Source organism: Ahaetulla prasina, chromosome 2 (assembly GCF_028640845.1).
Source record: "Ahaetulla prasina isolate Xishuangbanna chromosome 2, ASM2864084v1, whole genome shotgun sequence".
NCBI classification, from domain to species: Eukaryota; Metazoa; Chordata; class Lepidosauria; order Squamata; family Colubridae; genus Ahaetulla; species Ahaetulla prasina.
This window is the reverse complement of record NC_080540.1, coordinates 192448799-192578033: the sequence shown is the minus strand read 5'-3', so window position 1 is coordinate 192578033 and position 129235 is coordinate 192448799. Positions and strand designations below refer to the sequence as shown.

Below are 129235 nucleotides of genomic sequence, written 5' to 3'. Positions count from 1 at the left end.
CCTATTAAACCCCATGAGCAGGGGTGAAATGCTCCTGGTTCGCAGCGGCTCACCCAATTAGGTAGGGATGGCAGCTGCTGGTTCAGAGGACCGGTAGCAAAAATCCCTGGCCCTGCCCCCGCCCCCCGCCTCTGCTGAGCTGCACCATCAGCAGAGGTTTTTTTTTTCTTTTAAAAGTTTTTCTTCAGCCAAAACATGCCTTTAAAAGTAAAAAAAAAAAATCCTCTGATGATCTCGGGGCTGAGCAGAGATCATCAAAACCCTTTAAAATATTTTTTTTAAAAAAAACCTCTTCAGCCGAAGGGGAAAAAGAAAAAAAAAACCCCCGAGGTTTTAAAAGCCTCCTCTGGGGATCCCAGAGTAGTTTCCTGATCCTCACAGGCTTTTAAACTGACTTTTTAACAGCCCCCACTTACAAGAGCCCCCACCCATGCCCAGCCAATGCCCCCTCCTCACTTACCTATAATTACTGTTCTTTCGGACTGGCAACGGCATGCTTTCTTCAGCTACTGAAGGAAAAAAAAAAGCTTGCTTTGACTTCCTGCTTTGCTGGCTGAGGAACTCTGGGATTTGAAGTCCACAATAAAATAAAATAATAAAATATTTGTGCAGCTTTCTGAGATTTGGTGTGTTTCTGTAGTGTTTCACTCTAACTACACAAACACACAAAATCTCAGAAAGCTGTATGTGGCATTTTGTGTGTGTGTGTGTGTAAAGTGTGAAAGTTGGGTTTTGAGCTTTTTGTGCCGTGAAGTGTGAAGTGCAGCTGCTTTTACATTGTGTGTGTGTCAGTTGTGTTGTGTGTATGTAAAGTGTGAAAGTTGGTTTTTGATACCTCTTATTGTTTTTTATACTTTATTATTTTTATTATTTATTGTTATTGGCCACGCCCACCCAGTCATCTGACCACCAAGCCACGCCCACCAATTAAGCCATGCCCACAGAACCGGTAGGGAAAATTTTTAGATTTCACCCCTGCCCATGAGCCCCAGGTCCTGTTTTTGGAATAATAAAGCACTTTTTTAAAATTTGAATTTATATCCCGCCCTTCTCCGAAGACTCAGGGCGGCTTACACTGTGTTAAGCAATAGTCTTCATCCATTTGTATATTATATACAAAGTCAACTTCATTGCCCCCAACAATCTGGGTCCTCATTTTACCTACCTTATAAAGGATGGAAGGCTGAGTCAACCTTGGGCCTGGTGGGACTGGAACTTGCAGTAATTGCAAGCAGCTGTGTTAATAACAAACAGACTTAATCTGCTGAACCTGATTCAAAACAGTAACTGTTAGAGGGACCTGGAAGTGCTAATGGACAAAAACTTAACTATGAGTCAGCAGTTTACGGCAACAGCCAAAAAGGCTTTGTTGTATAACCAGGCATAGAATCAAAATCACATGAAGACTATACCTGGAATACAGCATCCAGTTTTGGTCACCATATTACAAAAAAAGATGTTGAGACTGGAAAAAGTGCAGAGAAGAGTAAGGATGGTTTATTCGTTAAACAATATGAAGAACGGTTGCAGGATTTGGGTTTGGCTAGTCTAGAGAAAAGAAGGACTAGGGGTGACATGATAGCAGTATTCTAGTATTTGAGGGGCTGCCACAAAGAGGAGGGAGTCAACTTGTTTTCCAAAGCACCTGAGGGCAGGACAAGAAACAATGGATGAAAACTTACCAAGGAGAGAAACAACCTGGAATTAAGGAGCAACTTCCTAACAGTGAGGATAATTAACCAGTGGAACAGCTTGCCTTCAGAAGTTGTGGGTGCTTCATTACTGGAGGTTTTTAAGAAGAGACAGCCACTTGTCAAATTGTATAGGGTCTCCAGCTTGAGCAGGGGGTTGGACTAGAAGACCTCCAAAGTCCCTTCCAGCTCTGTTCTTGATTCAAATTTCTCCACTGTGCCTTTTTGATATAGAGATATCTCAACCCTCTCCATCCAACCCTTTTCCTTCTTATACTGTTATAATCAGCCATTTCAGTCACCCTGGCTTTGGAATTTACTTAGAGGCACTGGCTGGTTCCCACTGGCTGCAATTTAGCAATGGAGAGCTGTTGCCTGAGGTGGCCACCAGGAGGCAATATCATATAAAATGCAGCATTTCAGGGCAAAATGGAGTGGACAAAAGAAATAATTTGAAATAGAGCAACAAAGGTTTCTGGATCACTTTTCTTTGGCTAGAAAACTTTGGATAATCAGAAATGGGCTTGCACACAAAAGGGCTCAGTCTGTCTAGTATGAAACAAATCCCTTGGTTGAGTACTGTATACTAAAATGTAGCTGTAATTTCATCCAAAGTATTGATAGATTGTGATTGAACACTCTGAAGTGAAGTTAACTGCTGAAAGCTGCAAAAATGTTGCTCTTGCTCCACTCTTAACACAGTTTCACACATTAAGATAAAGATAAAGGTTCCCCTTGCACATATGTGCTAGTTGTTCCCGACTCTAAGGGGCGGTGCTCATCTCCGTTTCAAAGCTGAAGAGCCAGCGCTATCCAAAGACGTCTCCGTGGTCATGTGGCCGGCATGATTAAACACCAAAGGTGCACGGAACGCTGTTACCTTCCCACCAAAGGTGGTCCCTATTTTTCTACTTGCTTTTTTTTATGTACTTTCGAACTGCTAGGTTGGCAGAAGCTGGGACAAGTAACGGAAGCTCACCCCGTTACGCGGCATTAGGGATTCGAACTGTTGAACTGCCGACCTTTCGATCGACAAGTTCAGCATCCTAGCCACTGAGCCACCGCGTCCCTGTTTCACACATTACAGATCCTTAAAGATAGGAAGGCCGTTGAGTATATACAGTCCCAAGGAACTTCAGCCAAGTCGGATTTGCAGGATACGGACAATGCCTGTAAAAGCACTGCTTCCTGCACAAATATTTTCCATTTGTAGCTTTGCAATATGAACATGTACTGGATGGTGGTTTAATGGCTGAAGCTATCTTCCATCCTGCTTCTTGGGTATCACCGGAGAGTCTTCGGCTTGCGACATTCCAAATGAGACCAAGGCTGACCTTTGGAATTTAATGCAAAGGATATTTTTAGAAGCAGAGAAATCAGAAACTCTGGCTACTCTCGCACAAACATGATCATTATGCAAGTATGTACATTTAGGGAGAAAGCCATTGGTACATTGCTCTTTTTTTGTGTGTTTTCATGTCCTTGTAGATATATGGAGCAGTTCGGTGTTAATTAGATACATACAGAAATGTGACCTATACAATAACAACTTTCTTAGAGCTGAGAGAAGAGAGGCTACTTGTTCAGCCCTCTACCCTACAGCTCCTCGCTCCAATCCAAAAAAAGGTGCTTTACTTCAGATCATTTCCTGAGGCAATGGGTATAAATAGGAGAGAGTTAGTTCAATAGCCTAATTTTATATCTATATTTGTTAAATTTGTGTCCCATCACAGAGTGCTCATGTTCCCTAGTAAAATCATATTTAAAACCAAACATTTGGTGAAAAAAACATCAGTAATGTATTTACTAGTTAAACAACTTTATAGTCATTCAGCATCTGAAGTTAAAAATTGATCTTCATGATACAAATCATTTTGCCTCAGACGTTAGAAACATGGAACTTTCTGGGTAAACCTAAGGGAAATCAGCTTCCCATCCATCCATGTCTATACTGCAAACAGACAAAAATGTGGTCTTGAAACTTGGGGTATGATAAAAGGCACAGCATCAAAGAGCCTAGTGCTGCAGGCTGTAACCCCCACTCTGAGTGATCCCCCCAGATTGAAATTCCTCTATCAGTACAAAGAAGTCATCAGAAGGTCAAAGTCTGAAGGACTGGAAGTAAGCCATCAAGGATTTTTTACTCTCAGCAGTTGTTTGGAGGATGTGTTTCTTTTCTTTTACATCCACTTCTTTTTTCCATTTTTAAGTCCCAGCATGAAAAGAAACTGGCAAATCTGGAGTTCACACATGCTATGGATCCCTTCTACTAATAACTAGCCTTCCTGGTTTAAAACTGTTTGCTACTGTACTCAGGCTTCCACCGTGTTCCCACAGTTAGGTGACAGCCATCTGGGTAACCTTGCCTGGTCCTCAAAGACTGAACCTGTTCAATACTTGGGTGGAGCTGAGTTTCTGAGCTCCAGAAAGTTTTTGTCTCAGCAAGGTTAACATCTGATCACTTTAGATTCAAAAGCTAAGCATAGCTGAGTCTGGGTAACAGCTTATTAGAAGACAATGATAGACCACTTATGTAGGGTTGCCAGGAAAGTTGTGAGAATGTGTCCATGTAATCACCAGGAATTGAATTAGACTCAAAGCCATCTTTATTTTCTTTTGCCCCGTTGCACAGCACATCCATTTTACTCTTTGGACAGGCTAACAATTGGCAATGATTTCTTGCTTGGGCTGGTGATTGATGGCAAACACTTAGTAATACGCTTTACAAAGTCTGCATCGTAACTTGATTTAAAATTTATTTACTATTTTAACAACTAACCATACAGATTCATTTTATGGGAGCTAATGACCAAATGAGCCTGTAGTTGGCTGAATCTTACCAGATAACTTCTGCTCAGCCTCAGCCCATGCACAAAAAATGTTCATCCAACAAAACATGACAAGAAGCTCTGAGATCCTTCAAGGACTGACATATATTTACACACTGTAGGGTCCAGACAACAACTGTTAGAAATAATTGCTCCTTCAAATTGCCTCACAGATGTGGCAAGGAGGGCATTCCCATGGAACCAGTTACATCAACACCAGATTATAGAAGGCCCCTAACCATTTGAGAAAAGATGTGACAGCAAGGATGCAGCTATAGATTCCATAATGACCTCTTTTGTTAATTGTTTTAAAATTTCCTCTATTTGTCTTGGAGCTGCCCAAACTTTGCTGAAAAGGAAGGGTCTCTAGAATTTATTGGTCACTTACTTAAGTCATCTCTGCAGTTAACAAGATAATACCAGTGATGTCAGAAAAACCATCCCCAATTTTCTTAAAGTCCCTGGGATCAGTTTGAAACCATCATTTCCTAGTGGTTGGGCTGATTGATTTGACAGGTTCCCACCTTCTCAAACAGGAAAAGCAATTCTAAATCTAAACATAAGCAACTCATGATAAGGGGAAAGTTCTAAAAATAGTGAAAAGTTCTAAATCATTTTCTTTTAAATCAGTGCCTTCTTGCCCAGTAAGGAAAATGATATTTACAGCGCTGATGACAACATATGGCCTTCCCCAGTTGCACTCTGCAGTAGTAAGCATGACCAATGAAGACAGGCAATAGGAAGTAAACTCCAACAACATCTGAAGAGCTATAAAGTTGTCCATCCCTGATCTAAAGTACAACCTGCCAATGTGTTAATCTGATAAAATGTAGGGTCAGCCTCACAGTTTTTGTACAGGATATGAAATCCACAGCCAGTCTTGATTCAGGGACCTCATCATAGATGGTCCGCCAATAAAAATCACTCTGGCAATTCTGAATTTCAAAAGATCATCTTTGTCAAACAAGGCAGGAACCGCCAGAAGTGCTAATAATGCAGATAGCAGCCGACTCTCCAATCCACCCCACAATGAGAAATATTCCAGTTTGCTACTTATATGAATAGGAAGTCTATAGAGATTAAGTCTGTAGTTTAGTTTAGTTTATTGATTAACCCATAGGCCATATCAAAATACAGATTTCCAAACACAAATTATTAATAAAATCCTATAAAAACAATTTAAAATGAAATTGGAGTAAAATACAATAATTTGATATATAGATAAGTAAAATAAGATCAAATTACATTTCAGTATCATCCCTACAATCTACCCCAATCAGTCCCACATATGCCGATCTCAGTCAAACCATTTTATTCAAGTACTGTGCTGTATTAAATGTTGTTTTCAGATTCTGCCCACACATAAGATATGTTATTTTAATATGGGGTTCCTAATGGGTCATTCGTTTAATATATGAACCAAGGTAACTGTCTATCACCCTCTTATACAAACAACAATCAAATAGTATGTGATCTTCAAGTCATCTTCCTTTGCTGCTCTGCAAATGCAGATATGTCCATTATGTGGTATAGAAAGGAATCTCCCATATCTGACCCTATTTTAGCAATTGTAACTTTAAATAGCTGTCTATTTGAAAAGTACGTTTATATTTACTCAGCCATTTCAAGTTACCAGCCTTACTAAGAGTAGCTATATCATTTTGTGCTTAAATGTCCATGATTCTTTGAGCAACTCTTTTTTTAACTTGTTCTCTTGTAACACAGGAGATAGGAAACCTGGCTAACTAAAGAGGATGAATTAGTACAACTTCCAGGCTTTCAGGGATGGGCTTCGCCCTGCCTGAAAAACAAAGGATAAGGGGGCAACTCTGGTGGACTATGTATTTTCATTATGCAAGAATTGCAATGGCAGAGGGAGATTAAGTCTATAATTCAATTCAATACAGCAATATTTTCTTATTCACCCTCTAGTTCCTTGACTCATTTTTCTGATTCATGGAATTTCTTATTCCAAATTGCACTGTCAACATTCATTGACAAATTCTAAATGTAAATTACATTAATTTCCTATAATTGTGTTAAATGGCCTGCTAGAGGTTAGCACACTGATTTTGAATGCACAAGAATCCCAACCCACTGAGAAAGGTTTCAAAGGAAAGTTATCCATCTCTGCTCTATCCTGTTCTGGATCAAGTACTCAAGAGAATACAGCTGAGAAGTACAACTGACCTGCAACTCACCTCATCTTAGTTACACACACTGGATCCTTATCTATTTGACAACTGGATCATGAATAGAGAACTTTTCTCTATTGTACATATTGTACTATGAATGTACAATACCAGCTGGCTCAAAGGCAAACTGGCAAGGCCACTAAACTTTCTTCTTCCACTTCCTAGGGCCATATTTATCAAGTCTGGCACTCCATGCTTTCTAGGAGATCAAGATCTACTGCTTTCTGCTGGCATATAATGAAATTTCCCTTTGAAACAAGTCAGTAATTTATAAACAAGTCAGTAATTTATAATTACCCACATTCTCCCTGAATAGTGAAGCCCCACCTAAAAAACAAGTGATGAGTTGTTTGTGACAGAATTATAATTTTGCCTTTTGCATTCAGATTCATATGTTTTTCATCCACTTTTCATCCAAGTGGGGCAGATTCTATCCAAAGATTCTGTCCCCCAGGTAGAATTTTCACTTCCACCCCCAAAAATAATGAACCATTTTAATAATAATGAGCCAGCAGTGTGCTGCAACTTCTAAAAAAGCCAATGCCATTCAATGGTGAGCAAAGGGAGGTCTTATGCGTAGGCAAGACAAACCAAATGCCCAGGTATAGAATAGGTGGTACCTCTTTCAACAGCAATAGCTGTGAGGGGGATTTAGGTGTGGACAACCACATAAGTAGGAGTCAGCAGTGTGCTGCAGCTACCAAAAAAGCCAATACAATCCTAGGCTGCATCAACAGAAGAATAGCATCAAGAGCATGGGAAGTGGTAGTAATGCACTATACTGCACTGTAATGCTCATACTTGGAATACTGCATCCAGTTCTTGTCACCATGACACAAAAAAGATGCTGACATCCTAGAAAGAGTGCAGAGAAGAGTAACAAGAATGGGGGCTGGGGGCTGAACCGTACAATGAACGGTTAAAGGAATTAGGTATATTTAGCCTAATGAAGAGAAGGACTAGGGGTGACATAATAGCTGTCTTCCAATACTTTATTTATTTATTGAATTTATTTGCTGCTCATCTCATTTCAAAACAACACAAATACTTGAAGGGCTGTCACAGAGAAGAGGACAGCAAGTTATTTTCCAAAGCTCCTGAGGGCAGGACAAGAAGCAATGGGTGGAAGCTCGTTAAAGAGGTCCAATCTAGAACTAAGGAGTAATTTCCTGACAGTGTGAACAATTAACCAATAGAACAGCTTGCCTCCTTATGGGTGCACCATTATTGCTGGAGGTTTTAAAAAAAGATTGCACAATCATTTGTCTGTGATGATATAAGGGCCTAGAAGACCTTCAAAGTCCCTTCCAGCCTTATGATTCTAAGCTTCTTTGGTGTCCATCCTACCATGTTCTAATTTCTACCTTCAAAGAGAACCTTCAGTGCCAATTTTTGGAAGCAACACTGTTGGACCGTAGTTATGGTCCAGCCCTAAGCTAAGAAGATCTTAAGTTGCCTTTATTATTTGCCTGCTATTCTCGATTTCTTGACCTCTCCCTTGCTTCTCCTCCTTTTGCCCTGGATTTACACCTGCCGGTTCCATTTTTGTCATTTCCTCACTAGTGATTTATAGCACCTTCCAGTGTCGCCCAGCCACTTGTGGCAATATAAAACCTGTCTATATTACAGTTATATCAGCACCGTGATACTAAGCCACTATAAATCACAAGTGAGGAAACAGCCTTATGCTCCCATTGACAGACGGATCTTCTGCAAATGTGTCAATCCCCGAATTCCACCAAGTCAGGCTTTATTCTCCAGGGCATTGATGAGACTGCGGAGCTTCTCCAGCCCAGTTCAATACTGAGATCCTTTTAGTGGTAAATGCTCAGAAGTGAAACTAACCAATCTTTTGCCGCAGAAATACCCAACGCATACCTTCCCCACCCAAAGCAATAGTGTTATGTTCAGCTCTTCAGGTTTATATAAGCTGTGCGAGAATAGCCAAAATTGCCAAATGGCCTTTCAAAAACAAAGCAGCAGGCCAATGTTACCTTACTCCCTATTACCAGACCAACGTATGTGGAGCTGTTGGACAGACCAAGGTTTTCCATCTGTTTTGGAGAGCTTAGCTAAATTGAGGTCTGCACTGCCTTTTCACAGCAGGGGTGAAATCTAAAAAAATTTCCCTACCGGTTCTGTGGGGCGTGGCTTAATTGGTGGGCGTGGTTTGGTGATCAGATGACTGGGTGGGCGTGGCCAATAACAATAAATAATAAAAATAATAAGGTATACAAAACAATAAGAGGTACCAAAAACCAACTTTCACACTTTACACACACACAATACAACACAGCTGACTCACACAGAATGTAAACATAGCTGCACGTCACCCAAAATGGCCCCTGCAACAAGCAGGAACCCCACACTTTCACACTTTACACACACACAACACAACTGACTCACTCACACACACACACAAATGCAACATACAGCTTTGTGAGATTTTGTGTTTGTGTAAACACTACAGAAACACACCAAATCTCAGAAAGCTGCACAAATATTTTATTTTATTATTTTAATTTATTTTTTTAGAACAGGGGTCTCCAACCTTAGTAACTTAGTTTGTTGACTTGAGCTCCCAGAGTTCCTCATTCAGCAAAGCAGGAAGTCAAAGCAAGCTTTTTTTTTCTTCAGTAGCTGAAGAAAAAGCATGCCGAAAGGAGCAGTAATTATAGGTAAGTGAGGAGGGGGAATTAGCTGGGCATGGGTGGGGGCTCTTGTAAGTGGCGGTTGTTAAAAAGTGAGCTTAAAAGCCTGTGAGGATCAGGAAACGCCTCTGGGATTGCCAGAGGAGGCTTTTAAAACCTCGTGTTTTTTTTCTTGTTTTTTTTCCCCTTCGGCTGAAGAGGGTTCTCAGCCCCGTGATCATCAGAGGTTTTTTTTTTAACTTTTAAAGGCATGTTTCGGCTGAAGAAAAACTTTTAAAAGTAAAAATAAACCCTCTGCTGATGGTGCAGCTCAGCAGAGGCCAGGGATTTTTGCTACCGGTCCTCTGAACCAGCAGCTGCCATCGCTACCGGATCACGCGAGCCGATCCGATCCGGGAGCATTTCACCCCTGATTCACAGGTAGGCCGAAGAGAATCAAGGAATCAATCTGAAGGGCAGCCAGGATGCCTCCTCCCTCCTTTAGAGCCAGCCAAGAGCCCCCATCTCATTTGCTTGCTTTTAGGAGGTTTTAGGGAGGTTTAGGGAGGTTTCCCTTTGTTATTATTACTCAGTTCTGAAAACTGGCAGTGAAAACTGCAGGATAGTGATGCTGACAAAGGTTTGAGTCTTCTCCCAAGTCTTTCTGGAGAAGGGTTGTCTTTGGTGGCTAGATTTTATCCCCATCATTGCTCAGCCACTGATTTGACTCCAGACCATAGAGCTTTGGCATTTAATGAAGAAGACTGGAGAAAACAAGCACCCAGACCCAGGGAGAGGCTAACAGTGGTGCACAGTCAAGGCCTTCTTCTTCCAGCCCAGGTGCCAAGCAGTTTCGCACTCTCTGGGACCACCCACTTGCCAACTCAGAGTTTCTAAACACAAGATCCTGTCCTTCACATGAACATTTGGAGCAAGTGGGCCAACACTTCTGGAGTTACCTAGAGCAGGGGTCTCCAACCTTGGCAATTTTAAGTCTGGTGGACTTCAACTCCCAGAATGCCTCAGCCAGCTTTGCTGGGGCATTCTGGGAGTTGAAGTCCGCCAGGCTTAAAGTTGCCAAGGTTGGAGACCCCGACCTAGAGCCCCAAAAAAGGAAGGCTATATGACCAGTAGATAGCAGTAAAATGATACAGAAGGCCTCTGCTGCCATCTACTGGCTGTCTGTATTTTTGCACTCCAAATTTATTAGTTGACCCAAGCGATCCTAAAAAATATGAAGCTGTCATCTGCAGGTCTGAATGAAGCACAGATGGTGATTTCCAGAGTCTGCTAGCCAGATTGATGAAAGCAGAGCTATCAGATCATGGTTGCAAACATCTGTATGATCTCTAAGTGGTAGCCAAGGATTAGTTTTCTGTATGGGTTTTCTGTCCTCTGGTAGTCATCCCGATTTTTGCTGAATGGAGCTGTGGGAAGGAATGGGAAAACCTTTTACTCCCAGGTCACTCAAAGGTAGGAATGACTCACATTGTGAGCAACGCCAATTAATGGTTATCATTTTTGCTCTCCAAACTCATTTGCAAAAATCTGGTTCACCAGTAATTGGCAACAAAGGGGAATAGAAAACTTTCCTAGTCAGGGTTTTGCAATCCAGCCACACTTATGGTAAATTGAACATTTGCTGGAGGTGAAACGCTTGGTTTCTTCAGGAGGCCCAGGTATGAAAGGCCTTTCCTTACAGGCTCTGCAACCACGGTCTACTGGACAGTAGTAGATGGGGCTAGACAGGTCCCCACAGATTTTTGGGCTAGGCAGGATGATCCACTCTAGATTACCACTGCATTTCTCCTTCAAATAATTTTTTTTGGAGGTCTGCCATGGAGTCCATTGTCTGCAAAAGCACTAGAGGGCTTACATCTCTTTGAACTCCAGCAACTGTTGCCGCTCCACCCTATTTGGGGCTCCAGATGCACTGAGCGAGATACATGCTTTGATCTCCGAAAGCAGTCATTCCATTCCATTATTTTTATTTTCTAGCTGATAGTTGCATAACGCAAGGTCTAATGGCAACCATGCAGGTATGAAAGTTGTGTGGAGAGTGTGTGTGTGTGTATGTGTGTGTGTGTGAGGAACAGAAAACCAGACCTGCACAATTAGCACAGGGGCCCCACAAGGCTGTGTGCTCTCTCTATTTCTCTTCTCTCTCTATACCAATGACTGCATCTCAAACGATCCATCTGTTAAACTACTGAAGTTTGCAGATGACACAACAGTGATCAGACAATTATGAATCCACATACAGATGGGAAGTTGAATAACTAGCCTCGTGCTGCGACCAGAACAATCTGGAACTGAACATACTCAAAGCCATAGAAATGGTGGTAGACTTTAGGAGAAACCCTTCCATACTACCACCTCTTACAATACTAGACAGCGCAGTATCAACAGTAGAGATCTTCAAATTTCTAGGTTCTACCATATCTCATGACCTAAAATGGACACCCAACATCAAAAATGTCATCAAAAAAGCACAAGAATGTTCTTTCTGTGCCAACTCAGAAATCTCAAACTGCCCAAGAAGCTGCTGATACAATTCTACAGAGGAATTATTGAGTCTGTCATCTGCACCTCTATAACTGTCTGGTTTGGTTCTGCAACCCAACAAGACAGACACAGACTTCAGAGGATAATTAGAACTGCAGAAAAAAAAATGGCTACCAACCTGCCTTTCACTGAGGACCTGTATACTGCACGAGTCAAAAAGAGGGCTGTAAAAATATAGACCCCTCACATCCTGAACATAAACTGTTTTAACTCCTACCCTCAAAATGATGCTACAGAGCACGGCACACCAGAACAACTAGACATAAGAACAGTTTTTTTCCCAAACGCCATCATTCTGCTAAACAAATAATTCCCTCAACACTGTCAAACTATTTACTAAGTCTGCACTACTATTAATCTTCTCATCGTTCCTATCACCCATCTCCTCCCACTTATGACTATATGACTATAAACTTGTTGCTGGTATCCTTAAGATTTATATTGACTGTTTCCCGATGACTATCATTAAGTGTTGTACCTTATGATTTTTGATGAATGTATCTTTTATGTACACTGAGAGCATATGCACCAAGACAAATTCCTTGTGTGTCCAATCACATTTGGCCAATAAAGAATTCTATTCTATTCACTGGTCTTCCTTCATCCCTCCTTCATTGCTCATTCATTCATTTGAAGAGTGGCTGTCCCCTCACACCTCCCCTCTTTCACAAAATTGGAATGGTTTCTCCCCATAAGCCTTCTTATTCCAATTAGGCTGCTGTAGAATCAATGAGCAACTAGTTTCTGGAAAGAAACTGGTTCAGCATGCAAAATTCCATACTCGAGTCTTTAGGCTATCCATCATCCCTTCGAGAGAGAGATCCAAAATCCTTTCTGGATGAACAATGACTTGGCTGCCAAAGCCTAATAAAAAGAGGAAAAATATCTGGATTGTTAGCGGAATGCAAAAAGGCCCCCACCTTTGGAATTAAATATTGTTGCTAGATGCGCATTCCCAAATATATATTATGTAGTTTGAAAAAACACAATATACCGTATGTAAACACTTTATAAATAAAAACAGAAATCTTCATCTTTAGTCTGATTCCAATCAGTCTGGGACTAACATACAATTAGCTATTTATGTGGATAATAAAGAGTCAAGCAATATTTCATCCAGAACCTCAGTTGCCAGCCAGCAAAAGTGGAAGGCAGGGCTAACTTTCTCGTTCCCTCAATAGCAGAACTTCTCAAAATCCTCCAACTCCACAACACTACACTAGGAAGCAGTTGACTTTCTGGAAGCAACATTTTAGTGGCTGTTAATGAACCACAGTTTGTCTGATCTAGTTTATTTGCAAGACAACACTTGATTTAAAATCCTAATCCGCATAGTTTCTTTCTGAAGAGTTTAATCAACTTCTTTGAATTCTGCATACTTAAGAAACTAGTTTTGGAATTCAAATAATTTGCAACTTTAATTGGCAACAACAAATAAGGCACACAAAAACAATATTTAATAACAAAATTAATTTTTCATTACTATTAATTGCATTCAAACATCCTTTCAAAATGTCCTTGCCCTAGATCCATAAAAACATCACAGGGCATCTGTTTAAATTTCTAGGTGAGGGTGCAGGTTTTTAATATTTATTTTCAGTCATTAAGAGTGGAATGAAGTAGTGCTCCACATTCATAAAACAGGACCCATCTCAATCCAAATATTAACACCATCTTAGACCAGAGTAGCATTACAAAACAAAGACTTCCAAGCATCTTGTTTTTGATAGCTGCAATACTGCAAGAAAGTGTAGATGATAATGGGGGTGTTCAATCTTTTCTCATCTGGTCTGAGCTGCCACTAATCAAAATGCAGAAAAATAAATGGCTATACTTGCCTGCATGGAAGAATCTTGCTTAATTGCTTCAGATTCAAGTGTCCTAATTCAGTATTTAAAACACCTGCACCATCTATCTGGTTCAGAGCGCCACAACATTTGCTAACGCCGCAAAGGACAGGCAGGAAGATTTCCGGGACTAAACCAGGCCTATTTCTGTTTTCTGATAGGATTCTCTACCACCGTCAGTACCGCCACTTAAGGCGGGCAAGAGTCAGTGTCTCCCCCCCACACTTTCCTTCCATCTGTTTCATTTTTGAAATCCCCCTGCGTCCCCGGTCTTCTCTTCCAGCGATTTGAACCTGGCTACAGTCCTCCAGGCTGGATCGCTTAAAAAAAAAAAAGCAAAAAAAAAAGCAAAGCAAAAAAACAAAACAAAACACGGAGGCTCCTGCCTTGTTGGATGAGCGCACACTTTACACCAGGCATATTTCTACCTCGAAGGTCAAAATCCGGCATCGCCTTCCCGGAGGAGAGCATCAGCTCGCCAATGACTATTTTGGGTGCCAAAGCTGCTCTTCGACTCCAGGTGACCGTCGACGAGCGCAGTCCCGGAGCAGTTCTTGGCAGGCGAGGCAGTTCTCTCCTCACCTCCACGCGGGGGATCCAGTCCCGAGGCTCAGGATAGACGGGGCTACCAGCTGCTGGTTCTTTTCTCCGAGGAGTTGCGTGGTTTTTCAAACGGCGGGACTGAGACTGTCCTCGTTTGGGAGTCTCCAGCTCCCATTAGCCCTTGTAATCGCGGCCATGCCCCTTAAGAGACGAAGAATCTCGTTCCTGGCGCCTTTACTCAGAAATAAGTCTCGCCCACCTTAGTCCGCTTGCTAACTCCCAGAGGAAGCCCGCGGGATTTCCTTCTCACTAAAGAAAACCGGGAGAGACTGCGGGGTTCTCTGCTTCGAGGTCTCGCGTCGCCGGGTGCTTTGGGCCTATTCAGTACAAGGGATGGCGGGCCGGAGGCTACCCTGGTTCGAATTCGCTCGTGATTCCGGAGAGCTTCGCTTTGCAACCTCCTGGATGTTCAACACCTTGGGTTCCAGAAATGGTGTCTGCCTCCGGGGAATACAAAGCTATCAAGACCCTTTAGGGCAGGGCTGTCCAAAATTGGCAACTTTAAGACTTGTGGACTTTAATTCCCAGAATTCCTCAGCCAGCAAAGCTGGCTAAAGAATTCTGGGAATTAAAAGTCTTCAAGTTGCCAAGTTTGTACAGCCCTGCTTTAGGGTTAGGGCTTCATTGAAATCGCGCTCGGAAAGTATATTCCCAGCCCCGCCGCCACGCAGTGTCTCGCGGAGATAAGGCAAAGTTTAAGAAAAATGCTCCCCAGGCGCTCGCAGAAGACAGACACCCGGCAGGCACGTGGCGCGCTGCTGCTCAAATGTTAATCTATCAATCGGCACAGAAATTAATCAGTGAGCAACCCAAAAGGTCTTTCGACCCCGACCCCGACATCCCCCTCCCCGAAAGAAACCCTCCTTCCAAAGATTCCTGAGGGCTTGGAGCTTGGCGACGAAGTTTCTTCGGCTCCCCTTCATTTCAAAAGGAGCTGCGCCGTAGAAACAACTTCCCGCGCGGCTGGGCCTCGAATTAATCAAGCATTTCTGTCCTGGTCATATTTATCTGGATTTAAGCTCGGGTGAACAGCCTAAAAACTCGCTTCGGTACTCAAGTCAAGGCCAAGTAAGATACCCAGGAGAGAGAGGAAAAAAGAGGCCGCCGTCAAGAGAAATGGTATCTGGTGTGTCGTATGGGATCATACGAGGCCGCTGGTTGCGAGCGGCCTGTGGAACTGCCGCCGGAACCTCTCAACGTCCCATTTAAGGCAATGTTTGCCCGGGGCGTGTGGGCGAGGCAGGCGGCGAGCTGGAAGAGGGAGATGTATTTTTGGGGGTCACGAGAGCTCCGCAAGGCAGGTGCCGGCAATCTTCTCCCGGGGGCGCCTATGCATTTTTTTTTCTTGGCGGAAGAAGCGGCCACTGAGCGAAGAGAAGGAAATCGGCACCACCAGGAGATCACGGCCCTACGACAATCCAAGATTTGCCACATGTTCTTCTTTGCTGACCTCCCCCAGCCTAAAAGACGAAACCGATTTGCTTCAGGTAGGCTAGATTTCTACCTGTAGTGGGCTTGTTTCGCATGCGACGGAGGGTGATCAACCCTGCCGCACAGTTCCATCTGCTGCCTGCTGTTGCGCAGCACACGAGGTTGGTGGCAGAGAGTTTCCTGGGCCTTTCTAAAGCAGGCCGATCCAATCTGGCGCCTGAAGCAAGAAGGGAGAAAGCCGATCCGAGCCACCACACATTGAAATAAAGAGAACAGAAGTATCCGCGGCGGACGGGCAGAAAAGTCAAGATGGTGACCTGAGTGTGATGGAAGGGCGGCCCGTTTTTTTCCTCCCGCACAGTTCAGGATCCCATCTGACCTTCCGGACCCTTTTAAAGTGAGCCCAGAGATATTCGCCGCCTTGGCTCGTGGGTCTTCAAGGGAAACACTGCCAAGCGGTTTCATGAGAACCGGCGGACTTGGTTCAAATAGGCAAAAGTGCCGGAGATCCTGGTTTGGCTTTCAGGCCAACTTGTGTTTGGCATCCGAAAAGGCAATTAACCAAGATCGAAGGCGAGCTGTTAAAAAGGCCATCGCGCTCAAGGTGCTAGAGGCGGCGGCGATGGCGATTTCACCCCCATCGTCCCGCCCTCTTGGGACCGAACTGCAGAGGGGGTTGGGCGAACCTTGGAGCGCGCCCACCCGGCAGGCCACCGATTTACCTGCTGGAGATGGAAAAGAGTATCCCTCAAAGATCCCCTCTGCCTTCGAGAAAATAAGGCACCGCACGTCACGGGGCGCTCGTGTTCCTCCGGCTCTCAACTGCTATATTCTCTCGACCTGGAGTCTGGTTCTCCCTGAAAGGCCGCATCGAAGGCTGCCCACCTTCACTTCGCGCCCCAGATGACGCCTTGCTGGGATAGTCAGAAAAGCCACTTGGCTCAAGCCGGCAGGATGCTGGATTGATCTAGCAATCGGGAAATCCAGCAAGGTGGGAGGGGGGGGATCCGCGTTTTTAGGTGTTTTGGATTACAGAGATCCCAGCCCAAATTCGGTGTTTACTGTAGGGGAAATAATTGGGAGGAGGGCAAGAAGGACCTCCCATTTTCTACAACAGTAGAACAAAACCTGCAAAACATTTCTTTAAAAAAATCTAAGGCTATAAAGAAAACAAAGGCTATATTTGCAAGAATATACATCTGTGGGCTTCTTTAAATAATCTTTCTTCCCCAGAATCACATTCATACCTAGACAGAAATAGTACCTTTAGTATTCAGAAGCAGGGAGAATACTTGCATACCTGAGACTAAATTGGATTTTAAAAATCAATCTCTGTTAACATCCACATTATACTCAAAAGCCTACACCGATTTTTTTTCCCTTCAGCTTTCCATTCTGGACAAATATTTTACTTAATAAAACTAGAAGAGAAGCACCTCTGTTCCTTAGCATCTTGTGCTCTTGTCTTCCCAGCAGCAGGTTTTTCTCAGTATGTAAACCGCCACCATCTGACCAGCCCATCTAAAACTGCACATGGTTTACATTCATAGATGGCGCACTTTTACACACCACACATCTTTTCTTGCTGGAACAGGAAGGTGCAGCAGAACAAAATGGATTTTTAAAAATTTCAGAACCGGAATTTCAACTGGAATTTTACCGAAAGTGGCTTTCATTAATTTAGAGATGGAGATGCTGTTAACAAGTTTAGTTTCCCTATTACTTTATGGAGTTGAAGCCAAAATTAAGCTCCTTGAGGTTATTCTGGGATAAACTGTAGGGACGAAGGATTGAGTAGCCTGGTCGAAATCAGCCAGTGAGATGGCCTAACTCCTTTGTTACCTTTCTTTCCGCCAGGCTGACCTGAAGAGGGAAAAGAAGCTTGGCAGACAAATTTTGAAAGACCACCTTAAAATCTTGAGTTTCAGCTGAAGTATTTGGCAACGGCGGCGCGCTCCGTAGTGTTTCTGGCAGTGCCAGAAGCAAAGTGGCTACTTGGATGACGGTCCACGCCGCTTCGGAAGTCAAAACACCGGCCTGCCGCACGAGGGCAGCAGAGCCCTGAGAGAGAGAGACAGAGAAGAGGGAGAGGGAGGGAGGGAGGGAGAGAGCGAGAGCGAGCGCACGTCAATACAGGGCGCAATTCGGCTAAATCTAAAAGGTATTTTTTTCTCCGCCCGGAGTTGCCTTAAATATACTCAAGCACGGCGTTTGTCTTCGAAAAACAGCGAAATCCTCACAGCGGCTGTAGATTTATGTCGGACCTTTCTGGTACTCTAAGTAAGCTTGTTCCCAAGCGTGAAGAAGGAAGGTTCGAGGCGGGTGTTCTGATCTGCGTTGTGCCGGGAAAATTTCCGGCCTAAAACTCTGGGCTGGGAAGTCTGACCCACTTCCCTCCCTTCAGCTTTAAGAGACCGCCTTTTCTTTTCCCGACGCCGCTCAGGAACCTCGAAGGGCACCAAACTTTAGCAGGTCCGAAGATCTTCCGAGTCCTGCTGCAAAGTTGAATTTTTTCCTCGGTGTCTCCCGCCTCTGCCATCGCGCCTCCACGGTTTCTTCCCCAGCTTCTTGCCAGTAAAAAGCACTCGAGGAAGCGCAAACACCGTGTCTTCCCGGGTTCTGGCCCGGCCTCTCGTTTCCCACCTTTGCTCCTCTTGTCGGGCGTCTGAATTAAAGCGTGGCCGACCCTGGTTCTCTCTGCCACCCGAGGAACAGAGGTCTTGACCCGGAGAGGAGGGGGAAGCGCTGCAGATGAAATTGATTTCGGCCTCTCCCCCCGTGGTGAGTGGCGTCAGCTAGCACAGGGGCGGTGAGCACCGGAGTTAAACTGATAGAGACGCTCGGCGCTTTTTCTTGCTCGGCGGCGAGAAGGGAGAGCTGCAGAGAAGCCGCGCGTCTGCCGAATGAGCGATGCAGAAGCCGGACCAAACTTGGAGGAAGCAGTTGCCGGGACTGGAGCGAAGTCGCACTGACTCGTACAGAACCGGAACCTTCATTTATGGCAAGAAGTGCTTATCGCTTCTAGGGATGGTGGGCTAGCTAGTCGGTACAAGAAGAACTGAAAGGCCAGTGACCTTCCGCCCTGCTCTCGAAACGCGGGGAGTTGCGGTAATCTAAGTTTCAAGCCTAAAGGGATTTGCCGGCCTCCGTTCAGAAACACCTTTTATGTGGGTTGCACTGCTACTAAGATTCGCTGGTGACGATAAAGAGAGTCCCAGAGAAGAAACTGAACTGGGGGTAGGAGAGAGAGAGAGAGAGCGCGAGTGTATGTTCAGTTAGGCTACTTGTGCTTCTGCCCTACTCTGAGCAATACACGGTACCTGCAGGGGAAGTTGCTGAAAGTGGAATGATGTGGCCTTGTGACATTTCACCGAGACAGATCTGGAAAGGAATGCGAGCTCCAGAGGTCTTGTTCTCCGGTGGGAGACAAGAACGATCTAAGTTTCCTCCCATATTGATTAAAAAGTTTAAAAAGTTAGGGTCAAGCACTGGAAGCATCTTTCACCAGAGAACATAACCCGCTAAGTGAAAGCGCCTGGGTTGAGTCATAACTTGTAGCTAATTGGCCAGTTTTTGAGACTAGGTGGCCAGTTTCCAAGGAAAAATGCAGAGCTGCTGAAGCAAAGCAGCCAGGATTGCATTGAACACAATTTCCTGAGATGAAACTGAAGATCGTTTTGGCTCCATAGAAAATGTAACCTTTGGTTGACAGAGGCTGCATTAATGAAGGTTGTCTGAGTGACTGGGTCCCTGAATCCTCGTCTCCTACAGATATCCATGTCCTTTTATCAATTCCAGCATAATCACGTTTTGGATAATTGTTGGAAGGTTCTCCTCTGAATTTGCAGAAACAAAAATATGGAGCCCTTGAGGAAAACCATCTTCAAGTATTTTCTCAGCTTCCCGTTTTGGAGATTTGGGTTGCCTCAGAGGTAAAATGCAGACTTTGCTTAATGCAGGCTTCATGCTGAATCAGAGCATGAGATTGATAAAAATTAGAGAACTCTGGTGACTGGATTTGTATACAATTGATTTTTTTTCCTTTTGCGAGAAGAAAAACCACATATTTATGAATAATTAGCTAAAAGAATAATAAGGGAAAGGCCATTACATTTTCTATCATGTCCCTAGAGGCAAAAGCTCACATGTTATTGCAAACATCTGGCAGTTTTAAGGAGAGTGGCGTGGGGTTGGATTAAAACTACAAGGTTTAATTTGGGGCAAAAGAGCAAGAGAAACTCCAAATCCAAATCCCATCTTGTCCAAAGAAATCAGAAAAAAGGCTCCAAGAAATTCTCTTGTGTGAATCTTCTGGGAAGAAACTGGGGCTGTACAAGCTGTGTGTGGGGTGGGGAGGTGTGGGGTGGGTGGGGAGCCTGGTAGACTGAATAGCTCCATTTTGCAGTTGTTACTGCAAGCTGCAAAAAAGCTTCTGTCCTAATGGCACACCAAACTTTAGGTAACCAAAAGGTGTTTCTGGGGAAGGAGGCCATCGCTCCTTCAGACCAGGTTTTTAGACTCAGGAACCTTAGAGCAGGGGTCTCCAACCTTGGCAACTTTAAGCCTGGAGGACTTCAACTTCCAGAATTCCCCAGCCAGCTTTGCTGGCTGGGGGATTCTGGGAGTTGAAGTCCGCCAGGCTTAAAGTTGCCAAGGTTGGAGACCCCTGCCTTAGAGGGATCTGGGATCCACATGCTCAAGCAAAAGGAGCTTCCACCATCTCCACTTTATATTCTGAACAGCCCTTTGGAAGTCCTGCTAAGCCTTTTCCCCATTGCTTCCAGGCATCTCCCCAGACCCCACCCAGCAACCTATTTGAACAGCGAGAGTGTGTGGAGTCTGCCAGAGACCAACATTACTCACTCAGGTGCTGGGAGGAGAACAGCCCCATGCTAGCTAGCCAATAATACCTGTTTTGAGGGGGGGGGGGTCAGTGGGTGGTGTTTTCTAAAGCTATGCCTGCCTTTTACAGTTTTCATGAATGCCCCCTTTCACCAGCCAGCCGGGGGAAACTGACATACCTGCCATTCCCCAGAGATAGAAATTAATCTCTCTTGAACTAATGCTGGGCTTGGCTCTTCCAACCTCTTTAATGGCCATTTAATAGAAAGGCAATGGTACACCAGACATCAGCTAACCCCAAAGGCTGAACATGGTCAAATAGCTGCCTGAAGTCTCCAGGGCTCTAGGAGCGGATCTTTCCTGTCCTCTAGGACGGGGGTCTCCAACTTTCCCAGCTTTGCTAGCTGGGAATTCTGGGAGTTGAAGTCCGCCAGGTTTAAAGTTGCCAAGGTTGGGGACCCCTGCTCTAGGAGATCCACAATCCACATACCAACCCATTATGGAAAGCACAGCTCCTGGGCCAGGGCAAAGCAGGGGCTGGAAAGGCCAAAATGCTGATATGGGCCATCAGTCACTCCTTGAGGAATTCAAGAAAAGGTCTGGGATCTCAGTCTCTCAGAGCTGCACTGGACAGAAACACAGAAGCGTGTGTAGAAGTTGCTGAGCTAGGACGAAGAAATACTTGAGTGGCAGGCATCAATGACAGATCAGGGTCAAAAAGGTTCCTTCTGTTTGCAAAGGGTCACACCTGTGTGGTTGCGAAACTTTGCAACCGTGGGAGGAGAAATTACATTTAATCCAGCCTGACTACAGGCTGCCATCTATTGGAGCTGGGCTTAGTGCCCTGTCCCAATCTGGGGACAAACTCTAACAGGACACCTGCAGAGTGAATGGAGGTCCTTACAGTATTCACATTGCCTGGCTTTATAGTAAATAATAATAATAATAATAATAATAATAATAATAATAATAATAATAATAATAATAATAATAATAATAATAATAATAATAATAATAATAATAATAATAATGTTTTAATTTGTATACCGCCCTTCTCCCGAAGGACTCAGGGCGGTGAACAGGCAGATAAAATACAAACAGAAACATACATCATAACATACCATAACATACACCATTAAGCGGAGCTTCAGGTGGGAAATTAGCCACAGTGAGGCTTGAGAGAAGGTCCGGGCAAATGCTGTGGCTGGTTGCCCTCTGATCCTGGGTGTCAGCAGCCCTGGCACATTCTCTGAAGGATAAGGGTAAAGATAAAGGTTCCCCTCGCACATACGTGCTAGTCGTTGCCGACTCTAGGGGGCGGTGAAAGCCGAAGAGCCAGCGCTGTCCAAAGACGTCTCCGTGGTCATGTGGCCGGCATGACTCAACGCCTAAGGCGCACGGAACACCTTCCCACCAAATGGGGTCCCTATTTTTTCTACTTGCATTTTTACGTGCTTTCGAAACTGCTAGGTTGGCAGAAGCTGGGACAAGTAACGGGAGCTCACCCTGTTACATGGCAGCACTAGGGATTCGAACCGTTGAACTGCCACACAGCAGCACCAGGGATTCGAACCCTGTTGCTGTTGTGTGGCACTAGATCGACAAGCTAGATCGACAAGCTGTGTGGCACTAGATCGACAAGCTCAACTTTCTAGCCCCTGAGCCACAGCGTCCTTTCTCTGAAGGATAAACCTGGCTAAATTGCACAACTTTCATTAGTTACCGGAGGGGTCAACCATTTCCTTCACCCCTCCGATGAAGGGGTGAGGTATCCTTTTGCCTTGAAGCAGGAGGAGGGGTGGGTAAATAGTAGAGGGGGGGGGGAGAGGAACTTCCATGTATTTTAAATGAAACCGCAAACAAATGAAACTCAACCAAGCCCAAGGCACTTAAATGAAAGGGAGAATAGGGAGAGGAATGTTCCCTGGAGTTCTCCTGGAGAATTTGATTGGGGATGCTTTATTCCCTTTGAGTGCCAAACAAGAGCGCTCTGTCTCTCTGAAAATTTCACCTCTTCCTACTTTCTTCTAAAGGAGGGTGGCCAGGTGCGTATCATCTCCTTGGAAGCAGTTTTGCAAGGTACATAGACCTTATGTCTTCACCTTAAGGTAACAGGATGCAGTGCAAAGAGAATTGCAGGCCGGAGCATCAGTCCCTTCAGCCCTCCTTCGCTATCACCGCCATACCTACCTCCTGTAGCTTCATTGGACATTCCACGGAAGCCACTCCATTGGTTAATAGCTTTCATGCATGGGAGGGGTGTGATAAATTTCCTTGGTGAATATATTCATTATTAAAACCAAGCTTCATTGAACTCCATAGGATTTACTCCTAAAGTGTTCAAAACGTTAAACCAAGATCCAACCCAAAAAACCCCCAAAAATTCAAAGCGTGCTTGCTGTTTTTGTTCCTTGATGGCAGCATTTAACATTGTCCTGAAATTAATATTCTATTTTAATAAAGGAGGACAATATCGAACTATTTTAAAGGAAAGAGAGCCTGGATGGGAGAATTGGGCTTAAACGGGCTTTTAAAATGAAACAAAATGGGAAGTAAAATCTTTGGAAAAAATCGGTATTTTTTGGGGGAGTCCGTTTCTTTTCCTCACGAGAACAAAACACGTACCGTTTTGGCTGAGCCAAGGGGGTGGAAGCCACTTGAAGGCATCGCCAAGGTAGGAAGAGGGAAAAGTCTTGCTGGGAAACACAGCAGAGGCAAAATCAGCGAGGCAAAACAGGAGAAAACGTGGAGGAATTGGTTTGTTCAATACGGCGCACCGCTCCAGAACCGGCCGATGTCCTGCCGGCCGGGTTACTGACCTGGTCTTCGACTCGGCTTTTGCCTGTTTGAACGGATCCACGCATTTGATGTGTGTTATTTGTGTGTGTAGATCCTGTAGCGAAAGGGCGACGCGCGTTGTCCGGTGCCTTTGGAGGTTCGCAGAAGAGGAAGCGAAAGGGGCTTCTTTCCTCCTGCACTCAGGCCCTTGAGCCGCTTTTCCTCGCGGCGGAGCACGTCGCCAGCGTCCGCTTGGTCGCGCCGCTTACATTTTGCCGTGTCGGCGCTGGATACGGTAAATCCGCTTCACTTTGCGGCTTGCGGGCCATTCCGTTTTAGGTTTGCTTCATCTGCTCGTTCACCTTCTGTGCAAAAACTAACTGCCTGCTTTTGTTGCTTCCTTGTTTGTTTATTTCTGGGAGTCAACGAATGCACAGGGTATATGAATAAAACGCCAAAGTAAAGATAATCAGGATTAGAAATTATACCCTGTTCCGGAACAGCCTTCTATAGTCGCAACGTACACTGAAAATCACAACTGGAAGCCCTTTTGCCTTAGGGGGAATCTGGACAAAAGGCATTGCCCTTCAACTACAAGACAGAAGCCAAGCCGTGATGAATTCACCCAGTCAGTCCTGCACAGCTTGACAGATAAATAATTTGCTTAGTTGGACCTTAATTTTAGGATTTCAGACTTAAACCCTTATTTTTTAGCGAGCAGGGTCTAAAGCAGAGCCGCCGGAAAGACTGCAGCGGAGCTAAATGGCAGCCCCAGCTGTGCGTCTCGATCTCCCACTATAATAGGTAACATGTCCAAGTTGCTAGTTTGTTCCACCGTTAATCTGTGTTTTCTGGCCATTATAAATCGCTTTTATAGATGTCGCTCGATCGATAGGACTACGGGCGTGAAGCATTTGCCGCATTTTCTATACTGCGTTATATAAAATAAGGGAAGTCCTACCATGGTACAATCCGAGACATGGTCCTGTTAAAGCCGCTATAGGGACATGCAATATTATACATATATGTTTATATGGTTTTTGAAATGTATCTCCGTGATCGCACAAGGCATATAGCTGGGAAATATATTGGAGTGGTCAAATGTTTATAGTGTTTCCGAAGGGTAAATATGCTTCATGCTTCTTTTCAGATTCCATCCTCCGAACTGCTAAATCGAAGTTTGCCTGGATTTTAACAAAATTGCTCTTTTTACCAAAGGAGTGCAGTATGTATACACATAAAACTCGATTTACGGATTTAAGTTATAGGGCACTGATTGTGGCAACTCCCACTTATCAGTGAGACTTTAGAAAAGGTCCTTTTTTTCCTCCAAGAATTTTCTTGGAGAAGACGGTGTTCTTCTTTATATGTGTGACCGATCTATAAACTGGGGGGTGGGGAGGGGAGCAGAAGGATAGTGTAACATTGTTAATCTTTTCTGCTTACGATCACAGATGCTGCAGAGTTCACTCCCCGCAGCCTCGCATATTTGGGAGGGGGTTTATGCGAGCTGCCAGGAGGCATCTGGGCCTGAGTGGAGGCTGGGCGCCCGCTGGCCGCTTTTTTTAGAGGGGAGGGGGCGCCCGGCTCCCCGCTCTGCAAGAGTTAAGGCCGCGGCCGGCCGGGAAGCCCGGGCGCTTGGCCCGCCCCTTCCTCATTGGCTCCCGCGACCGCGGTCTCCGGATTCGCCACCTTCCCATTGGGCAGCGGCTCTTGACGGGCGCTCGCAGCCGGGACCAGGCGAGGGAGGAAAGAGGGGGAAGCTTCCCCAGGAGTTTGGATCAATCAGAGGGAGAGAGGGAAGAATCGGAGGGAGGGGGGGAAGAGAGATGAAGCGCAGCCCGAGAGCGTGACTCTGAGCGGTGCCTTTCGGCCAGCCAACCACTCGGGACCCATGTAGCGCCCAGGCCGGACTCTCACGTCGGAACGGCCTCTCCTCCCTGCTTGCGTCTCGGCCCGGCCCGCCGGCCCCGACCCGTCCTCTGCCAGCTCGGCGGCCGGTGGCGCGGCGGCCGTCTGGCTTCGGTACCCCCGCCGGGCGGCTAAGATGAGCGAAAGGAGGCGCTCGGCTGTGGCCCTCAGCTCGCGAGCGCATGCCTTCTCGGTGGAGGCCCTGATCGGCTCGCACAAGAAGAGGAAGCTCCGCGACTGGGACGGCAAAGGCCTGGATTTGTCCATGGAGAACCTCAGCCCCGACGGGCAGCTGCCAGACGCCGACGACCCTGCCCAGTGCCTGGACCTGAACCCCGGTGAGCTTGGCGCAAGGCGGGACGGGAGGCGGCGGCCGGCCGGCCCTTAGGGCCGCGGTTGCCCTAGGAGAAACCGGATCTGGGAGAGCTTAAAGGCCGGCTACCCGGGAGGTTGCCCTTCCACTGACAGCTGCGGTGTGCTTGGGCGGGCGGTCGGGCAAGCCGGGGGAGGGGGAGGACTAGCTATTGAAGTGGAGCTTCAGCCGCGAAAGTGGTCCAGGCAGCAGCGGCCTTTTCCAGACCTCCGAGTCCCTCACTCCCCACCCCTCCCCGCCAGTTACGGGACACTTTCACATCAATGGAGTTCGGATCGATGGGGGGGGGCTTGTGCGAATACTGCTTGGCCCCCTCGCACAAGCGAAGGTACCCGAGGGTTTTCTAAAGAGGCGCCTTTCTCTTTCCTTGGCTCCTTCCGGGCGCGTCCAACAGCAGCCCCTGCCCGCCCGCTGGACAGGAATAGCTCGGCTCCTAGCTATGAATAGCCGAGCACCGAGGCAAACCTCACCTGGAATTAAAAGGGGCCCACCTCGGGGAAGGCCGCCTGCCACTTCCACCAGTACTGTGTGCCTGGGAAGGCAGGAAGGGCAAAGAAAAGGCGCGGAGAAATGCTCGAGGGAATTATCTCTGGGGAGAGCGCCCCACAAGGCGTGCGTTTACAGCTTTTGTAAGGTTCAACCGGGGACACGGCGGTTGCCCAGCAGTTGTCCAAGTCTGCCAGGGTTCGCTGAATTGCAAGAGTGGAGGAGGCGCCCAAGAGTGGCAGTCAAACCTCGAGGCCATTTTTGAGGCCACCGTTGGGTCGCCAAAGCGGCGTCCAGCAGGATCGAACACCTCAAGGCTGGCAACGGGTGGCGGGACTTTGCCAAGGCCGAACTCTCCCCTTTCTCCCCTTCATCAACGTAACTTATTGACGATCTCGAGATTCTTATCGAAACGAAAATGCACAGATCCCTCCCGGAAGCAATTTTCTTAGGATTCACTGATATGGGAGTGCAGAGAGGATGGATGGTCGTTTTCTTCATTGCGGTCTTCAAGCCGTTCTTTCTATAAAAGGCGTTCAAAGGATAAAAGAACCGTCTGCTTTGAAAAGTTTGTTAGCTAAGCATCTGCTTAAGTGTTTCAGTTTCAGTTTTAAGCAGGTTAAGAGGTTTTCCAGCATCTCTAATTTTCATGAGGACGGGTTTAAGACACACACATACAAATTCACACATTCTAAAAAATAGGAAACTTCTTAGAAATTAAATTGGAGCCGAAGGTCTGGCAGCTAATTTACACACTCTTCTCCAGCTTCATGCTGGGGGGAGGGAGGGAGGGAGGAGGGGGGCTAATAAGCAAAACCGCCTCAGAAGTTCGGCCTGAGAGCCGTTCCGTCAGCTTGGTCGCCTTTGGGCTTCGGAGGGAGCGGCCCGGTCTGTCCTCTTCTATCCCTCCTGACAGTGCGCTGCTCTTGAGCAATTGATTCTGTCGCTGCGGTCTGCCTGCTTCGCCGTTCTTTCTTTAAAGCAATCCCCGATGGCCCGGTGTCCAAAACTTCTACCAGCGGAACTCCAGTTGAGTGAATTGGGTTCTAAAGTCTAGCAGCCAGGCCTGGCGAGGTGTGTGAGTGCGCGCGCGCGCGCGCGCGTGTTTGTGATTTATTCCTCCAGAGATTGAGTGCTTTGAAGGCTGCCGGAGGATGGTGACTGGCGGGTTGATCTTGGTTCCTCTACGGGAATAACTAGGACTAGTACGGGCAATAGCAAGGTTCTAGTCCTCACTACGGCCTTCCTTCCTGACTCTGCAGCATCTGGCAGGTGAGCGAAGCCCGAGGGCCAGTCGTGCGTCCGAGTCTCCAGAGAGTGGCCTTCCACCAACAGGCTATTGGGACGAGGTATTTTCTGAGACCATCCGGAGTTTCCAGAATTCTCCGTTTTCCCTCCAAAAGAAAAAAGGTTCTTCATGGCTGGCGCAGAAGCCCAATCCGCGACTCTTTCCCTGGTCGACGGGACTAAAGTCCCTTGCTCTGCGCCAGCAGGTCTACTAGACAGAGTTAGCCGCCGGGTTCCTAGAGTCTCACTTCAATCTGAAGTGGAAAAGCCCGCCTTCCCTAGAGAGAGAAAAAGTAATCTAGATTTTTTTTTTGGCCAATGATTACTTTAGAATAGTATAGAATAAATAGAACGTCACTGAACATTCATGAATGATCTGGGATTCTATGAATGTTCCGGGAATGAATAGAAATTTACTGAACCCATATAAAGGTAGGAAGTAGAACTTCGTTCCTTTCCTTTCCTTTCCTTTCCTTTCCTTTCCTTTCCTTTCCTTTCCTTTCCTTTCCTTTCCTTTCCTTTCCTTTCCTTTCCTTTCCTTTCCTCTTGATGCAACCGATTCCTCTTGTGTTCCAGCCAGGGACTGCTATTCTATATTAGACCTTCATTCCTAATGCCTGACGGCCTCTTATAGTTGCCTGTTCTGTGGGTTTCCCTGCACCCGGCCTCCTCCAGGCCTTTTCTTCGCGGTCTACATGTCCAAAACTCTTCGCATATAAGAGGATTTCTAACTCCGTAGTCGGATTCCAACTGAATAGTATATTTGAAGCAAAACCCGCCAGGGTGATGAGTTGGCCCTCAATAACTTCGTACTGCCCCCCACTCCAGAAGGACCTCCTTTTCGACCTGGGGGCGTACAAACCTCTTTCCCCGAAGATCCCTTGGCTGGTTATTCTGGTTTCTTTTCAGATCCATCGCACTTTCGGAATCAGGCCGGCTGGACAAAAGACAGCTTTTCCCGGGTTCTGGTGCTCTTCATCTCCCTGGAGAAGTTGACTGGGCCGGCGGCTGCGTTAAGTGGAACGGAAGCGCCCGAAGCTCTTCCAAAAGCGAGGAGCCTTCAGTTTTGCAGGGCGGCTGCTCCTGCCCAGGAGGGCTCGCTCTAGTCAGAAGCGCTGGCCGGCCTCGAGCGCCGAACATAGGCCGTGATTTTTGCTTCAGGCGGGAACGTTTCGACGTACAGAGCTGGCAGTTGCCTGATCAACATTTTTAAAAAAGATAATTATTATTATGGTTGATCGCAAAGACGTCCGGATGCTTAGACTTATTATTATCATTGACTACTGTTGGTCGTCTAGAGAGTTACTTATGTAAGATTGGCGGCCACAGCCCATAACATTTCTAAATACATTTTCTGAATACAAGGGAAGAAATGTCACCGCTGCCCCTCTTAGAGTAGCCGTGAATCGCACCCCTCCCATTGCGCAACGGAATTCCTAGGGTTTACGGGAGCCTTTCCCCCCCCGCCCCCTCTACAATAGGCGCATACTGAAATTTTGATTTTATTATCATTTTTAAATCGGGCCATTTCCTTCCGCTCAGACTAGAGCATCGGCTGCGATGCTAGGGACTGGAGTAGGAAAAACTTGGAGAGCAGCGCTCTCGTAGAGGTCTCCTCGCAAGAAAACGGCTCCCTGTTCTGGGGACATCCGACACCTCCGCTCTCCTGATTTATCGCGTTTCAACACATCTCCCAGCCGTGGCAGGAGTGCTGCAAAGCCTGCCTTCGTTACTCTTAGCCGCACAGCCAGAGCCTTTAAATCGGGGGGAGGGCGCCCTTTGATCTTTTCTAAGGTGCTGAGACACGTTGCAGGGTTCCATAAAGTGTGTGCCCCCCCCCAGCCCTTGCTTTACATGCGTCCCCAAGCTAAGCTGAGAATTCTGCACCCCGAGACTCCAGTATATCTGGGCCCGGTCTCAAGCGACGAATCTTTGCGAGCCGTTCTTCCAACAGACACCCGTAGAGAAGAAAGAAGGACCGATTCCTCTGGAGAGGGTCCCTCCGCGGGGCTCCCACTTTTCCCCTCCGCTTTCCCCTCCTCTGAAACAAGATTCAACCCGGCATAAAGAGCTCTTTGGATTTAGTTCTTAGAGCGCCGCAGCCGAATGGAAGAAAGATTCGACTGTGGAGCCATACAGAGGCCTTCTTTATTCGCTCCTCCTTACTTTACCTTATCTCGATTTACTTCACATTAGAATTGTATTTATTAATTAAACCGCGTGATGAAAGCGTTTTGCTGCCTTAATTGCGGAGGAAGTGTAATTAAGAAAATAATTAAAAGGAAAGAACATACTCAAATGCAGCTGCATTCTAAGGGTAACAAAAATATAGAGATAATTTTGCTGAAGTTTCTGAGGGACTGTGATAAATTTCCTAATCCATCTGCATGTATGCACGTATGCCTGTGTGTATACACACATACATGCATACATACAGATAGTTTAGGAAATTTATCACACTCCCTCAGAAATTGCAGCAAAAATATCTCTATATTTTTGTTAGATTGCAGCTGCATTTGAGTATGTTCTTTTTAAAAAATTATTTTCTTAATTACACTTCCTCTGCAATTAAGGCAGCAAAACGTTTATCACGCCATTTAATATATCCTAATTTGACAGGAAACAGATTCAGTATAGATAACGAATAGAATCCAATATATTTTCAATTAATAATACTAAGGAGCACACTCTGACAAATAGTGTCCATTTTTTTTATCATCACTCAAAAGCGATCTAAGCAAATTTCTTATTTTCTGATAAAAATATTCTAGGTTTTATCTGGAACTTTAACGCAAAAAAATTATTAATAGGAAAAGACTGTCTAATTGCTAAGAACATCTGTGCATCTTGATGAATAGTGATATTTTGGGATGTCTCCACATATGGAAAGTGGAAAGATAACATTTTAATGTATTTTTTTTAACCAAAATTGAACTAACTTGATTCTATTATCCTGCTTAATACTGATGACCACACTTTTTACACAGTTATTGTGGATTCTATCTTTGGCTTGTTTTAGGATGCCCTTCTAGTATTTATTTCAGGATTTCCCATCCACAATAGTTGATGTTTCTGTTGAGACAATAAGAAAAAAACAGAAACAAAATCTTACAGGCAAAATCTATTCTTCCAGTGGAGTTAGCATTTCAGGCAGAGCCACAATAGGGCTCTTTGGAAGATGGCTTGGGCTCATCCAAGCTCCAGAACTTTGCCTTTTATGATTTGTTGAAAGAGAAGAATTTTTTTTCTCTGTAGGTTCTTGGGAATGGATGGAGTGGTCAGCCACTTTCTCCACTCGAGCCAAATGCAATAACTGCTGTGAGGACAGAATGCTTTTTAGCTGAGCTTGGTTGTTCCATTACTCGGTCAGGAGGGGGGCAATTTTAACCATTAAATAATTGGAACGGTGAGCTGGCTCAGTAGTTTGACCATGCCGCCCTTGTTTTCTTTTCTTTTCTTTTCTTTCTTTCTTTCTTTCTTTCTTTTTTTTTTTTGTGGCCTGCGGTTTAATCTTTATAAACAGCCAGTTTTGTTAACCCCTGATGAATGCATAATGGCTGCCTATGACAAATTGTCCTCAAACATCTGAAAAGCTTTCACAGCCCGAGAGGAAAGTTGTAAAATATAGTGTGCATGCATGCGTGTAATCCTAGACAGCGATCTAAGCAGTCTCCGTAATATTACAAGATGTGCCCACATTTCTCTCTCTTGCTTGTCAGCCTGACACCTCCGCTTCAGCAGCTGTGGAAGGGATATTTATAAAGCTGATGACCATTCAGCCTGGCCTCTGACTCTTCCCCATGATCCCGGGCTAGAGGCTGCTTGGGGAGTAGCAGGTGGCCCCGGCAGTTGCCGAAAAGAACTCAGAGCCTATTTTTCTGTTTGTTTATTGCTCCCATGGGGAAGGGGAACAAGGAAGCATTCCAAACGGAGCCTGCTGGCAAGCCACTTCGGTGGACCGGGACCTGGATTCCCTGCTCACCAGGCAGCTAGAGGAGGAACCTGGGGCCATTCTCCAGTGGTCCAGCAGATCAACCAAGTCCTTCATTAGCTGCAGATCAAGGAGGACGGCGTTTAATTGGCGCTTGCGTCCCCTCTGATTACTGGTTTGCAATGGGGGCTTGAGAAGCTTTCTCTGGATGACTTCTTCTTGAAGAAATCATGCTTTCAAACTTTTCAATTGCCCCAAGAGCCTTGGAACATCACTTTCTAAATTGAGTTTTACTTGGGCAGTGTGCTTTAGTTGCCTAGCGCGCATTAATTTGATAGCATTGATTCTCAAAGAATATGTGGTATTGGTTGAAATGCAAAACTGAAAAATCCGTTTAAAACAGCTTAAAATTTGCTTTAGTTTTTTTTCAGAAGCTTATTTGAACAGATTATTGTTATTATAGTTGGTTGCAAGTCAGACTAGATTTGGCATTTTATCCATCTATTGAGTCTTTCCCAAGGACCTGGGATAGGTAGATGTTATCTGATGGGGATTTGTCAATGCCAATGGTATCCAACAGGTGTTTTGGGGTTGCACCCAAAGTGCTTGTTGTTGTTGTTGTTGTTACGCATATTCAATCATTTTAAAAATTCAATTTGTCATTTATTTTCACACAGTACCATTCTTTGGATATGTGGTCTTGAAACAACAAAATAGTGGCACAGTCCTATTGTCTTCTAACACTATTAAGTTCCCAGCACATTTTAGGAAATATGGCAACATCCTTGTTTCCCTTAATTCTTATAAATTGCTCTTGAGTTTATTTCTTGTGTTTCATTCTTTTTCAAGTTTAATTCATTTTGTATTTCAATTTTATGCCCACAAGTATTGTGGGCATATAAGAATATTATGTTATTTGAAAAGGTGTTTGAAATGCAGTGACTTTTATCAGTTGCATTTAAGACAACTGTTTTATTGGCAGCATTTCAGAAAATCCATGCCTACATTCTTCCAAATTTGTTTTGAGGGTTGAAAGAAACTTTGCAAAAGATGCAGAACTTTTGGAGATGGCGGAGGAAAATGAGAAGTTGTGTGATGCAAGTGGAAGAGTGCTTCTTTGACTTTGGATGTAGCCCATAAATCCAAAAAGAGCATGACACAGAAGGGTGAACTATCAGAATGTGACAAATATGAATAACTTTCCTTTTCACACACACAATGCCTGAAGAATGTGGCTGTCTTGCTCTCAGAAGATCCCTTTATTATATGTTTTCCTCAATTACTTGCAGCAACATTTTGAAGTAGTTCTAACAAACAGGAGTTAACCATCAGTATAGGAAATTGCAGGCTACATCCTATGTAGTATAAGTGAACATCTGCTCTCCTCCCTGTAGCCTCCCAGACCCCTTTGGTCTTCTTTGGAGGTTGTCCACCTCTCTAGGCAATATTTCATGGGCTCCGTCATGGGCTGCAGAGGGAAGTCATGCTGTGCTGGCAGAGGCACTTCCATGGATAGAAATCATTGGACAGAAAGCTGACCTGGATCAAATCAGACCAGTTCATCTGCTTGCTGACAGCATTAGCTCTCCAAAGTGTCAGAGACATGGTTTTTGCAGCCATTGTGGAAATTTCCAAGAACAAACTTGAGGCCTTTTGAATTTCTACCCACCAACAATAACGGCAATGGAAAATAGTCTTCTTGTGCCAATTCATGTTCAGGAGAAAATATTTTTGAAATGGATAGCAAATAAATCTTGATATGTAGATTGTGTAGATCACTGATACATAAAAATTTAAAATGTTTACTTAATATTGAAAGACTACAGGTTAAGAAGTTGGTTGAGAACTAAGGAGACTCAACTTCAAATCTACCTTCCCCTCTTGAGCTAGTCCCTAGTTTACGGCTCAACCAACCTCAGAGGGTTGTAGTTCTGAGAAAAATTGGAGAAGGAATGCCCTGTATGCCTCCTTAGGAAAGAAACCTGAGAAAAAGAATCTAAGACATAAAGTGGAGGATTAATTAACTCAATACACGCTTTGGATTCAAGGAACTATTTATAGAGCCCTTGATGAAGTAGAATATTTAATAAAAGAGGAATAACTTAATGTACAGCTCATCATTATCTGAGATGAACATTTATGATCGTGAGGTTCTGTTCTATCAAAATAGTATCTTATTCTAAATACTTTAAAAAGCTTTTATTTTCTTTAGAAAATTAAAAGTCTAGCCTCACTCAAGCTAATAGCATGAAATTGTGAAATTAGTTTCACTAATTAATTAATTAACTAACCCATTTTCTACCATCCCTCCATCTTTCTCTCTCTCCATCATCATCATTTTAGCCACTGTCTATCCACTGCATGATGAAAGCCTCTTCCACATGTTTCCAACCAATACAGTTCAGTCCTGAGCTTTCTTTTGCCAATTGGGCCCACAATACTTGTTGATGTCATTGATCCATCTTGTTTTAGGTCTCTTTTGTGGATGCTTTTTATTAAGTGGATATGAATATATGTATAATTTCAAAATTATCTCTCCCCTGAAAGAGAAAAAGATCAGCTGAGATTATCAAAGGAAAACAAAACAAAGGGATAGAAAAGAGCACTATTGAAAAATACATTATTTAATGTAATTCACTTAAATTCCATTGATATCAATGGGTTTCTAAATATAATTAAATCAGAATTCAACTTATAATATTTGAAGAGCGTTCATGGCATTTAAAATACTGTATACCTCGGTTATAGTCAATTATATTTTCCACTAGGATACTCTGAAATATATCTGAATTTACTTAGTTCACATTCTAAATATTAATATGCATAAATTATAAGTGTGCCCTAGCCTTTGTCCATGCCTTAAAAACAGCCTAATGGCACAGAATTTTTTTCAATTTTAATTTTCCCAGGAACCCATTGGTAACTTATACTGGAATGGTCCTAATGTGAAACACTCAAGCCACTAGGTATAAACTCTGGGATTTGGTCACCCATTCTTTAGAAAAGATGGTTCTCTGTCTGGGAGCAGATTTGTCTTTAGGAATCTGTATCACATTTTAAAGAAAAATTCCTATGACTAGAAATGACTTCCACATTTTTCCTGCAGAAAGAAGAAATAGGGATGTTATGCACCTGCAACAGAATGAGGCTGCATTGGATGTGAATAAAATAAGATTGTGAATAAAAAGTGCCTTTTTAAAATGGTCTCTCTTGGAAGAGGGGGGGAATTGGCCCCTACAAATATTAAGAACATCCATGAAAAAAGATGTTGAGATCTACCATTGTTTATTGAGTTAATTTTTTTCTACAAAATATTTAAAATATGGCACACATACCCAGCATTCTTCCAGCCTATTCCTCCACAGGAACATTTCCATGATGTCATTCTATAATAGGCCAATCTTTTTACACTGCCATAAAAATATAACAGGGTTGTGTTTTGGGGTGGGTAAAATTAATAGCTTCCTGCAAATGCACTCAAGGCTGTAAGAGGTGCAGAAAAAGAGCTTGGGATGTGTTGAGTAATGTCTTTATTTAAAGAGATTACTTATGTTTTAAATAATCACCCACTTCCATATAATATGATTGTCTTACATATGTGGCAGGAGAAAGAAGCAGGACTCAACACACTGTCTGGACTGGGATTTTAGGCTATTCCAAAGAAGTCTCATTGTAAGCAAGATTCAGAACATGGGATCCAAATTGTCTACCATGATTCTCTTTTCCCATTTGGGTGCAAGTTTTCATATTACATCAGCTTAACTCAGCCTCCTCCCAGCATCATCACTCAGTCTTCATTGGTAGTTCTCTTCAAAGAAACTGCCCCCCACCTTCCAAATGGGAAAAAAGGGAGAAAAGGAAGGGCAGCCTTTGAGTTTCAGGAAAGACTTCATAGCTTAGCAAGATAGCCTCACCCAACCATAAATAGAAGGCTAGTTATCTAACTTTATTAAACTCCAGGGAGGGCTTCAATGAGTAAAGATACCCTGCAGATAACTTAACCATTTGAGATGGTTTTGTTTAGGGCTTTGCATATTTAAAAATGCCTCCGTCCAAAAACTGGTTCAAGATTACATTTTTATATTACTTGATTTGTTTAGGTCTTCAGCTGGAACCTGGGGGTGGTGGTGGTATAAGGCAGCCTGCGGTGAAAATTAAGGATCACAGCTTGTCTTTAATGCATCTTTTTGAATCCATTTAAGTTTCTAGCGCAGGCATAATTAAAAAGGCTTTGACAGCATTCTGCATTAAATATAAATGCAGACTTTTAAGTAACTTCAAGCATATTTTTCTCGCTCTGTCATCCTTTGCTCGTCTGCTAATACTGCATTTAACCACACCAGTGAAGTTCTACTAATGTCAGCAAGAGGTTTTTTTTTGGGGGGTGGGGATAATAGCCATAGCTTAAGAAAATGGAAGGCTCCATCTGGAGCCAGAAATGGGAGCTTTACTTTTGATACATCTGTAATGCAGAAGTAGCACATTTGCAACTATTTTGTTCTTAGTTAATGTTTCCTTTTAAGACATTTTTTTAAAAAAAAACCTAAATCAAAAATACAGTTGTCAAAATAAAAATGGAATTTCTTGGTGAATATTTATATTTTGCTGTTTGAGAAAGCCCACTTAAGAGTTGGGGAAGGATTTCATCCAGACTTCTAGATTGCTCTCCAGATAAGACTACCAGATAAGGGAATTCATGTTAAGCAAGTTAAGCCTGCAATTTAATTTACCCTTCTTTTTGTTGTTGATATTTGAGACAAACCCATCAAGTATATGGTATTAAATGAAATGAAAAATTGATCCTGAGCAATTATTAAAGAGTAAAATGAATTGTCCCTCATTGCCATTATTTTGGAATTCATCTCCTTCCGTAAGAATGAATTTGTCACGTAAGATGAAAACAAGCAAACACAAAGCAATATGAGATGTAGTGCACTTCCCTGTAAAATGGGGCATGAACTTTGTTTTGGCTTCCTCTCTTTGCTTTGTTTGGCCTGGTGAGGCCATTATCAAGGATGGTGTGAAGTTAACTAAGGAGAATGTGGCTGAATTTCATAGAGTTATTTTTCTTTAAAAAGGACCTTAGAAGAAGAAAAGAGATGAAATGTGTGCTTTAAGTCTGCAGAAGCTCCACTAGCCCATTTATTCTTTCATCTCTCCAAAATGGAGAAAACTGTTTAATATTGAGAGCCTGTTCAGGCTACAGGTTAAGAAGTCTAATCAATGCCTAGTATGTAATGCAAATAATCTTTCATGGACTTCTTCATTTGGAGGAATTTGTGGTGTCCCCTTTTAAAAAAAAATAGTGTTGTAAAATTTATGATATAGATTTCCTAAAACTACAGTTCAAGGACAATCTGCAGCAGAAATAAAAGAGGCAAAATCTGACTATAACTGCAGTTGCTATCCATGTGACGTGTCTTGAATGTACTGGGACACAAAATCAATATTGGGTTCCCTTCGGTGAATTTTGGTTCCATCATCTGTTCACTTTTTGGATTCTACATTTCTTGCATCCTTTTATTAATTTAATGTTTAATTAAGGTTAAACATTAAAAACATTTAAAATATTTGGATAAATAATAGTCACAAGAATAACTTCCTAGTAGGTGTACCTCTCTTTAAATATAGTTGTGAGAATATAGACAAATTTTACCACTGTAGCAAGATGCAGTAATAAATACTTGGATGATGCATAGTAAGCAGACAACCATAAAATATCACACCTTCTAATAGTGAATGTTGGTGAACGTTGAAAAGATGGGAGCCAGAAAGTGTCCTTGAAGAAGAGGGAGATGTCAGCATATTTTAGGGTTAGTTTCATTAAACTAATACTGTTTAAATAGGTTGAACCAACCTTGTAGAATTCTCAGTGAAATGTGAATGAGGAAAATTAAAGGCAGACTTCTAGAGCCATCAAACCAGAACAGACTCTAGAAAATCTGCAGAAATACAAAAAAAAAAAAAAAAACAACCCTCAAAATATCTCAGCGGGAATTTCTTTGATTCTCTAATGAATACTAGATATACTTAATAGTAAGTATACCCAGTAGCAATACAATGTCAAATTTAACTTTTAAAATAAAGATTGAATGGAATGAAATTGGGTTGGATTGAATAGATTGTTGGCATTTTATACCTGGCTCATTCCACTTTAGATATATTGGACCATAAAATTATAGTTTTTACTCAATATGTTTATGCAGAAAACTATTCTTTGATTTGAAGATGGTGTGCTAAATCTACATTCCAAAAGTAAGTATTACAGGCTAGGCCCAAAATCAAAGAAGACTGGGCCAAAAATTAAGCTGATTTCTATACTTCAATTATATAAAATTGTATGCAATTATATAAAATTGTTTTAAACAGATATAGCTAATATGACCAAGGACGTGGGAAATAATCATTTCCCCTGTTGGCACATTTATATTTACAATTCACCTTTCAAAGTAGTTGGAGGGGCTACAGTTCAGATTATGCACCGTTTATAAAGGATGATGACATAATAATTCATAAAAATATTTCTTGTTTTTCCTGTTCTGTTTTCTCACCCCCTCCTGGACAACACTATGACCAGGCAATTTACATGACTTCCCTACTAAAATTGAACTAGTAAAAGAAAGATGTGAAGTCTTTCTTTACTAAGGAAGGAGAGACATCAGACCTTTTCATGCATTTAATCCTTGTTTTAATCTTGGAAGGACAACCTTTCCCTGCCCATAATGATTCTAGGACATGGGTTACTTTTGTACAGTTAAGAAAAGTCTTATATATCAGTGGATTGCATTGTTTTAGTGATTTGTAAAGTTTTCACATTTGATTTGGGCATTAGTTATTGGGATAATAACTTCTCTTCCCCTTGCGCATATGCTGAAAAGATTTGGAAGAAAGAAATTAGGCAGTTTTATATTCAGAGGGTATAAATTCATAGGGTTTGAAATGATCCACATAAGCACATATATATGGACAATCGTATTAATTAATATAATCATGACTGAAGTGTTAAAAAATGCAGCAAGCTAGGTTTTAGCTGCTTTCTACAAGTTAAAACAAAATGTTCTTTTTTAAAATGGCTATTTTTGTTGGCAATGACCAAAGGACAAAAAAGAGAAAAGCACTGCAATTTGAATAATATTTTTTACTCAATGATACTTTGCAATTTTCTCTGAATTGGGTGAACTAGATATTTAATGTCTGTGAGCTGCTCAGACCATGTCTCCATTATGAGAAATGGCCAGGAAAATGGCCAAATAGTGCTGTTATGACTACTAAAAGGCTTCCATTACTTTAGGAGGAAGTTCAGCCAGAAAAAGCTAAGTTATGCACCTCCCCTGCCCCCCCAAGAGAATGGAGGCTGGGAATATTTTTTAAAAGGATATCTGCAGCTAGAACATAATTTATACAGGAAGTCAAGACTACAATCTGCAATAATAAATTCTCTAATTGGTTCATTTAAATATCACTATCAATTGAGAATCCTGGAATTTTTTACAAATTCTTCCAGGCAAACAGTCTGAATGGTGGGGTGGGAGATTTGCACTTGCAGCTAGAATAGAATAGAATAGAATAGAATAGAATAGAATAGAATAGAATAGAATAGAATTTATTGGCCAAGTGTGGTTGGACACACAAGGAATTTGACTAATGCCTCGAAGAACAGAAAGAAGATCTTCCTGCAATTGTCATAACGCTAAAAGAAGGAGGAGAAATAGCACATTTACTTGCAAGATTCTGTTTCTATAGCTGTTCTAAGGAAAGTAGTTTTAGGTCTGCACAGTGTCTGGTTCTTAGTCTAGTATGTATTATAGGCCTGACATCGTTAGAGGGTGGGATAGTCTGAGTGAAGTTCCTGAATAAATTTCCGTATTTTAAAAAGATACTGGGGATCAGACTTTTGGCATAGGGAGAAAGTCACAGTGTAGTCCATAATGTTTCTTACTGAAATGATTTCCCTAAAGTTGCTATTTATTCCTAGTGAAGATTGTGATTGGGGTAAGATTGGAACTGAACTGGATGACGGGGATAGAATTTTTAGCACGGCTTTTCTTGAGACCGTACGTGTTCTCAAATATATTAAAAGTGCAGAAACATTTAATAATGTGAACTTCTTCGGACATACTAAACCACTAACATGTGCAGTAATGAAAGCTGGGAGAAGCTGTACAGTGGTGGAGGAAAATATTACCTAGATTTATCCATGTTGAAAGGGTAGTACAAAATTTGTTGGTGTGTGTGTGTGTGTGTGTGTGTGTGTACTGTCTAGCACCCTTTTAAGTATTCTGAGAAGGCTTTGCATAGTTAAGGTTTTACTTGGTGATTTTGTAGGTGACATCTTTCCTAAAGCTGCTTCTAACAATGTTCTGGCATTTCTTCTTCACCTGTTCACTATTAATCTTCTCATCGTTCCCATCACCCATCTCTTTCCACTTATGACTGTATGACTGTAACTTTGTTGCTGGCAATCCTTATGATTTATATTGATATATTGACCATCAATTGTGTTGTAAATGTTGTACCTTGATGAACGTATCTTTTCTTTTATGTACACTGAGAGCATATGCACCAAGACAAATTCCTTGTGTGTCCAATCACATTTGGCCAATACAAAAATTCTATTCTATTCTATTCTATTCTATTCTATTCTATTCTATTCTATTCTATTCTATTCTATTCTATTCTGTGTTGCTCATTGGGCTGCAACACAGCTGGTCTTCTTGTTAGGCATAAGACAGACTTAAGGTACTGTTAAACAGCAATCAATTATTAATTTATTATATAATAAAACCTCTGAAAGTTGACCAACCAAGGGACTGAGCAAAAGTGGTCAACATACGGAGTTGGTCAACATATGGAACAACTGTGCTTATATGTACATAGCCTCATTTTATTGTACAGCTTTTATTAGAGAATGTCATACAAAAACAGAGTGAAAGCACAGGGAAATCATTCATACACTACTATATCATGCAAAATCAATACATTTACGTATGTCTGTATTGCTTTCTCATCATTTGACCATTCTTTCTGAAAAAAGAGAGTGTCAGTTTTAGTCTGTTTCTTATTCTTTTTATGAAGGTAAGTGTGAAAAAGCACTCTAAATGCTGGCTATACCACTTAGCATACTTGGGCATTTTTCCATGGCAGATGACAATCTGCAATTTCCGTGTTCTCCTCACTTAATTCTTCTGCTTCATCAGTTGCTTCCAGCACTTTTCCACTGGGTTGTACCTCAGTCAATAATGATTGGAAAATTGCTTCTGGGTTAGGGTTAGGGTTTTATTTCTGCAGATGAATAGAATAGAATAGAATAGAATAGAATAGAATAGAATAGAATAGAATAGAATAGAATAGAATAGAATAGAATAGAATTTTTTATTGGCCAAGTGTGATTGGACACACATGGAATTTGTCTTGGTGCATATGCTCTCAGCATACATAAAAGGAAAGATACCTTCATCAAGAATCATAGGGTACAACATTTAATGGTAGACCCTAGGTTTATATTTTAGCAATGACCCACTGCAGAAACTGTGCTCAGTATTGCATTTTGAGTGTTTTGGTTATGCCTTGGTCGAGATGTTGAACTTTTGATATAGTGTTTGGAGTCAAACATTTTTGTTTCATGTTTGTAAGATGGTTCACTTGGGAATGGCTAGGACAATTCTCCACGACAAGGAGAATGGACCATTTCGTCTTCTTTATTTCTCGGTCAATCCATTCCTCAAATAGGGCACCCGTCATCCATGCAGGTCTTTGGGCTGCAGGTTCTTGAATGAGTGTGGCTTTGCTGATTTACCAATCACGAAAGGTTTTAGCTTCCCTCCAGTTAAGCTAGCGCACAGCAGAACTGTGAAATGTTCGTTAGAAAGTTTTCCCCTCTTACATTTTTCACCCCTTATACCGAGGCTCCTGTCAGGAAACGCCATTAAAAACACTCCACACTCGTCAGTGTCATCATCTTTTCTGCCAAAGTCAAAAATATTGTATTCTTTGATATTCTTCTTAAAAGAAATTCAATGCTACCAATTCTGCATTTCACTTTTCCTGCCCTCAACTGGTCAAGTTATAGAGAGTAAATTAACGAAACAAACAAAATGTTGAAAAGTTATCATATTTATGTAGTTACTTACCAAGCACATCTAAATTATATTAAAATAACCAAAATAGGTTTACAAGGAATGTCACAACTTTTGAGCACCCCTAATGTTTGGAAATTGAAAGTTGAAAAATTTGACATGTCCTACACTGTGTCAAGGTCCAGTTGGTCAAGATTTAACTTACAGAGGTGGTCAATATAGAGGGCTTGTCTTTCTATTGTGTACATATAGTGTATGTCCAGTTTATGAAAATTAGGTCAACTTAGGGGGGTGGTCAAAGTTGGAAGGTGGTCAACTATGGAGGTATTTTTATATCAACAGGAGCATTGTGTACTCAGTCATCAATGTCTCTATTGCATAGGGGGCTGCAGCAGGAATTTAGAACTGTAACTAAAGGGGCAGGATATTTTGTTCCATCTGCAAAGATTTTCCCTGTGCCCCTTTTGTGTTTCAGAAATGGTGTTAGATGAACTATATTTTCCTGTATTAAAAGATCTGGTTTCTAGTTTATACCGTTCTTTGTTTATTACAGAATTAGTATGCATTGATGCAAAGGATTGAGGAAAATGCTTAAATTATGTTTTAAATTCTGCCATGAAGAGCACACAACCATGTAATACATCAAACTAATGTAATCTAACAAATACATCAAACACCAAACATTTGGGTTACATTTTGGTTATCTTTCCTTTCATGAGTATTAGATCACTGTCATATCGCATAAGACCAGGGATCCAGAGTTTTTTTATTTTTTTTATTTTATTTTATTTTATTTTATTTTATTTTAATTTTAATTTTAATTTTTATTTATTTATTTATTTTGTCACAACAGTAGACAAGAAATTTTATTTTGGTGGGAGGAAGCATTCATTCATTCATTCAAATTGGCTCAAATAGATGTAATGTGTTTATAAATGTATGTGTGTGCATGCATATATGTGCACACATATGTTTACTGTTGGTCTGAATGAAATCACAGATTCCTCTTTCACGTGGAAGTTGGTGTTTAATAATTTTTTTTTCTGTTTTCCTTTCCCTGCTGTGCTGTCTCCTAGCTTGTGACTTTGAAATGGCACAGAGCGCTGGATATCACACTCACATGACTGTAGGCATTCTAAAATAGGCATGACTTTGCAAATCAAGGATGTTTCAATTTCACAGAGAGTAATGGGTTTTGGAATCTTTATGCATTCTTTAAGTTAGATTCAAGTTTGATTCAAATTGTGGTATAATGCAATGTTTGGGCTAACTTTTGAGGGTACAAACCAGGGGTGAAATCTAAAAATTTTCCCTACCAGTTCTGTGGGCATGGCTTAATTGGCTGGGTGGGCTTGGCCAATAACAATAAATAATAAAAATAATAAACAAAGTATAAAAAACAATAAGAGGTACCAAAAACCAACTTTTACACTTTACACACACACACACAACACAACACAACTGACTCACACACAATGTAAAAGCAGCTGCACTTCACACTTCACACAGCCACAAAAAGCTCAAAAACCAACTTTCACACTTTACACACACACAACACAACACAACTCTCTCTCTCTCTCTCTCTCTCTCACACACACACACACACACACAAAATACCACATACAGCTTTCTGAGATTTTGTGTGTTTGTGTAGTTAGAGTGAAACACTACAGAAACACACCAAATCTCAGAAAGCTGCACAAATATTTTATTTTATTATTAAGGTTTGTGGACTTCAATTCCCAGAGTTCCTCAGCCAGCAAAGCCAGCCAGCATTAATTGCTCAGTGATGAAATAGATTAGCTAAGTTTAGATTAGTTCTGTTTGGTGCTGAAAGTGAAATTGGGGCTTTTGGGCTGGAAAAAAAGCCATGCGGTCGATCAGTAATCAGGTAAGTGCCTTAAAATCTCTTAAAAGGAGGTTTTCTACATGTTTTCTAAGGTTCTGCTGATGAGGAACTCAGGTGAGATCGCCAGAGGAGCCTTAAAAAATTTTTTTAAAAAAAGTTTAAAGGCTCTGCCGATCTCAGCTGAGGGGTGGGATCCTCAAAGGCTTTTTTTTACTTTTAAAGGCATGTTTCGGCTGAAGAAAAACCTGCTTTTAAAATTAAAAAAAAACCCCACTGTTGATGGTGTGGTTCAGCAGAGGCAGGGGGCGGGGCCAGGGATTTTTGCTACCGGTCCTCCGAACCAGCAGCCGCCATCGCTACCGGATCGCGTGAGCTGGTCTGAACCAGGAGTATTTCACCCCTGGTACAAACAGGCAAACAAATAAACACTGTAGTGTTATATAGACTAATGCAGGTTGTATTTACATCAATAATACTTTGTTACAGATCAGTAGCATTACTTTACATACTTCGTGTGTGTGTGTACATTATTTTTTGTTTCCCTCTCTAATACATATTCATAACATATCTATGCCTGCTCATTGAGATTGCTTGCCTCTGAAGAGGTGATCTTTGATCCATTAAATTCATATCCTAACAAATGTCTATCTTTCTTAGTCTTTTAAAAGATCTTGGATGGTTTTTTTAAACTTAGACTTATATACCGCTTCATAGTGCTTTTACAACCCTCTCTAAGCGGTTTACAGAATCAGCATATTGCCCCCAACAATCTGGGTTCTCATTTTACCCACCTCGGAAGGATGGAAGGCTAAGTCAACCTTGAGCCGGTGAGATTCAATCTGCTGAACTGCAGCTAGCAGTCAGCTGAAGTAGCCTGCAGTATTGTATTCTAACCACTGTGCCACCTCAGCTCTTTTGCAACTCAAAGTAGTACACTTTCCCTCCTGGTAATAGGAATATCTCCAAGGTATTTTTAAAAAAATTCCTTCTTTTTGTACCCACATTTCCTTCAAACAAAAAAATGCTTTAATCTGTTTTTCAAGGAAAGATCTTAGTTCTCTACGTTAAACATTAAATCAACATTACGTAGTAACCATCTATAGTAATCGCTGAGTTCTGCCACCCTTACATAGGAGAATGCTCAGGGAATTTGGTCTTTACAAGTTTGATAAACTGATCTCAGTCACATTGCTGACTGAGTGAGATGCTGACTTGTGGAACAATTGTCTTAGATAAATTTGGAAATTGGATAGAATCAATAAATGGATATTGACTGAGATGAAAGAAAAAAATTACCATCATGATTTTGCACTGACTAGCCATTTAAAATGATGCTACCAGCGCCTTCTGTGCTTCTCTTCTGGGAAGGTGGACAAGACAAAATTAATTCTTCTGCCTGTAATTCCACTAATTACTGCCATTCAGTTTTCAGCCTGTCCTATGATAGACAGCCTCTTAACTCGGATTTCATGGCCGAAGCACCTAAGGTTTGCATTTCTTGTTTTCTGCATTTCTCGCTGATGAGACATTCCAAAAATATATGTAACAGGCAATTATGCCAGAGATTTATAATACTAATGAATTTTACTGAATACACATCAATAATGAACATAATTTTGTTACTGTAGTATATGTGAAGGTCCTTATTAGTACTACACTTTCCTCTAAAGTTATATTCCACTGGGCCCATTGGGTCAGGCCTCAGAATTCCAATCTCAAAACCATGCTGAAAGTATTCATTTAGAAGTTCCAAATTGGGCAAGGACTGCATTCTAAACTTTTATTTTCCCCTTTATCCCTTCAAAGAATCAGGATTACAGACTAAAAATTATCTTTTTCAGGGTATATATTAATGGCATAATTACACTGAGAATCTTTTAAATATTATTACCTGATTCTCTTTGAGGGTCTCGTTTTACAAGTACTTGAGTGAAGCAGGTCTGTATTCAAATTATACTTAGCAGTGAACACTGGACATTTTTATTTGTATTAAACATGTGATTATTTTCATTCCAAAGCTTACCCAGTCAAAATGTGACTGTGTTCAGCCTTATATTAATAGCTGGTGAAAGATTAGATAGAAAGCTTTACTTACTGAGACACATAGAAACATCAGTAATATTAATCTACCCTAAAACCTCAAAAGAATAATTGTTTCCCTGCGCTGATCTAATATGTGAAGAAACCATTGTATTACTTGATTCAAAGAACAATTATTAAAATATTTCACAATAAAATATTTTTTGTATAAAATCATTCCTACTGAATGAATTGAATTATGAATTATGAATATATGAAGAATCCTGCTGAATCAGACCAATGCTTTACCTCGTCCAGCATCTGTTTCCCATTGTGGCCAACCAAATGCATCCAGGAAGCTCTCAGGCAGGACACCAGGGCGATAGCTGTCTTCCGCTACTGTTCCCCAGTGGCAGGTATTCAGAGCCACACTGCCTCTGTTGCTGGGAATAGCACAGAGCCGTTGTGACTAGTAACCACTGAGTGACCCTGATTAGGTCAGTCAGATCTTTTCCATTCTGAGGGACATTCAGTATTCCCAGTGGTTTGAACTGGCCAGTGGTTTGAACTCAATGATAATTCTTCAATCCTTAATTTTGAAAGGTAGGCGCTAAATGAAAGGTGGCAGAAAATAAATTGGGATCACCTTGCTGAGCTCCAGGTTATTTGCAATATGTGGGGAAAAGCTTCCATCTCCAGCTTCCAATTAATCAGAAAGTAAACAAACAATAAGCTTTTTCCTTAAATAGAGAAAAATTGCCAGTTGTACATTCATCCCTTGTAGTGCTATTGTGCAACTTTCAAGAATTTAAATGCTTTGCACACGCCGCCTTCGACATGACCTGAGTTTAACTCATAAAATCATCTATTACAATGTCCTTCCTGTCGAAGACTACTTCAGCTCCAATTGCAACAATACACGAACACACAATAGATTTAAGCTTAATGTTAACCGCTCCAATCTTGATTGCAGAAAATATGACTTCAGTAACAGAGTTGTTAATGCTTGGAACACACTACCTCACTCTGTAGTCTCTTCCCAAAATCCCAAAAGCTTCTTCTACTGACCTCACCCCATTCCTAAGAGGTCTGTAAGGGACGTGCATAAGAGCACAAGCGTGCCTACCGTTCCTGTCCTATTGTTTCCTTTCGTTATATCCAATTAATATAGTTATTACATACTCATACTTATATATATGCTTATATATTGTATAGTTATTTCATGCTTATTCTTATACAGTATATACTGTGTGACAAAATAAAAAAATAAAATAAATATTGTTTCAACAGACACTTGGAACGTTCTCTAAATGTGGGTCTGGGTGATTTGGTTGGATCAAAAAATAAAATGGGTACTGAAGACTTGGATGGCCTCATGGAACTGCTTTTGAATTGTAATTATTGGAGATCACAAGCTTTTCTCCTCTTTTTTACCCTGGAGTTGGGCTTCCATTGTCTGTCTCTGGTCAGGGCACAGAAGACACCCTGCCTAGCAGTAGACAGATCTCTGTTGCAGAAATAGCAGACCTGCTGTTTGTGTTAAGTGCCATGTGTTCCGTGAACTCTGCTTCCCCAACTTTGCCCAGTATGAATGGGAATGCTTTTGGAAAAGGGACAGAGACTGAGGGCCTCAAGTTTTTATAATTGCTAATAGCTGGAAAAATTGCATGTTAAGAGTAGCACAAACTTGTTTGCAATCTTCGGGACTAAAAAGGTCTTCAAAGAGGAAATCATATCTGATCACCAGAGCCTGATGCTGTAATTTAATAGGGAAGTTTTGCGTCTCCTAGTGGGTTGGTCTGACTTCCCTATGTATTGATTTTTCCACCCCCTGCAAGTCCATTACAAAAATGCACTAGGATATTGAAAGCAGAAACGTCTGGTGTATGGTTTGGATGAAAGAGAAGAGGGGTGGGGTGGGAGAAATGTGGGGAACTTGCCCACGTCAATTTTTTGCTGGAAAAGTCACGTCAAGCCTATAAACACTGCAAGATGCGAACCAGCCAAATGCAAAATCAGAAGAATACCCTGCTGTGTTTTCCCTGGTCTATCCATCTGGGCGAGGAGGAGGAGGAGTAGAGGGGGCAGAACAGGCAAGAACAGCAAAATCCATCTAAAAAGGATGCAGAAGCTTTCCAAATGTCTCTGAGTTAAAATAGGAGGTCTCATGGCTATGAAAAATAACATTATGTTAAAAGAAAATTTTTCCTTTTTTTCACATTATCTTTTGGCCATTTAGAAAGCTTTATAGGTTCCTTAGATGTTTTTCCTCATCATCTTAGAGGTTCAGATTTTCCACACTTAAACATATGAAGCTGCCTTGATTAGCTACCTACTCAGATAAAACAAATGAAAGTTCAAGGACAAATTTCTCGGACAACCAGGTGCTAAGAACAAAACAAAAGAGAAAGTTGTTGTCTTTCTCCTGCCCAGCTTGAGTGCTTCCCATATGTGGGTCATTCTTGGAAACCGGATGCTTGATCTGGTCCCCACATTCAGTTGATCAGGTAATCAAGCAGCGGGTGGGGACCAGATTGTCTGGTTTCCTTTCTTTAATGGCAAGGAAAGCAGCGATCTGTTTCCTGCCTGACAAAATGATTGTGCTCATAGTTGGCAATGGGAAAAGAGGGTGGTTACTTCTTTCTTATAGAGGATTGCAAGGAAGGTTAAGGGCACAAACTGTCCACCCATGATCTAGTTAAAGTGACAGTGATTCTCTCCTGCTCTGTTGTTGGACCCTTTTAAAACACAAAGATGTTGCATCTAAATTCTGGGACATTCTGTAAATAAATATTTTCTATTTCCTCTCTGAATATTTCTCTGGATGTTTATGGGTTTATTCCATCTTGGTAGATAGCAATACCAGGTGATGAATGCCGGATATATGGTTCTATCGTATATCTGCAATATATTTGGGTTTAGAAGCAAGGTGGCTCTAGCTTTTCCTTGTGGAACAGCCTCACAAGTAATGTGATAGAATATATTCTGTATTTTATTCATTGGTCTGTGAAGACCAATCTACAAGACCATCTACAATAAACCTTTGAGGAAATTATTCAGAGCTCTTCTTGAGTGTTATTTCTACTTTTTGTTTTCATTTTGTTTTCATTTCATTTTGTTTTCATTTACTAATTTACTAATCCCAGCAAATTAGTAACCATATTTGGAGACAATCTTAGAGTAGATTTAGGTAAACAAGCAGAAATGTAATTTAGACAAGACATAGTTTCTCTAGTTGAAAAAAGATGAATGGAGATTTGATCCTAATGAAGGATCAAATGTGGAGCTTCGAATGTCTTCTGGCTTTGGAAGAAGAGGTACCTGGCTATGCAAACCACTTCACTGGTGTTAAAGAAGAGCTTATAAAGCTACTAAATCAAAAATGTTTACATATGGAGCTACACTAGTGCTTGAGAATGTGTGTGTTCATACATATGTAAGTGTAATATGTTCTGCAGTGATGGATGTACGTGGAATTTGGAAAGGTTTGTTATCAAAATTTGTTTTGTTGCAGCATGGGAAATTTAATCACTGCAATAGTAATAAACAGGCACAGTGAAAACCAGTTAAAGAAACTTTGGATCCTCAGGATCCCAAACCCTTCCATTCACCCAACATGTTCCCAAACTGATCCAAACATAACATAACAAAAATAAAATCTATCAATAATCTAGGCAGACAAATTCTTCTGCCTGTTTTTCCGAGCAGCTATGAATTCATTCCGATGAAAGAGAATATGCCTTAGAAATTCTTCCAAAGAAGAAAATTTTGAAGAAATTCTTGTAGGCAATACAGAACATTGTAGCACTTATTTAATTAGGGAATGGCAGAGATATATGTAAGAATATCTCTTCCATTGAATAAATATCTCCAGTATTTTGTATTTTCCCTCACTTTCCATTTTTCTATCAAGTCCCAAGGAAGAGACATCATGGTAGAACTTCTCCTAAAATGCTTTTTCCAGAATGGGTTTACTGCCGCTTTTAAAAGATAGAATAGAATAGAATAGAATTTTTTATTGGCCAAGTGTGATTGGACACACAAGGAATTTGTCTTGGTGCATATGCTCTCAGTGTACATACAAGAAAAGATACGTTCATCAAGGTACAACATTTACAACACAATTGATGATCAATATATCAATATAAATCATAAGGATTGCCAGCAACAAGTTATAGTCATACAGTCATAAGTGGAAAGAGATGGCGATTGTCCCACTAATGAAAAAACATGGGAAAATTTCTCCTTCACCTCAGAAGTTCAGAGAAATTATCAACCTAATTACTTCACAAATTTGGCACAGAATCCCACCACTCCTATTATGCCTAGCAATTCATCAGCCTTTGTTAACTCCAATTCATAGCAGCCAACGGGAAGGAAATCATAAAATCAAAAGAAAACAGAAATAACAAGCCACTTCATCACCATCATCTTCTGTTCTGGTCATACGGTATGTACAGGGGTGGGTTCCACTTACCTTTACTACCGGTTCGCAACAGGACCGCGTGCACATGCACAGAAACTTTCTGATGACGTCTGGGTCGGTGGGCGGAGCTTCCTGCCAGTTTTACTACTGGTTCTTACGAACCGGTCCAAACCGGGGGCAAACCACCACTGTGTACGTACCTCCAAGGCCTTAGGAACCGCCAATGACTCGAACAAGATTTTTCTTATTAGCATCTCAGGATGTAGGTGGGGAATCAAAGTAGCATACTGTTCACTTTATATGACGATTGAAAGAGACTGGTAGGTAGGGCTGGATTTTTCAAAGTTTGAAGCAGCTTCCAACCATTGTGAGGGTAATGAAAAAGATCTTCTTGTGGTTATAGCTCCCCAGTTATCTCAAGGGGCTTTATTATACTCAGGTGAAGCTTCAGTTTTGGTCAGTACACAGTAGGTCTGTGTAATTTATTCAGGTACGTGTTTGGGCGAGTTTGCATGTTATCTTGACATTGGTAGGTTTTCTTTAGAGTGCTTCCTGTACTTGTCAAACAGTTGTTGTTTTAAATGGAAACTACGCTGAATATTTAATCATGACCTGATGGAGGATCAGTCTAAGAAGAGAGTTGGCCAATTGATAGTAGAGTTCAGAAACTTTTTAAAATACTTTAATTGCTGGGGCAGAGGATAAGTGGGTTTTGCAATTAGCTGCTTTCTATAAAGAACCATCCATCCATCTTTATTTACTTACCCACATACCACCAGAGATTAAATAGTTTGGCTGCATAGCAAAGTCAATTCTTGGAATAATCTTCATATGTTCACAGACACATAAACACACATTATATCACTGAAAATAAACAAAAATATTATGGTTAATTTAAATCCACATTTGGCAGCCACCTTTTATTGCACTTCGGTGTGCGATTAGAAAACTTACAACTCCGTTGACTTTGACATGACCTGTGTTTAACACACAAAATCATCTATTGCAATATCCTTCCTATAAAAGACTACTTCAGCTTCAATCGCAATATTACAAGAGCAAAAAATAAATTCAAGCTAAATGTCAACCGCTTCAAACTTGATTGCAGAAAATATGACTTCTGTAACAGAGTTGTTAATGCTTGGAACTCATTACCTGACTCCATAGTCTCTACTCAAAATCCCAAAATCTTCAACCAAAAACTGTCTACTATTGACCTCACCCCATTTCTAAGAGGGCTATAAGGGGCGTGCATAAGAGCACAAAAGTGCCTACTGTTCCTGTCCTATTGTTCCCTTCATCATATCAAATTGATATAGTTGATGCATATTTTTATACATATATGTATATTTTCTTCAAAATATGTTGTTTTATCTATGACAATTGTTTGTGTATTCTGTTGTGACAAAAGAAATAAAAACAACAACAATCAAATCAGCTATACAGATCATACAGTGTAGACAGATGGAAAATTCTGTATGGAATATTTCATTTAACTGAGGATACAAAACAGGGGTGAAATCTAAAAATTTTCCCTACCAGTTCTGTGGGCGTGACTTAATTGGTGGGCATGGCTTGGTGGTCAGATGACTGGATGGGCGTGGCCAATAACAATAAATAATAAAAATAAAAAAGTATAAAAAACAATAAGAGGTACCAAAAACCAACTTTCACACTTTACACACACACAACACAACTGACTCACACACAATGTAAAAGCAGCTGCACTTCACACAGCCACAAAAAGCTCAAAAACCAACTTTCACACTTTACACACACACAACACAACTGACACACACACACACACACACAAAATGCCACATGCAGCTTTCTGAGATTTTGTGTGTTTGTGTAGTTAGAGTGAAACACTATAGAAACACACCAATCTCAGAAAGCTGCACAAATATTTTATTTTATTATTTTATTTTATTTTATTTTATTTTATTTTATTTTTTTATTTTATTTTATTTTATTTTATTTTATTTTATTTTATTTTATTTTATTTTATTTTATTTTATTATTTTATTTTATTTTATTTTATTTTATTTTATTTTATTGTGGACTTCAATTCCCAGACTTCCTCAGCCAGCAAAGCCAGCCAGCATTAGTTGATCACTGAGGAAATAGATTAGCTAAGCAATTGATTCTGTCTGGGCTGAAAGTGAAACTGCTTTCAGGCTGGGGAAAAAGCCATGCGTTCATCAGTAATCAGGTAAGTGCCTTAGAATCTCTACTCTTACTTATAGAAAACATGTTTTCTACAAGTAAGAGTACAAGTAAGGTTCTGCTGATGAGGAACTCAGGTGAGATCGCCAGAGGAGACTTTTTTTTTTTAAAAGTTTAAAGGCTCTGCCGATCTCAGCTGAGGGGTGGGATCCTCAAAGGCTTTTTTTTTACTTTTAAAGGCATGTTTCGGCTGAAGAAAACCCGGCTTTTAAAATCTCTGCTGATGGTGCGGCTCAGCAGAGGTGGGCGGGGGGGGGGGGGCGGGAGCGATTTTTGCTACTGGTCCTCCAAACCAGCAGCCGCCATCGCTACCGCATCACGCGAGCCGGTCCGAACTGGGATTTCACCCCTGATCCAAAATTATTTTTATAATGTGTGCTGCATATCTATAACATGTTACTGATTTTTTATGAATATCATCTAATGGAGCTATTTCAGTTGAGGAAAGCTAGAGTATCTGTGGATGTGTGTGTGTGTGTGTGTGTGTGTGTATGAGCCCCCTCCTTTTCTTCTTAACCACTCTTGATTGGAAGAAAAAAAGTCTCCAGTGGGATTTGATTGATATAGTTTTGGCAGCTGTAAATTGCTGACAGCATGCTGCAAAATCTCTCCTATGAGATATTTTCAGTTCCATTGAAATCTCACAGTGAAAATGATGAAGCGGTGCAGGCGAGGGGAACTGAGCAGATGTGTCTTTCAGCTGGCTTGTACCTGTATTTTTTGAGGCAGAAAATACAAAGAATGAGTGACAAACATGTTGAAAACTGAGCTCCAAAGACTGTTCTAGGGATGAATTCAGGGAGGGGGCACATTTGGAATCAAGAGTATTAATAAATATTAATTTATTAATTAATTTAATATTAATTAAAAAAAGCAGATTAAATATTATAAAAAAATATATGACAGCGATTGTCCAGAAGTATGATCAGCCTCTTGATACTGCCCTAGGGACATGTTTTTTTAAAGATAAAAAGTATAAAGAGTAAACATAATACTAGCGCCTACTTTACAGATACTACATCTGTTTCAATGAAACTGTTTCACTGAGGACTGTGCAATGGCATTTTTAAAGCATTATTTTGAGAGGCATTCAAGAAATAATGAGTTTTTAAACATTTTGGAGGAATGCCAGACATTTCCCACAGTATGAAATGTATTCGTATGTTTACCTGAGAAATATTGTAGCTCAGTCATGAACACAGACAGTATAATTGTTTATTTATAATAAATTCTCAGGGAGTTTATAGAATAATACCCGTAGACCTCAGTTTATGACCACAATTGGGACTGGAGCCTCTGTCTCTAAGCAAGGTTGTTGTTAAGTGAGTCACACTTGATTTTCTGACCTTTTTGCCATAGTCATTAAGTGACTCACTATGGTCATTAAATGAATCATGTGGTTGTTAAGCACATCTGGTTTTTCCCATTGACTTTGCGGTTGCCAAGCATCTGAATTTTGATTGTGTGACTGCAGGGATTCTGCAATGGTCGTTAAGTGCAAAGATCAGTCATAAGTTACTTTTTCAGCAGCATTTTAACTTCAAGTGGCTGCTAAATGAATGGGCATAAGCTGAGGACTATATGTATGAGATAGGTATTTAATTTGTAAAAATAAATTTTCCTAGTAAACAGAACAGAGGAAGAAGAGCACCAATTTCTATTATAGGAAGACCAGTTTTCCTCACAAATAACAACTGGTCACTTGAAATCCATTTTATAGTCTATATTGAGTCAATTAGACTAGAAAGAGATGCTGAAAATAACATCGACAAGAGCTACAAGTAGATGCAGACATTGGTTGTTATAAAGCAGTGTTTTTCAAACTTGACAACTATGATGTGTGGACTTCAAATCCCAGAATTCCCTAGCCAGCATGCTTTTGTAATCTCTAAACAAAACTCCCCCCCCCATTTCCTGTCTGCTTCCCTCATCGCCATCTAATCTTGTTTCTCCACTTCTCTTTTCTTCTCTTTTTCCATACTACTATCATTTCTTCTTAACTCCTCTTCTTTCTTTCTTTCTTTCTTTCTTTCTTTCTTTCTTTCTTTCTTTCTTTCTTTCTTTCTTTCTTTCTTTCTTGTAAGAATAGTGTGGATATTTGTCTATTGTGAGGGAACGGCTAGTTATGAATATTAATTTTGTAAACAGGAGCTGATTTAAGAGAGGCTTACTTTTAACCAATAGTTATCTATTCAATTATTACGGTTGATTGCACATTTAGCCAGACATTTTGACTGGATTTGACATTTTTATCCACCTATGGACTCCTTCTCAAAGACTTGGAACATGCAGATGTTATAGTCTGATGGTTTTAAAGATATCACTGCAAGATGTAAGATATTCCAAGTAAGGCTATCTTTTGCATGTCTTTGACTAATAGTGATTTTGTCAATGCTGATGGAGTTCAAGTGCTACTCCAAGCTTGGGAATTGTACTGAATGAGTTTATCACTATTGATTATTGATTGATTGATTGCCACAGTGTAGGGGTAAAATGCTCCCGGATCGGATGGGATTGCGCGATCCGGTAGCTGGTTCGGAGGACTGGTAGCAAAAATCCCTGGCCCCGCCCCCCTGCCTCTGCTGAGCCGCACCATTAGCAGAGTTTTTTTTTTACTTTTAAAAGCAGGTTTTTCTTCAGCCGAAACAGGCCTTTAAAGGTAAAAAAAAAAGCCTTTGAGGATCCCACCCCTCAGCTGAGACTGGCAGACTTTAAACTTAAAAAAAATAAATTAAAGTCTCCTCTCCCGATCTCACCTGAATTCCTCATCAGCAGAACCTTACTTGTACTCTTACTTGTAGAAAACATGTTTTCTACAAGTAAGAGTAGAGATTCTAAGGCACTTACCTGATTACTGATGAATGCATGGCTCTTTTTCCAGCCCGAAAGCAGTTTCAGTTTCAGCCAGACAGAATCAATCGCTCAGCTAATCTATTTCCTCGGTGATCAACTGGCTGTCTTTACTGGCTGAGGAACTCTGGGATTTGAAGTCCACAATAAAATAAAATAAAATAAAATAAAATAAAGTAAAATAAAATATTTGTGCAGCTTTCTGAGATTTGGTGTGTTTCTGTAGTGTTTCACTCTAACTACACAAACACACAAAATCTCAGAAAGCTGTATGTGGCATATTGTGTGTGTGTGTGTTAGTTGTGTGTGTGTAAAGTGTGAAAGTTGGTTTTTGAGCTTTTTGTGGCTGTGTGAAGTGTGAAGTGTGAAGTGCAGCTGCTTTTACATTGTGTGTGTCAGTTGTGTTGTGTCGTATTGTGTGTGTGTAAAGTGTGAAAGTTGGTTTTTGAGCATTTTGTGGCTATGTGAAGTGTGAAGTGCAGCTGCTTTTACACTGTGTGTGAGTCAGTTGTGTTGTGTTGTGTATGTGTAAAGTGTGAAATGTGGTTTTTGAGCTTTTTGTGGCTATGTGAAGTGTGAAGTGCAGCTGCTTTTACATTGTGTGTGTCAGTTGTGTTGTGTCGTATTGTGTGTGTGTAAAGTGTGAAAGTTGGTTTCTGAGCTTTTTGTGGTTATGTGAAGTGTGAAGTGCAGCTGCTTTTATATTGTGTGTGTCAGTTGTGTTGTGTTGTGATGTGTGTGTGTGTGTAAAGTGTGAAAGTTGGTTTTTGAGCGTTTTGTGGCTATGTGAAGTGTGAAGTGCAGCTGCTTTTACACTGTGTGTGAGTCAGTTGTGTTGTGTTGTGTATGTGTAAAGTGTGAAATGTGGTTTTTGAGCTTTTTGTGGCTATGTGAAGTGTGAAGTGCAGCTGCTTTTACATTGTGTGTGAGTCAGTTGTGTTGTGTTGTGTGTGTGTAAAGTGTGAAAGTTGGTTTTTGGTACCTCTTATTGTTTTTTTATACCTTATTTATTATTTTTATTATTTATTGTTATTGGCCACGCCCATCCAGTCATCTGACCACCAAGCCATGCCCACCAATTAAGCCATGCCCACAGAACCGGTAGGGAAAATTTTTAGATTTCACCCCTGCCACAGTTGTTCTACTTCTATTTGCAAGTTTTCTGTATTTTGTGATATTCTTCTTTCTTTTCTACTCTGCTGCCTCCAGGTACTGCCAGATCCACTATCTAGACTTTTTTGTCTTTCTTATTGTTAGTTATTAAGTCTGGGGTGATATTTGGCAGGTGCCTATCTGTTTCTATACTAAAGCCCTGGAGCAGTTTAGCCTCTTCATTTACCTATTACTTTCTCTATTTTTGTGATCCAACCAGTTCTTGCTTGCAGGAAAGTGATATTCTTATAAATACTCCAATGCACCATTGTTGCTACTTTGTCATGCTGTTGTTTACAGTCATTCCATATGATCTTGCAGCAGCTAGCCCGGTGGTTCACTGTTTCTTCAGCTTCTTTGCAGAGATGGCACTTACTGTCTGTTGCTATCTTCTCAATTCTGCCTTTGTATGCATTTGTTCTTAAGACCTGGTCTTGTGCAGCCATAATGAGCCCCTCCATCTCTTTCTTCAACTTTCCTGCTCTTAGCCATTGCCAGGTCCTGTTATCTGCTTTACGTACTAACTTTTTAATTTACTGTCCATGTAATAATTTGCCATGTCTTTTTTCTAACCTTCATTTGGTCTTTCTTGTAGGCCAGATCTCTCTGTAATTAGTTGTCTTTCATAGTGTAATAGTTTCAATTCATCATCTTCACTGTCCTTCAGATATTCTTCCGGTGTTCTTTTTCTTCTTCAGCTCTCTAATATACTTACAACAGTCCATGCCCATCTATGTTCTTTGGTAAGTAGAATCTGTCCACATCACTGCATGGATGAAGGTTGATTCATTGCCATTATTTTTCTCATTTTCTTATCTAGGGGCTTTTAGTTCTGCTTGTGTTCAGTCACTATTAGGGCATCCGTCGGAACCCTGACATTCCAACTGTATATATAATGCCTGGCTATTAATTTCTTTGATGGTATTGTTCCCATTAAATTCCATTAAATTTGAACTTTAAATCTTCTTCATTCTCATAATGTTTTCATGGCTACGTTTCTTATTGACTTCAGAGTGTTTGATGTTATCAGGTTGAAGGAAACCCAGGTATTTTTAGTGATTGTGTTCATCTTGATAGGGCAGCTTGATTCCTTCAGTTTTCAGTATTTTTCCCCTGTTGGTGACAAGGGTGTTACATTTCTCCGGACCAAACTCCATTGCAATATCTTGGCTGTATATATAAACAGTTTTGAGAAGCAATTCTATTTCAATATATTATTATTGTTGTTTTTTTCCTGTGCCTTGTCTATAGCAATAGCAGTAGCACTTAGACTTATACACTGCCCCATAGTGCTTTGATGGCTTTCTGAGCAGTTTACAAATGTCAGCATATTGTCCCCAACAATCTGGGACCTCATTTTACTGACTTCGGAAAGACGGAAGGCTGAGTCAACTTTGAGCCAGTCAATCCTGAATCAAACTCCAGGCTATGGAGCAAAGTTAACCTGCCATTCTGCATTCTAAGCACTGCACCACTACAGTTCTTTTACTTAAGCATTTAAATACATCTATCTGCAAATGTGTTGCTTGGAAATATATCTTAAGTATGGTAGGGAAGTGAGTGATGGTCTTATTTCAATGAGTCTGAACTAAGTTTTAGCTGAATTTGGAAACCTTAGGTTGATGAGATGGGAACGTTGCCCTTTTTGCAGGATTTATTTCTTATCTCCTGTGTATTTTCTTGGGCATGGGGGTTGGTGGTGGCTACTGGTGTGTTTCCAGGTGTAATTCAAGGCGCTGGTTGTCACTTTTAAATCCCTACATGGCCCAGGGCTGAGTTACCTGAGGGACCATCTTTTTCTGTCCAGTTTGTTGGATGGCATCTGTCCAATACCATCCAATAGATTGGGCATGCTACAGATTCTGTCAGTCAAAGACTGTCTGCTAGTGGGAACTGGAAGATGGGCTTTCTCTGCTGTAGCCCCTGCCTTGTGGAATGTTCTCTTTGAGATTGGAATGGCCCCAACCTTGCTTGACTTTTCTCAAAGATTTAAAAACTTGGCTTTTAAATATATTCATTTAAAATATTCTGTCTCTGTACTGCCTCCCTCGGTGTTTCTGAAGAGAAATTATTTTTACTGTTTCCTCTCCTTTCTTCTCCTCTTACTCTTATGCCCAACTGGTGTCTGATGCTAAGTTTGTACTTAAATCAGCAATGGACAATTATTCTCAATCAAGGGCCACACTTCTCTGAATTGCTCCCAGGGTCTCTAACCCCAAACTGGACAGAATCAGGATATCAACTCAACTCAATTTAATTTAATTGTAATTAAATTTACTTTAATTAAATGAAATTACAATTAATTCTGCTCAGCCAAATTCTTTTCATGGAGAGCAATATATGTATATATAAAAAGAAAGCAAATAACAATAAAGCTCCAAATACTCAAAGAAAAATATGAAGAATGAACAGCAGTAACTGTAAAAGGAATACAAAGCAAACTCTACTACATAAACTGTGAAAGTAAGAAATGCCTGGTTTTTGAGTTTGTTATTTTGTTCAAATCTTTGTGGCTCAAATGAATAGTTGAAGATATTATGGAACATCTGGGTGACATCAAGTCTATTTATTCAAGGGGCCACAGAGAATGGTCCCTTGTTGAGGATGCCAAAGTCCCTGAAGGAGGGAGCAGCCATATATTTTGAGATATGGAGGAGATACTATATAGGAGGAGCGAGACACCTTGAGAATCTGTTTGAGGGGAAAAATGGGAATGAATGAATGAGAGTGGATTCTTCCTTTAATATTGACCATCAGACCTATAATGGTTTTTAAATGAGGAATTGGCACCTTAACATGAGCCTAGGAAAAAAGTGGTTAACAGGTAGACCTTCTGCAATGTGCTTCTTGCACCTGGATTTTCAGTCTTTGTTTCTGTACTTAAATCCCCTTTTATTGTCCACTATGGAAGTAATAAATAATAAAATGAATGTGATTTAACTCTTGAAAGAAGACCCTTTCTCTCTGTTTCTAGATGCCTGGATTTTGACTAGGTCTCCAACCACCATAATTGTGGAGACCAAAAAAAAAATAAAATTCTTCAAGGGTTATATCTGCTCCATATAGGTTTCATCCAAGCAAACACAACAGAAGTGGGTTGTTTGATTGTCAGAAAGAGCCCTACTTCTGAAAAGGCATGCCCTATGCAGGATTGTGCTGTATGGTGATACCAGTTATAAAAAAGAAATGCCAAATCCAAAATCCCATTCTCCCAGGTGGTTAGCTCATAGGCAAATCCAGATTGCCCCAGCACGAACCACCCACCCCTGGGGGGCCAAAACAGGTTGTTCTCAAACCATCCCCCAGCTTCTTCTCATATTTTCCTGGACTGCTTCAGAATGGGTGTTTCCCACGTATGGATGGAAAAAGGGTTGATGACTGATTCATCCGCTGCGCTCTCTGTGTTGTAGATAAATGCCTTTGAAGGGGATGAATCCACATAATCCGCGGTGTGAATATAGCCTCTTATTCAATTTGGTAATTACTCATCATCAAAATGAACTTTTGATTTTGCTTATTTACATATCAATTTGGGGGAAAAATGATGCACTGCAGTTTATAAAGTTAAAGCGCTGCTCTAACTCATGCATTCACCACCAGCATCTTTAAATAAAAGTCCATGACTGGTGCTTTCCCAGGGTGCTTCTTAATCTCTGCTCCATTTGCTCCTATAACAGTAGTCCTGTATTGTAACATGAAGAGGGTTGAAAACATCTCCTCCATTTTTAATTATTTTTCTATCTACTTTTTCTTGTTATTTTATAATCAGTTCATTAGTAGATGGTTGAAATGTTGAAACCTTCCTTCCTCCCTGCCTCAGATGCCCCTGCCTACCTCTCTCTGAGCCTCAGATAAATTCAGGGATAACCCTTTTTGCAAAATACTTATCTATTTGGGCTATTTGGGAACTGGGGCAAGATTGATAAATGTGAAAATATTCGCTTGCGAACTGATAAAGAAGAATGACAGCAAACAAGTGGACAGTTTAGGGAAGGAAAAACAGTAATGTAGAAAAGTAGTTTCTATCCAGCTTCAAACCAGAGACACTTCACATGTCAGGCCAGTATAATAGTTGCTTTGCTACAGGGTGAACTGCTAATATTGGCTATTTCTGGAATGGGTTTTTGAATGTTTTTCTGTCCACTGTCCTGTTGGAAGGCTATGGCCTGCATGACCCTCCCACGGCAAGGAAAGCAGTTGGTGCTTTACCTCCTGGAGGGGATAAAGAAACAAGAGACTCCACCAATTAAGAGCTGTGTTAATCACTATTCAGCAACAGAACAACTGGCCATCACCATGTCCAAAGAGAAGGAAGGGACTGACATCTGGGAAGAAATTGCTTAAGCTGGCTTCATTTCCAGCTGGTTTATTTATGGGAGGCAAACAGCTGAAGGATGCCATGTGGAAGTGCCTTAAACTCCATCCAGAGTAATGCTGTCTTATCTTTCTGAACTGCAACTAGATAACAGATGTGAAACATTTTGAGCACACTGAATAAAGGCCAAGCATTATTGTTTGGAAATAAGATTTGCTGAAATCCTTACATTAAATATTTTTAAGAGGAGTGTGCTGGACAGCTTACATTTCCTTTACATGTGACTCTGGCACAATTCATATGAACGCCACGAACTGCAATTCAGTATCTTCTCCAAGCCAATTATATTGTTGCCAGCAGTGTTTGCTGAGTTGATTTCTTCAATATTCCATCTTTTTCAACATTTGTTACTAAAACCCAAGCTACAGTGTTGGACATTCTGTAATTAGATTCTCAGAAAATTATCTTGTGTTATATCTGTTTATATCAGTGGTGGGTTTCAATTTTTTTTACTAGCGGTTCTGTGGGCGTGGCTTGGTGGGCGTGGCATGGCCTGGTGGGTGTGGCAGGGGAAGGATACTGTAAATTTCCCATTTTGTCCCAATCAGCTGGGACTTGGGAGGCAGAGAATAGATTGGGCCGGGGCCAGTTAGAATTTTTACTACTGGTTCTCTGAACTACTCAAAATTTCCGCTACCAGTTCTCCAGAAGTGGTCAGAACCTGCTGAAACCCACCTCTGACTTATATCACTAGAAGAAGTGGGGGGACTTGAATACTGCAGACATTGTCTCTTATATCTCTACAATTAAAGAGGTTCAGAACTTAATGTTTTTCCCCAAATTATAAGAAACTATATATACAGAAAGGCCCCGAGAATATCCTTGAGTGGAAGAGAGCATATTTTACTGATTGATGACCATAAATAAACAAATAACATTTAATCTGTAAGATAACTAACAGTCATACCCTAATTCCATATAGCAGGACCATATAGCAGTTACATCAAGGCAGCATTAAAATGAGAAGGAGATGATAATAATATGGATTAATAGGAGTACCAGCAAAGAGGTACACTGCTGAGAATCACAATTCAGTTGGGCCCCTTGGTGGAAGTGATTTTCATGACAAAAAGTGCAATGCCAGCCTGTGACCTGCATCCCAACCAACTGAACCTCCAATGGCAAGACCTGCAAGGCAAGTCTTCCACTGGGTCCTCTCAACTAATGAGTTCAGAGTAAAAAAGTTTGAGCCTGAGAAATGTCTTTAATTCAGCTCCAGCTTTTTGGCTTTCTCTCATTTTGGTCCAGATGTTTATATCGGAAGACCCTGTAAAAGTCTAGGTGTTCTTTGAAATAACAATTACTTTGGCAGTAATTTTTTCCATATGCTTGCTTTCTTCAACTCTTCGGGGATTCTACATCCATAACCCAACGTTGCTATTTTCTCAGGGAAAATAATTGCTCAAGAACTATAACATAGGAACAAATAACATATATCTGCTTGAAACCAAAACAAAAGGACAGCTTTTATTATTTTTGAGGACAAAGAAATTAGAAATCTGGAAAAAAAATCCCTTATTCAAAACATAAACAGCACATGTGGTAAAACATACAATTAAATACAACATTATTTCTCCAGTGTTGAATGATTCCCCTCCCCCCGTCCCCCATTTCTCTCAGCCTACAACTGCAGGCTGCATTTTTCTGTATCCAGATTAATTTGTTACTATTTATATTTTTAACTGTGGGCAGTTTTCTTCAACAGCTTTAAAATTTAATTAAAGTACCAGATGTCATGTTGGAAACTGAAAACCAGAAGCCAGATTGTAACTTACAACACAACATCAACAACACTCTTCTAATGAAAAAGATGCCATTCCTCTAATTCCCTGGATCCCTTCAAATGGCTTCAGTTTATTTCTTCCTACTTTGAGGAACTTTAGACATTTCAAATTGGTTTGACTCCCCTTTCTGCTTCTGCTTCTGCTTCTTTTAGATTCAGAGCAGAGCACAGGATCGGAAACTGAAGTGCTGGCAGAGCGGACATCCTGCTCGTTCGGTTCCCCATCGGACCTCACATCGAGCAACTCACTCTCTCAGTCTCTGCCTGCCTCATCCATGGAGGAGATCCAAGTGGAATTGCAATGTGCTGATCTCTGGAAGCGATTCCATGATATTGGCACTGAAATGATCATCACCAAAGCAGGCAGGTAAGGCATCCTATCTGCTTTTTATCGATAGCTGGCTTAGAAAAGCTGCAGTTTTTGTAGGGCCCTTGAGTAGTTGCCGCTACTTTCCTGGAACTAGAGTGCTCTTCTTTGTTATAATTTAGCCCCATATCTTTCCCTGCTAGTGGTGAAGGGATTGTGTTGCCCAGCAGTTTCAAAGCAGATAAAGATGGGAAGGTTAACTTCTCTGTGTGCCGTAAACTTTCTATAATTCATTTCTTAATTCTAGTTGCAACAATATGAAAATAATTACCAGATTCAGGTCACACCCGCTGTGATTGAGAAACAGATAGATACACACATACATGCACACACACACACACACAATTGTCATTATTTCAAAATTTTATTAATATTTTGTCAACGCTGGTGCTTTTGAAATCACTTGCAAAGAATTTCTAATGAATATTTGTGAGAATACCTCTAACAAAATGAATATCTGGAGCCTTCTATATACAGTATACAGTTCTTGCTAAATAAAGAAGAAAGAAATGGCAATTAATTATGCAGTGCCTACCCTGAATGCAAGAGTGCAAACGAATAATAGTAGTAAAAATATGCTGACCAACTCCTGACATCCATACTGATTCTCAGTGATTCAGTTATTGAATGCTGTGAGTCTATGTCGTGTCCCACTCCTCCGCTGACGGCCGGGTCAGGGAAATCCGAATCAGGCTTGCCTCTGCAGCTCTGCCCAAAGTCCTAGCAAAGTCCTCAGAGCAGGCAGGAGACCAGTAAGTGACTTCAGCAAGATAAGTTTGACTTTTGCCTGACTCAGAGACTGCCAGAAAGCAGATCCTTTATATAGGCCATGGGGTGTGGCTCCATGACTCAGCACTCATTAAGGCCTGCCCCTCCCTTCCTTCTGTTGCCTCTGCCTATCCAGCCTTCTGATGCGAGGGTCACACCAATCAGCAGCTGTTGGGAGTAAACCCTCCTCAGGCTCACCTGCTGTGGAGGAGGGGGAGGGGTCTAGCTGCTCCGTTTGCCTGGGCATGGAGTCAGGGCTGGGGGAGGGAGATGCTCCTTCTTCTGCAGTTTGTGTGGGCATGGAGCCAGGACTGGGGCCGGGAGGCATACATTCCTCAGTGTTCGGGAGCAGATAAGAAGGCCCCGGCTGCTCTGAGGGCGGGCAAGACACAACAGTCTACAAGTTTGGATAAGCAGTATACAAATGCATCACATTTCCATGATGAAGTTACAGGTAGTCCTTGACTTACAATCATTCATTTAATTTATTTATTTATTTATTTATTCAAATTTATATACCGCCCTATCTCCCGAAGGACTCAGGGCGGTGTACAGGCATTTAAAAGACATATAAATACAATATAAAACAATTAAAAAACTGATTCTAAAAAGCCCGTAAATTTAGAATTAAAATATCAAATAAAACCCAATTTAAAACCAATAATTTAAAATCTAGCTCAGCCCTGCACAATTAAATAAATACGTTTTAAGCCCGCGGCGGAAGGTCCGGAGGTCCGAGAGCTGACGAAGTCCGGGGGGTAGTTCATTCCAGAGGGTGGGGCCCCACAGAAGGCCCTTCCCTGGGTGTCGCCAGACGACATTGCCACCGACGGCACCCTGAGGACCCTCTCTGTGAGAGCGCACGGGTCGGTGAGAGATATTCGGTAGCAATAGGCGGTCCCGTAAGTAACCCGGCCCAATGCCATGGAGCGCTTTAAAGGTGGTCACCAAAACCTTGAAGCGCACCCGGAAAGCCACAGGTAGCCAGTGCAGCCTGCGCAGGATGGATGTTATACGGGAGCCACGGGGGGCTCCATCTATCACCCGCGCAGCCGCATTCTGGACTAACTGCAGCCTCCGGATGCCCTTCAAGGGGAGCCCCATGTAGAGAGCATTGCAGTAATCCAGACGAGACGTCACGAATGCGTGAGTGACCGTGCATAGGGCATCCCGGTCCAGAAAGGGGCTCAACTGGCGCACCAGGCGAACCTGGTAGAACGCTCTCCTGGAGACGGCCGTCAAATGGTCTTCTAGAGACAGCCGTTCATCCAGGAGGACGCCTAAGTTGCGGACCCTTTCCATCGGGGCCAATGACTCGCCACCGATGGTCAGCCGCGGATTTAGCTGACTGTATCGGGATGCCGGCACCCACAGCCACTCTGTCTTGGAGGGATTGAGCTTGAGCCTATTTCTCCCCATCCAGACCCGTACGGCCTCCAGGCACCGGGACAGCACTTCGATAACCGTTGGGGTGGTCCGTGTAGAAAAGTACAGCTGGGTGTCATCCGCATACAGCTGGTACTTCACACCGAAACCACTGATGATCTCACCCAGCGGCTTCATGTAGATGTTAAACAGAAGGGGCGAGAGGATCGACCCCTGCGGCACCCCACAAGTGAGGCGCCTCGGGGCCGACCTCTGCCCCCCAACCGACTGCGACCGGTCGGAGAGATAGGAGGAGAACCACCGATAAACGGTGCCTCCCACTCCCAATCCCTCCAACCGGCGCAGCAGGATACCATGGTCGATGGTATCGAAAGCCGCTGAGAGGTCTAATAGGACCAGGGCAGAGGAGCAACCCCTGTCCCTGGCCCTCCAGAGATCATCCACCAACGCGACCAAAGCCGTCTCCGTGCTGTAACCTTTGAATGACTATTCAAAGTTACAACGGCACTGTAAAAAGTGACTTATGAGCATTTTTCATGCTTACAATTGTTGCAGCTTCCCCATGGTCATGTGATCAAAATTCGGACACTTGGCAACTGGTTCATATTTATGACCATTGCAGTGTCCCGGTGTCATGTGGTCACTTATTGTGACCTTCTGACAAGCAAAGTCAATGGGGAAGCCAGACTGATTTAACAACTGTGCTACTAACTTAACAACTGCAGTGATTCACTTAGCAACTGTGGCAAGAAAGGTTGTAAAACTCTCTTAACAAAGGTCTCACTTAGCAAGAGAAATTTGGGGCTCTATTGTGGTCATAAGTCGAGGATTCAGAGCAGTGGTGAAATCTGAACCGGTTTGCTACCAGTTCTCTGGCCGCGCATACATGCTGCACGCCAAACGCGCACTGGAGGCTTGGGAAGGAAGTAGAGCACTGAGGGGGTGGGATCAGCTGTGCCACATGATTTAGATTCACTAGAAAGCAGGATTTCCTGCTTTCGATTTTAAATTGCGCAGCACAGCTGATCATTGGAAATACCAATTCAGAGGATCCGGTAGATTTTTTTTTAAAAAATTCACTGCTGGTAGCATTTCGCCACTGATTCAGGAATATTTGGAGTATTTGGACTCCAGAATTGACCAATGAAAATGTGACATTAAGGATTTTGCAATTGAGTTAACAATTTGTAGTGTTGATTCATTTTCAACCTCAATCCCATTTTAATTCCTAGTCTTTTAAGTGTTTAGAAATAAATTCCATTTTTAATTAAAAAGGGAAGCCACAAACTAAACAGTTAAGGAAATGAATATTCACTATAGCTCAAAAAATGAAATCTATTGTTATAATGTAAGCTGATCAGGGCAAAGAAAGCTCTGCAAGTAGCAACTTCTTGAGACAGCTGACTGTTTTAAATCCAGGACCTAAAATTAGTAATGGCAACAGTTCACTAAAGGTGTCAGCACAGTGTTCATCCACTATATTAAAGAAAGGACAACACACTGTTAGACATAAGAAACAGAATTGAAAATCAAGATGTCAATATCACAATGGTCTTATATAAATCTATGTGTGTCTGCATCAGAAAGAGATTATGTGTAATTCTGGTCACCCCACTCAGAATGGATAAAAGGAGGTAGAGAAGGTGCAAAGGAGAGCAAATAGATGATCAAGAATCTGGAGTGGCTTCCCTATGAGAAAAGATTGCAATATTTGGGGCTTCTTAGTCCAGAAAGAGGTGAATGAGAGGGAACATGATTGAGGTGTACAAAATTATCCATGGTGTGAATAAAATGGGCAAGGAGAAGCTATTTTCTCATTCCCAAGATACTATAACCATCCAATGAGTTTGAATCCTGGAAGAATCAGAACACATAAAAGGATTTTTTTTACACAATACATAATTCAACTTTTGAATTTGCTACCACACAACGTGCTGCTGGTTACCAGTCTGGCTATCTTCATAAGATGGTTAAGACGCTGGACTTGTCAACTGGAAGGTTGGCAATTCCAGACCCAAGTACCATGTGACAGGAGAGCTCCTGTATCAGCTCCTGTCCACCTAGCAGTTTGAAAACATGCAAATGCAAGAAGATAAATGGGTACCACTTCAACGGGAATGTAACAGCTTGCCATGTGCCTCAGTGTATAGTCATGCCGTCCAGCCACATGACCATGGAAACATCTTCAGACAACGCTGGCTCTCTCAGTTAGGAAACAAAGATGAGCACTGCCCCCTAGAGTCAGACATGATCAGACAGGGGAAACCTTTACCTTTTTTAAAATAAGCTGGTTAGAGAAAAATTCATGGGGGTTAATGGCTATTAGTCTTGATGGGAGCATGACTGCCTCTGAAGGCCACCTGCTGCAAAACTAGTGAGCTTCCTTGTGCAGTTGTTGGTCACTGTGAGAATAGACTACTGGATAAGATGGGCCATGGATCTGACCAAGCTGGGCACTGCTTATGTTTTTATATCCTTACCTAACTTGCATCATTCTATCATAACTAGCTGAATGCATTTCCATGCCTTTCCTGTTATGAACACAACTTTTTTGACACAATAAATGATATAGCCATAATATCCTCTATAAAGTTGCCTCGGATTTAAAAGGTTAGTATTTTTTGTGCATGGCAATAAATTCTCTTTTATTATACTTGAGAGGGACAAAGTTTACTCTACACCCCAGATTTGGATTCCTTAAGGCAGAACTATATACATCACTTAAGCTATACAGTAGTCCTATATATTTTTGCATATGAGAAAAATAAAGTGCCACATAGCAGAGTGAGGGGAGAACCTGCAATGCACAGCTGGCCAACCTCCCTTCACATTGATTCAGGCACTATACAACGTCTCAGAGGACAGAAAGAATGACGTTCATTTCATCCAGCCTATTCAGATTTTATGGATTAGATAGGCTTTTTGCCCCTTTGCTATTTTGTAAGAACAGCATATCATACCTAGCTGTGTCAGCATTGATGAGTAAAAGCCCCCTACAAATTCCATATTCCATTGCCAATGTTTCTTTTAAGAAATTGGAGTGTTGCAATAGACTATAATAGGCTATAATAGAGAAAAATCTTTAATTTCTTCAAGAAAAATCTCTGATCTTCCCAAGTAGAGTTGTGTATTCCAGCCAGCTTCCTTTATAATTGCAAATTAATGTTTATTTTCTAAGCAATCAGCACCTTGGACAGAGAAAAAACCAGGAAGAACGCTATTCTGCTTGAGCAATACCCAGTGATAGAAATCCTCCTCTCCACAATATTTTATTTTTCTTCCCCTTTTGGTTTACTTCATGAATTTGACTAGTGAGACCAATTGTAGATTGCCTCTGTGGCTTGTGAGATGATCTTTACCATAGTAGTAAGAATCTCAAGTTCCATATAAATGAGATGTGCTTGGAAAAGTTTTGACAGTCAATCCTTCAATACTTCAGAAAATTATTAAATCTAATTTTGAAGCCTTTTGATGCCTTTAAATGGGGTACAAACAACTGTCACTAATCTTGTTTTGCTGTATGCTTAAAAACTTGGGGGGGAAAAATCCCCTAATGACATACGCTACTGAAAACAAACAATAGAAGTAGCTAGCCATATTTTTCACATTTAAAGAACCAACCACTTTAATTTTATAATATAAACCGTATTTAGCTGTTAAGTTTTAAAACTCAAAAGACCTTTAAAATGGAATTCAGCATCAATTAAAATAAGCAAACATATAACAAAATCCACTGCTTAAACTGTACTACAAAGAAATGCTGAATTAGGAATTTGAAAAATATCCCCCTACCCACACAATATCCTGAAATGGCAAACCACCACTATAATGTTGTATCATCTGGAAACATGCTCAGTTTGACAACTTATTTACCTTTGCCTCTTTACAGTAAAATTCAGTAACAAGTATTTTAACAAAAAATTTATCACATCAAGTAAAATTGTTCAAATTTGTTTTTAAAAAAATTAAATTAAATTAATTTATTTCTGCAACTTATCAGTAGATAGTCATGAAACTAGGCCGTTTCTCAGGTGTTTCTCAGCCTTAGCAACTGAAGATGTGTTGACCTCATCTCCCAGAATTCCCCAGGCTGGCTGATGAGTTTGTTTGAAATGTCCACTACCAAGGACTTTCTTTGAAATGTCCCGAGAGCTAAGTTTAAAAGACATTTGGAGAGAAATCAACCCATAAAAGAACTAATATACATACTTCTCCAATCCACATAATTTCTGGTCCAGGATTGACATGGTCTGGATGGATCCAGAAACAGGAAAAAATGTAGAAGAAATAGAAATAAAACTGAATACTTGGGCAGATCACAATCCGTTAATAGTTAAATGGAAAGGGGAGGAAAAAAGAAAAAAAGAGATGGACCATGAATCAAAGAATAGTGAAAGAAAAAAAATGTGTTCAATATAGTGAACTAGTGTTTTTCCTAAAGGAAATTTTTTCCTAAAGGAGAACTAGTGTTTTTCCTAAAGGAAAATTGGAATGAACAGACAAGAATTCAAAACCTGTGGGACACAAATAAAGCTTATGTTCAGGGTCTTACAATGGCATACACAATACGAAGAAATCAAACAAAAGGAAACAATATACAGAATTGCAAGAGAAACTGGGAAAATTAGAATATAAAATGCAGAAAGAACCTCAAAACCAGGAAATTATGGTTTTGATATAATTAAACATAGATTAAATCTGATCACACAAGAAGAAATAGCTGAAAAAATTAGATCAACCAGACAAAACTACTTTGAAAATGCCAACAAACCAACAAACCAAAAAAAGAAAAAGAAAAGAAACTAATAGAACAACTTGAAGATGAAAAAGGGATAGCCCACCATCAGAAGTGAGAAGAAGAAAATATAGCAGTATGATATTACCAAAATTTATATAGTCGGGAGAACATAGAGGAGGAAGATATTAAAAGATATTTACAGCAGAGAAATCTCCCAATGCTACCAGAAACAACAAAAGAAACATTAGATGACAAAACAACGGTGTTAGAATTAAAAGGGGTAATTCAAAAACAAAAAAGTAATAAAACGCTGGGTCCAGATGGAATCCCAGCAGAATTTTATAAAGAATTACAAAAATTATTGCAGAACCTATTATTAGAAACATACAGCGAAATATTAGAATGAGCTACAATACCAAAATCCTGGATGGAGGCACTGATAACCTTAATTCCCAAAGATAATGTGGAAAAAAAAATCCAAAATTATAGGCCAATCTCACTGCTGAATATCGATTATAAGATATTTATGACAATAATGGCAGAAAGGATGAAACATATATTAAACAAAATCATACAACCAGACCAAAATGGATTCTTACCCAGAGACACATAAAAAATAATATAAGAACGATAATGAATACATTAGAATATTATGAAATACATTCGGAAAAGCAAGTAGCATTGATATTCCTTTATGCACAAAAAGCACTTGACAACTTAAATTGGGATTTTTTAATTAACCAACTAGTAGCAATGAATTTTGTTGAGAAATTTATTAGAACAATTAGAGCAATATATTCGAACCAGAAGGCAAAAATAATATTAAATGGGGAAACAACAGAAGGCTTCAGCATAACAAAAATGGCTAGAAGAAATTATAGAGCAAAAAACAGATTTGAAACCGGAACTATTTTTATTAGGAATACTAGACTCGAAAATGAATAAAAAACTCTAATAAATTACACTACACATACTCACCGCAGGAAGAATTATATTCACACAAAATTGGAAACAAAATAATATACCCTCAGACGAAATAGTAATTAGGAAAATTCCTGAATGCGCAGAAATGGACAAAATGACTATGGAGCTAAAAGAGAGGGATGATTTGGACTATTACAAAGTATGGAATAAAATGTACAGTTCGCTCGACAATAGAAACAAAAACAGGAAATGTTTAACTTAGTACTGAGGAAATTTAAATTGGAGTAATTGAACAACATTAAACAAAGAGATGTAAATATAAATGAATATAAATTGGCAGATAAGAACAATAAATACTACTAGGTGTGTTAATATATACGTTTGTGTAACGTTATTATACTACTATCGAGAAGTAAATAGATATGATAGAATAGAAAACTGCAAAAGAAAATATGGTAGGATTAAACACATAAACAAATTCCTTAGATACGGGCAGGTAGTATTTGGTTAGAATGCACCATTACAAATAATAGGAAAGCTTGTATGCCAATATACATCACACAAATGAAATTTACTTCTCATTTATTGAATTTTATGTTTGCTGCTTATTGCAAGGAAATCATTCGGATTCAGGATTGCTAGCTGTTGCCCTTTGTTCAATTTTCACAATTGGGGCTGGGTGAACAGTTTTACATGTTTGTTTTGAAGATTCTGATGTGGGGCCTGCAGCTACTCAGGGCTGTGGCCTCTATGTATTCCATGGCTATGGCACTTGCATTTTTACTAGCACAGTGTATAGTAGTTGTATATTGCTATCATGCAGCATATTAGCTGCATGAAGATCATCTTGCCATAGCTTAAAAACCTTAACCAATTGACTTCTACAGCAAATCTCCCATGACTTCACTTAGGTCAGGCTGTTGCACTACTTTCCCAGCCTTCAAGCTGATTGCAGCTGGCTCCATGTGTCCCCCTCCTCTGTTCTGCAGTACTTTGTAATCTCTTGAGATTCTGGACAGTGGTGATCCCAGGCTTCGGGGCCAGCTGGCTGTTTGCACCTGGTGCTTTCAGCATCCCCAGTATTCTTTGGCATTAGATCAACTATAATGCAGAGCATGTTTGATAGATCCACAGAACTTGTTGCTCTGTCAACATAATTGGACTCATAACTAATGTTGCTTTGTGGGCAAATCTGGGAGTCTTTCAGCAGCAAGAGAGGCACGGAGTGAAACCTGTGTTTAGTCCCATTATATTCACATTTAGCTTCTCTTATACAATTTCATGCAAACAGAATGGATATAATTCTGCAAGTATTCATGGAATTATATTAGTATTCCCATTCCTATGAAAGGGAAGGGAAGAAGGAAGGTTTAGCTTGTTTTACCAGGGATTGCACTTCCTTTCGAGAATCAACTTTGCAATTTAGACTTGCTTATAAATACAGTTTTCAGAGTGATTGTGCAGGAGTCACACACTAGGACAACCTTGAGTTTAGATTCATTCAGTGCATTGTACATGGGGATGTCCTTGAAGATAGTTTTGGAACTGGCATCAGTTCAAAATACTGTCATTATCTTTAGGTCATAAGTTCATAGTGGCAAATATATCAAACAACTTCTGAACGTGAACAAATCGGATTCCAACCAAAAAATTCACAATTTTTTCCCTTTGCAGCCGATTTTCCCTTCTGTGCTATTTTTCTGGTCGCCAAATTTCCAAAATTAGGTTTGGGTCACAACCAAATCGGTTTGCAACCAAAGTTATGGAACGAATTATGGTCACGACCAGAGGTTCTACTATATATAGCTTTAGTTTTTTCAGCATTGAGAGCTCTGAATAGGATCTCCCCCCCCCAATACATGCAAACAAAGATTGTCGGATGAAGATTTCTTGAATGAGGTCTACATGGGGCTGCCCTTGAAGCTGCACAGATAATAAATGGTGCTTGGCTACACAGCACATAACACCATTGCTCTGTGAGCTGCAGTAGCTGCCAGTGTGCTTCTGGGAGTAATTCAAGGTGTGTCACTTTTAAATCCCTACATGGCTTGGGCCCGAGTTACCTGAGGGACTGTCCTTTTTCAACAATTTCTACTTGGCCAATCCAATTCAACAGGTAGGGCATGCTGCAGATCAGTAGTGGGTTCTACTTACCTTTGCTACTGGTTTGGAATTGCTTCACTCACGTGCGGTGCTTCTGTGCATGCACAGAATGTCCTTTATGATGTCTGGGTGGGTGGGCGGCGCCTCCTGCCACCACAACTACCAGTTCGCCCAAACTGGGGTGAACCGGTAGAAACCCACCACTGCTGCAGCAGATCCCATTAGTCAAAGACTGTCAACTGATGGGAACTAGAAGATGGGTTTGTCCTGTGTAGCCCCTGCCTATGAGAATACTATTCTCCCCTCGGAGATTGGAAATGGCCACAACCTTGTTAGTTTTTTGCAAAGATTTAAAAACCTGGTTATCGGCTGGGGCTTGGAACGTGTTAGGGGCCCTGTTACCGGGCTTTTACTATTGATTGATTAATCATCATGGCTGCTATTTGTACTTATTTATTTTGTGATTGTTTTATTGTTCTTTTAAATTGTTTAAATTGTTTTAGAATTGTAAGCCACCCAGAATCACTTGGTTGGTTGATTGACTGACTGATTGACTGAAATCCCTTCCTATCAAAAGAATTAATGGGAGGGGGCATGGAAGTGGGATTTCTCTGAAGAAGAGTAGCTTTTCTGTCATGGTTTTCTGGTTTATTAAAGCCTAGATGTTATATAAAAGCTTTGGGAAATGGAATGGAATAGTTGCCTGCCTGAGGAAGATGTGGTACCATTTATTATATTGGTTGTTTGATATTATATGTTGGTGTATTTATTGTTATAAATATACAAGAGAATCTATATAATGTCTACTGAAACAGTATGACATTCTAGAACAGGGGTCTCCAACCTTGGTCCCTTTAAGACTTGTGGACTATAACTCCCAGAGTCCCTCAGCCAGCAAAGCTGGCTGAGGAACTCTGGGAGTTGAAGTCCACAAGTCTTAAAGGGGCCAAGGCTGGAGACCCTTATTCTAGAATATAAATAAAAGTCAATGTAGAAATGATTTCTTTACCCTGAAAAGTTGCATTCAGTTTTTCAGTTCAGAAATCAGTCTCAGACATATAATTCCTTTTTCTCAATATGAAGATTTAAAAGTCCCTTCCTGCCAATGATCCTGGAAACAGGCAGATTTTCTAATGTTTTTGAATTTATCAACCAAAACCTCACACTATTGCCGCTAAGCCCAAACTAGAAAAAAGTGAAATGGAAGAGACAACAGCTAGGTGGAGCAAGAGATCATAAATTTCTTAACATGTCTTCCTAAAGTGCTCAGAAAAGAATATTTCTGTACTATATATTTTTCAACCAGTTTCAGTTTACCTAAGTCCAGTAAAACAATTATTGTGATCACCTACTGAATATTGGAATATGAACAGTTTATTACTACAGCAGATTCAAAGTCTCAAAACTGCACACCTCCAAACTTCTGTTCCTTCTCTGCATTGTTCGAAACTTTTCCTTTAGACAAGATTGTAAAAAAGGAAAAGAAGGCCCGGTGTAATGCTTTAGAGAGCTTGAAAACCTTCATGATTTGTGAGGCAATAAAGAGGATGTTCTAATATGCGGTGGGACTAGTCTGTTCTTCTACTCTCCAAAGTATCTGAGGGCAGGACAAGAAGTTATGGAAGTGGGAGATCATTAAAGAGAGGTCTTGAAGTAAATTAAAGAAGAAATTTCCTGACAGTGACAACAATTAATCAGTGGAACAGCCTGCTTCTGGAAGTTCTGGGTGCTCCATCACTGGAGGTTTTCAAGAAAAAATTGGACAATCATTTATCCAGGATGGTATAAGGTTTCCTGCTTGAGCAGGGGGTTGTACTAGAAGACCTCCAAGGTCCCTTCCCACACTATCATTCCGTGTTCTATATTCTACTTATGGTACAATTGTTTTAAAAAATAGCTCTGTGTCAAATTCTTATTGGAACTTATCTCGGGAAAAAGTTAGGATAGACACTTTTCCTTCTCTGGAAACTCTCCCCTCAATAAAAACGAGTCATTGATTAGATTCGATATTTGATAGTAACAGAGTTGGAAGGTACCTTCGAGATCATCTAGTCCAACCCCCTGCTCACGCAGGAGACTTGTACTAGGGATTCGAACTGCCAAACTGCCAACCGTTCTGACCAACAAGCTCAGTGTCTTAGCCACTGAGCCACCTAGTCAGGCTAGTTAACTTGGGAGCTGCTGAAGGTTTTTGGGTGGTGGCTTGTAGTTCCTTGGAGGTATTTATAAAGGAAGATTATTTTATTTATTTATTTATTATTTATTATTTATTAATTAGATTTCTAGACCGCCCTTCTCCCGAAGGACTCAGGGCGGTGTACAGCCTTATTAAAACACATAGGTACACAATAAATTTAAAATACATTTAAAATGAAATATTTAACCGGCCAATTTAAAACTAAAAACGGTCAGACGACCGATATAAAACCCTAAACTATAAAATCACCATTAAAAACCCATAACTTAAAAAACTAACCCAGTCCAGCGCAGATAAATAAGTAAGTTTTGAGCTCGCGGTGAAAGGTTCGGAGGTCCGGAAGTTGACGAAGTCCTGGGGGGAGCTCGTTCCAGAGGGCGGGAGCCCCCACAGAGAAGGCCCTTCCCCTGGGTGTCGCCAGACGACACTGTCGCGCCGACGGCACCCTGAGGAGTCCCTCTGTGAGAGCGCACGGGTCGGTGAGAGGTATTCGGTAGCAGCAGGCGGTCCCGTAAGTAACCCGGCCCTATGCCATGGAGCGCTTTAAAGACGTTCACCAACACCTTGAAGCGCACCCGGAAGGCCACAGGTAGCCAGTGCAGCCTGCGCAGGATAGGTGTCACTCGGGAGCCACGAGGGGCTCCCTCTATCACCCGCGCAGCTGCATTCTGGACCAACTGCAGCCTCCGGATGCCCTTCAAGGGGAGCCCCATGTAGAGAGCATTGCAGTAGTCCAGGCGAGACGTCACAAGGCGTGGTGACTGTGCACAAGGCATCCCGGTCTAGAAAGGGCGCAACTGGCGCACCAGGCGAACCTGGTGGAAAGCTCTCCTGGAGACGGCCGTCAAATGATCTTCAAAGACAGCCGTGCATCCAGGAGAACGCCCAAATTACGCACCCTTCCATCGGGGCCAATGACTCGCTCCCGACAGTCAGCCGCGGACTCAGCTGACTGTACCGGGATGCCGGCATCCACAGCCACTCCGTCTTGGAGGATTGAGCTTGAGCCTGTTTCTCCCCATCCAGACCCGTCGGCTTCCAGACACCGGGACAGCACTGATAGCTTCATTGGGGTGGCCCGGTGTGGAAAAGTACAGCTGGGTGTCATCAGCGTACAGCTGGTACCTCACACGAAGCCACTGATGATCTCACCCAGCGGCTTCATAGATGTTGAACAGAAGGGCGAGAGAATCGGCCCTGCGGCACCCACAAGTGAGGCGCCGCGGGCCGACCTCTGCCCCCGTCAACACCGTCTGCGACCGGTCGGAGAGATAGGAGGAGAACCACCGATAAACGGTGCCTCCCACTCCCAACCCTCCAACCGGGCGCAGCAGGATACCATGGTCGATGGTATCAAAAGCCGCTGAGAGGTCTAATAGGACCAGGGCAGAGGAATAACCCTATCCCTGGCCCTCCAGAGATCATCCACCAACGCGACCAAAGCCGTCTCAGTGCTGTAACCGGGTCGGAAGCCGGACTGGAACGGGTCCAGATAGACAGTTTCCTCCAGGTGCAGGGGAAACTGATATGCCACCATACTCTCTACAACCTTCGCCGCGAAGCGAAGGTTGGAGACCGGACGATAATTACCTAAAACAGCCGGGTCCAGGGAAGGCTTCTTGAGGAGGGGCCTCACCACCGCCTCTTTCAAGGCGGCCGGAAAGACTCCCTCCAACAAGGAAGCACTCGTAATCCCCTGGAGCCAGCCTCGTGTCACCTCCTGAGTGGCCAGCACCAGCCAGGAGGGGCACGGGTCCAGTAAACACGTGGTGGCATTCAATCTACCCAGCAACCTGTCCATGTCCTCGGGAGTCACAGGGTCAAACTCATCCCACACAACATCACCAAGACCGCCCTCAGATACCCCGTCTGAATCGCCACAATTTTGGTCCAGACCGTCCCTAAGCTGAGCGATTTTATCGTATAGATAACCGTTAAACTCCTCAGCACGTCCCCGCAACGGGTCATCCCGCTCCCCCTGGTGAAGGAGGGAGCGGGTCACCCGAAACAGGGCAGCTGGGCGGTTATCTGCCGACGCAATGCCACTAGGTAGGTCCTGGTATAGGATCTAACTAGTGTCCGATCAGCCTCTGAACGGCTGGACCTCCAGGAACTCTCTAGGCGTCTTCTCCGGCGTTTCATCCCCCTCAGCTCCTCGGAGAACCAAGGAGCCGGTTGGGATCTGCGCCGGGGCAGAGGGCGCAAAGGCACGACACGGTCTAAAGCCCCAGCCGCAGCCCGTTCCCAGGCTGCAGCTAGTTCCTCTGCCGTGCCGTGAGCCAGACCCTCAGGAAGTGGCCCAAGCTCCGTCCGAAACCTCTCTGGGTCCATCAGGCGCCTGGGACGGTACCACCGTAATGGTTCCGTCTCCCTGCGGTGTTGGGTAGCGGTCAGAAAGTCCAGGCGAAGAAGAGAGTGATCTGACCATGACAAAGGTTCAGTGACTATTTCCTTTAAGTCCAGATCTCTCAACCACTGACCAGAGACAAAATCAGGTCCAGTGTGCCTCCCCGATGTGAGTGGGGCCATCCACTACTTGAGTCAGGTCCAAGGCCGTCATGGAGGCCAGGAACTCCCGAGCTACCGTCGACGACGAGCGGCAGATGGCAAGTTAAAGTCCCCCATGACTAAAAGTCTGGGGGTCTCCACTGCCACCCCGGCAAGCACCTCCAGGAGCTCGGGCAGGGCAGCTGTCACGCAGCAAGGAGCCAGGTACGCGACCAGCAAGCCCATCTGACATCTATGACCCCACCTCACAAAGAGGGATTCACACCCGGCAATCTGAGGTACAGTGGTCTCCCTCGGCTCTAGACTCTCTTTAATAGCAACCGCCACCCCTCCACCCCTACCCTGGGCCCTCGGCTGATGGAATGCACGGAAACCCGGTGGGCACATCTCGACCAGGGGCACACCCCCTTCAGTGCCCAACCAGGTCTCCGTAACGCCTATAATATCCGTGGCACCCCCCTGTATCAGATCATGTATTAGGGGGGCCTTATTGGCCACGGACCGTGCGTTGCATAACATCAGACGAAGGCCCAGGCTCTGAGGGTCTTGACCATCCGGGGAACGGGAGAAGTCAGGGGATCGGGCACGCGATCGCCTGCAGACATCGGACGTGACCCCCTATGTCGTCTGATCCCCTTCCGCCATATCTGCCCCTCCCACTTACCGTGCAAATAGACTCACCTCACACAAAGGAACACACTCCCCCATAACCTCCGAACCCATTTGATAGTCGCCACGAGCATGCGCTGGAACTGGTTTCCCTCGACGGCTACCCCCTCATCCGCCCTAACCCTCCACCCCACCCCACCCTCCTCCCCACCAACCCAAGCCCGTCGATTTCCACCCTCCCGTAAAGTCCCATTAAAACTCCCCTTAAAAAATCGGTTAAAACAATTAATTAAAAATCCCCTAAGTCTCCTATTCTTGGCATGCCATCTCTCGGGGTTCCAAAACCCGTCCTCAAGATAGGCCCTCGATAACGTAGAGGGCCAGACCCACGAGAGAGGGGAATCTCGTAGGGCAAGAAGGTCCGCCGCTGAAAATGTCCGCATGATGAAAAACACGGCAAGCAGACCCATCCTGGTTGGTCAGGATATCTCCGGGTGGGAAAAATCGATGGAAATCCATCTCAGTCTCAGTCTCAGTCTCAGTCTCGGGCAGTAGATGAAATAGTCACCGCCTTATACAATCACTCAGCACCGCCACGGCTCACCCCCGTCCATCGAATCTCGGAAATTGCAGCCCGATTTGGCTGCCGATGGCAACAAACTGAGGCTCGATGATGTTCTATGGACAGTCCAAGGGTGGTCGGGAGGAAAGGGCGAGTCCTCCAATTTCACGGACTCCATGGGCTCCATCTCGGCTCCACCTGGGGGAAACTCCACTGCCAACGTCCGAGCGTCATCTTCATCCACGACCGATGTCAGGGCCGTCAACACCGTCAAGGCCAATGTCAGGGCCGTCAACGCCGGCGCCACCTAACCAAGCCAGGGCACCGCCGGAACAGAAACGCTCTAGTTGGCCCCCCGACGAGGCCGTCCAGAATCCTCCTTACTCTCCAGGCTGGGGGGCGTTCTCACCCAAAGTGGGGGGGACCCAAGATCTCCACAGGGTCCCCACCCCCTGGCTCGAGCCGCCAACGCTGCCAACGCCGCCGCCGGCCACCGAACCAGGCCAGGCCACCGCCAGGCCAGGCCCCCGCCAGGCCAGGCCGCCGCCGCCGTCGGAAAGAGGCGCCACCGGAGAAAACGCCACCAGAGAACACTCTGGTCACGCTCCCCGAGGCCCCGGCGGGGGACCCAAGATCTCCAAGGGTCCCCCAAGCCAGCCCAAAAGGCCTGCTGCCTGCCGCCGCCGCCGGCCACAACGCCGCCGCCGCCGGCCACAACGCCGCCAACGCCGGCATCACTCCTCCGTCTGCCAAGCCGCCGGACCAGGCCGGGCCGGGCCAGGCCGGACCGGGCCGGACCGGGCGAGGCCGGACCAGGCCGGACCAGGCCGGATCAGGCCGCCGGCGCCGCCGCCGAAAATGGAACGCCGCCGCCGCCGCGATGGGAGACCGCCCCGGGCCGCCCCGGGCCGCCCCAAACCCACCTCAACACCCCCGGGCTGAGGAGACACTCATCCACCCGGGCGGGGGGACCCAAGATCTCAAAAGGGTCCCCCCTCATCCAGAAACGTCCAGGAGGCTCGCCGCCGCATCTCTCAGTCAGCGGCGCGACGCCATCTTGGACATGCGCAAATAAAGCTTTGCCTTATTAACCTGTTAAATCTTTCCAAAATAACATAGTGAGCTTTTGAGCACAGTTTTTAGTAGTAAATATGGTTCTTTGCAAAAGAATATTCTTAGGCTGATTCCAAAGTAAAGAGGGAAGAAAAAAGAGGACACCACCAGCTTTGAAGAGTACCTATTAGACCATTTGTTTCTTTTAGTAGCTCAAAATCATTGGTTCCCTGTTTATCGTAGATAATTTATTGATATTGGTTCATCAGAACAAGCTTTTCATCCTGTAAACACTGTAACTGTTGACATCCCTTGTTACTTTTTTATCTAGCAGGCCCCAAAGTGTCTTGGGACTTCATATTCAATGTGGGATAAATGTTCTAATATCAGATAACTGAATCTCAATAATTTTAATTCTGTTCAAATCAGTGGTGAAATTCAAATATTTTTGCTACCGGTTCTGTGGGCATGGCTTGGTGGGTGTGGTGTGGCTGGGTGGGTGTGGCTTGGTGGGCATGGCAGGAAAAGGATACTGCAAAATCTCCATTCCCACCCCACTCTGGGGCCAGCCAGAGGTGGTATTTGCCAGTTCCCTGAACTACTCAAAATTTCCGCTACCGGTTCTCCAGAACCTGTCAGAACCTGCTGGATTTCACCCCTGGTTCAGATGCATTTATAAACATGCACTGCGCTGTTGGGTAGGAAAAAGAACTTATTCTTTTTGACATAATGAAGTCTATTGGAGGAGGGAATAACTGCAAGCACCATCAGATTACACAACACAGATAGAGTAGTGTGAAGTTGTGTGCCGAAATAAAGGTAAACTCAGCATGACACTGTTTTCTTACCCATTTCACATATTTCACATATCACATATCACAGTGATGTTTTTGTTTCAAGTCAAATGAAGCTATTAAGGGCACATGTACATAATCTTTCTTTACCCACAGGGTTGTCAGTAATGAATCAAATCAACCGACTAAGTGTCACCTCAGAGTTTCTAGGATGAAGGCATTTAAATAAAATAATAAAAAGGCCATGTAATATACTGACTAAAGTTGCAAATGAGCTAAGATGGAGGGGATGTATGCAGGGGAGCTGGCAGATCCTAGGAGTAAAATTAAAATTGGAGGGAGCTTGTCAAACCACAGGGCTTGCAAATACCGTACATTCATTTCTTCCTCACAGCCTGCAGGAGAAGTAGTCACAAAACCGAAAAGGGTGGTGAAAATTAACACCGTTTATATATTTATTGGGTTTTGGCTGTGAGAAAAGTCACATCATTTGGGTGCAATTTGGCTCATTCTTCATATAGCTATCACTGAGATATTGCCTGGGGGAAGAGGAATTGCTTATGTCATGTAAAATGACACTGACCACACAGAAAGAATGTAAGATTATCACAGGTTTGCTGAGCAAGCATAATGCTTCAGACTTTAGTTGGCCTTTGCAAGATATGACATAAGTCAGCATCTTTTTATGATCATTCCCCTGTTATTCAGCAATGAAATGCAGAAGAGGGTTCCATCTAGCTGTCAGCCACTCATTATTCTCTTGATTGTGAAAAATGCAGACTAAAGGTGAAAAGACGATAGCTAATCATTTCTGAAAACTATCTTCATTGCAAATTATTATTTAATGCAAAATATGTGATTGGATAGATGATACAAATGATGTACATCACCTCAGCTGTCAGAATTCCTTCAGAAACATTGTCTGTTATTTGGAGGTAAACTCAAGGCCATCTCACAGACTATCTAAATAAACATGGACACAACTGATTTCCCAATTTATGTTCTGGAAAACATAAAATCCAGTGGTAAACTAACTTTTCTCCTTTATTTTTATAACTCCCATTTAAAATATAAATTTTTTAATCCTATCCCCGCATCTTCCTTTCTGTGCCCACCACCCGACATTAAACTACCATATAAACAACAATAAGAAAACAGAAAAAAAACAAAAAACAAAACAAATAAAGTACAAACAATCTTCTTCCCCCACATCCTCATCGGTTTCGCCTCTATAAAGAGAATGGGGGAGAGGGGACGTGCCAATGCCCGGGCCACTTCTTTCGGGCTGTCTATTTGAATTCATCACTCAGAAAAAAAGATAGCGATGACCCGCATTCAGCTTCGTATTTTCCAAGACTCTTATCTGCTTCTTCTCCTACTGTATCCTCACGACTTTTAATTTTAATATCACATGTCATTTTATCATTTAAAGCTAATTTCCACATTTCAGAATTCCACTCTTCTATTCTAAAAATCACATCTAGTTTCCAATATCTAGCTATTATAATTCTACCTATTATAATCATAATTCTAATCAATTCTTTTTCATATTTTGTTAATTCTATTTCCTTAATTACCAACAATAATATAGTTTCCACTCTCAATGTTATTACTTTCCCCATCATTTCAATGCTTTTTCATATATTTGCATACCTTTTATATACATTCTATTTGAATCTTCAGATTTCTGATGGGTTTCTTGTAAAAATAAAATGTCTGGTAAATCCCTTTTAATCTTAAACTCCAATCTTCTTCTTTTAATCTGATTCCTGTACCCTTCACATTCCATGACATTATTTTTATAAAATATTTTGCCAATTTGCCGATCTACTTTTACCTCATGCACATGCATCTGCTCCATTTCATCTTTAATCATTATCATTTCCTCTTTTTGTTTAGCAAAGTTTTTATTCCTCTCTTGCTTCAAATTTTGCATTTGGATGTCAGTTTCAATGTCAAATTATCTATACGCTCTGATAGTCCTGCTATTTTTTCCCCAATTTTATTTAAAGCTGCAGCAAGTTGCTGCGTTTCTGAAAGTTGTTGAGTCATTTTGAAAAAAACCAAAAAATTTCCCAAACTAGGATTCCAAACCAATTTTACAGAGGGTCTTAGTGAAGATCAAAGGACGACAGTCTTTTAATTGAAGCGAAGCGGCTTATGCACTGTTATCTCTCAAGTTCAAGGATACTCCACAAAGAAACACAGAACTTCACAGCTAACATTAATCAGCGCCATTTTTTCCTCCACGTCAGCAAAGCAGAAAGAAAGACAAAGCAACTTAAACGAAGCAGAATCCTTTTTTTCCCCTGTAATATAAACAAGCTATTAATTTGCTCTCAAGAAAAAAAAATAAAGAAAAAATTATCCGCTCAGTAAAATCCTCTTGCTGCCAAACAATCCAACAAAAAGTCAGTTTCTCTTCTCTTCAATTAAATTCTGTGTATATTAAATTCTTCTCATTATCAGATTCAGTCCTTAATATTCACTCCTTAGCCTCAGCAATAGAAAAAAATTTTTTTTTAACACAGAACACGATAGTTAATTTTGGAAAAACAAAACACAGCAATTTATTCCAACTTATCGTGTCTGCCGGCTCGGTCATCCCACGCTGTAGAAACTCCTTAATTCAAGCCGTTTCAGATGACCTACCAGTTTTAAATTCAATCTGCTGGGCTGTTAACACTTTCACTTCATGATTTATTAACTTTCATCCATAACAGTGCATTCCAAACGGCATAAATTCTCATAAATCTTCATTAATAAGCCCTGTGAAGTGAAGGAAAGGTCCTTACCCCACCACGGTCATGGCCACGCCCCCCCTTTCCTTTTCTTTAAGAAAACCACACATGAAGCTGACAAGGGATTTAAGATAATTGCAGAAACCCAATTATCAAAACAGTGTGTACGCACAGACCAATGTTTTTTAGCTAGGAAACAGGACAACTGCATCTTTTTGATAAAACAAAGCAGTTATTTGTTTATCATCCCTACTTGATGGACAGAACATTTGTGAAAGAGAAAAGAGTGAGAAAATACCTTAAAACAGCACACTGATGCACATTAACAGCAATTAATACAAACAATTGCTATATTGTAACAATTTTTTTCAAGTTGAGTGGTACACATGATTTTACATAGAATAAAATATCCAGGGCTATACTTCAAACAATAATTTGGGCCAAGACCAAGAAGCGGGGAAATTTGTTTTGATTTAATTTTCATGTATATTTAAAGAAGAATACAGTGAGTTAATTAATTATTATCATGTTCTAGCTTTAGGACTTCAAATTTTTCAAGATGTACAAATATCAAAGTGAGACCATGTCCTAGGCAAAAAATGTTTCCACGTTGAATTGTCAAACCTGTTTAAAATATGGGTGGTCAAACAAGCAGTTTTGGCTGAGGCTGCATTGAGTTTTAAATACCACAACATGGCCATCAGAAGTGGGCTTCATCCAAAAGAAAAAAAGAATGTAATTAAAGATGGAAGGGCAGAATAAAGAAAAAGCCAGAATATAAATTAATAGGTAATATATTAAATATACTGAGTGAATAAACAAATCGTTCTGTGGCATTGGCTTGCCACATTCTTTTAAGATGTACAGGAAAAACATAAAAATCTTATATGTATACTTCTGTCTCTATACCAAAATCTTGATTCTAACCCAAAACCTTGGAATCTGTACACCTATAGTACAAAATAATGGACAAAGATGCAGCAATGAGATCAATATATAGTTGTTTCACTTAATACATTCCATGAATTACTTACTTACTTGCGTATGTATGCATGTATGCATGTATGTATGATGAAATTTATTTGCTGCCCATTTCAATTCAAAGTGACTCTGGACAGCTTACATAACTTCTTAATTTTGGGCCATTTTTGTCTCAGTAAAGGGAGCTCTTATTGCAATCATATTGTTTTGCTCATCCCTCCCTCTTTTTTGCAGGAGAATGTTTCCTGCAATGAGAGTGAAGATTACAGGATTGGACCCTCACCAGCAGTATTACATAGCCATGGACATTGTACCTGTGGATAACAAGAGATACAGGTAAAGATTAGCTTAGCTGGGAAATGTTTAGAAGTTGGAACAGGATTTTCCAAAATTCATAATAAGACAGTATCTTATTTCAGATCTTTTTCATGGATATGATGTTCATCTGCCTCAGAAATTTTCTCCTGAGTGTTGGACCAAAAATGGTCATTGATGCTTAACAGAAAAATAGCTACTTAAGCATGAGGATATGCCTTATAATATCTGCTAAACATATTTTATTATTCACCATAAAAATAAGAACATTGATACGGGCCGTGGTAGCTCAGGCTGTAAGAAGCCTGTTATTAAAACACAGCAGCCTGCAATTACTGCAGGTTCAAGCCCGGCCCAAGGTTGACTCAGCCTTCCATCCTTTATAAGGTAGGTAAAATGAGGACCTAGATTGTTGGGGGGGGCAATAAGTTGACTTTGTAAATATACAAATAGAATGAGACTATTGCCTTATACACTGTAAGCCGCCCTGAGTCTTCGGAGAAGGGCGGGATATAAATGTAAATTAAAAAAAAATATTTCTAAAGCTAATCTTAAACATTTGGAGAAAAGGAGTTTAAAAACTAGATTTAAAAAATATATTGAATAGCTTTCTAAAAAAAGAGGAGTAGGACTCCAAGCAAGGCAAAGCTGAGCCCATTTGCTAGAAAGAATTTATTTATTTTTATTTATTTATTTATTTGTCACAACAGTATATGTAAGCATAAGCATGAAATAACTATACAATATAAAAGCATATATATAAGCATAAGTATGTAATAACTATATTTATTGGATATAATGAAAGGAAACATTAGGACAGGAATGGTAGGCACGCTTGTGCTCTTATGCACGCCCCTTACAGACCTCTTAGGAAAGGGGTGAGGTCAATAGGAGACAGTTTTTGGTTTGGAGAAAGAATGGGGAAACAATCCAGAGAGACATGCCAAACATGGCATACTTCTTACTCATAACCAGGAATGATATAGTATTTGATCAGTCACTGAGCTTGTCAGCTGGAAAGGTGACAGCCTGAATTCAAGAAACAAGTGCTGCATGACAAGGTGAGATACTTGTGCCAGCTCCTGACAATCTAGCAGTTTGAAAGCATGCAAATGCGAGTAGATAAATAGGCACTGCTTTGGTGGGAAGGTAACAGCATTCCATGTGCCTCAGTCAGGGGTGAGATTCAACCGGTTTGGACTGGTTCAAGCGAACCAGAAGTTGTGCCCTTGCGCTATGCTGTCCTATTTAGCTGCATTTTTTAAGCCACACGCATGTGTGCGAGCACGTGTGCGAGCAAAGTGCATGCGCAGAAGGCATGTGTGCAAGCGAAGCGAGTGTGCACATGCTTGCGCTCACGTTTTTGGTGCTGGGGCGAAACGATTGTTAAATTATGTGAAGCCCATCTCTGGCCTTGGTGTATAGTCATGCTGATCACATGACCATGGAAACATCTTTGGACAACGCTGGCTCCCTTGGCCCTTCCCCCTAAAGTTGGACTCGACTGTACAGGGGAAACGTTCACCTTTTACCTTTATGAATTGAATGGGTTTAGATCTTTCAAGCTGTTTCCTACCTGCTCATCTTTCTTGTTTGGTCCAAAGACAAATCTACAGATTGTATCATCGGAAGTATGAAATGAAAATATAAACTTAGATTAAAAACTGCTGGAGAAGAAATGATAAAGCAAAATACAAATCTACCACACTTCTTAATAACAACAAAATGAATGCTATGTCAACAGCACCAGGGAAGAAATTTTCATTGGAATCTGGCTTCTTAAAATAAGTAAACATATAGTGTACGTGTATCTGGCTACTACAGCTTTTTTTTCTTTCTCTGTGATTACAAAATTCATCTACCAAACAAATGTTCTAGATTAAACAAGGATTTTCTTTCCTGGTTGTGGCTCTAGAACCCTTAAGGAATCTTTGTCTGACTCAGATTGTTAGAGTTTGTTCCTTTGTTCCAGTCCATCTGGGTTTCACTCAGCTTCCTCAGACATCTCCCTTGACAGAGTATAGGTATATTTAGCTTATGTATTCAGCTGTGCTAACTTGGTAGTTTGGGCAGGAGGTGATATGAATGTTGTGCCCTTAGTATTTACTGAATTCAGTGATCACAAGAAATATAGCAGCAAGTGTCATTATACAAAAATCTAGAGAAGAAACAGAGAAGAGAAATCCAATGATTTCCACGATTTAAACTGAGAAACATAAGCACCTGGCTTGCAGAGGAAAGTAGAAGAATTGTCTGCAAAAAATGAAATATTTCTTAGTGTGTCTAAAGATTTTCATCTGGTATTAGTAGAGTTAATCAATTAACCTGCACAATTGTGCAAAGTTTTTAGGGGTTAGTAATCAGGATTAAAGAGGATTAATAGAGATGCAGAAGTGAGGAAGTATTTCCAGGTACCATCTGGGTCCCATTACAACAGACAGAGGATATTGTTTCCTTCCTATGCAAATAATCGGACATCCTGAATGCTGTTTGATGGGTGACAAGGAAAAAAAATAAAATAAAAAAAGGGGAGTGGGAGGAATTTGCTCTTTAAGTAATACAGCTTTCTCCCTCCCATCTTTACTTCTCCCAGATATGTGTATCACAGCTCCAAGTGGATGGTAGCGGGAAATGCCGACTCCCCTGTGCCTCCGAGGGTCTATATTCACCCTGACTCACTGGCATCTGGAGACACGTGGATGCGGCAAGTTGTCAGTTTTGATAAACTGAAGCTGACCAACAATGAGCTAGATGATCAAGGCCATGTAAGTCACAAGGGTTTGCATTCAATTTTCAGTAGATGTCCACTTAGCTTTGCCCTTTCTAGCTCTCAGTATTGCCTGTTTCACTCTTCTACATTCTCCAAACAGTATCTGTTCACAACATTAGTGCCATTTTCTTACCTCGCTTGAGGTATTCCCTTCTTCCACTCTCTGTTGTATGTATAAATTTATGCATGCAGAGAACCAATTTGGTGTAGTGGTTAAGGGTTTAGGCTAGAAATTGGGAGACTATGTGTGTCCCAATGTGTGACACATGAGTGTGTCATCCAGCACACTCCCACTTTAGTTGAGTGTGCTGGATGACTTTGGGCCAGTCACTTTCACCCCTAGGAAGTAGGCAAGGGTGAACCATCTCTGAAATCTTGCTAAGAAAACTACAGGGACTTCTCCAGGCAGTTGCCAAGAGTCCACTAATCTGAAGGCACATACAAACACACATAAAGTATTGACTTTCCTAGTTAGCTAGTTTATTTGATTATTTATCAAATGTATTTATTTATCTATCAAATAATGTGGAACACATACATTATCTCATGAATGTGGCATACAATGCAAACAAAACAATTTAATTAATCTTAAAAACCACTACTATTAAAAACACAATCACAGGAGAGTAGATTCAAGGTCTTGCATACAATACAACCATTTCATGGGATCCCCATTTCCATGGGATCTCGAAGCCTGGGAACAAAACCAAGTTTTAAGGGATTTGAGGAAAATCAGTAGTGTTGGAGCCAATCCCCCTTGATGGGGATGATGTTCCTCAGGGTGGATGCCTGGCCAAGAAGGCTCTCCTTCTGGGTCCCATCACCTGGAACTCTGTAAACAGGACCTGTAATATGCCTCTCATGTCAGAGCTGAGGGGATGGTTAGATATAACTGGGGATGGGGTCCCTCAAAAGCCCTTTAGAAGGGAAGAGAATCTCTTCATAAAACTCTCTCTATTGTGAATATGCGGATATTGTCAGCCCAAATTAGATAGCAGTCTCATCTCATCCCTTCCTGCAATGAACTCATCAAAAAGCAGGGCTCCAAATTTTGCTCTCCCTGTTAAGGATGGATCAGTAATCTGTGATTTGAAGTGTCATTCTTAATTATTGATTTCCAAATCTTAGTTTCAAACTTTATTTTGAAAATAAATGCATTCAAATGATTCTCTCTTTTCTTGCTTGTTTTTTTCAAGATAATCTTGCACTCAATGCATAAGTATCAGCCACGCATCCATGTTATCTGCAAAGACTTTAGCAGTGACTTGTCTCCCACGAAACCAGTCCCCACAGGTGATGGGGTGAAAACCTTCCATTTCCCAGAGACTGTCTTCACCACAGTTACCGCTTATCAAAATCAGCAGGTAATCAAAAAGGAACCCTGCAAGTCCTTTCCTGTCACAGCACTAGTTTTGATCCTACAGCAGGTGTAAAGGTGTGCTCCTTGACACCCTTTTATTTAAGTGATTTTTATTTTTTTAATATCGTTATTGTTTTTAATGCTTTTATTTGTAATGGCTGTCTTTGACCATAATTAAAAAAATGATTGATCTTTCTAAAAAATATGCTCATCTTTTAAAATCAAAAAAGTAGATCTGTACTATGTTTGCCACATTCTGATCCAGGTCCCACTCTTCTGTATGTAGTTGACAAATCACATTCCTTCAAGGAACAGAGATATTTGTGGGAGGATAAGACCTTCCTAGCCAGGATTGGAAAAAGACATCTCCTCATTTATCCTAGTCTTACAGCTTGGGTGGTTAACAAGTTTCACGAGAGCGTGGTATTCATTCTGAGTTTACAACTTCATGAGTTTGAATCAGATTAAAGGTTTAAGATTAGATTGTAAAGAAACAAACGGGAATCAGGCAAAAGCAAAAAGAGAAAAAGGTGAGAGGAAGATAAGTAACTGATCTTGAAGCAATTGCGGTATTACATCTACTCATAGCTGGAATGTGGAAACAGATTGCAGGCATGCAAATGGACATATTCCCATCAGCTACAAAAGTTCCTGGGAGGTAAACTCAAGGCCATCTCACAGACTATCTAAATAAACATGGACACAACTGATTTCCCAATTTATGTTCTGGAAAACATAAAATCCAGTGGTAAACTAACTTTTTCTCCTTTATTTTTTATAAAATTGAAGTCAGAATTATATATTTGATGATGCACAATGTAAAGAAAGTTAATAGAAGCCAAATCAAGTAGTATTATCGATATTTCAACAATTTCGGAGGGTAAACTGTGACTTTAGATGGCATAAATCTCTTTTCTATCATTCAGATCTCACTGTTGAGTAACTGAAACATGTTCAGATCATGATATTTTTAAGACCTTCAGGTTGCTAGCACAGGAACATTCCTTTCATATAGAAAATAAAGAAAGGTTACTTACTTTCTAGAAGGTTAAGTTTACTTAGGACTTAATTTCCCTTAGGACATAATATCACATACTATAATTTAAAGTTTATGATTGTTCTGGTAGGTCATAATATACAGATGTACTTCAGCAGGGGAGAGCTCTTCTCACCCTGGAATCTGGCTGAGCTGGATGTGTTTAGGGTGTCTCTTGCTTGATTTTGAACTCTTGGCAACTTGTCTGTTAGCAACTGCATTTCACTTTGGCTTCACTTTGGTTTAATATCAGATGATATTATTAAACAATATGTATCAAACTTGAGTTTTTGACTTTTGATAGCATCTTCTATGAACCTACCAATGAGATTGGGAAATGGATCTATAAATTATGATTTATGGATGAAGAAATATGTAAACAATTTCCTTTAAATTGGAAAGAGGAAAAATAGTAAGCATAGTTTCATTGCAATAGATCAGTAAAGTGGTCATCTAAAGTTATAATATAGTAAAGCAAGGGGGGGTGGCATCTTGAAAGAAAAGGCAAGTGAGAAGAATTCACTGTATTCCTGAGGCTGCATTCCTCAGAAGAACATCATTTGTTATAAATCAGAACCATTGGACAATTACAAGATCACTGTCAAAGTTCCAACTGATGAACCCAACCAAATCAGCACTCCGAGATGAACATTTTTCTCAAAAAACTAGTATATCATTTTGGCACACATGAAAGCAAAACCAACTCTAACTATTTCCCGCGGTTTTAGTATAATTAAAGAAGAGATAACTCCCTCCTTCCTTGTCACAGGACACACTGTCCAATTAGGTGTTCTGGCGTCTCCTTGGCAACTCCTTCCAGTCTCTGGCCAGCACCTGTTGAGATGACCTTGGTTCCCATGGGCTGATTTGTTGTTATTGTCTGATCTGACATTCCAACCTCTCCCCCCTCCCATACTGTGTGGCAAGCTGAGAAATGGAAATACGGCTGCGGCAGGCCTGATCTGTTTGGAAATTGACAATCACCTATAAATATGGAAATTCATTTCTTTGGAAGAACTCCAGAAAAAAAATCTAAATATCAAGATTATCTGTCTGTCCATTCATCCGCCCATCCATCCATCTTAAATACTGAATGGCTTTTGCAGAATATAAAGAAAATATTTTTTCTCTTTAATTTATAACTTCAATGAATATTGCGATCGTTACGTTGGATAAGAGATTGCAGGGTTGAGAACTACAAAGGATTGCAATTGTCTGATCAGCTAGCCCTGACCTACAGAATGAATCTCTTGAATTGCAAATATAGCACTAAAAACCCATTGATTATATTCTGAAACATTAGTTGACAGCAGAGACAATATGTTTTTAATTTACTTAGAAAACATGTTTAACTTCATTTTGGCAAGGCAAGAAAGCAGTTTGAATGCAGTCTTGCATGTTTGGATAACAATAAAAATGTCTAAGAAAGGAATGAATATATTTTAATATCATTCAGAATGGCACAATATATTTCATATCATTTTAGTAACGTTCTGAGTTGATCTCCCCACCCCCCCCACCCTGGGTTTCTTGCATTAAAGGAACCAAAGAGAGGTTATGGGTCATGTGGGTTAGCTCTGCTGTCTGTCACACCCAGATATATTGACCTTTGCCTCCTGCACTTTTGATTCACTTGGAAAACATCTGTGTATATGTATTAACAAATCATCTGCACTAGAGAGTTTATATCTTTCTTCATGATGTGAATGAGCTCCAGTTTAAATACATGGATGACTTGTAAATTTTTCAGCTGTCAAGAAATGCAAAATCACAAATGCTCATTTGGGAGATGAAATTTATTTTAACATTCCATCTGAAACTGCATTTGTTATTCATATAGCAGTGTAGTTACTATATACATAGCACTGTTCAAAGTCCCTGCCCTAGAGGTTGGTGCTAAATTTCATCAATAAGGAAACAGTAAAAGGAGAAAATAAGGAGCAAGTGGAGTTCCATAAAATCAGATAGCTTGGTGATAAGGTTGAATAAATTAATTGTTTCATAGGCAATGCAATAAGAAAGAAAAGTTTGGTGAAAGTTTACAATGATGAATAAGATATTCACTATGGAATCTAAATCATTTTCTGTTTCCCAGATTACCAGATTGAAAATTGACCGAAATCCATTTGCAAAAGGGTTCAGGGATTCTGGAAGAAACAGGTAAGAAAACTCCTTCAAGTCTTCCCTTCTCAGCATGCCAATTTCTTGTAGCTCAGTGGATGGAAGAGACAATGTCTCCTGCTATGGGCAGGGGTTGGACTAGAAGACCTCCAAGGTTTCTCAAACCCCATGATTCCATCTCCATACACAATATATAGAGAGCAAAAATGGTTTGCAACCAACTCTTATGGCAACATGTTTGCTTTGGAGTTCATACCTCTTTCAGTAAAACTTTTCTCAAGGCAGTTTAGAAGTAATGATACAGTAAACCCAGAATCCTATAGGGACAGACACAGTCCAGCAACTTTACGCTTTATGATTTGAACATGGTTTATAATTATTTTCACCACTGTGTGGTATTTGGAATGAAATACTGCAGTTCGATCCTGACTGGCTCAAGGTTGACTTAGCCTTCCAACCTTCTGTGGTCAGTAAAATGAAGACCCATATTGTTGGGGGCAATCTGCTGACATTTCTACAGCTCAGAGTGCTGTAAAGCACTATGGGGTAGTATATAAGCCTAAGTGCTAAGTGCTATTGCTGTAAGAACAACAATGCTATTATAATATCCAGGGTCCACTGGAAAACTACTGATAGATCAAAATTTTCCACTTTAGAGTTATGCTTCTATGCAATATTTGGCCAAGCAAGGTATAATATCTGCTGATCTGCTGATCTGTAAAAAAATTGTTAAATTTATTGGTAGTAAATTTAATGTAATGCTTAAAATGGTATATTGCTTTTTGCAAAACTGTTTTCTCAGAGTTCAATATAGTTATCATTTGTGACTGGAATTAATCTTTGGTGTAATACATCTTTTATAAATATTAATGTAAATTCTTGCTTTCTAGCCAAATATAAATCCAGGTAGATTTGTATGGGTTGGCTGCACGGCTGACCAATTCCCAGCCACACACTTCTAAAAAACTAATACAGCAAAACTCATCACATTTTTAAAAAAAAAATCAGCATGAATGTTTTGAAAAACATTGCCTTGCAGAATAGACTTCTTCATTTAATTCATCTGAACCTATGCTGGGAATCAATAAACTGCAACTTAAACCTTGTTCTGCCATTAAGGGCTTTAATCCTTCCAAGCACCTTTTTAAATTAAAGTCTCTCTTGCCTCTTAAAAGTCGAAGAGGTTATTTGCCATTATTCTGAATTGAGGATGTTAAAACAAGAAATTGGGAAGGGTTAATTTCATTATTTGTGGAAACTACCAGTGATTCAGAGGCTAAATTCAGGCATAGCTGAATGAGACCCACAGAAGGTCTTAATGTATTATGTTTGGACATTTTCCTACAAATTCTAGGAATCATGGTAACTCATGGTTCATTCATATTAGTAACTGAAATGGAATGCTTTCCTGATACAAAACTGAACTGAAATATTTTAAGATTTTAAGATTATCAAAGAGAGCCAAATGGAACCAGGTCCCATACAAGAAACATTTAAATGGCTTGGGCTCTGTGAAGAAAAAATACCAAGATGGTGCTGGAGGAGTGGCTTATCTAAAGCCTGTAACTCTTCAGGGGTCTCCCAAAATAATCAGATGCTGTCTGCAGCAATGCCCAGGCACTCATAGGCTGACAATTGCTAAGTGATATGGTCATTAAGCAAGTCATCCCGTGATTGGACATGATTTTATGACCATTTTTATCATGGTCATTAAGCAAACCGCATGGTCGTTAAGTGAATCCAGCTTTCCTAGCTGACTTTGTTTGTCAGTAGTTGGCTGGGAAGGTTGCAAATTGTGATCACATGACTGCAAGATGCTGGAACTTTGATCCAGTTGCCACGTGCTCAAATTGGTGATCATATGACCATGGGGGTGGTGCAACAGTTGTAAATGTGAGGACTGGTTATAAGTCATTTTATCTGAGCCCAGTATAAGTTTGAAACATTGTGAAATTAATGGTCGCAAGTTGAGGATATTCTCAGGAGACAAACTACAATTACAGAATTCTTTAGAGGGTGAAGGGACCATGTTTGCAAATCAACAGATTTAAGCATATAGTATACCGTAGCTTTGTCCAGGATATGCCTCTTTCCTTTCAGTTGCCACCATTTTATGGCTGGCCATTTGTAAGATCACTAAAAGTTTAGGTGTTTTTCTTCTCCTAATTGCAAATTTTCTACCAACACAGAACTATTTACATATGCTCAGACTCACATTTAGAAATTGCCACAAGGAAGTTCCACCATTTAATTTATTTTTCATTAAAAGTAAGATTTTTTGGCTATGAAGCAGCAGTCAGGAGAGGCTTTAAAGTACAGCAACAGCTCCTAACTTAAAATGACCCATAAAAATGCTTTTGACTACGCAGAGGGAACCAAGGATCACACAGATGAAAAACAATAGTGATAACTTACTATGCTCTTATCTTCCATTACCAAGTTTTGTTCCTTTTAAATCTCTCTCTCTTTCTCTGGTCATGCTTTCTGAGCGTGAAATATGAGTAGCTTGTATCAAAAAGAAAATGCATTTTCCTTTCCTTTCCTTTTTTTTTTAACCAACCTTTCCTATATAGTAATTTGTTTTTCTTCCTTTGCTGAAACGGAGTTGAGGTCTGCTTGCTCTCAGTGTGTGGTTTTATTATTTTAATTAGCTAAGTGTAGCATTTGTAAGGTGTGTAATAGGCATTCCTGACATGGCTTTAGATAGTCCACTTATCCCATGCAACCCTGTTAAATTGAATACTTCCCCCAAGGATTGGAATAGGCTGAGGCTTCCAATTCCTTTTAGGGCACTGAAAGGTGTTTTTTGACATTGATTTGTCAATGCTTTTTAAATGTTTTTACTGCTTTCATTATGAGTTATGGTACATAAAGTGGTTGGCCAAATAGCTTTCTAAAATAAATAAAACTTGTTAGGATAAAATATTTAGATATATAAATCAATTTTAAAAGAAATAAGGAATGTATGATTGTGCACTAGACCAAGGAAGAGACCTAATGTAATTTAGTCCTAGAATTGGTATTTCTTCTCTGGCTGTCAGAGAATTCAAGTCAGTTTCGCAGAGTTGCAATATTACATCCTGTCCTTTCTAAACGATTGTTTGAAGAATAATGTGTCACTAAGTGATGTACAGATCAGTAATTGTTACTTTAAGTAATGTTAAAGAATGCTAGGTAACAGAATAATTTTTATTCGTTTAGTTATTTCTCAATTTTTACCATATTTATCCAAATACTTCATGAGGTATATAGCTTTAAAAAATGAAGCATAATGATTAAAATCAATGCAATTGAATCAAAATCCAAACCAGAACCCATCCTTAAAATAACTAAAAGTTTGGTGAAAGACACACATTGCTGTTCTCTTCCTAAATTCTGGGAGAATTGGAGCCAAATGTGTATTTTTTTTCTCGCATAGCAACAGCCAAACTTCCAGCAACAGAGGCTTTTTCTCAGGACCCTCTCTGGCTGAGTGAGGTAATTGGGTTGGTTCAGGTAATTAGAACATAAGCCATTAAGGGCTTTATAGATCAAAACTAGAACCTTATACAGAACCTAATAGGCAACCAATAATCTATTCCAGTTATTAGGAGTCAGATTAAATCTTTTAGAGCAGACATCCATATCATTCGTGACCTTGGCTGCTATATTTTAAAGGTAAAGGTAAAGGTCCCTCTCACACATATGTGCTAGTCGTTCCTGACTCTAGGGGGTGGTGCTCCTCTCCATTTCAAAGCTGAAGAGCCAGTCCTGTCCGAAGACGTCTCCGTGGTCCTCCATGACTCAATGCCAAAGGGCGCACGGAATGCTGTTATCTTCCCACCAAAGGTGGTCCTTATTTTTCTACTTGCATTTTTATGTGCTTTCGAACTGCCAGATTGGCAGAAGCTGGGACAAGTAATGGGAGCTCACCCCGTTAGTGGCACTAGGGATTAGAACCGCTGAACTTCCAAACTTTTGCTTGACAAGTTCAGCGTCTTAACCACTGAGCCACTGCATCCCACTTGCCATATTTTACACCACCTTAATTTGTGGACACTTTTCAAGAGAAAAAAAATGCACCACAGCATTTGAGTTACAAACTAAGGGACCGCTAACCACTAAGTTCAGTCTACTTTGGGAACTGCTGCAATTGCTACACTAGCTGTAATTGTGAAAATGTTCTCTTTGCCTATGGATCAAGAAATCTAGATTTTGAATAGGCTTTCTTGGGGAATACAATTCCATCCAGATCAGGCTTCGATTCAATCTTAGAATTCAGTTTCCATTTTACTAACAGCACCTTTGTCTTGTTTAGGATTTAATTTCAGCTTAATTTCCTACACAATCACTCATGGCTCTTGAAAGTTTGGAACTCTTTCTCATTTATTTGTACAGCCTCTTTTCATATGTGAGCAATGGCTTTTCATTTAGTGACATGATTTCATTAAATCATACAGAGAAATGAATCCAAAGTCCAGAATAAGTAAGGCAAATAATTATGAAAATTATGTGAGCAGTGTAGTCTTAATGTAAAAATGGATTTTCCAGTTTCTTTCCCATTAATGTAGAGTTGATGCTAAAAATTCTCCCACACCTTAGTTTTCCATCCTGCTGTGCTCATCCAGAAGAATGCTTTGGTGATATTTATTTATTTATTTATTTATTAATCGTATTTATATACCGCCCTATCTCCCGAAGGACTCAGGGCGGTTCACAGGCATTTAAAAACATATAAATATAAATACAGAATAAAAACAATTAAGAAACTTATTTGAAAGCCCGTTAATTAAAATATACAAATAAAACCCAATTAAAACCCATGAATTTAAAACCTAGCTCAGTCCTGCACAATTAAATAAATATGTTTTAAGCCCGCGGCGGAAGGTCCGAAGGTCCGGAAGCTGGCGGAGTCCGGGGGGAAGTTCGTTCCAAGGGTGGGAGCCCCACAGAGAAGGCCCTTGCCCTGGGCGCCGCCAGACGACATTGCCTTGCTGACGGCACCCTGAGGAGACCCTCTGTGAGAGCGCACGGGTCGGTGAGAGGTATTTGGTAGCAGTAGGCGGTCCCGTAAGTAACCCGCCCAATGCCATGGAGCGCTTTAAAGGTGGTCACCAAGACCTTGAAGCGCACCCGGGAGGCCACAGGTAGCCAGTGCAGTCTGCGCAGGATGGGTGTTATACGGGAGCCACGAGGGGCTCCATCTATCACCCGCGCAGCCGCATTCTGGACTAACTGCAGCCTCCGGATGCCCTTGAAGGGAGCCCCAGGTAGAGAGCATTGCAGTAACCCAGGCGAGACGTCACGAGTGCGTGAGTGACCGTGCATAGGGCATCCCGGTCCAGAAAGGGGCGCAACTGGCGTACCAGGCGAACCTGGTAGAACGCTCTCCTGGAGACGGCCGTCAAATGGTCTTCTAGAGACAGGCGGTCATCCAGGGGGACGCCTGTTGCGGACCCTTTCCATCGGGGCCAATGACTCGCCACCGATGGTCAGCCGCGGATTAAGCTGACTGTACCGGGATGCCGCATCCACAACCACTCTGTCTTGGCGGGATTGAGCTTGAGCCTGTTTCTCCCCATCCAGACCCGTCGGCCTCCAGACACCGGGACAGCACTTGATAGCTTCGTTGGGGTGGTCCGGTGTAGAAAAGTACAGCTGGGTGTCATCCGCATACAGCTGATACTTCACACCGAAACCACTGATGATCTCACCCAGCGGCTTCATGTAGATGTTAAACAGGAGGGGCGAGAGAATCGACCCCTGCGGCACCCCACAAGTGAGGCGCCTCGGAGTCGACCTCTGCCCCCCTGTCAACACCGACTGCGACCGGTCGGAGAGATAGGAGGAGAACCACCGATAAACGGTGCCTCCCACTCCCAATCCCTCCAACCGGCGCAGCAGGATACCATGGTCGATGGTATCGAAAGCCGCTGAGAGGTCTAATAGGACCAGGGCAGAGGAGCAACCCCTATCCCTGGCCCTCCAGAGATCATCCACCAACGCGACCAAAGCCGTCTCCGTGCTGTAACCGGGCCGGAAACCGGACTGGAACAGGTCTAGATAGACAGTTTCATCCAGGTGCAAGGAAACTGATATGCCACCATACTCTCTACAACCTTCGCCGAAGCGAAGGTTGAGACCGGACGATAGTTACCTAAAACAGCGGGTCAGGAAGGCTTCTTGAGGAGGGCCTCACCACCGCCTCTTTCAAGGCGGCCGGAAGACACCTCCACCAAAGAAGCGGTCGTAATCGCCTGGAGCCAGCCTCGTGACCTCCCGAGTGGCCAGCACCAGCCAGGAGGGGCACGGGTCCAGTAAACATGTGGTGGCATTCAGCCTACCCAGCAACCTGTCCATGTCCTCAGGAGCCACAGGGTCAAACTCATCCCAAACAATATCGCCAAGACCACCTCGAACATCTCACCCGCATCACCGCAATCTTGGTCCAACCCATCCCGAAGCTGAGCGATTTTATCGTATAGATAACCGTTAAACTCCTCAGCACGTCCCTGCAACGGGTCATCCCGCTCCCCCTGATGTAGGAGGGAGCGGGTCACCCGAAACAGGGCGGCTGGGCGGTTATCTGCCGATGCAATGAGGGAGGGGGCGGAGCTACGCCTCGCTTCCCTCCATGCCACTAGGTAAGGCCTAGTATAGGACTTCACTAGTGTCCGATCAGCTTCGAGCGGCTGGACCTCCAGGAACTCTCTAGGCGTCTTCTCCGGCGCTTCATCCCTCTCAGCTCCTCGGAGAACCAAGGAGCCGGTTGGGACCTGCGCCGGGTCAGAGGCCGCAAAGGCACGACACGGTCTAAGGCCCCCGCCGCGGCCCGTTCCCAGGCCGCCACAAGTTCCTCAGCCGAGCCGTGAGCCAGACCCTCAGGAAATGGCCCAAGCTCCGTCCGGAACCCATCAGGGTCCATCAGGCGCCTGGGCGGAACCAGCGTGTCGGCTCCGCCTCCCTGCGGTGGTGAATGGCGGTCAGAAAGTCCAAGCGAAGAAGAGAGTGATCTGACCATGACAAAGGTTCGATGACTATTTCCTTTAAGTCCAGATCTCTCAACCACTGTCCAGAGAGAAAAATCAGGTCCAGAGTGCCACCCCCAATGTGAGTAGGGCCATCAACTACTTGGGTCAGATCCAAGGCCGTCATGGAAGCCGTGAACTCCCGAGCTGCCGTCGATGATAAGCCGGAAGATGGCAAGTTAAAGTCCCCCATGACTAAAAGTCTGGGGGTCTCAACTGCCACCCCAGCCAGCATCTCCAGGAGCTCGGGCAGGGCAGCTGTCACGCAGCAAGGAGCCAGGTACGTGATCAGCAAGCCCATCTGACACCTACGACCCCATCTCACAAAGAGGGATTCGCACCCGGCAATCTGAGGTACAGTGGTCTCCCTCGGCTATATAAACCTGTTTGTATTAAAGCCATATCATTTTAGTAAGAGCTGCATTATGCTATTTTGTAGTTCACCAGTGGGGATAAAATCATTTTTCCATACCAGCTCTTTCTCATTCATCTCCACTTTATCTATGTCCCCAAGTCTATCTCTCATTCATCTTAATAATTTTAAACATATATAGTTATAGTTTGTAAATGAAATGTGAATTCTCTTTGCTTTTTTGCTATAAACATCTGGGAAAGTATTTATTAAAAATTAAATACAAGAGCATACTTTTCAGAGACAAAGTATCACACACTGAATATACATTTGTTAACACATTGCAAGGTCAAACTGAAACTTTACAAAGTATTGAGAAATGACTTTCTTACAAGTTCAAAAACATCCATGGCCCATATCTGGTTATTGAGCTTTCTGCAAAGATTTGCCTTGGCTTCATTTTGGAGCATCCACAATTATTTCTAAGCAATATGCTGGTCACCTGCTAAAAAACTGTTAAATACATATCCTCATGTGATGCTGGGTCTTCATAATGAACAATCCATAGTATTAGATTTTTAAGTACAAGTAAAACACTGGACATTAGAGATAAATCTCAAGTATGAAGCCAGAATTAATAGGATTTGCCTGAGTGTGTGCTTTGCTTTATTAGAATAGCATTTTTACTAAGCAACAATCCTCAGTTTTTTGTTTTGTTGCAAAAAGCCATTGTGTGAGACAATGGACATGGATTTTAGTGGAATATAAAAAGGCAAAAATAAATGAAGTGGCAGGCTTAAAAAAAAACCCTGGGTTTCCTTGTGGCCTTACTTTATAAAACTTGCTCACAAAGAGTTAGTTTTAGTCTCATATAGTTAAAAAAATTCTTCATTTTGCAGAAAAACATTTATTGGCAATTATTTTATGGCAATTATTACCCCAAATCTTAGAACCCCCTTCAAACCCATTTGAGAAGCTTTCCTTCATTGGAAGCTCCTTTTTATCTGGGAAGGGCTGACATGTTATAATTGTAACTTCACATATATGCAGTCCAGTGAATGAAAGGCACATGTGCCTATATACAAGTGCTATTTATGGGACACTTTATTCTGAAAAAGGCTTTTTAGGGTCCAGTATTTGTATATGTCTCTTGGGGAAAGTCCCATTGAATGCATTAGAGATATAGCATTTATTTCTGATCAGATATGTCTGAAAGTGTCAATTTGGAGCTTAGAAGGAGGTTTCAGAGAACAATGACGGCTATAAAGCAACAGGGGAGGAGGACCATATGGAAGGCATTATTGAAACAAAGAAATATATCAAATATCATTCACCATTTTTGTACCACGGGATCCTTTTATAGTACCTGTTATTACAATGTAGTGGTCTTCCCCCTCCTCCATGAAAATCAAACAACAGAGACCAAACTAGAGTTGTGCATATTTTTCTCTCTTTTTGTTCTCTTCCTCACAGGCTATCATTAATAAAAGCATGGAAAATAGAATTTGTCATAGGATAGGCACTAGAATTGGCGTGTCTATTGTATCTTAATCAACAGATTAATAGTATATGCCAAGTTATATAAAAGAGATTTGTCCTTGGGTTGTCCTTGGGTTGTAACTCAAATATTCAATAATTTCCATGGAGACTCTGAACATCTCTTGTCGATTTAATAGTGACATGATGTAATTGGGTTTTGTGAACATCTGAATCATCTGGGTTACATTTAAATTTTGCTGCATTTTTCAGACAAAAAGTGGAAACACTGTATGCAAAGTTAAACAATACACACCAGCAGGGTCTGATGAGATGGATGAATACCTGTCGCCTGTAATTCCCCAATCTGAAAAAAGGAGAAATGTTGGCAAACTCTATATTATCATATGAATAAGCTTATGCTGATTTCACATCAATCATATTTGAAAAGAAATGAATTAAAGTCTTGTTGCATCACCATATTTGTAGTACTTCTTGCTTTCCACTGTGTGAACTTTGGTTATAATGGCTTCTGTTATCTTTAGCAATCTAAAGATTTTTTGTATTAACTTCTTCTTGTAGAGTTCTGGGTGGTCATTTTATTGAGGGAGAATATCTTTGATGAAACATTCTGTACTCCTATTCCCAATTGCTACTTGCAGACATTTAGCAGCTAATACACCCTGGGAATTTCTCCACTCCTAAATTAACTGTTGAAATCCTACATTTTACCAACTATATCCTTGCTTCCGGGGTGACTTTGGAATGTTAGCTCCACTCCTGTTTAGCTGCAAAAACCCCTCCAGTCTTTTCATCAGCAAAGGGCCTTTAGGGACCTTGAACTCCAGAAATAGAAGGTGAGCACATTCTCAGAGTTAATGAACCAAAAGAAAGACGACAGAGGAGAGGAAAGAAAACAAACAACAAATGATTGAGTAACAGCAAAAGGTGAATTGCTCTCTCTTTTCCTAATACTTCTTTCTCCCAACTGTTATTTAGCATGAAGAAGCCATCCTGAACCTTGGACACATTCCCAGTTCATCACTGCCCTTGATTATGCTCTGTGGACATCATCAGCGCCCTCTCCCCCCACCATAAACTGCATTGAATTCTTTGTCTTCCCTCAGGTGGACATCTAGTTCAGACTTAATCTTCTGGGGCCATTTCACTTATGAATTGGCCCCAATTCTCTCTCATTTTCCGGAGGAAACTTGGAAGACGGATAGTGTGTTGCTAGAAATGTAGGACGATAAAAATTAACGGTTATCGAGTTGGTGGAGAAAATCATGCTTTTTCTTACTTGCTAAAGGAGAAATACATCTTCATTGAAGTTTTTAATCTTTCTTCCCTCTTCTCTTCTTCTTCTTCTTTTTTTTTTTTCATTTTGCAGAACCGGCCTGGAGGCCATTATGGAAACATATGCATTTTGGAGGCCCCCTGTGCGCACACTCACCTTTGAAGATTTCACCACCATGCAAAAACAGCAAGGTGAGCCGCTTTTATAAGAGGCAGCAGACGGGTGGCAATGGAATAGCCTGAGTGTCATAAGAGACATCTGGCATCCAGCTGAATTCATGAAACTCCTAAGTCTCTTGACAGTCAGGCAAAGATATGAAACAGAATAGTCCAGCTACTAGTTTCAGAAATAGGGGGGAAAATGGTAACATAGAGCTTTTATAGCCATTCAAAGGGGCTATTCTTATCTGGGCTACCTCCCCTGTGGTCGAGGGGAGGTCCGTTGTTTTGCATACTTTCTATTCAGACGTTTCCAAGCTAAACCCCAAATTAGGCATGACTTTTTATACCTGGCCTAAGTAGGAAAGCCTTCCTCTGCTTAAAATTTAAGAGTTGGTTGGAGTCAACAATGCTAAAACTATGAACCTATATGACCTGGTTCATGAAGAGATTCATGCCTTTTTAAAAGCATGCCTAATGAATCACCGGATTGAGTGCATAATATTTTTTTCAGTTGATCAATGGATATTTTTCCAAGTAGTTGAGCAATTGCTACCTCCCATTTCATGCCGTCTATAATTCTCTGATGATGTTGCTTGTTTGTATGTTTACGGTTTCTACCTTGCCTCCCTGCTGGGCCTGGCTACTTCTTGTCACTGCCAAAGAACATGGAGCACTGTTAGATGATCCCTGACTTTAGCAAAGGCCACTTCTGAAATAAACCTTTGCTGATATATTTCCTGGGAAAACTGGCAATATTTCCAGTCTGTTTGTCACAATATCCCTCGAGGATTTACATTCTTAAATAGTATAATATTCAGGGCTGAGATTCTAAATGGTCACTGGAAAATCCTAACACTGGCTAAGGGATCCCTGTCTCCTCCTGAGTGATAAGTTGGCAGGAAGAAGCTACGCTTTTTTCCCCTTTTAAGAATATTTCAGCAATTAGTTAAGATTATTATGATTTATTCCTGAATATCCAGGAACTATACTCCGTTGAAGGTGTTAAGCGTTTTCTGCAAAACAGACTTCCCAGACCTTTTTTTGCTTATTTAAGACATTATATATATTGACTTTCTGCCTCAAAAATGGAAATCTAGGTTAGTGTTTGCAATTAAATAATTAAAAATACAAAATCAGATAAAGCAAGTGAGAAGCAATTTGACACTCTACTGCAGAAAATTCTATGTTTAAAAGAAGTCACCAGGAAATTAAAATGATATTAAAATAATTGAAATCTGTAGCACAAATAAACTATTTAGGCTCTGAGAGGATGTATTAGACTTGAAAGCAATCTAGTGCCCTTAGGAATATGATCCCACCTGGCAGAATAGTATGTTCTGCTTTCCTCCCCAAGATCTCTACAAAATCTTTCAGCCTACTATAGTTCAGGAAAGGAAGTGGGAAAGACCCACTTTATTGTCTCAGAGTATATACGATTGTGCAGTGCTGTGGATTCAAATACCAACAATTATTTTGGATCAAATGTGCCTTTTTCTAGGGTGGTGAACTGTGGAGCCATGCAGGAAAAGGCACAGTTGACCTAAGCAATGGAGTCAGTGGGTACATTTGTACTTCAGTGCTCCAAAGCATTTTTTGCCTTTAAATACAGAGTGCTAAGAACACTTCCAAATGGGTCTTCTTCAGTGGTACAAGTATGATTGCAGAATATCATCTATGGCAGGAGTCTCCAACCTTGGTCCCTTTAAGACTTGTGGACTTCAACTCCCAGAGTCCCTCAGCCAGCAAAGCAAAGCTGAGGAACTCTGGGAGTTGAAGTCCACAAGTCTTAAAGGGACCAAGGTTGGAGACCCCTGATCTATGGAATTGACTTAGCCAAACACTTTGGTTCCATTAGAAATATTAGTGGTCATACTATGTTGGTCATTTTAGTTCGCCTGTCATTTATCTTTTCCTTTATTGTTCATTTTATTAAGGTTATTGAATTTCTTCTGTATATTTTTAATCTATATATTTATTTTAATATAATATTTATTTTATATTGTAAACAACAGGAATAAATTCTTGCATTGTTGCACGTGCGCAGAATTTGAAAGATTTTATTTAATAGCAATGTAAATGCCCAGACGACAATTTAAGAATAGTGTAATGGCTAAAGAGAATCTAAAGTGGGAGTCAGAAAAACAACCATGTTATATTTGCATCCTAAAGACATACAATTTTGACTGCAGTTTAGATCTTCAATTTACAGTGTACATCTTTTAGAGTGCTCCTCTTTTAGTTTTAATTAATTCAGAAAGTTTACCTAGTCTTACCTTTGCCCACCCACTCCATTACAAAACATTTGTGGCATGATCTGACACATTGCAGAGCGAAAGACAGTATAGTATGTACAACTGAACTGGCACCTTGCTGCACCCAGAACGGTCATCTTTTGGTTAGCAAGATTCTTTATAGAAGTGCCAGAAACAACAGCCATCTCTCCCATGTCCCCTACTGTGCCTCTATTCTGGAGCAGATGGGACTTAACCACAGGGGGAAAGTTCAAGATTTAGTTAAAATTGGTAGAATCCAAGCTGGGTTTTCTAGATTTGTCCGTCTGTTATTCAAAAACTATTTTTTCAATCCAAAGTTTATTCAAATGTATGAAAAGGTCGGTCCCTCATTGCTCAATTACGACACATGTGTGAGCTGTGCAATTGGAAACCCTCTTTCAATTATATGGAGCTACTTCAGGAATTTAACACCCAACCCAATGGCACTTTTGCCTGTTCCTAGTGATGCCCTTCTGCTGTTACATGCCCTGTAAGAGTAGAATCTCCCTTATATCCTGCTTGATTATATATAAAAAAATACCCACCTAGACAAACTGTAATAAATAATGTTCTCTGCATAGCAGGAAAAAATATTGATTAGAAAAAATATGATAGTTAATCAAAGCTACAAAATCTCCAAATCCTTCCCTGATTTGGCATATTAGAACAAATTATTGCTGTAATAGTACTACCCAGCTCCATTACAGCATTCCTTGCAATACTTTGGGTGTGTTATTTCTAAGCCATGTATTATGATCCTTACGCTGATACCTATATGATGGATGTTCCTTTCTCAGAATCGTGTTTGATCCTAAAGGACTTTTGCTTCTGTTGCTGATAGACAGCTATCAATCTTGTTGATATGGAAGAATTATGTAGTTGATGTATGGAGGAATTATATATTCTCATAATTCAGCTTTTCTCTTGAATGTGTAGGCCAATTAATGGTAAAGTAATAAACCAAGAACTTTGATCATGATAATGATCTCACCACTACTGTTCCTGGAATTTATTGTCATATTATAAGCTATTTCCTGCAGGCTATTTACACAATCTAACCTTGAGTAAATGTACATGGGCTTTTCCTAGAATTTGTTTTAATGCTCTTCCTTCTGCATTATTGGTGGGAAGATTTCATGAGACTCCTTTTTCTCAGAAACATTGTCCTTGTGACTCTAAGGAGACAAAAACACTTGCCCACATATACTTATGGAGTTTTTTGTATGATATTCTGAGACATGCTCTTTCCAATTATTTTCAAAACTGAGGGTCATACAAACTTTTCGTACATGACTTTTTAAAGGACACTGACTCATAATCTAGATTGCCAAATATCTTCACTGAGCCACGCAATGGCACAAACTTTGACTTAGATGTGTTGTTCTTTTCTTTTATGATAATTTTTGATAATGGGTTTTCTGAAAGAGTGCTGGTCAAATGTCATAACAAAAAGGGTTAATAGTAAAGATATTGCTATTGTTGTTGAAGTGCTTTCTATAGAATACATTGTTTTCTAGAAGTTTCTTAAAATTAATAGCAAGGGAAGAAATTTAGATCTAGATAATGGTACAGATTTTTTAAAAAGGTAACTTTCTTCTCAACTTTCCAAGAGCTATTTTAAAGCAAGAATCAACAAGGAAATATATCTTTTGCATCTTGGGTAGCTTGTTTTCTCCTTGCAGTAAGATTGTATAAGAGATCCCAATGCATTCTGGAGTATAAATCAGAGTGTGGAATAGAGTTTAACTCCTCATTTCTTTGGGAGTATCCTTGGACCTGAAACTTGTGGCATTTACACACTTGATTAGATGTGCCTTGTATTAATATCTGCACTGATAACCTTCTGTCCTCCTCTTAGTTATCAAATAACATGCTCATAGCAGCTACAGCAACTGCTGATATAGTCAAGTAATATAAGGAAAGGAAAATATTTAATGTATTTTTAGCTGCTTTAAATGTAATTTGGCAGCTGAAAAACCAGGAAGGAAGCCAACACCATGTGACTAGTTAGTTCCCTGCAGGCTACTAGCAACTGTTCTTTTGGCTGCTCAAGCAAAGGTGGCATGCACAAAATGTGGTTTCCAGTTCAGAACTCGCTTGCTAAAATCTTGATTTTATTCACTTACCAAATGGATCCCCTTTACTTTGCAATTATACTGAAGGCTGAGTAATTGCAAAAGATGAAATCTAAAGATTCTCTAAGTGTCTTGCTTTTTTTCCTACAAAATCTTACCCAATTTAGTAGATCCAAAAGCAGAGAGTTGCTAGCATTAAAAGAGCAATTTCTTGATGCCAGAAGTGCCTGTTGCAGAGCCAAATGTTTGCCTGAGCCTGAGCTTCTAAACAATATTTCCACTTCTTATCTCTATATTGAGGGAAAAAGAAAAGCCCTTTGTGACAATGCCCTTCATTGAAATTGGATGATCTCTTATTCCATTGCTTTCTATATTATGAACAGATTCTGAGCGGAGCGCTGAATTTAAAGTATTTTATATAGGCTCTGAATACTAACAATCTTTCAAATGACTTATAAATAAGTGCTGCTTCTAACCGCAAGTACACATTTTGTTAAACCCAAATGGGGCTCAAAAATAGGAAAAAAACTATCACAATTATTTCCTTTCTTGTTCCCCATATAACAGTAAAACTTTCAGGTCTTTTAGGTCCATCTTCTGCTCAACGTAAGAATCTAAGTTAAAATATCCCCAAGAGATGGCTGGGTAGCCTTTGCTTGAATCCTGAGAAAGACAGCCCCCACATCAGCCTCTTCCTATTGTTAGGAAATACTTTTTAAATATTCAGTTGGAATCCACCTTCCATCTTGGCAGTATTATCACCATGCACCATTACACTGTGACAGACTTTGCCACTTTTTGCATGAAACTCTTTCATTCTTCTTTCCCTCCATCTTTTATCCACCCAAACATCCTCAGATTCTAGTCTTTTGATCCTCTTCCTACCTCTTCTTTGGACCTGGTCTAACTTTTTTGGACCTTAAAGTCTGGCACTCAAAGCTGAACAATACTGCCTTTGTAAGTGGCTCTTGAGAATGCAGAATGAAGGGAAACTTCTGCCTGATATTTGGAAATTATATGTCTGTTCTTGTAGCCTAAGATTGCTCAAGTCTTTTTTGCAGCTAAATCACACTATCGATCCATATTCAGTTTATTATCAACAACTATTATGGTGTATTTTTATGTACTATTGTTAAATCAAGGGTCCCCCTGACCTATACTTGTACATCTAGTTTCCCCTATCTATGCAAAGAACGTGCCTTTGTCCTCTCTTAAATTTCACTGTTATTTTCAACACTTTCCTCTGTCACAGGTAGATTGTTTTTGTTTTTATTCCTATCTTCTAGAGCAGGGGTCTCCAACCTTGGCAACTTTAAGCCTGGAGGACTTCAACTCCCAAATCCCCCAGCCAGCAAAGCAAAGCTGGCTGGGGAATTCTGGGAGTTGAAGTCCTCCAGGCTTAAAGTTGCCAAGGTTGGAGACCCCTGTTCTAGAGTATTTGGTCTCCACAGACCTGGTTATCATTTAGTCAATATTTGCAGTAGACCAATCTTTTCTTGGGAATCTAGGAACAGCTTTTTTACTTTTAGCACCTTTAGGTTTATTGAGGGGCTCTGACATTAGAGGCCTTGCCATTTGATAATCCAAATAGTAAATTACACAGATTTTATTCATCAAGGTTCATATCACATGGTAGAATTCTTATACAAATTCCTGGTTTAAAATTATACAAACTACCTGTGCTCTCATACACAAATATTCTTCTCTTCTATAAAAGTATTGAGATTGGTGTATAATGAAATAACAGATGGAATATACAGTAATGCCTAAATGAATACAAGAGAATATAGCATGCTAATTATATAGTAACCTCATAAAAGAATAGCAGGACATTTAAGAGCTGTTAATACATCAAAAATGGCAGCAATAAAACTTTATTTCACATTATATTGCATCTTTTACATCATATTACAACCTCTTTGGAATGAAAGTATCTTCTTTTCCTTGCGAAAGAGATAGAGAGAGGAAGCCTGACACAGAATTGCAATTAGTAGTCTCCCAAAATCACAAAACTGACTACTATAGAAAAAGTCTTCGCTTTTCAAATAGCTGGGAAGGTGTCACAAGCAACTGTTTGACAAATTCAGACAGAAATGATGTTACATGTTAGTTAATATGTGTTTGCTTATGGTCTTGGAAATGTTTTGGATTATTAGCCAATGAATATAGCTTCCAGCAGGATCCTTAAAACTTCAAAGATTATTAAGGCCAAACTAGATAGGGTATAAATATTTCATGACTAACATCCCATTTGTTTATTTCATTGGCACCACATTGATTCAGAAATGCTACCACAGAAAGGGAGTAATTCTTTTTCCCCATGCTATTTTTTTCAATTAAAATAACCACTAAAAGTTACTTTCTTGATGCAAGACTTGCCAAGTCTTATCCAGGAGTGTGATTTAAATGAGGAATGTATGTCTTCTATGGAACTCTAGAACACTATAGAGGACCTGAACTTTTTTAAGAGCATAGAATTAATTTTTCCAAGTCATTGACCAATATGATTTTATATTTGCACTTACGCAGTGGTGACCTACAGCTTCCCAGGTATTTCCCAGAGACTGCATTTTGGGAGGAAAAGCAGATGATAGATGGATCTATAAGAAAAAGATTCATTTTGTTTTTTAAAATATATTTTTATTTTTGGGAAAAAATGGAGACTGTCAGAGGATTTTAATGACAATAATGCAACTTGAGCAACATAATCTCATTAAATTGGAACTTTGCAATGCAATAAACATTTAATATCTAAATGTAATCAGAATCTTATTTCTAAGTAGTCAATATTATAAAACTACTAAAATCATAATTATCTCTTTTTTCTGCTGAAACTTTCATGAACAATAAGGTCTCCTGCTTGGGTGGGGAGTTGTACTAGATGACCTACAAGGCCGCTTCCAATTCTGTTAATCTGTTAAAAAAAAATTCCTGAAGAAGTAATGCAGTGTCCCAAGGTTTTATTGTCACTGATGGTTATGGATTACTCCTCAACAGAACTGATTGACACTCAGAGTCATGATTTCTTTCTTCCCTTTCCAGTTGAAAGCTGTTACAGTAGTCCTCGACTTATGATAATTGAGGCCAGAGTTTTTGTTGCTAAGCAAGATGTTGGTTCAGGGGTGGGCTTCAAAATTTTTAGCAAGGGGTTCTCTGCCTGGTTGATGGGTGGGTGTGGCCATGGTGGGCGTGGCCTAGTTGGCCTCCTGCACCAAGGCAGGGAGAGGTGCTTTTTGCCCTCTTTGGGCCCCAGAGGCTTTCCTTGAGCCTCCAAGAGAGCGAAATTGGCCTCCTTAGGCTCTGGAATCCCTCCGGAGGCCTTCCCAAACATCCATGCATGCCCTGCATTTACCTGCATACAAAACGGACCGCCCAGGGACTCCTGGCGGGTGGGGGCAGCCAGGAGTGGGATTTGGGGGTTCTCAAAACTGCACAGAATCTTAGCTAGAGGTTCTCCCAAACGCCTGCGAACCCCCAGCAGCCCACCCCTATGTTGGTTAAGTGAGTTGCAACCAATATTATGACCTTTGCTAGCCATGGTTTTATGTGAACAACTACTGCAGTTGCTTAGTGAATCACATGGTCTTTGAGTGAATCCAGCTTCCCTCCATTTTCTTTGCTTACCAGAAGCCTGCTTGAAAGGTCGCAAATGGCTATCATATGACCCCAACACATTGCAAACATCGTAAATATATATTAATTGCCAAATGCCAGAATTTTGATCACATGATCATGGGGATACAGTGGTCATAAGTGTGAGGAGGACCAGTCATAAGTAATTTACCATACTTCAGTGCTGTTGTAACTTTGAACAATAACTAAAGGTTGGAAATTAAGGACTACCTGTATATCTTTAGCCTAGAAAAATGTTTTACAAGAAGACAAGTGGGATTAAATTAATAAATATTTTTCAAGCACCTTCTTTCAGAATTGAAACCAAAAACTATAGTGAAATTCCAAAATACCAGGCATTAGAGAACCAATTCTTTAAAAATGATATCATCACCCCCAAACTTGGTTTTACATTGGGACAAAACAGATGTACAATTAATTTCTCACAGATAGCAATTAGATTTTATGGGGTTCAGTTAGGTTAGAGAGAGCCAAAAATTGATTAAACAATTTAGACTGACTTAAAAATCATGTTGAATCTAATCCAGATTCTCATTATTAAAAAAATATTTAGCTTTGTTTTATTCTGTTTTATGAAGAGAATTTATTGACAAAAATAAATAAAAGTTCCAGTAATTTTATACTCTTATCATTTTCCCATAACAGATTTTCTTGATTTCTATACTGTATGCAATTTTCTTTCCCACACAATACAAATAGGAAATTTTCAGATTGGTTCTATAAGCAAAGGTTTGTCAATATGTACAATTACCTAATGTTCAGTATGCAGCTTTTTTTCAACATTTAAGCTGAAGCATAAAAAATAGATTAGTGAATTCCTAGTTTGCTAATTTTTAAGGTTTTGCCGTCCCCACAAAGTAACTCTGACCACATGGATATGAAGTGGAAAAACAGATCCAGGTGTTTTAAGGTGGACTGTGAGTAGTTTTACATGAAAAACATAAAAGAAACTTCAACTGAGAAAACTGTATTCAGTGAAAAGAAAGACTGAAAGTAGTCAAAAATACATTCACTCTGTATTACAAGTAGGTGGAACAGCTTTAACTTTTGTATATTCCATCTGAATCATGTTTAGAAACATGGTTTTAGGTAGAATTCTCTTTAACATTTATTAAAGGATGACTCGTGGATGTTTGAGCTCTTACACAACTTTAGAAAGTCATGAAAGAAAATAAAAATAAAAAAGAAACTGCTATCTTTTCTATATTACAAATAATAAATTATACAGAAAAAGAAATTAAACATTGATTCAAAAGTAAGAAAATTGTGCCTTACTGAAATTGAAGCAATTTGTGGATAAACAAATTTGTTTTGTCTTTTTGTGCATAGACAAAAAGACAAAACAACAAGCACTAATAAAGACAATAATAACTGGATTGGAAATTTCAAAAGGCTTATGGAGTGACATGAGCTGTAAATCATATTACAAGTGGTGGGTCTGCCTTTAAATAAATAAAAAACATCTTGATAATGATAAAAAAATCTTGCTAATGGAAAGAGTATTAAAGCTGAAGCAATTGGATAAAGTATTTTGAAATACAGTAAGGAAAAAGAAGTACTAGAAATATATTGGTAAATCATATCTGGCACATTGCAGCTTTAGAAAAACTTTATTTGGTGAGATATTTACCTGAAAAAGAGCATGGCTAAGTTTAAAAGTGATGGATAATGATGGATTCTGAATGGATCAAATCTCCAAAAGATATGCAAATGAATACAGATCTATTGTATAAAGTATACTGCACTGTATACAGATACACTATAGTAAGAAAAGCAGAGGCCTATGTTAGTAAGCAGCATGATTAACACATTCATATTTGTTGCTGCTATTTAGACTCAAACATTCAGAAGATATACAGTTAGTCCTTGATTTACAACCAATTGTTTAGTGACCATTTGAAGTTACAAAGGCACTGAAAAAAAGTGACATGACTGTTTTTCTCACTTACGACCATGGCAGCATCCCCATGGCCATGTGATCAAAATTCAGATACTTGGCAATTGCCATGTATTTATGATGGTGCAGTCAGTGTCTTTGGGGATCATGTGATCACCTTTTGTGACCTTCTGTCAAACAAAACCAACGGGGAAGCCAGGTTCACTTAACAACCATGCTATTAACTTAACAATTGCAATGATTCACAGCTGTGACAAGAAATGTCATAAAATGGGGCAAAACTCAATAACTGTCTTGCTTAGCAATGGATATTTTGGGCTCAGTTATGGTCATAAGTCAAGAACTACCTGTATTGGAATGCAAAGACAAAGATTATAAAATGACTATATGCTCTAAAATGATGTAAAGTAAATATTGCTTCAGAGTGCAAGTGGTATGTATCATTGTTAAAAATATATCAGATTAAAGAACCCTGTGGTTATTTTTATGCTTCATTGATTTTTATTGTAATTTCTTCTATTATTATAAGCTGCCTAGAATAGACCTGGGCATTTTACAGCCCTGGGGCCACATCTGACCCTTTAGTTGTCCCTGTCCAGCCCGTGTGAGATGGAAATTAGAAGTCAAATGTAAAATAAATGTATGCCATGCATGCAATACAACTGCTTTTATTTGGAAGGCAACTGATATATATATACATTTACATATGTGTGTGGGGGCGTGCCTCTGTAAACAAAGTCGTATAATTTACTAGTTTTTTTAATAAAGCAATAAAATTTATATTGAGCAGAATTAAGTTCAGCCTATTGATTTGGCCTTCCACAACAGTCCCAGTTTCTCATGTGACCCCTTGGGAGAATTAATGGCCCACCCCTGGCCATTGAAAGTCAGATGGCATACAAATGTAATAAATCTTTAGCAGCCCGTTTCCAAATGCCTCAGTGAAATGAAATGCCTTGTAGTGTTGAACAGACTGCTGCCTTACACACTCCTATTAAATATGTTAAATAGTACTGTTGCATGCTGCTTTCCTTGCTGTCCTCAGTGATTTCATAAATGTTTTTGGCACTTCGTATGTGGTTTTCTGGTGGGACTCCAATGATCAGGGCTGGATAATTCTTCAAATAATTGAATCAACTTTCAGCACATTGTCCAGGTTGCAGAAGATGATGACATAAGTGAAATCAATCAACCTCTGGTATTCTTATTTTCTGGAAATGTTAGCCACTAGCTGCTGACTTCTGCTTTCTTTTATCATGTTATATTGATATTGTAGTCTGTGCAAACAAAAATTGATGCCAAAGCAAGTTTTCCCTTAAAAATAAACATTTCCAAAAGGCAGTGCGAGAGTTATAAAGATTCCCAGGACACAAAAAGCAGAATATTGGGTAGCAGGAAAGACACATTTTTTATACCCTTGAATAAGAAAAACAGATAAAAGTTCATATCCGTACATCTAAACTGAATTCTTAAGGATACATTGCCTGGTATTCTTAAAACTAGAAAATAGAGGTGGTATTATTTTCTATAAGCTGCATTATAAACTATTTTTTAATATTTATAACAAGTGGGACATAAAGCAAAATGGTTCATTGAGAATTAAGCCCCTGAGAAGATTCTGCTGTTTAGGAATCCGGTTGACTTTGAACAGAAGCTTAAGTCTCACAATGGGAAACAGGATTTCATGAGAGGAGAAGAATCTGGGCTTGTTTTTTTGGGTACCATCAATGAAAATGGGAGGACATTCTTGACTACATTTTTGAGGGGAGGGGGATGTGTGAAGAACAAAATAGCAACATTTGTGAAGGGTCATTTGGAGAATCTATCAGGTGGGTATAGTATGACTCCCCACCCTAGTGATACTTCCCTTATGGACAGAGATCCAGAGAGAGCAGCGTGGTGACCTAGTGGTGAAGACGCTTGCCTCCCATCCAGAAGTTGAGAGTTCAATCCTAGGTGGCAGCAGATGTTTCTCTCCTAGGGTGCAAAGACAAAATATCTGCTGCAAACTCTGTGTGGCATCAGGAAGGGCATCTAGGCAGTAAATGCTCATTGATCCAGTCGCCCCAATTTTATCCTAAATTAAGGGATTGCTACAGAATTGTAAAAAGGGAGGTTTTTTAAAGGCCTACTTCAAATTTTGAAAGTATGCTATGAGGAATCTTTGAAAAAGGAGGATATGGAAAAGTTACCTATTCAATAAATATTTGCAAAGGGAGGCCAGATGAGAAAGTGCCATATTACTGAAATGCAGTTTACTATCTCCCTCTTCTATAGGATATTTTCAACTATCCTGCTTGTTTCTGTTCTTTTTCTGGATATATAAAACTAAGTTCAAACAAAGCCCTGGGACGTGGTTGGACATTATTGCATTTTCTCAGAAAGCCTATGGAGCTCATTTGGGGCTCAGAGGCATTTTTTGGGGGAAAATGTAGCACAGTTTTCTCTTTGCTTTGCAGTATGCTGGCAGTTTGTGGCTACCTTTGGAATGAATTTGAAATTAGGACAAAAATAACATTTTTTTATATTTTCCATTGGGATAAGAGAGCAAATTATTGAGGAAAAGACAGAAAATGAGATAATTGTTATTTACATTAAATAAGTTCATTTTAAGTTGTTGCTTTCTTTTCTATTGTCTTCCTAGGGGGCAGCACAGGCACTTCCCCAACAACCTCCAGCACAGGGACCCCCTCACCCTCGGCATCTTCCCACCTCCTGTCTCCATCCTGTTCGCCTCCAGCCTTTCATTTAACCCCCAACACTTTCAATGTTGGCTGCCGAGAGAGCCAGCTTTGTAACCTGAATCTCTCTGAGTATCCACCGTGTGCAAGAAGCAACATGGCTGCCCTGCAGAGTTACCCAGGCTTGAGTGAGAGTGGATACAGCCGGCTCCAGAGCGGGTCTTCTGCTGCTGCTCAGCCATCGGAAAACTTCATACCTCAGCGGACTCCAGCTCTGATCTCAGGAATGCCTGCTCCTTCTGCCCTGCCCACTAATGGCAAAATGGAAGCTTATGGTGGCCAGCTGGGATCATTCCCAACATCTCAGTTCCAGTATGTCATGCAAGCTGGAAACCCCACCTCCACTTCTTCTTCTTCTTCTTCTTCCCATATGTTTAGCGGTGGCCACATGCAACAGAGTTCCTACAATGCCTTTTCCCTTCACAACCCTTATAATTTGTATGGATACAATTTCTCAGCTTCTCCAAGGTTGGCAGGAAGCCCTGAAAAACTGGCCACCACACAAAGCACTTTACTTTGTTCTGCTCCTTCCAGTGGGGCCTTTGGAGAAAGGCAATATCTTTCAACAGGGATGGATCACAGCATGCACGTGATCAGCCCCCCCAACAGTAGCCAGCCTACAGCCAGCACTTGTGAGAATAGGCAGTATGGGGCTGTCACAGGAGCATCTTCACAAATGTCTATGCACATGGTTTAAATGGTGCTCAGAGCCATTGCCTTGGCCAAATTGTGAACAAATATCTCATTATATCTACTGGTGGTTTCGTCCCGGTTGCTTTTCAAATTTAAACTGGACTTGTATTTGAATGCTCAATGGAACCTAAGCCAATTATAGCTATATTTCAAAGAACTGAATCGTGCAGACTGGAATCAAAAGCCATGTGGAACTAAATAGCTTCCATTTTCAATGGATGCATTTTAAAAATAGAGAAAACTGTTTACAAAAAATAGGGGCCGTGCTTTACAGTATATGCAATAATTCTGAGTTGGGTGTGAACTGTTCCCAACAGAAGCCCAGTGTTTCTGACTTTTTTTTTTGAAGTTTCCCAGATGTGTGCACCAATCCCTGAAGATTCAAGCTGTCCTATATAACTGCACTATCGGAAATAGACAACTGCCAAAATGCCTTCTTGTTATCTACATTTATTAGTTCAAGTTCATAGCCATCTCTCACTCAGCTTGGTGAACATTTTATCTGACTGGAATGTCTCTTCTTGAAAGAATTTTGCCTTTTCTATTTTGGGGGTATGTGGCTCTTGCCAGAGAACAGTATTTTTTTTCTCTTTACAAAATTTTGCCTGAAGAGAAGGAGAGGAAACACCCATTAACCCTAAAAGGTTTTCTTGGTGTTTGCAGGCAGGGAATTGTTTTTATAGCAGGCTTATTTGGAAACAGGCATGACTGCTGCCCACATCTCATTTTGAAGAGGAATAAGGGGAAGTTGTGCTCAACTGAACATTCAGGGGCTTATATAAAATGCAAAAAATTGGCAAGCCATGTGCAAAACATTTATCTTCCCCAGGAGGTAGTTATAAAGGAAGAATTTCTCTTAGTCAGGGGTTGTGTTGAGTGGACAGGCAGAAGCCTCGTTGCAAAGAGTTACAACAGAAGGCCTGTTCTGTCTGCTGAATTGGCCAAGAAATAAGTGCCTTTCTCAAATATTTCTCTCTTCTAATATTATTTTTTCTTAATCTGTTGGAAAGTAAGTAAGCAAATGATGCTCAATAAAAAGAGTAAAGTGATCTTTTAAGTTAAAGTGTGAAAATGAAATTGCCAAATAACGTGAATACAGGAACTGCAGTAGAGAGGTTGTTTTGATGTGTTGTAGATAAATGTATTTAATATGTTTCTAGCATTTGTGGGAGGGAGGGGAGTACAATATGAATATTAAAGAGGGTAATAAAAGTGTATGTAAAATATATATTAAGAAAGAAAGTGTATAAAGATTTGCCTTATGCAGAGAACTCTGTTTCTAGGTGCCAAGCACAGATCTTATACAAAATAAACTTTTGCCCTTTTTGTGTTTTGTCTGTCAGGAAATACTATAAAATCAAAATGGCAATAACTGTTCACAGTGAGATGAGCCCAGTTTTCTTCAAGCCTGCAAATAAATTGATAGTTGAGAGCTACCACTGGTACATGCTTTATGCAGGCTAGCTGGTTTCTAACTAAATTTTAGAGCATAGTATTTATCCTATTCATCTATACCAGTGTTTCTCAACTTGGCAGCTTTAAAATTTGTGGACTTCAATAGCAATAGCAATAGCACTTAGATTTATATACCACTTTACAATGCTTTACAGCCCTCTCTAAGGGGTTTACAGAGTCAGCATATTGCCCCTAACAATCTGGTTCCTCAATTTACCCATTTCGGAAGCATGGAAGGCTGAGTCAACTCCCAGAATTTCCAAGTAGCAAGCTGCCTGGGGAATTTTGGGAGTTAAAGTCTACACATTTCAAAGTTGCCAAGGTTGAGAAACATCAGTCTATGTATTCATTGTACTTCCTTTTTTTTTTTTAAAGTAGCCTTAATGTAATTATAGAACTGGGCCCCGGATAGATCCTGTCTACGGTATTTTCCATACGTGTTTCCTCACATTAAAAGATGTGACACTTTCGGTTATTTTAAAACTTTGCCTTTTAATGTAAGCCATTCCTAAATGAAAACAAAAAAAACAGAAAAATCTGCATTGTATATTTTTACCCACCAAAATTCAGAGAGAACCACATAAAAAGCAATATAGACAGAGAAGAACCCCATCCTCAAAGCCAGCGAGGGAAGCCCACTCTGTTCTAGTGGTCTCTATGGTAGAGAAATAAATATTATGAAAGAATGTCCAGATGTAGTTTTTGGTCTGATCTATCTTGGCATTAACAGTTGGATGACTTGTTTTAAGGAAGGCCACTGAGTAGTGGAAGTTTGCCTGATTTCCATGCATAGATTTCCAAGTCCAATCCGTTAAAAAAAAATGAGGTAACAACTGGAAAGAAGCTGAGGATCTTGGCAATAATAACGATAAAGTAATAAGGCTTATTTCCCCCCCAAAAAGTTCTTTAAATGCGATGGGTGGGACATAGAATCTTTGATAAATTTGGACCAGGGCAGCAACAAAAACTAGAAACAGCAAAATTTACAAAGAAAAAAAAGCTTGTGACTTCTTTTTCTTTCCCATTACAGTAACCTTGCAAGCAATGAAAGCACTTTGGTCCCTGCTTGTTATGCCTTCAGTGACTGCATTTACTTAGGGCTTTTTCACAGCAGCCAATGAAATGAAAGCTATAGGAACATTATGCTATTTTACAGGGTGGTCGTAAGCTACATTTACTCAGTTAAATTCCTCAACTTTCCAACATGCAAAATAGGAAATATCCATACAGTATTTGACAGAAGTAGAATTGTTAAACTATTGTAAGCATTCTATAAACAGCTATCCTGAATTAGTTCATTGACATTTCTGGCCACCCAAAGAAGTGGGCTGACATATATTGGAATCTTTGTTCTGATCTCCAGATCAGGCATCTCTTTTCTTCTGGTTCAGGACTATCAAAGAATCAGAATAATCAGACACTTGAAGTAGCATAGCCATGGGGGCAATCGTTATAGGCTTCTGAAACAAAAGTGTGTTTCAGATAGTATGATTTTACAGCTAGATCTGTTGACTGCAGTGTCTGTTTTGATCTCAGCTTTCAACCGTCCGAAGAATGCAGCCTTGATGTATGCTTAATTCAAGAGAAAACCCCTTAGCAGCAACATTTTTTAGTTTGCTGGATATTTAGCTTACTAATTGCAGTGGATATTTCAAAATAGGATGTTCCAGTTCCTGCAAAGTGAGCTTGGGGACCAATTTGGTATGTGCAGGGAAATGGCAAAGGGGCCCTCTTTACTTGTTCCGTGACATGGCAAGATGAATAAAGACTCCATTGAGCCTCCTGTATATGTCACTGTATATCTTCAGTTAAAGTTGAGTATAACACCCAGAAATTCTTGCCATATATGCAGCTGTAATATCTGAATTTTCCCCTCATCATTTGCTTCCACAATGGCACTACTGGGAGATTTTTAATTCAGTTTTCAGCTACCATTTTTCATTTTTTGCCAACATTTTAACAGCTCAAATAGAACAAAGTTATTTATGATGTCTAAATACTTGCTCTAATGTTTCTCCCAGGCCCAGAAGGGAAACAGAAGCCATGAACATTTCAGTGAACCAAAGCTGTATATAACATTCCCACCATAGAATCCATCTGAAGGCATTCAGTCTTCTGTTGGCTTCTCAACTCCACTGCAGTTCTCTGTAAGCATGGTCAGAAGCTGAACAAAAACAGAAAACACTATTATCTCTTGTACATTTCTGTAGTGAATGAAACAACTCTACTCCCATTTTAATGTTGCCCATTCCTTTTAATTTTTTATTTTATTTTATTTAGTTTGTCGAACATGTACAATATAACAGGTATGGGTATAAACATGGACATGAACAAGGAATGAATACAAATAAATGGGGACAGTAGGACAGGGACAGTAGGCATGCTGGTGCGATTATGCACGCCCCCTTTACGGACCTCTTAGGAATGGGGTGAGGTCCACGGTAGACAGTTTAAGGTTGTAGCTGTGGAGTTACAGGATGTAACAATGGAGTTTGGTAGAGCATTCTAGGCATTGACCACTCTGTTGTTGAAGTCATATTTTCTGCAATCGAGTTTGGACCTGTTTACCTTGAGTTTGTATCTATTGTTTGCTCATGTATTGTTGAGATTGAAGCTGAAATAGTCGTTGACAGGTAGGACGTTGTAGCAAACAATTTTGTGTACTATGCTTAGATCAGACCATAGGCGGCGTAGTTCCAGGTTATCTAAGCCCAAAAGTTTGAGCTTGATGGCGCAAGGAATTCTATTGTGAGCAGAGAAGTGGAGTACTTTTCTTGTGAAATACTCTGGACCCGCTCAATTGTATTAATGTCAGATATACAGTGTGTCAAGGTTCCAGAAAAACCTCTTCTGCATAAAAAAAACTCAGAAGCCATTGTTTTCCAGAGTTCTTTACTAGCATGAGGAAACTGGCACACGATGAGTGAAATTCCAAAACTGAATTTCCGGATTCTTTTCTCCAGTTATACAAACCCCAAGAGTCCCACCCCCCTGACCCCTTTGATGGTCACATGGTCCACGTTCTCCCAGTTCATTCGAATATCTTCTTGCCACTCTTCCTGCAGATGTGAACACCATCCGACCTTGACCGCTTGAAGAATGTTACCATACCCCTCAGCCCCCCTTCCTCCCCTCAGGGGAAAAATGTGGCAGCGTCTGGAACCCTAAAGTCTAATATGGTTTCCAGGCCTGACACAGTGTGGATTCCAGGCAGATGAGCTGTATACGAGAATTGGTCTGGCAAAGGTTTTGTATGCCCTAGTTGGCAGTACAATGTTACCAGAGAAGAAGCTTCACAAAATTAGGTTAGTAACTCTTAATGCCTTTTTGGCAATGCTGTTACAGTGAGCTCTGGTGCTTAGATCATTTGAGATGAGTACTCCTAGGTCCTTGACAGAGTGAGGGTCATCTACAAGGTTGTATCTGCCCAGCTTGTATTTGGTGTTCTGATTTTTGTTGCCAATCTGTAAAACAGAGCATTTGTTGGTTGAGATTTGGTGTTGTCAATTGCGCGATCATTCTGACAGGTAGTCGAGGTCGCTTTGTAGGGCAGCAGCATTGTCGGTGGTGTTAAATAGCTTAACGTCATCATCGAAGAGGACGCAGCTTCTTGTGATATGATCACAAAAGTCATTTATGTAAAGCAGAGAGAGTGTGGGTCCTAAAACACTGCCTTGGAGGACACCACTATTAATTGGTGCCGGGTTTGATAGGGCACTCCCTATTTTGACTACTTGTTGCCTGTTTGACAGGAACGCGGCTATCCACTTGTGCAGTGATCTGGAAATGCCGTAAGAGCTTAGTTTTAACAGTAGTTTGTCGTGTACCAACTTTTCTTAGCAACTTTGACCCTGCTGAGAATTAGCTTCCACAATTTCACATTAATTTCTTTATCCTGCCACAAATGACCTCCAACATCTAATCGGATCATAAGACTAAAAAAAGTCAACCGATTTCTGGCACAATGCTAGTTATCCAGTTGTGAAATTTTATTAACAGCCTGATGCATTTTTTAAAAAAAGAAACAATTTTCCATGCTCAAAATTTTGCTACACCTTTCACCTAAGAAGACCCAGAGCAGATTGTGAACAACTCAGTACTTCATGGACATCTTTAGTGACAATTTAATTAATTCAATTGATTCAATTATCTATCTGAAAAACTTGACAGCAACTTTTTTTGCTGTATGAAATATTTATAAACAAGTGCTTACAAAAAGTTAATATTTGAGGGGAGATTAAAAAACATTATTCTGTACTTGCTGTTCCACAGGAAACTTCTAGTAACTGTATTTTTGAGATACTTTAAAATGAGTGAATATATACAGGGAGTCCTCAATTTGTGATTACAATTGAGGCTGGAAATTGGTTGCTAAATAAGATGGTCATTAAATGAGACATCCCCAATTTTATGACCTTTGTGACCATGGTCATTAAATGAATCCTCGTAGTTGTTAAGTGAATCACATTATTATTATGTCAATGCAGCTTCCCACATTGATTTTGCTTGTTAGAATAGAATAGAATAGAATAGAATAGAATAGAATAGAATAGAATAGAATAGAATAGAATAGAATAGAATAGAATAGATAGAATTTTTTATTGGCCAAGTGTGATTGGACACACAAGGAATTTGTCTTGGTGCATATGCTCCCGGTGTACATAAAAGAAAAGATACGTTCATCAAGGTACAACATTTACAACACAAATGATGGTCAGTATATCAATATAAATCATAAGGATTGCCAGCAACAAAGTTACAGTCATATAGTCATAAGTGGAAAGAGATTGGTGATGGGAACGATGAGAAAATTAATAGCAGTGCAGATTTAAATAGTCTGACAGTGTTGAGGGAATTATTTGTTTAGCAGAGTGATGGCCTTCGGGGAAAAACTGTTCTTGTGTCTAGTTGTTCTGGTGTGCAGTGCTCTATAGCATTGTTTTGAGGGTAGGAGTTGAAACAGTTTATGTCCTGGATGTGAGGGATCTGTAAATATTTTCACGGCCCTCTTCTTGATTCGTGCAGTATACAGGTCCTCAATGGAAGGCAGGTTGGTAGCAATTATTTTTTCTGCAGTTCTAATTATCCTCTGAAGTCTGTGTCTTTCTTGTTGGGTTGCAGAACTGAACCAGACAGTTATAGAGGTGCAAATGACAGACTCAATAATTCCTCTGTAGAACTGAATCAGCAGCTCCTTGGGCAGTTTGAGCTTACTGAGTTGGCGCGGAAACAATATTCTTTGTTGTCCTTTTTTGATGATGTTTTTGATGTTAGCTGTCCATTTTAGATCTTGCGATATGATAGAACTTAGAAATTTGAAGGTTTCTATTGTCGATACTGTGTTGTCTAGTATTGTGAGAGGTGGAAGTATGGAAGGGTTTCTCCTAAAGTCTACCACCATTTCTACTGTTTTGAGTGTGTTCAGTTCCAGATTGTTTTGGTTGCACCACAAGGCCAGTCGTTCGACCTCTTGTCTATATGCGGATTCGTCATTGTCTCGAATGAGGCCAATCACTGTTGCATCATCTGCGAACTTCAGTAGCTTAACAATGGATCGTTGGAGATGCAGTCATTGGTATACAGAGAGAAGAGAAGTGGGGAGAGCACACAGCCTTGGGGGGCCCCCTGTGCTAATTGTACAGGTATTTGATGGGATCTTGCTTAGCTTCACCTGCTGCTTCCTGTTTGTTAGGAAGCTTGTGATCCACTTACAAGTCTCTTCCGGTACCTGTAGCTGGTTTAGCTTAGTTAGAAGAGTGTCTGGAATGATGGTATTGAATGCTGAACTAAAGTCTACAAAGAGGACCCTTGCATAGGTCTTTGGAGACTCAAGAAGTTGTAGGATGTAGTGCAGAACCATATTAACAGCATCATCTGTTGATCTATTTGCTCGGTATGCAAATTGCAAGGGGTCTAACAATGGATCCGTGATGGTTTTCAAGTAGGAAAGCACTAGCCTTTCAAAGGTTTTCATGACTGCAGATGTTAAAACAACTGGTCTGTAGTCATTCAGTTCCTTGATGGTAGGCTTCTTCGGCATTGGGATGATGGTAGAGCGTTTGAAGCAAGAAGGAACATAGCACATCTCTAGTGATTTATTGAAAAAATGGGTGAAGATGGGGGCCAATTGGTCAGCACAGACTTTTAAGCAAGAAGGAGTTATCTTGTCTGGGCCTGGAGCTTTTCCTGGCTTTTGTCTGTGAAATAGGTCCTGCACTTCCTTTTCTGTGATCACTAGGGGTTGTGAACCCAATGAAATGGGGTCAGTTGTAGGAGGCTTGGCTGTTGTTGGTGTGTCTGAGATGGGGGTTGTGGAGATAGGTGGCTGTAGTTTCCTTTCAAACCTGCAGTAAAACTCATTCAGGTCATCTGCCAGATGTTGATTACCTTCAGCCTGGGAAGGTTTGCCATAGCTGGTGATTTTGCTGAAAACTGATTCTTTAGCTTTTCAGAGTAGCTTCTTTTTGCTGCTCTGATCTCCCTTGATCTCCAAATGATGATCACGTGACTCTGGGTTGCCAAATCGAATTCTGATCAAATAACCATGGGGATGCCGCAACAGGTGTAAGTGTGAGAACTGGCTGTAAGTCATTTTTTCCAGCATTGTCATAACCTTTGACAGTTGCTAAACAAATGGTCATAAGATGAGGACTGACTATATATGAAGTGCATCCAGTTCTTTTATTTTCTTTTAAAGGCCTAAAAATAATGTTTCCCTATTTCTTTTCTGACGGGCTAAGTCTGCAGTTTCATTCAATCTATGAAACACTAAGAAAAAGTGTTACTGTTGATTCTTAATGAAAACTTAAAGGGCAGAACAAGAAGTAATGGGTGGAAGATCATTAAAGAGAGATCCAACCTAGAATTAAGAAAAAATTTCCTGACAGAACAATTAATCAATGGAACATCTTGCTTCCGGAAGTTGTGGGTGCTTCATAACTGGAGTTTTTAAGAAGCGACTGGATAGCCATTTGTTCGAAATGGTATAGTATCTCCTGCTTGGGCAGGGGGTTGGACTAAAAGACCTCCAAGGTCACTTTCAGCCCTATTATTCTATGTTCTAAAACCATCTAGAGCAGGGGTGTCCAAACTTGGCCCTTTGGAGAGTGGTGGACTTCAACTCCCAGAATTCCCCAGCCAGCATGAGCTATAAATTTAAGCAAGTTGCTAGTTGGAGAATTCTGGGAGTTGAAGTCCACCACTCTTCAAAGGGCCAAGTTTGGACATCCCTGATCTAGAGATATGCAGAAATGTGCTTACTGTATTGCCTTCAGCAATACTGCTTTTGAAACAGCCAAGCCAGAGGTTTAGTCTGAGCTCTATATTGCTGTTGCTGTATATATTTTCTACACAGATGCCAGTGCCATGCAGCGCATATTGTAGAAAGCTGAACTTTCAGTTTCCTAAGCCGTGCAGTTATACAGAGTCCCTTTCTGCCTTGCAGAGCACAACTGAGCAGGAGAGAAAGAAACCCAGCTGACCTGTCTAGTTGGGGAAAGCAACTGCCTCCCCTACCCCAGAAGCTCAATCCATACAGCTGTTTGCTACTTTGCTCTGCAGTGTTGATGCAACACTAGAACTCCTAACACTATTGGCATCATAGCAACATTTCTGAGCCACCTGCTGCTCAAGTGTTTCCCGTTTGGGCTGCCAACTGTCTCACAGTGGGAAATAATCCTCTAATTTGTGCTGCTCTGGAAATATAGCAATTATGGAGTCACTGTTGAAAGAGATGGTGGTTATCTGTTCAAATATGCTTTTGAAATCATAACAAACAGTTTATTTTCATTTTTTCCAAAAGAAATCCATCCTATATATTAAACAAAATGCGTATATAAAAAGAGAATCATATTAGTTTTGCATATGGTTCACAAACAATAAAAATTACTATTAAATTGAGTGCATTTAGTAATATAAAATGGTATATGATTAAGAAATGCATTCCAAACCTATCAATGAGACCCCACATGCATTGTGAGCCTGCATGTCATTGTACAATTGTGAGAAAAAATGTTTCCTATTTCTTTTCTGACGGGCTAAGTCTGCAGTTTCATTCAATCTATGAAACACTAAGAAAAAGTGTTACTGTTGATTCTTAATGAAAACTTAAAGGGCAGAACAAGAAGTAATGGGTGGAAGATCATTAAAGAGAGATCCAACCTAGAATTAAGAAAAAATTTCCTGACAGAACAATTAATCAATGGAACATCTTGCTTCCGGAAGTTGTGGGTTCTTCATAACTGGAGTTTTTAAGAAGCGACTGGATAGCCATTTGTTTGAAATGGTATAGTATCTCGTGCTTGGGCAGGGGGTTGGACTACAAGACCTCCAAGGTCACTTTCAGCCCTATTATTCTATGTTCTAAAACCATCTAGAGCAGGGGTGTCCAAACTTGGCCCTTTGGAGAGTGGTGGACTTCAACTCCCAGAATTCCCCAGCCAGCATGAGCTATAAATTTAAGCAAGTTGCTAGTTGGAGAATTCTGGGAGTTGAAGTCCACCACTCTTCAAAGGGCCAAGTTTGGACATCCCTGATCTAGAGATATGCAGAAATGTGCTTACTGTATTGCCTTCAGCAATACTGCTTTTGAAACAGTCAAGCCAGAGGTTTAGTCTGAGCTCTATATTGCTGTTGCTGTATATATTTTCTACACAGATGCCAGTGCCATGCAGCGCATATTGTAGAAAGCTGAACTTTCAGTTTCCTAAGCCCTGCAGTTATACAGAGTCCCTTTCTGCCTTGCAGAGCACAACTGAGCAGGAGAGAAAGAAACCCAGCTGACCTGTCTAGTTGGGGAAAGCAACTGCCTCCCCTACCCCAGAAGCTCAATCCATACAGCTGTTTGCTACTTTGCTCTGCAGTGTTGATGCAACACTAGAACTCCTAACACTATTGGCATCATAGCAACATTTCTGAGCCACCTGCTGCTCAAGTGTTTCCCGTTTGGGCTGCCAACTGTCTCACAGTGGGAAATAATCCTCTAATTTGTGCTGCTCTGGAAATATAGCAATTATGGAGTCACTGTTGAAAGAGATGGTGGTTATCTGTTCAAATATGCTTTTGAAATCATAACAAACAGTTTATTTTCATTTTTTCCAAAAGAAATCCATCCTATATATTAAACAAAATGCGTATATAAAAAGAGAATCATATTAGTTTTGCATATGGTTCACAAACAATAAAAATTACTATTAAATTGAGTGCATTTAGTAATATAAAATGGTATATGATTAAGAAATGCATTCCAAACCTATCAATGAGACCCCACATGCATTGTGAGCCTGCATGTCATTGTACAATTGTGAGAAAAAAATGTTTCCCCCTCCCCATTTCTATTGGTTTCAACAATTTCCAAACTGTAAATATATACTTATAAGGACATACTCACAAAATCTATGAGTCTTTCAGAAAAAATAGTAAAATAATTTATTTCCCAAACTGAGCAACTGTAGTGTATAACTCCTTCACCATAGGAATTAAATGCTAAGTTACAATGAGCTAAATCCACCTACCGTATATACTCGAATATAAGCCGATCCGAGTATAAGCCGAGGTCCCCAATTTTACCCCAAAAACTGGGGTAAACTGGGGACTCGAGTATAAGCCGAGGGTGGGAAATGAGGCACCTACCGGTTGGGGAAACCCTCCCTCCCTCAGCTGAGAAGGCTGGCGGCTCCCCCGCCCCGCCCTCTCACTGCACCGGCAGGGCTTCCGTCCGGTAAAATGTGAAAAAAAGAAAAAAAAAACCTCAAGTATAAGCCGTATATACTCGAGTATAAGCCGAGGGGCTTTAAAAAAAAAAAAACTCGAGTATAAGCCGTATAGACCCGAGTATAAGCCGAGGGGAAGTTTTTCAGCACAAAAAACGTGCTGAAAAACTCGGCTTATACTCGAGTATATACGGTATTTCTTTTTTTAAAAAAACAAGTTTCCAGCAAAACCAAAACCAAAACAATTTTAAATCAATAAAAAAGTAGGTGCTAAATGGTCTTTCTCTGAAATGTTTGTGGTGATAATCACTCTAGTTCTTTATTTCATGTCATCTTATGCTCCCAAACATCTATCTTGGTGTATTCTCCTAACCATTTTTATATTAGTATTGTAAATATTGTTTTATAGAGAACATATTAAAACTCTTACTACTTGAGAGTATTCTGGAGCATTGAGGACTGACAAATACCTAAATGTCAAAAGATACATTACTTGAAGATACTGCTACTCTGTACTTTTTATGGTCAATATTTCTATATTGGAACTCTTAAAATAAAAAATATTGGAATTCTTACAATTAAAATGATCATAAAGTTCAGGCAGGAGTTGGCACCTATCTTGTCACTATTCAAAGAGATGAAAAAAGAGTATCTTCTGTCACATTAATAACATTTCATCTGATTTGACACCTACCTTGTTGGTACCATAATAGAAAGGAAAATTTCATATATGTCAAGGTAACTGGAGCCTAATCTCATCCAACACTCAAGGTATACCATACCAAATATGCTAATTTCAAAAGGAAAAGGTCAAATGTCTCATGAGGACAAGTAGGAAAACTTCACCATCCACTACTCTTAAAAAAAACTTTACAACATTAACTTAACTTTAGAAAATTAAAATCTTCTTTCCTAACTGAAGCTTTCTATATGAAAATGGGGGAAAAGGAGACGACTTCCGGTATCCAGCGGCAACGGACGTCTGGAAGGCTTCTCCTGCCTCCAGCGCCCGAATCCGGCCGCCGCCGAGGCCCTCAGGGGCCAGGTGTTCCGAAAAGGATACCTGCCGCACGGACGGCTCGCCAGGGGTCTCCCAGCCGACATACAGGACTGTGGGGACCGATGCTGGCGCGTCCTAGGCTCGGCGGGGTTCGGAGGCCACAGGCCGCGGCCATTATTTTGGTCGTCGCCTGGGCGCTGTGCCCGTGACACCGGGCATTGGATTTATAACTGCAGCAGCCTGGTGGTGAACAGGGCACGGAGAAGAATTGAGGAGGAGAAGGGAAGGAATATCGGTGGCGTGGTGGACTGCTCCGGTGCGGGGGTTTTCTCCCCTGCGGTTGGAAGGAGCACGAGTTATTCTGGAGAGAGGAGAACTTAAAATAAGAAGATTACGGTTTTGTGGAGCTCTGGAGAAGAGGTGATGGAGAAATTTAGGAGGGAAGGTTTGAGGCCCCCTCCTTCTGGGGAACAGTGGTGGCGTCCAGCTTCCGCCTTCACTATGAGAATTTTGATGACATCACTTCCCTTGACTTCCTGGTTGACTAACTGTACTCTGGACTCGTTGCTCCTGTGAGTGCCCCTGGTGGATCCGGAGGAAATTACAAGGATACTGTGCCTGCCTGAGGATTTTGTATTTTTTTTTCCTTAATGGCAAAGGTCAGAGACCAACTGCTGGAGAGATGGAGAATTTTGGAAAAGTTATCTAATATGGACAAGAAATTGGATGAAATAAGAGCAGAAATTGTGACTATCCAAAAGGATTTAAAGGATACTCAACAAGTTTCAGCAGAAAACAAGCAGAAAGTGGAAGGTTTGGAGGGTGAGATCACGGGCAGTGCAGAAAAGAGAGGAGGCGACAGGCAATGCTGTGCTTGGACTACAGATGGATAAAATGTCTTATTTCCTTAGGTTTCAAAATTTGGAAGAAGTGGACCAAGAAGACTTGAGAGATGTTGTGACTAAATTGTTGGGAGAATCTCTTGGGAGAGGTGTTGATTTCATGAATTGGGATGTGGATCGAGTTTATAGAGTTAATTCGCAATATGCACGCATGCAGTTCCCAGAGAGGTTCATGTCAAATTTGTGAGAAGAGAGCGAGATGAAATTCTTAGAAAACATAGGAGTGGGGCACTGATTTACAGGGGCAGGAGATAGCCATTCTGAGGCAGATTCCCAGACAGGTACGTGAAAAAGAAAGAAATATTATTTTTGTCAAGCAAATTGTACCAGAAGGAGTGGGCTTCAGATGGCTGATGCCAGAGGGATTGATGATTTTCCGGGAGGGCATTACGAAAAAAATCAGTACAATTGCGGAGGCTACGGCCTATGTGGAGGAACACAAAGCCTTCCTGGAATCAGATGACCCAGGAATTGAAGAAGGGGAGGTTATAGATCATGGGGCTGAAGCGGCTGCCGCCGTTGCGGCCCTGGAGTTGGGTCAGGCTGAACCCAGAGTTCTGAGATCCAAAACTAGGAAGTGATAAAGATATTTGGGATTGTGTTGGTTTTCCTTATTCTCTTTTGTACGATATTCTGTTTATTCTTGACTCTTCTTTATTACGTATTTAAAATTTGCAAACTTAGCTACTTCGTGTCACCTGCTTGCCTTATGGCTGTTGTATGTGTTAAAAAATTTGAGTAAAATTCTTATTTTAGATAAGAAAAATGAAAATTTACCATACCTGATATGTATTTGTATAAACCTTTTTTGACTAATAAAAACTTTTTGAATAAAAAAAAAAAAAAAAAAGAAAATGGGGGAAAAGTCCTTCAACCTCCGAAAAGTAAATGTTAGGAATATACAGTCAAGTATCCTAGGCATTATCAATATAGGCATTATCAACGGTCATTTTTAAACATTAACTTTATCCTAAGTATTCAATGAAGTGAGACCCAACAATTCAGAACAATTTATTTCTCTGAGATACAGCACTACGTATTCTCAGCCCAAGGCAAATTGCCTTTCTACCCAAGTA

General features: G+C 41.0%; 1 protein-coding gene across 1 annotated transcript; it reads left to right on the top strand.

Moving 5' to 3' along the window:
• The first annotated feature begins 25134 nt into the window (after positions 1-25134).
• On the top strand, positions 25135-115522 carry TBX15 (T-box transcription factor 15). Its single transcript, XM_058170818.1, has 8 exons — positions 25135-25659; positions 62308-62521; positions 84120-84221; positions 86794-86965; positions 88167-88334; positions 91462-91526; positions 101713-101810; positions 114303-115522. The coding sequence occupies exons 1-8, from the start codon at positions 25458-25460 to the stop codon at positions 115094-115096; spliced, it is 1815 nt and encodes a 604-aa protein (XP_058026801.1). The 5' UTR covers positions 25135-25457; the 3' UTR covers positions 115097-115522.
• The last annotated feature ends 13713 nt before the right edge of the window (positions 115523-129235 follow it).

What these genes read in the sequence shown, in the direction of transcription:
- TBX15 (XM_058170818.1), top strand. Translation starts at nt 25,458, where the DNA reads ATGAGCGAAAGGAGGCGCTCGGCTGTGGCCCTCAGCTCGCGAGCGCAT. An exon ending in GTGCCTGGACCTGAACCCCG is followed by an intron (nt 25,660 to 62,307) that starts GTGAGCTTGGCG and finishes TGCTTCTTTTAG; the next exon opens with ATTCAGAGCAGAGCACAGGA. An exon ending in AGGGATTCTGGAAGAAACAG is followed by an intron (nt 91,527 to 101,712) that starts GTAAGAAAACTC and finishes TTCATTTTGCAG; the next exon opens with AACCGGCCTGGAGGCCATTA.